The sequence below is a fragment of the Barbatula barbatula genome (assembly GCF_947034865.1).
Source record: "Barbatula barbatula genome assembly, chromosome: 1".
Classification (NCBI taxonomy): Eukaryota; Metazoa; Chordata; class Actinopteri; order Cypriniformes; family Nemacheilidae; genus Barbatula; species Barbatula barbatula.
Window position 1 is genome coordinate 467,946 of NC_136766.1, and position 144,179 is coordinate 612,124.

The window sequence follows — 144,179 nt, forward strand, 5'->3', positions numbered from 1 at the left end:
GTTGAGCCGCATGCTCAGTGAGGAAGGGTCTAACCTTTCTAATGATGAATAAGCCATATCGGCAGGACCGCATTCTCTTTGCAATGTGATCATTGAAGGACAGCTGTTCATCGTATAAGACTCCCTGTTTTGGAAGAAGTGATTGTGGCATTGCCAAGTTGGATGGTGAGATCATGTTGCACCGTGGGGTGTGCCTGGATGACGTATTTCCGCAAAAATCTCTGCCAGCCCTGTCAAATCTTTAGCATCTATAGAGAACAATAGTGTTTTTCACTTGTTTGCTTCAAGAGGCACTTAGGATTACGGTCAACAATGTGACTCGCAAATATACAAACTCTACGTCATACATCAACAACCAAAAAGGACACAGGCTTCAAGCTATCGGTTTTATGTTTCATCCACAAATATGGAAAAAACCTGAGTAAACTTTTTACCTACTCAAAGCTTGATGACACAATCACATAGAAATGCGCAGTCGTTACCAAACATATTGTCATCTCTTGGTGAACACATGGTAAAGTTATGTTATGTTTAGTCATGTAGCTCGCCTCCACAATTTCAAAAGACCGTTTACCAACCATCTATGACATGTATGGTTTGTATGACATATCGATTATTGTTCCCTGAATTCTTTGTAAGTTGTTTTGGATAAAAGCGTCCGCTACTCAATGTAAATGCGTGACTCAATGTAAATGTATATAAATATAACATGTTTGAATGTTGTGTAGCCTTCCCAAAGGCTTCAGCCTTCCCTCTCCCTCCAGCCCCCGCCTTGAATGCTAACGTGAGGCTGCCTCTTTTTGCTGCTCCAGCGACCGCAATTCCCTCCTCATCAAAAAAGAGATTGACAAAAAAGAAATTATCGGCCCCTTTTCCGCACCGCCATTTACGGTTTTCCATGTTAGCCCCAGTAGAATAGCCAAGCAGAAATTCTTGGGGAAAAAACACCTTATACTCATCCCCTCACCGCTCTCCCTTCCCATGCATCAATCAATAGCCTCATCTCGCTCTAGGAATTCTAGCTACACTACCACGACATTTAGCAAGCCATCACTCTGATTAAAAATGCCGGCCAAGGCACCTGGCTGGCCAAAGTCGATATTACATTTCTACCACGACATACTGTATTGTCTCTCCCCCGACGCAGATCCATCAGTCGGTTTCAGGGGATTTTACCAAGGCCACTGGTTCGCATCCGCCCCAACTCACAAAATTACTGCAACGTCTCGCATCATCTGCACTTTTCGAGTTATTTCTGTTAGTAGTAGCAGCACAATTATGGGGAAAGAATGGTCCGCCTCCAGCATAATGGTCCATTGCAATAACGAAGCCATGGTGCAGTGCATAAATAAAGGCTGTACCCACTCAACCGCCTTAATGCCCTTTCTCAGACGCCTGATCTGGATTTCGGCATGCGAGCAGTTCATTCTAACATCCAATCATGTCCCCGGGTCCAAGAATGCGGTCCCATTTTTCATTCCATAAGTTCAGGAAGCTGGCTCCAAATGCGGAGCTTCATCCAACACCCGTACATTGAAAACCCGTACATCCGACTGTGGCCTAGTGGTTAGAGCGTTGGAGCTTGTAATCAGAAGGTTGCCGGTTCGAATTTCAGTGCCAGCAGCTCATGACTGAAGTGCCCTTGACCAAGACAACTTACCCCTGATTGCTATGCAGTAATGTGCCACTGTAAAAACTACTTTTAAGTTGCTTTGGATAAAAGCGTCTGCCAAATGAATAAATGTAAATGTAAATCAGTGCTCGACTCAGAAGCCATCTCTTATTTCATTAAGCAAGGCAAGACAGATCAAGCCAGAAGAGGCAATTTCATCTACATCTTCAATCTACAAACTCCACTTCAGCCTACCTCAGTTTCAGAAGATCAGAAGTCAAATCGCCATCAACCCCCTCTTCGTAAACAATTCAAACCTACCCGTCACACACTTCTGGTTCCAAAAACATCTAAAGTAAATTTTGCTTCACTCTGTCATCCCAGCAGATAATGTTTCTAGTTATTCCTTCCGCATTGGCGCAGCGACTACAGCCGCACAAAAGGGCCTTTCAAAACCTCAGATTAAAGCGCTCGGACGCTGGTCATCCGAGGCATTAAAGACTTACATCAGGTCAGATCTTGCCCTCTTCAGAGAAGCTCACCGGACCCTAATCACCCGATTCGTTTAAGTACCAACCAAGAATCCCCAGCCAGCCTTAGTTTTCGCCAGTGCCTGTGCTTCCTTCTAATGATCTGCCGCAGCAGACACAGTTTCATCAGAAGACAGAATTGCCACAGCAACTGCCCCCGCAGGGGCCCGTGCTTCTTCCAGTGTTCTGCCACAACAGTAACAACCTCCCTCAGCCCTTTCCCACATCAATGTCCGCCCCACAGAAATAAAGAACAATAAATAAGAAATTGGCCGGAACAAACGAACAAAAAAAGTGCATAGATGCAAACACGTTCAAAAATTATTGTGTTCACAGAAAATAAATGTTTCTTCTTTTTCTTCTTTCAAATGTTTATTATTTCTCCTCATCCAGAATGTAAACATGGTCAGATTAGACATATTTATTTTCATTCTCAAAATTGTTTAAAGTTTCAGTTTCTCTTCCAACAGATGAGCACAAGACTCTTTTTCACGAGTGACTCACGTGTGATCTGATGTTCTTTTCAGTGCCAGGTGGATATTTTGGTCATCGGTCAATCAAACCTCTTATTGCCCAGACACTCAGTGTCATGTGATGATGTTTAAAGCAGAATGTCAATACTCTTTACAATCATTCATTCAGATCTCCTCAAATGACCTCACACGTTCTCGATTCCATAATAAGGTTTCATCATGCTTCATCTTTATTTTTATTATTCTTACTTCTGCTGGATTTATTATTTGTTTGTATCTTGGCAACAATGCAAAACAGCAGAAAGATCAATGGAAATAAACTTGATTTGATTTCACCTCATTTGTTAAGATGATCGATTCAAATCAAGAAAGCATCAAATGTTTGAGGAGGAATATAAGGAGTGGTAATCGTTGGGCTTATAGTGAGTTTGTTTTCTGTTTTAGTTTGGGTGTGTCTGAATTGCGTTGTGTCTTTAGTGAAGAAATGTCTATATTGTTACTGGTATTATTATTACCACCACCACATCTATTCTGATTCTTCCAGCTGCTTTGCCACAAGCAAACATTGCGAAAAGGGCAAAAAAAATCCCAAGAGCAGAGACGTGACACTTATTTTTCTTCATGCTCAAATCTTTGACGCTCTCTTGATTTCAATCCATCATGTTAACAAATGATTTCAAGGCAAACCAGTCAAGTCATTATTTCTGGAGTGCTTTCACAGCATCAGACGTTTCACCAATTACAGAGCACAGACATAGACAGTTACACCATTGATAGTGTCACAACTCAGAAGCAGATCACCACATACCCCAATCAGAAGCCATGGATGAACAAGGAAGTGCACCTCCTGTTGATATCATGCAACACTGCCTTCAGATCGGGTGATGCTCAGGCCTATAGTACTTCCAGGACAAATCTGAAGAGGGGCATCAAAAAGGTCAAGCACTGCTCCAAGTTGAAGTTAGAGGAGCATTTTTCCAATTCTGACCCTCGACGCATGTGGCAGGGCATCCAGGCCATCAGTGATTACAAACCCAACCACTCCACCCCCATAGCCACAGATGCAGTCTTCCTGAACAAGCTTAAAGACTTTTATGCTCGCTTTGAGAGAGACAATAAGGAAACAGCTACCAAGCTCTCACCCTCTGCTGACCACCCAATAATCACACTAAACTCCACTGATGTTTACACTGCAAGAAGCCGGATCAACGTGCGCAAGGCTGCTGGCCCAGATGGCATCCCTGGTCGTGTACTCAGGGCATGTGCGGAGCAGCTCGCTGGGGTCTTCACGGACATCTTCAACCTGTCCCTCGCCCAAACAGTGGTTCCAGCATATTTTAAATCCACCTCCATTGTGCCGGTTCCGAAACATTCTAGCCCAACGTGCCTGAACGACTACCGCCCTGTAGCACTCACACCCATTGTTATGAAGTGCTTTTTGCGGCTGGTCCTGGCACACCTAAAGGTCTCTCTACCACCCACACTGGACCCATACCAATTTGACTACCGTAACAATAGGAGCACGGATGATGCAGTGTCCATGGCGCTGCACTCTGTGCTCACACATTTGGACAATAAGGACACTTACGCACGCATGTTGTTTGTAGACTTCAGCTCTGCTTTCAATACCGTCATCCCTTCCAAGCTTATCGTCAAACTTGGAAACCTAGGCATTAACAACCCTACCTGCAACTGGATTTCCCGACGAACAGGCCTCAGCTTGTTAGGTTAGGCCACATCTGCTCCACCACCACCACCCTCAACACTGGTGTACCACAGGGTTGCGTACTGAGCCCCTTTCTCTACTCCCTTTTCACACTCGACTGCAGGCCTGTGAACGGATCTAACTCCTTCATCAAGTTTGCAGACGATACAACGGTGATTGGTCTCATCAGCAACAACGATGAGACTGCATAAAGGGAGGAGGTCTGGCACCTGGCCACATGGTGCTCAGACAACAACCTGCTCCTTAAAACCTCCAAGACAAAGGAGATCATCGTGGACTTCAGGAAGGCGAAAGGAGGCACACACGACCCCATCCACATTAATGGAATGGCTGTTGAACGTGTTTCCAGTTTTAAGTTCCTGGGGACTCATATTTCGGAGGACCTGTCCTGGACCACCAACACCTCATGCCTGGTCAAGAAGGCTCACCAGCGTCTCTTCTTTCTGAGGACACTGAAGAAGAACCAACTGTCTTCAACTATCCTGGTGAACTTCTATCGCTGCACGACTGTGTCACAGTCTGGCACGGGAACTGTTCTGTTGCTGAGCACAAGGCACTGCAGCGGGTGGTGAAAACAGCCCAGCACATCACAGGGACTACACTTTCTCCCATTGAGGACTATTGTTTAGTCTAAATTATTATCTATACATAGCCACCTGTACATTACTGTTCATAGTATATAGCCATCTGTATATATTGTTCATAGTACATACCTACGGTCATATTTTCATAGAACATACCTACTGTCATATGTTCATAGTCTATGCCCACTGTATTATATTTTTCTAATATTGTATTCTGTATTTATTCTAACTGTATATCCTGGACTTGCTAATTGCACTTCTGGTTAGACCTAAACTACATTTCGTTACACTGTACTTGTATATGTGTAATGACAATAAAGTTGAATCTAATATAATCTTAAAATGTCTTCCCAAAGATCTCGAAGAAGAAAAACTGTTGGTAAATGGAACTACATGATGTTTTCACTGTAAAAGTGCAGAAAGGTTGATCCAAATATATAGAGACTATATGTCAGCTGTGGCCTGGTGGTTAGAAGCTATCAGAAGGTTGCTGGTTCTAATCTCAGTACCAGCAGGTCATCACTGAAGTGCTCTTGAGCAAGACACCTTACCCCTGATTGCTCTGCAGTAATGTGTCACTGTAGAAAACTACTTGTAAGTCGCTTTGGATAAAAGCGTCTGCCAAATGAATAAATGTAAATGTGTCCCCCGAATAATACTACAAAGTAAAATTTTTGGCAAAAGTCATAGAAAAAATCTGATCGTGATTAAACCTGAAGACAATGTAACAAACAACCAAAACCAATTTATAAAGTTCGGCCTACTTAATATTAGATCACTAAATTCAAAGGCAGTAATTGTAAATGAAATGATCACGGACAACAGTTTTTATATACTCTGTCTTACCGAGACCTGGCTTAAACCAGATGATTATTTCGGTCTAAATGAGTGTACCCCACCAAGCTACTGTTATATGCATGAGCCACGTCCGGTTGGTCGGGGTGGTGGCGTCGCTACAATATTTAGAAACTTTCTTACTGTAGCTCAGAGAACAGAGCATAAATTTAAATAATTTGAAGTGCTTGCGTTGAACATAATTATTCCTTACAAAAGTAAAAAAACATTGCTTTCTTTTACATTGGCTACGGTGTATAGACCCCCGGGTCCCTATACTGATTTTCTGAAAGAGTTCGCGGACTTCCTATCGGACCTATTGGTTAACGTTGATAAAATACTAATTGTCGGAGATTTTAATATCCACGTAGATAGCGCTAACGATGCATTAGCTGTGGCGTTTACAGAACTACTACAATCTTTTGGGGTAATACAACACATTAAAGGACCAACTCATCGATTTAATCATACACTAGACCTGATTATATCTCACGGAGCCGATCTAACCAATATAGATATTATGCCTCAAAGCGATGATGTCACCGATCACTATCTTATAACGGGTACTTTGCGCACGTCAGGAATCAGCCCTTTAACACGTTATCGACAGGGTAGAACAATCACCTCCGCTACTAAAGATAGCTTCGCAAAGAGCTTGCCAGATCTGACTCCTTTAATAACCATACCAATAAATAAAGAATCGCTCGATGTCATGACCAGCAAATTGGGCACTATTTACTCTAATACATTAGAAGCTGTTGCACCTACGAAGTCAAAAAAGATTAATGAGAAAAATATTGCACCATGGTACAATAGCACCACTCGCACCCTTAAAAGAGAAACTCGCAAACTAGAGCGCAAATGGATAAAATCGCAATTAGAGGTCTTTAAAATGGCATGGATAGAGAGTGCAAACTGTTATAGAAAGGCACTAAAAGCAGCAAAGGCTGAGCACCTTCGTAACCTCATAAAAACCAACAAAAACAATCCAAGGTTTTTATTGAGCACAGTCGCTAAATTAACAAATAAACAGACACCACCTGACCTTGCTATTCCGCCGCACCTCGGTAGTAATGAATTTATGACATTTTTTACAAAGAAAATCAAAAACATTCGTGACAAAATAGTAAAAACTCAACCTCCAAATCTGTCCTATGAATTAGCACCAACCATCGCTCCAAAACAAAGGCTCCAGCGTTTTTCACAGATAAAACAGGAAGATTTAATTCAACTTATCGCAACTTCTAAACCTACAACTTGCTTACTAGACCCCATACCAACTAAATTATTAAAAGAGTTACTACCTGCTGCAATTGAGCCCATTTATAACATTATCAACTCGTCAATTAATCTAGGCCATGTCCCAGGACCCTTTAAGATGGCCGTCATTAAGCCTCTAATCAAGAAACCAAACTTAGATCCAAATGAACTTGGAAACTATAGACCGATTTCAAATCTCCCATACCTGTCTAAAATACTAGAAAAAGTAGTGTGCACTCAGTTGTGCTCTTTCTTACAAAATAACAACATGCACGAAAAATTTCAGTCAGGCTTTAGATCGTATCATAGCACTGAAACTGCGCTCGTTAAAATGACAAACGACCTGCTTATAGCATCAGATAAAGGTAACATCTCACTCCTGGTCCTGCTTGACCTTAGTGCTGCGTTCGATACCGTAGACCATAACATACTTCTAGATCGCTTACACAATTATACCGGTATTGAGGGACAGGCACTACAATGGTTTAGATCTTACTTGCCAGACAGACATCAATTTGTCCATTTAAATGGGGAAAAATCCAATCTAAGGCAAGTAAATTATGGATTACCTCAGGGATCGGTTCTGGGACCCGTGCTGTTCTCCATATACATGCTTCCCCTCGGAAACATTATTAAAAAACATGGAATCAGCTTCCATTGCTATGCAGATGATACTCAGCTATATATCTCATCAAGACCAGATGATTCCTACCAGCTATCCAAATTGGCAGAGTGCATTGAAGATATAAAACATTGGATGACCTGTAATTTCCTTCTTTTAAATTCTAATAAAACAGAAATATTACTTATCGGACCAAAGACACGCAAACCAAATATTTCTGATTATAAACTGCAAGTTGAAGGATGTTACCCCAACAAATACAGTAAAAGATCTAGACGTTATATTAGACAGCAACCTGTCATTTCGAAATCACATCTCAAATGTCACAAAAACAGCCTTTTTTCCACCTAAGAAATGTTGCCAAGTAATATTCTGTGTGTTGCTGACACGGAGAAGCTTATTCATGTATTTATGACCTCAAGACTTGACTCCTGTAATCAGTGGCGGCGCCAGGGGGGGTCTTGGGGGGTCTCAAGACCCTTCCAAAAAACGCCTTGACCCCCCATTAGACCCCCCACCCCTTCCTGATTAAAAAATATTTGATATATATTAAAATATATATCCGGGATAAAGATTTAAAAATCGTTCTCTTCAAACTACGCAGAACAATAATAATTAATAATTTAATCGACATATAAAAAAATATAAACATCAGAATCAATGCGACGCCCTATGAACGTTGCTGCCGCTGCCGCTGCGTCTTGCGTCATTGCGTTCAAGGCGCTGTCGCGCGACCGCAAGAGCTGCTACGAACTTTTCTTGAAGCTAAAAATGGATCGTTTTGTCATACCTAAAAAAGGGCGGAAGAGACAGGTGAGCAGATGGAAAGAAATGGCGCCTCATCGAGCGCTACAGCGGGCACAGATGGTGGGAATCCTGACGGCGGAGAGGATTAAACTGGGGATTTAATCCATTGCCCAGCCGAGAAACCAAGACAGCCTCAATTTAAATCATACACGCTTAGTTCGTTTGGATTGTAAATATGTTTTCTGTCATGGGTGTGGCAAACGCCGCCGCTACCACGCGCTGTTATGGAAAGCCAACAGGGTCAGAAAACGCGTGCTTTTAATCGCCGTATTAATATTGAAACGCCGATTTCTTAACGCCGCCAGGCGTTAAATAAATATGGAAAGCCGTTTGGGTCATATTTCGCCATCAACCAGACGCCTGGTGTTCATATGACGCCTGCTTTTATGGCGTTTAAGACGTACAGACGCCGTAAATTACGGCGTTTAAGACGTACAGACGCCGTAAATTACGGCGTTTAAGACGTACAGACGCCGTAAATTACGGCGTTTTAAATGCAATGCGAAACGCCGTTCATTTCGCCGTTAGAACTTCCATATTACGCCGTAAATTACGGCGCTTCCGTGTAACAAAGACGCCGTAAAAAGCGGCGTTTTTTATAATATTAAAATCAGCCCCGCCTTTTCTACACAGTCCAGCCCCTCCAATGAACACAAAGACATGTGTAGTAGAATGTCGATCTGAATAAGTGTTCCTGTTTTTAACTTTATTGCGAATAATGCTTAGACTTTCATCATGTGATATTTTTCCATTGAGCGCGTTTATCCTCCTTTTCGTTTATAATAGTCTTTTGAACGAGCACGTTCGTGACACTTTGTGCGTTTATGTGACTTCGAGCTCGTCATGCTTGTCATCCGCGGTGGCGTAGTGGACTGCGTGCACAGCAGCGGAACTTCATCACTTTTAACGATTGGAGTTCGACTCCGCGGTCCGACCGTATTCTTCATTCCTTTTGAATTGTTCTATTGAGTCGTGTTTTTAAATGTTGGAACACTACCTGTTGCTGGCAACTTATTAAATGACAAGAAACGCTTATTACAAGCCTACGGGCCTTTACGCATGCAATAGCTGCGGGCTAAGTCTGCTACTGTGGCGGTTGTAGCTTGCCACAAAAGGCTCTATAGGCTTTGGAAAGGCGTAATATTGTTTATTTTACATGGTGCTAATTGAGGTTTGAGTTTAGCCTATGTAGTACATTTTATTCTGCTAGTTGATGCTGTAATAAAAAGTTAATTGTTATAACAGTTGTCTATATTAATATGTGATACGTTATCAAAAATGTTCAGCATCGTTATGTTCAGTGTCACGTGATTCTCCATAAACCATTCTAGTATGCTGATTTGCACAGGAATATAAAAATAGATGTTCAAAATTGATAATATGAGCCATTATTAATAACTGCTATATTAAAATAATTTCTGAAGGATCATGTGAAACTGAAGACTGGAGTAATGATGCTGACAAATTCACATTTTGATTGTTCTTGGCGTGAAAGGTAAAAAACTAAGTTAACTTCTAAACCTCAAGCTCGTGTATGATGGTGGGGTGCTGCGACAACGAAGTATAAAAAGCAAAACTTCCTTGTCTTGTAATTGTCTGTTAAGGGCACTTATAACAACAACAATTATATAAATATCAGAATCAGAAAGAGTTTTATTGCCAAGTATGCTTGCACATACAAGGAATTTGTTTTTGTGACATAACCTTCCAGTACACAGAGACAACAACACACAGACAAGAAATAGGCAAATAAATAAGTGTATAAACAATTGTGCTAGAAATTATAATGGGATAGGATTAAGTAGATGCAGGGATGTACTAGGATGGAGGGGTAACAATAAATATAAGGATATTGCACATTTTTATTGCATAAGTGGGGAACATTTAACTGTTCATGAGGTAGATTGCCTGGGGGAAGAAACTGTTCTTGTGCCTGACTGTCCTGGTATTTGCGGCTCTGAAGCGCCGTTTCAATGTAAATATTACATTGAAACGGCGATCAGTCATTGTAATGCTAAATAGCCTACTTTAAGTTGCTTAACAATTCCTTTGTACAAGAAATACCGGTGCCGCTGCTAGCCATTTTGGTTCCCTAAGCATAATTCCATTATGATTTTTCTATATCCTACTGAAATAACATTAGATAAAAAAAATTATTAGGCTATGGTGCCCCTACGCACAGATGCGCCTGGTGGGAGCGGCGGCGCTGAGTAATACGCTTTAACAAATGCTGCGTAACTGGTAATGTTATAGGGATCGAGCCCGCCATGTTGACTAAAGTCACGATGAAAAACGACTTTGTTTGCGCATTCATTCTAGTGGGGTGGCGCGTAAGAGCGCTCATCGAATGCACATCTCACATCAGATCGTAAGGGCATCTATTTTCAATCAAATTAAGAGTTTGCGGTACATTTAGAATTGGGGTAGGCTTGTTGTCAGTTGGCGTCCATTTAACGATTTACATACATACAGGCAATGCAAGTTTATTTATATAGCACATTTCAAACAGTTAATGGTGATTTATATAGAAATTACAAAAAAAGAAGGATATGCAAAAGAGATCTTCAAAAAGCGTTAATTCTTTTAAATCACACATACTTAAGAATAGAAAATAACAATAAATAGGAAATCAAATGTGCAACGGAAGGAAAAGGAAGACAAATGAACGACTAGTTGTGTTTTTAATCTGGATGTAAAAGTAGCTAATATTGAAGAGCATCTGATGCCTGCGGCTTCACGTGGCATAGTTTCTTATCGCTGACGAACCTTGTTTTGAGTCAACTTTTGTTATCTCTAACTGACTTGATTCTAATGATCTGAGTAGTCTGTTGGGTTATTTTATAATGTACAGTATACAGTTCTGGAAGAACACATCTTAATTTTGCAATCATTTATAAATTCATTATATTAATGCATTACTTTAAATTATATAATAGCCTATATAAATATAATAAAAGAACAACACGCACGCATAATTAAGGCTAAATAATTTGGTTAAGCAAATAAGAGTTAAGGGAGTTATATATTATTCGTAAAAATAAATAAAAAATCACTTACATAATGCAGTTATGCATAAGTCCCACACTAAAACTATGATAAGTGAACGCGGCCTCGTCAAAATAGCCATCCCAAAATACAAAACGATTTAACAAACATGATCGCTTAGCAACTTAAGAAAGGCAGTATTTATGTAGGGAGCCTCAAAGAGCGCGTTTCTCCGCAGCCGGCATCAACAGACTGAGAATGAGAAACAAACTTGAATTTAGATATGATTTATTTTACTCGTCAAAGCACGTATTTTTTCAATAAAGAAACTCAGCTCGATGTGGATGGAGCATATAATAACCTAAATATCCAGTGCTTTTGTGTTGCATACCTTTTACGTTCTGCCCAGTTAGGCGACTGTGTGTACATTATTTTTCATTTAATTAATTCATTTTTTTATTTATTTAATTGGCTTTTATTGTTTGACAATTTAGCTTAAGATGCCTGCAACTTTCGTTATTGCACCTTTGCTGATTGTTATGTCTTTACCAATAAGTAAGTTATAAAACAGGCCTATATTTTCCTTTAAAAATTGCTATATAATAATAACGCAACAATATTTTTTTGGTCAGCATTTCCCTTACTGTTTCTGTATGTGAACAATCTCCTCCATTTTAAGATTTTTGATCGTCAAAATCTTATAGAAGTTTATAATGAATGCATGCAGCATGTGCAGTCTATATGTAAATGGAATTACAAACGGGTTCGTAGATGGGAAAAATTTAATTCAATAAAAACATACTGACAACAGCCACAGTAGCAGACTTAGCCCGCAGCTATTGCATGCGTAAAGGCCTTAGACCGTAGGCTTGTAATAAGCGTTTCTTGTCATTTAATAAGTTGCCAGCAACAGGTAGTGCTCCAACATTTAAAAACACGACTCAATAGAACAATTCAAAAGGAATGAAGAATACGGTCGGACCGCGGAGTCGAACTCCAATCGTTAAAAGGGATGAAGTTCCGCTGCTGTGCACGCAGTCCACTACGCCACCGCGGATGACAAGCATGACGAGCTCGAAGTCACATAAACGCACAAAGTGTCACGAACGTGCTCGTTCAAAAGACTATTATAAACGAAAAGGAGGATAAACGCGCTCAATGGAAAAATATCACATGATGAAAGTCTAAGCATTATTCGCAATAAAGTTAAAAACAGGAACACTTATTCAGATCGACATTCTACTACACATGTCTTTGTGTTCATTGGAGGGGCTGGACTGTGTAGAAAAGGCGGGGCTGATTTTAATATTATAAAAAACGCCGCTTTTTACGGCGTCTTTGTTACACGGAAGCGCCGTAATTTACGGCGTAATATGGAAGTTCTAACGGCGAAATGAACGGCGTTTCGCATTGCATTTAAAACGCCGTAATTTACGGCGTCTGTACGTCTTAAACGCCGTAATTTACGGCGTCTGTACGTCTTAAACGCCGTAATTTACGGCGTCTGTACGTCTTAAACGCCGTAAAAGCAGGCGTCATATGAACACCAGGCGTCTGGTTGATGGCGAAATATGACCCAAACGGCTTTCCATAAATAAACGCCGCTTGACGCTAAACTAACGTCACACGCCGCCACGCGTTTAAATAACGCCGCACGCCGATTGGCGTTAAGTTAACGTCACACGTCACTCAAAATGCAAACGTAATAGCTCATTTGCATAGCCCGTCCTTTTCTAGGTTGCGGGCTCTACGGCAAGTCGGAGCATCCAGTTTTGCAAAAGCGCGGGTCAAAGGGATTGATTTAAAATAAAGTCAGGAGTTCAATTCATTCTTATTATGTCTACAGAACCTAATCATCATTTTAGAAGACGCCTATCTGCAATAAGGGATCGCATAAATTCACAACTTGATTGTTTGTTGGAAGCATCACCAGAGCATGGAGAACAAAGTATTGTAGACAGGTAACATTAATAGCTAATTATAACGTCAGAAATGTATTGTTAATTTTTTAATACCAAGATTTTCCCCTAAAGTATTAAACATCATTCACTGCAGTCAAATTAACCATTAACTTGCCGTAGAGCCCGCAACCTAGAAAAGGACGGGCTATGCAAATGAGCTATTACGTTTGCATTTTGAGTGACGTGTGACGTTAACTTAACGCCAAGTTAAGTGCTGAGGCGACACCAAAATAGCATAATGAAAAACATTTTTTCAAATCTAATATTATTTCATTAGGCTATAGAAAAATGATTAGGCGGGCACATTTTAGCCATGTATATGTAAAAAAAACACGGCCGAACAATCCCATATCACCACCACCCGCCCATGTACGGTCCGCTCGGCAGCGCCGGTTGATGGCGCGTCCGCGCCGGTTGATGGCGCGTCCGCCTGACGCAGTGTGACAGACGGTAGTCTAGGCAACTTATTTGGAAATGGCCCCGAAAAGACATTAGGAGTCAGGATCAGAGAAAAGAAAGAAGAAGAAACTGCGAGATGATGACCGTGCATCACATGCAGGTATGTCCATGTTTAATTAACTTAAATTCGGGAAATGTGGATGTGCTGCTACTAATTCTGTTTACTGAAGAAAAGTTTGCACTTTCAAATGTGTTGTGTGTGTGTTGGCTATTCTACATATGTTTGACAAAGTCAGCAAAGCTGTGAAGATTTTACTTTCTCTATTTAGTGTTCCTAGGTTTTATACTGCGATGCTGCTATTGTGTTATAGGTATTGAGTTATATGTTTGGTAATAAAAAGTTAAACTGGCAAATTTCAGGGTGGGGGGAGGCATCATAATGGAATTATGCTTAGGGCACCAATATGACTAGCAGCGGCACTGGGTGTGGATATGGCAATTAAAGTTCGAGCATATTGTTTGCAAACTACAATTGATTAATTAATTAAAAACAAAGTAGTTGATATGCTGTGTTGTTTTATTTGTTTATAGCATTAATATGCAGTTATTACCCGTGTCCACTGTATTTTCTGTTGGTTTTCATGAGACCCCCCTTTAAATGACCAGGACCCCCCATTGACACCCCAATCAAAATTGTCTGGAGCCGCTACTGCCTGTAATGCTCTACTTAGTGTTTGTCCTGCATCATCAATAAACAAACTACAGTTAGTTCAGAACGCAGCTGCCAGAGTTCTAACCAGGTCCAGAAAATACCATCACATAACCCCAATGTTATCAACCCTTCACTGGCTACACATTAAGTATCGTATTGACTTTAAAGTTATTTTAATCACTTATAAAGCCTTAAAGGCTTTAGCCCCTACCTACCTAACAGAGCTTCTATCACACTACAACCCATCACGCTCTCTAAGATCTCAAAACTCTTTTGATAACACCTAGAATAACTAAATCCACCAAAGGGGGTCGAGCTTTCTCATACGTAGCACCTAAACCCCTGTAAAGCAGCTTTGGAACAATGCAAATTGTGAAAAGCGCTATATAAATACAGTTGAATTGAATTGAATGATGCCTGTGTGTGTGTGTGTGTGTGTGTGTGTGTGTGTGTGCGTGCGTGCGTGCGTGCGTGCGTGCGTGCGTGCGTGCGTGTGTGTGTGACGAATGTGGAAGGACACACTCACAATTGGGGTTCAGCTTCAAAAGCTATTTATCCCTTTTTATTGGAAACAACAAGAAAGAATTGAAATAGGCTGATGAAATACTGCAGACATTGATATGGACTAGAAAGAATGAAATTACACATTCACTCACCTCATAATATAAATAATCGTCAGATAGCTAAAACATTCGCAATCGTCACAAGAAATGAATCCGTGCTAACACACGTGACACGCATGGAAATCCAATGCATCTTATAATACTCTCAACAATTGTGTTAAAGTGCTAAATGACTTATTTATACATTCACATATATGTATGAAATATGTGGCGTTGAAAAGATTCGCTTGAAACTTATAATTTTCACAATTAATTAGTTAATGCGTCAGAGCATGAAAAACTATACATACCCACAGCATCGCTACTTGAGTCTACCCTAACCCAACCACAAGGGGGGGAACCTCCTAACACCAATGAATACAACCAAATGCCTTATTTTATGAAATTCACGAAATACTCTTTAAATCAAAAGTTCTTTTTAACCCTGTTACATGTGTGTGTGTGTGCGAGCGGTGATTTACATGTATTTGCCAGCACTGTCTGTCATTTTATTTCGGTTGCTCACGTCAGTGTCTTACTTTTTCCACAAAGCAGTGTGATTTCGACTTCTCACCCATGATTTATTTATTGCACGCAGATGATTTCTATACTAACACAAGCTGGGTTTTGTTCTTATTCAGTCAACAGTAGTAGTTTAAACACTAACCTGAAATTACTAAAGAAATCACGTGTGCAATATCATTAATTGTATAAAATCCTGCTGAAAAATAAGAGACTTAAGCACTGCAGAACATTACGGAGAATGTTCCACCAGGAAGGAGTTGTGAAGGAGAATGAGCGAGAATTGGATTTAGTGCCCTTATGAGAAGGTATTACAAGATGCCGCTCGTTTGCAGGGTTAGGGTTAGGCTGAACGCAGGGTTCTTGATGGGGTGTAGTAGTGTAGTAGGGCGTGAAAGTATGCCGGCGCAAATCCAGTGATAGTCCTGTTTGCAAACATCAGTGACTTGATATTGATTCGGGCTTTAACCGGTAGCCAGTGGAGAGAGATAAAAAGGGGTGTCACATGATGAGGCGTGCTGCTGCGTTTTGAAGCAGCTGAAGTGGTTTGATAGCCTTGCAGGAAGACCAGCAAGGAGAGCATTTCAGTAGTCCAACTTTGAGATGACCAAAACCTGGATATAGAGCTGGACGAATGATGTGGCGACTCTACAAACTTCAGCCGCTATTACATTATTAATGATCATTTTAAATCTAACTGCGCTGTCGAGCTTGTGCAGAGGCTGCAGTTTTTGCCAGAGGAATTTCATACCCTACTACACTCCTACACCCCATCAAGAACCCTGCGTTCAGCAAACCAACGGCGCTTTGTAATGTCTTCTCATAAGGGCATTAAATCTCTTTCCCGCTCATTCTCCTTCACAACTCCTTCCTGGTGGAACATTCTCCCTAACTCGGTCCGATCAACCACATCTCACAACCTTCAAAAAACTACTTCAAACCATCACTTCTGTGAATACTTGACAGACAAAACTAACTCTCTCTCTTCTCTCAACTGTTAGTGGTCTGGCTTTCGTTGAAACTAGTAACTTTAGCACCTATTGTATTATTGCTCCTTTATGACATAGCGCTTATTGCTCCCTGAATTCTCTGTAAGTCGCTTTGGATAATGGCGTCTGCTAAATAACTAAATGTAAATGTAAATGTAAAGCAGCTGGTGACATGTAAAAGTCTGCTGATGGTCTTTGGTTATTTTCAAACAAATATATAGAGAGATCCACACAAGGTCTATTGTAGCTGCAGACAGTCGGACGGACATCAGTTGTCATCATGGGGATTGTTTTTCTCTTTCTGCTCTTATCAGGTCAGTTTCACTTGGATTCGACACACTTTCACGAATGTGGTGAGATTTTGATATTCCATCAGAACAGCTGTGTTTATGATCATCCTATTCGTCATATTACACACATTCTTGAATATATTGATGGCCGCGTAATGAGATAAAACACAAAAACAGAGATCTAAGTGATGTCTAAATACTGTCTGTATCAAGTTCATGACAATTCTTGTGTATTATTGTTTGAAATAGTTCATGACAATTGAGTGAAATACTATGTTCTGTGTGTTCCAGCTGTGTCTGACGGCTCGTTCTCACTTCATTTTGTTTATGTGAACACTCCTGTGAGCTGGTTTAGTGCTCAGATGTACTGTAGAGAGCATCACATAGATTTACTCACAATTAAAGATCAGACTGATTACAATGAGGTGGTGAGTGTTTTGAATGGCGAGTGGGTTTGGATCGGACTCTATCGGATGAACAGTAATTCTCTGTGGCTCTGGTCCGATCAGAGTATCTTCACATACAGTCATTGGGTTCCTGGAGAGCCCAACAATCTTTATTCCACTCAGATCTGTGCAGCAACTTCCATGAGCGGCTGGTACGACAACACGTGTTCGGGGTCTAGTCCTTTTTTATGCTCTGTTGGTGAGTATTCTGCTTTTATTTCACTCTAACAGAATAATTTCCGTCAACTCAAATCTGATTGATCTACATAAGGTTTGTTTTTATCATGTATACTGATCATGTCGTCTCTGTGTTTGTTTTGTCACAGCTCCTCCCACAGAGATGAAAAGACAGATGTTGAGAGTGGAAGTGAAATCAGATGAGAGTGTGAACGAGCCTGAACTGAAGAAGGAAGTTCTGGAGAAGGTGAACAATGTTTGAAAGTGTTTATTGCTGATAGATAATGGAGTTCTGTCATGATGATGATGATGATGATGTTCAGATCCAGCACTTCCTGAACATGAAGGGTTTGGGAGGCAACGTCACGCTGTCATGGAGAAATCAATCTGATGGGAACGTCTTCCAGAAGAACCAGCAGAACAGAGACACAGAACACACCTGCCATTGAACAACAGCAGCAGACTTCATTGTCAATCTCTTTATAGAAGCTTCTTATTAATTTTTTAGTTAATAATAAATCAATTAGACTATGCTTGAGTTTTATTAGTCTCGTTTCATTGATTTACATTCTGAGAAAAAGACAGAAGAAAAGAATCATTCTGAACTGTTTTTGTGTCTAAAGCGAACGTCTGCTGTGTTCATCTTAAACATTCACTGATATTAACAGTGTATTTGAGTGTATATGTGACATGAGATTCGACCTAAATAACTGACACAAATTACTCGAATAAATCTCTCCAACGATCAAAATCTTTCCAGTTTTTCGTATATTTATTATAGTCTAGAAAATGTCTTGTGTTTGAAGGAGAAAATCTGAAGGAGTTTGTGTTTATCTGTTTATTTGTGCATGAACAGAAATGAGAAGAAGAATAAAGGGAACAGAATCACACACCATTAAATATTTAGGAAAAATCAGTATCGATTGTCACTTAAAATCTCGGTTTGCTTTCAACTCATTTACGAAGATCATTCGTTCAAATCACAAACGCAAGAAAATATTTCTGAACATAACAACAATTTTAGCTGCCTTGAATTAAAAAAAGAATTGGCTTTATGAGTCAAATGAACTCATTTAAATTTAGTCATTTAGCAGACTCTTTTATCCAAAGCGACTTACAGATGAGGAAACATTGGAAGCAATTATAACAACATAGGCAACAAAATACATAAGTGCATCAAACTAGTCCATTAAAGCCTAGCACAGTATACAAAGCTAAGAATAGTGAGGTTAGTAATTTTTATTTATTTATTTATTTATTTTTTAAAGAAGGAAAGGGAAGAGAATTAGGATAAATCAATCAGCGATGTGTTGACGGAAGAGATGCGTTTTTAGGCATTTTTTAAAGATGGCAACCGAGTCTGCTGATCTTGTAGCAGCAGGTAGATCATTCCACCAATGTGGAACAGATCCAGAGAAGGTACGGGAGAGTGACTTTTTTCCTTTTTGGGATGATACCACTAGTCGTTGTTCCTTTGCAGACCGCAGTGATCTGGCAGGAACATAGATCTGCATTAGCGAGTGAACTTACATGGAATTGTTGGTTCAATATAATGAAGTTTAATTGACTCATTAAAAAGCTAAATTGATTAACCTGAATGTTAATGAAGCTGTTTAACTCACGTTTTTAAGTCGTTTTACTACAGTGTACTTGCACCTCTCATTGTGGATGGAAAGACTACAGAAAATACTAAATACAAGTAAAACACAAGTGTTCTTTTAATGAGTTCTGCTCACCGACGTGAGCAACCGAAATAATAATAAATAATAAAATGACAGACGGTGTTGGCAAATACATGTAAATCACCGCTCGCACACACACACACACACACACACACACTCCGGCATCATGATCAACCTTTCTGCACTTTTACAGTGAAAACATCATGTAGTTCAACAGTTTTTCTTCTTCGAGATCTTTGGGAAGACATCTGGTTTATCCACGGACACACACGCACAGCTTTCAGTTTTACATGCTGTAGAGTTCACATATGATGTTTATGAAAGGCCACACATCCAAACAACATCCAGGCCGACAGAACCAGTTTAGTTGGGTAACCTGACAACAACCTTGAGATGAAAGCATCTACCGTCTAGTCACAGGTGAATGGCTGATGGCAGGTGATTGGATGACGTGGTTCTACACACAAAATGACATCCTGCCGTTGTTGGTTCTGTGTGTGAGGCTACCGGAGATGTTGTGGGATGTGGAGGATACAGGACTCCATCATCACATCTGTCGTTTGATTTGTCTTCCCCTGTAGAGAGTTATTCCAGCTTCTGTTGTGTACATTTGATTGGGTTGTTGACATTTGCGTTACATGCTGACACACTGACGATCATTTATACTGACTTTATCATTTCATGTATATTTTATGTTAACACTGTGATGATGTCAGCTGAGAGCATACTGTATGTGTTGTAAATTCTGTAATTGGTGAAACGTCTGATGCTGTGAAAGCACTCCAGAAATAATGACTTGACTGGTTTGCCTTGAAATCATTTGTTAACATGATGGATTGAAATCAAGAGAGCGTCAAAGATTTGAGCATGAAGAAAAATAAGTGTCACGTCTCTGCTCTTGGGATTTTTTTGCCCTTTTCACAATGTTTGCTTGTGGCAAAGCAGCTGGAAGAATCAGAATAGATGTGGTGGTGGTAATAATAATACCAGTAACAATATAGACATTTCTTCACTAAAGACACAACGCAATTCAACTTAACTCACAAACACACCCAAACTAAAACAGAAAACAAACTCACTATAAGCCCAACGATTACCACTCCTTATATTCCTCCTCAAACATTTGATGCTTTCTTGATTTGAATCGATCATCTTAACAAATGAGGTGAAATCAAATCAAGTTTATTTCCATTGATCTTTCTGCTGTTTTGCATTGTTGCCAAGATACAAACAAATAATAAATCCAGCAGAAGTAAGAATAATAAAAATAAAGATGAAGCATGATGAAACCTTATTATGGAATCGAGAACGTGTGAGGTCATTTGAGGAGATCTGAATGAATGATTGTAAAGAGTATTGACATTCTGCTTTAAACATCATCACATGACACTGAGTGTCTGGGCAATAAGAGGTTTGATTGACCGATGACCAAAATATCCACCTGGCACTGAAAAGAACATCAGATCACACGTGAGTCACTCGTGAAAAAGAGTCTTGTGCTCATCTGTTGGAAGAGAAACTGAAACTTTAAACAATTTTGAGAATGAAAATAAATATGTCTAATCTGACCATGTTTACATTCTGGATGAGGAGAAATAATAAACATTTGACATTTATTTTCTGTCAATACAATCATTTTTGAACGTGTTTGCATCTATGCACTTTTTTTGTTCGTTTGCAATTTCTTATTTATTGTTCTTTATTTCTGTCAGGAAAATATTTAAACATTTACATTAATGCATTTGGCAGAGGCATTTATCCGAAGCAACTTATATTGCATTATACTTTACATTTGTTTCTGAGTGTGTGCCATCCCTGGGATCCAACCCAAGACCCTTCTCTAACCACTGAGCTACTATAGCAATATTTAAGGTTGGCGGAATGAAACTGTCCTGGGCCCGTTTTGCCATCTCAGCAGTGCTCAATATTAATTATGGCCTCTCCAGATTACATGATTTTAGCCCAAGTTTGGCCCGATTTGCATGTCATTTTAGTTATTTGTAAACGTCATGGGGCGTCGAGACGCAAGATTCAATCGTGTCCTCTCGTATAGTTCACCATAGTCTGCGACAACTAAAACTGCACAACATCACAACAGAAAGACTAATATGTATAATTTTTTCCCTGGTTGCTCATGACAGCTGTGACGTTGTAGTGATGTGACCAATAGAAGAACAGCACAGAAGCGTGAAGCTCTTCCGTACACAACATTCAAACATGTTATATTTATATAAATGGTTTATAAACAGTCTTTTGTAAATTGTGGAGGCGAGCTACTTTAAAACCTTTTAAGACAACAGACTTTTGTAACGCGACAGTTTCTAATACATTTTAAGAAAAAAACTCTTTCTACATGTTTTCAACAAGCTCTTGTGACTCACCCTGAACTATGTCTTCTCGCGGCTCGACGGTAGCAACATTAGAAGTGTTCATCGTAGCATCTTCATGGTGGCTAACGTTAGCTTTCACAAAATTATCGAAATTAGTTTTTTCTAAAACTCTTCTTTCTTTTTCCTTCTTTTTCCTTGTTGATGAAGTCGATCACGCAGCCGACATTTTGTATTCTTCCTCCGAGTGACCAGCTATGTACATAGAACGAGCACGCCATTAGAGAACGCACATATCGAAATTAATAATACAATGTTAGACATTTTTTTCATGTGTTGTAGATTGGGGAAGACACATCAGAAATTGTATTTTGCTGGGTGGGAAATAAACACTAAAATGATATTTGTCAGGACCGGTGCGAGGCTTTGTGCGGTCACATGTTCACCTGGAACAGCCCTTATTAAGGCTCTGATGTTTACACATACACAGACATTCATGGGCCGGAGTTTTCTCCTGTGATCAACTTTAAAAATCTCATTTGCAGAGGTGGGTATAGTAGCCAAAATCTTTACTCAAGTGAAGGTACAAGTTACTAGTGAAATTGTTACTCAAGTAAAAGTCACTATTTTAAAAATGACTTGAGTAAAAGTAAAAATGTATGAAATGAAAAAACAACTCAAGTAGCTAGTTACTTATTTTCTTAGTATCTGATTATTCTGTATAGGCCTAGTATTCATAAAATGAATATTAACGCCAATATTTTATATATTCTTATTATTATTATTATCATAAGCAGATATCTGTGCAATATACACACAGAGACTAAAGAATAGACGAGCATTTCTGTCGATTTAATCTAGTCCTAATATAGACCATGTCAAAAGTCAACCTGCAGAGTTTTGCGTTTACAATGCATTGAACTCAGATCATTTCCTAAGATGATATAAAACATCTGCAGTGCTTTCTTATATGAAATACAAACTGATCTTAGACTCAATTCATGTTTTCACATGCTGTGTCACGTGTGTGTGTTGTGAAAAGCTCTCTCTTCAGTAAACATTCAGTAAACCGTGAACCACACGCCCATCCACAAGTGCAGTCTCAGTGGAGGGGTTTGTTTTGAAGCCAAACTGCTTGTCATCCAGTAGTTTGTTCTGGGATAGGTATGAGGAAACTTGGTTGAAAACTGCCCTTTCAAGAGTTTTCGCAATAAAAGGGAGGAGAGAGACAGGTCTGTAACTGTAGGTAATAGTAGCGCCAATGTGGGTTTCTTGGGTGGGGCGTGACCTGGGGCCTCATTTATAAAACTTTGCGTAAGATTTGCGTCAGAAGTAGCGTACGGATGAAACATAGGACGTGCGTACGCACAGAAATATTCTGATTTATAAAACCGTGCGCACGCACATCCTACGCAGTTTTCCCTTAACAAATCACAATCAATTCTAAATGTAGCGCAGCTTTTGCGGCTTCCTGTCACGCCCATAGTTGCCCATAAATAGTCCGTGAAACGCCACAAGTTAATATTCATCGATTGCGCAATCATGGCAGACACAGAGGAAATCAAAAAAACTTAACTTAACTAAATGTGAAGTAGAAGTTATCGTTGGCGAGGTGGAAAAGATGAGAGAAATGTTGTTTGGAGGGCACAGTTTGGGCATTACTGATGGCAAAAAGGCACTTGAGTGGCAAAAGGTTGCAGAAGCCGTTAATGCTGTAGCCTCACAACCTCGGACCGAGGCCGAAATATAACAGAAATGCTCGGACATCAAGGTCGAGGCAAAAAAGCGTCTAGCGCTCCATCGCCAGTGTGTGTCTGCCACGGGTGGAGGAAAGGGGACACCGGAGCTGATGAAGACATTTTTACTATGAAAACAACTTTCTCCATACATCTGTCTGTCTGTCTGTCTGTCTGTCTGTCTCTATCTATCTATCTATCTATCTATCTATCTATCTATCTATCTATCTATCTATCTATCTATCTATCTATCTATCTATCTGTCTATCAAATTGCATCTATATCTGCTCCGCCAGACGGACACATTGACGGGATCAGTTTTGTACATTATTTCGTTCTGTTTACCATATTATTTATGAGGATGAATTGCATAACATGCCAAGATTATTGTCGGGTGACTTCAGTGTCAGTCAGTGGCGCGAAAAAGGAGTACAATCCAAATGTTCTGGTTTGTGCAGTGCATTTCACCAAAAATTGTTTCATGAATCTGGAAGATATCAAGACCGGCTATGCGCAGAAGCTTTTGTTTAAAAGTGGGGCAATTCCATTTCCATTTACATTTAGTCATTTAGCAGACGCTTTTATCCAAAGCGACTTACAGAAATGGAAACATTGATAGCAATTATAACAACATAGGCAACAAAATACATAAGTGCATCAAACTAGTCCATTAAAGCCTAGCACAGTATACAACGCTAAGAATAGTGAGGTTAGTAATTTTTATTTATTTATTTATTTATTTTTTAAAGAAGGAAAGGGAAGAGAATTAGGATAAATCAATCAGCGATGTGTTGACGGAAGAGATGCGTTTTTAGGCATTTTTTAAAGATGGCAACCGAGTCTGCTGATCTTGTAGCAGCTGGTAGATCATTCCACCAATGTGGAACAGATCCAGAGAAGGTACGGGAGAGTGACTTTTTTCCTTTTTGGGATGGTACCACTAGTCGTTGTTCCTTTGCAGACCGCAGTGATCTGGCAGGAACATATATCTGCATTAGCGAGTGGAAATACGATGGTGCAGATCCGGTGTTGGTCTTGTAGGCCAGGAGCATAGCTTTGAACTTTATGCGGGCGGCAACAGGGAGCCAGTGTAACCTGATGAAGAGCGGAGTTACATGCGCTCTCTTCGGTTCATTGAAGACCACTCTTGCCGCCGCATTCTGGATCATCTGGAGAGGTTTGATTGTGCAAGCAGGAGGTCCAGCCAGAAGCGCATTGCAATAATCAAGTTTGGACAGGACAAGAGCCTGGACTAGGACTTGCGTAGAGTGCTCCGATAGGAAAGGTCTAATTTTCCTAATGTTATAGAGGATGAATCTACAGGACCGGGTGGTGCTGGCAACATGACTTGTGAGGTTAAGCCGATCATCGATTACCACTCCCAGGTTTCTGGCTGTGCTGGACCGTGTGATAGTTGATGAGCCTAGTTGAATGGCAAGGTTGTGGTGAATCTTTGGGTTGGCCGGGATCACAAGCAGTTCCGTTTTTGCAAGGTTTAGCTGCAGGTGATGATCCTTCATCCAAAGCGAGATGTCACTCAGACATGCCGCGATGCGAGCAGAGACCGTCGGATCGTCCGGTTGAAATGACAAGTAGAGTTTTGTGTCATCGGCATAGCAGTGATAGGAGAAGCCATGCTTCTGAATGACCGAGCCGAGGGATGTCATGTAAATGGAGAAGAGTAGCGGTCCAAGCACTGAGCCCTGTGGCACCCCCGTGTTGAGCTGTTGGGACGCGGAGACCTCATCTCTCCAGGATACTCTGAATGACCTACCCGAGAGGTAGGACTCAAACCATTGCAACGCCATTCCAGAGACACCCATAGCACTGAGAGAAGCCAGTAGGATGTGATGATTGACAGTGTCAAAAGCAGCAGACAAATCCAGTAGGATGAGCACAGATGACATGGATGATGCTTTTGCCAGTCTCAGGGCGTCAATGACTGAGAGCAGTGCAGTCTCTGTGGAATGACCGGTCTTGAACCCAGACTGATTGCTGTCCAGGAGGTTGTTTTGCATGAGAAAGGACGAGAGCTGATTGAACACAACTTGCTCCAGGGCTTTGGCGATGAAGGGAAGAAGGGAGACAGGCCTGTAGTTTTCTAGCAGTGTAGGGTCCAGGGTGGGTTTCTTTAGAAGCGGTGTGATGCGGGCCTCTTTGAACGCTGTGGGAAATGTCCCAGTGGTGACATCAGCCTTTGAGACATCAGCTTCAGACAGAGGAGAAAAGGCGGGGAGCACACACGTGTCAGGGATTTGGGCGGGTTCGACAGATGGGGGCGTAGAGAACTGGCTGCTGATGGCAGTAGTTTTCTTTACGAAGAACGATGCAAAATCAGCAGCTGTTAACTCCGATGAAGGTGCGGGAGCAGGCGGACAGAGGAGAGCAGAGAAGGTTTTGAAGAGCGTTCGAGAGTCCGGAGAGTTGCAGATCCTCGAGTGGTAGTAATCTGTTTTTGCAGAGGTGACATCTACAGAGAAAGAAGAGAGAAGAGATTGGTAGAGAGAGAGGTCTGCAGGGTCTTTTGACTTGCGCCATTTTCTCTCAACTGACCGGAGGCTGGCGCGATGCTCACGCAGTACATCCGATAACCAGGGAACCGACGGGGATGCACGGGCTGGTCCAGATGCAAGAGGGCATAGGTTGTCCAAGCAGGATGAAAGCGTGGAACACAGAGTGTCTGTGGCATTGTCTGTATTCAAAAGAGAGAGCTCATCAGAGGGGGGGAGTGCAGAGAAGACAGCAGAGGAAAACAGGAGGGAGGGAGAGACCGCAGGTTGCGCCGGAAGGTGACCATCGGTAAGACATCTGCGATATCCGGAGCAGTGAGGTCGAGGTCGAGGGTGACGAAGAAGTGATCAGACGTGTGCAGCGGGGTGACCTGAGAGTGATGAGTGGAGCAGTACCTTGTGAAGATCAGATCTAGATGGTTTCCAGACTTGTGGGTTGCTGATGTGGAAACCTGCTCGAGGAGAAATGATGCGGTCAGGTTGACGAAGTCAGCAGCCTGTGGCTTTCCAATGTGGATGTTGAAGTCGCCTAGTACCACCAGGGGAGTACCATCCTCTGAAGGATGAAAGAAGCACATCCAGCTCCTCCAAGAAATGCCCAAGCTGACCTGGGGGACGATATATAACTACAAAATGACTTTTAACAGGGTGGGTGATAGTAACAGCATGAAACTCGAAGGAGCTGTTGTCACACAAGGGTGTTAGCTGACTGAATTTCCAGTCTTTGGGGATGAGTAGACCGGTGCCTCCACCCCTTCCTGTGATGCGAGGGCTGTGGGAGAAAGTGTGGTTATGGGAGAGGGCAGCGGGAGTGGCAGAGTCCTCTGGTTTGATCCACGTTTCTGTAAGTGCTACAATGGAAAGACCAGAATGTTTAACAAAAGCTGTAATGAAATCAGCTTTGTTCACAGCAGATTGGCAGTTCCACAATCCTATTGGGAAAGTAGAAGGGGCAGTTGCTAGCAGTGATACATTGTGAAGGTTATTAGCATTGCGTCGCCTTCGGCATGCAGCAGATGATTTACGTGTTGTGATAACAGAAAGGATTTTAAAACACATATTTAAGAGAAGCAGAAAGAAAATAGGGAGAAACTTTAAAGATAACAATAAAGGAATAAGTGTTAGTGCAAACAAGTAAGACAAAAAGTGCAGGGGTTGATACAAAACAGAAAAATTATAATACAAAAGAAGTGCAATACTCAAGTGCCCTGTCGGTGTCCCCGCTCGGTCGAGTCGCGCGCAGGTAGAGTCGATGTCTTTACTCTCTTCGGTCTTCACGCGATGAGGGCTGCACGCGACCGCTGCCGCGGTGGGTAGACGCTTTTTAAATACGCGTCTAATTACTTAAATTCAACAGGCCCCGCCCTCAGATGACACGCGCAAACAAAGCAAACAAATTAAACTAGCCCAAGAACGAACGAAGGAACGATGCTACACGCGGTTTCACCACGTGACAGAGCGGAAGTAAATACAAAGCGATTTCTCAGTTTAACACAGTACTAAAACTCAACAAGACACAATTTAAATACACTTACACAGTTCTGTACGCTTCTGCTGCTAAATTGCTTCTCCTCCAACAGTTAAACAGTTCTCCTCCAACAATTCCAACAGCTAAAACTCTGCAAGGACTGTCTGGCGCTTCAGATTTGCAGATTCGATTCAGATATTTTCATTGAAAGACTTTGTTAAGGACAAATGCGAGTTGAGTTTGATGTTATTGTTTCTTTGTGTGATCTGCAAATGCAAACACGTGCGCAACATGGAAAGAAACTACATAAGTCCTAATAATCAGTAATTATGTTCCATCTAGAAGCAAAAAATTTGGTGTTTATAATGGGGTTCTTGTCTTTGTTGAGACGAGACATGGCGTAACACTGGTTGATCAAGAAGGGCTGAAGTACTCGGGGTATTTGTTATGTTACCATTCCCTGATGTAATGCCAGCTTGTTTATATCTCACACAAACTCTGTATGATGTATATGGTTGTTTGTTAATTGTCAATTACTCTTAACCAATCCTTTACATCCTGCTCGAGTCACGCTGGCAAAGTTGTATCGGCTTAATCTTCATTTCGATCGATGCCATTTTATCACCTGTCAGTAGTTTTGGAACCTGATGTTCCAAATATGGTAAGAGGCGTTAAATCACTACGCACTAGTGAACTGGCCAATCACAGCACACCTCGCTTTTCAGAGCGATGAGCTTTCTAAAATATCAGCGCATTTCAGAGAGGCGGAGCAAAGAGGAGATACAAACATGCACAGTATGTGGAAAATACAGCATTTTTAAACCTTAAATCTTTTTTACATATTGTATGACATCTAAAACAAACAATAATATTCGTTTTAGCCGCGTCAAATGACCCCTTTAATGCTTTCAAAAGAAACCGACTCAAAAGAATGAATCACTCGAGAATGCCCGTAAAGAGACGACAACCTTGAAATAAACAAGGCATTTTATATGACATATTTTTAAATGAAGGAGGAAGGGACGTCACGCAGTGTAAAAGTGCAGATTTTCAATTAGAAATATACTCAAGTAAGAGTAAAAGTACCCAGTATTTTTGATATTTTCCTAAATGTTACTCAAGTGAATGTAATGCGTTACGCCCCATCTGTAAAGTGCTCTACTGTCATGGAGAAATCAATCTGATGGGAATGTCTTCCAAACATTCTTTTTAGGACGTTAAACTCAAGTGTTTTGGTTTATCAGTGATTAAGACAGAAGAAAAAAATCATCCTTCTGAATATGACACATTATTGTCCTTTTATTATGGATGTTGTCACTATATCAAGACTAAACTCTTTTGCTGTGTTTATCTCAAAGATAACATTTAATTCACTGATAATAAAACAGAAAGACCAATGCAATTCATAAATATGACTTGAATAAATCCCTCCCTAAATGAATTACTACAATACTATAATCGATGCATCGCATGGGTCATGCCTTAAGCTGATAACAAGTGAAACCATATAATATTCAATAAATAATTGTGTTTTACCTGAAAAATCTGAGCACGCTCAAGTGTTTTCTGAAAGGATTTACAGACATTGGCGTCAATGGCCAAACACGTTCACGAGGTCGACTGATAATCCTACAGCTGTATCTCTTTTATAAATGTGATGAAAGCAAATACTCTTGGAAGACACGACGCATGCAACATAATGGACCGCTTTAATGAACTCACACACACTTCTACTCCTGCGTGATCATGGGTGAAATTGTCAAGTTTATTTTCTTAAGCAAAACATAATTTCTTCAAAAATAAAATACTCAAAGAATTCTCACATATTCACAAGGATCAAAATTCAACTTCTAGAGACAGACAGAAGTTTGTTTGGTTTTGCTCTTTTTTTATTCTCTTTTCCACAGGTTAAACCCCATTACAATTAGCAACGTTTGTCATTAAGACAGACATACACACACCTTAAACACAATGGAAGGCCCAGCCCACTGAAATAAAAAAACTAAGCAAAATAAAAGAGCATGACTTAATATAACAGTAAAAGTTGTTATAAGCGCTTCAGCAGAACTAAATATAAGTCTACATTTACAAATCAAGCACATGAAGATAAAAATAACAATAATGTGTAAGAGACGAGTGCTCTGACAGTAGTGAACATCCGTCTGTGTGTCGGAGACACGTCTGGACTGTTTTCTTCTGTTGACTCCAGAAAATGTCTAAAGCAGAAAGCACATCAGAACAAGTCATTCTGCTGGATATTAGTCTCTGTGTATATATATATATATATTATTTTTAAAGGAGCCGTATGTAACATTCACAGTCCAAATTCCAAGTTCTAAATATTGGCGAAGGATTTCCTCAGACTTCACGCTCGCAGGAGCACTCAGATACTTACAGGAGTGTAACGGAAAGCATCGACTCAAAGTCTTTTTGCACATACAGTCCGAAAGTTTCATATGCGTTTGTTTGATTTGTTAGAAAAGGCCTCTCAGAATGTTTACTACGGATGCGAAAAATGCAGAAAATCAAACCACGTCTGAATATTTTTATGAAGGACGAAAATATCGGAGGCAGTGTATATATATGTGTGTTTGACACAACGTGAGGTGGTTTTTATTTTTTGTAACGTGCGAAAATTTCGAACGCAAATAAAAAAGTTGATCTGATCATTTTTACATTCGCAGTGGTTTTGTTGATTGCAAATATAACATTTAAGAGGTCACTTTTTCTGGCCATATTGTCGTCTCGTTGAAATAAATAACCCTAATACATTGTGTATTACTCCTCGTAAGTTATATAATAATAAAGTCAATTCTAAATTTGCAAAGTAATATTACCGGAAAGGTTGGAATCTGCTCTGACCAAGATCATTTGTTTTCTGCAATATGCTTTTATGGTCACCAACTGGCAACCGAGCTGTTGAAAAAACACACTAGTGGGTAAATTGTCAGCGGGCGGGGTCTCAAAACAAAAACAGACATTCCGGCACATGAACGAACATTTCAGAGGAGAATAACTGGCTATTGCATTGTTTTTGGGACAAACCAATATATGAACTTAGCATGTTTCCTAACATATTACGCTATTGTTTTATTTAATACAGTAAAATTACTACATACAGCTCCTTAAATAGTACGGCAAAAACACAAAATGTATTTTTCAGCACCCTAAAATTCACAAGAGACTCCAGAGAAATGCAAAACAGAAAAGTAATATTTCCTACGTCATGATGAAGTCTTTTAATATGCCACATGTCTCTGAACGTCTTGAATCCAGTGTTTAAGAGCATTAATAAATATCAATAGCTTTTCAAATGGTTCTCGTTTCGTTTGCAGTACAATGACGCAAATGGCGGCATTCTCACACCCACGTGATCTCACATCACATCAGACGTCCAAACCTTCAGAGTTATGATTGTCATGATGTCGATTGTTTCTGGATTGATGCGGTGTGTTTTACAGGAATCTGAAGTTTGAAACACGTGACATATGAACACTGAATCACACGCTGTCATGTGGGCGATGCGATGCGTTGAGGGTGCGCTGTAACCGCTGATTATTCAACTCTTCCAGATGAAAAACCATTCATTTCAACTGAAGAGGGAGCGATGCCACACAGGGGAACATTTCATTCAGTAATGACACGTTCATCCTCAACACATGATACATGATGAAAGAACATGAATGTGGAGTGTTTGATTATCAAGTGTTTTGAAAGGGAGTGAAGGATGTAAATCAAGAGAGATGATGTTTCCATTCATGTGTCATAGCTTAAAGGGACAGTTTTCTCCTATCATTTATTCGCTCTCGTACGGTTATAAATGTGTGTGCGAGTCTTTCTTTAGTGACACTCCAAAGAAGATATTTTGAGAAATGTCTCAGTGGTATTGTTTTCTTCAAAATATCTTCTTTTGTGTTTTGGCGAAGAAAGAAAGTTTTGACATGACACGAAAGGGAACAAATGATGAAAGTGTGTTTAATAAATCCAATATATATCAACCGAAGGTCATCGTTCAAGTGTTGTTTTCTGAGAGTGAATCTCAGTACAGTACAGCTTGCAACACCACTGGACATGACCTAAGATGTAAGGGTGTACATGCATGTGAAGGATGGAAAGGATTCATGACAGAATAAAGAACTCAGGATTATATTGCCTTCTATGAAACGCTGGAAGACTAGAGTCATCAAACACGGATGATTTGAATTAAATATTAAAGTTGGCTTTTCCTGGCCAGACACCAAAACACGAGCATCACAAAACCTGCTGACAGGTTTAATATCATGTGAATCGTTTTAAAATGAAACTAGCTTCCGGCAGATGGAAATGTTAACCGCAGATATTCTTCAGCGCGCACGTGGAATGACATCTGAGCTGACGTCAGTTCCTCCCAAATGAAGCGTAAAACACGAGAGAACTCGTCTGAATCAACAACTTATTCCTCATGTCCAGATGTGAGAGCCACAGTTTTCTTTCCAACTCAACATTGTAAATCCTTTCCCAGAATGCACTTGAGGGGTTTAGAAGCGATCGTCTCTGTGTTGAGTGGGTGTTTTGAAGGGGCTGAGCCCGAGGGTCCGTCGAGGATGAATCCTCTCTTTGGCAGCGTCTAGAGGCTTGTTGTTGGCAGCTGCCCAGCCCAGATCCATGAGCGAACAATCGGCCGGGTTCACCTTGACAGGGAGATTGGGGCTTCCGTTCGTGGAGCAGGGAGCCGAGCGTGAAGTCGGGAAGGGGGCGGAGAACGGGTCTAAGGTGGAGGCGGGGTCAGAGTTCACGGAAGGGTCTACCTTTAGATTAAAAGGGTCACAGTCTGGAGAAGGGAACGGGTCACAGTTTGTGAAGGGGTTGGTGGGAGAGGGTTGATGGTAGCCCAGTCGAGGGCTGGCAGGGCTACTGGATGAAGCTGACTTCTTCACGCCCGCTCTGTCCGTCCCGCCGGCGGATATGAAACTCCACGGGTCGATGCGATGCCGGACTGGCGAGGGACGCGGACGAGGGATGATGTTTACCTCTAGGCGATGTGGTTGGGGACTCCACAGATGAGGGTCTGGATACACCGGAGATCTGTCTTCAATCTCAAACGTGTCTTGACACAGAGGAAGATCCAACACTGTTAGCAGATGAGAGGACAAAAAACCTTCAGCGACCACGTGACAGAAGCAAAGACACACAATTGTTTCACTGTTTCAAGTTTCATAAACAAAACAACCAAATGAAATGTTCGGTAAAGTTCAACTATAAATCGTTTGTCAAAAGCACAAATCTCAAAAATGTTCCCAAATGTTTTGTTAATGTTAAGGCCAGTGATGTGTTGGTTAAGTGATTCTCACAAACGCTGTACGAGAATCAGTTTATCAATCAATAAAACCAAACAATCAGTCTGTGACCTGTAAAAAATTCACAGATTTATTTTAACGTTTGTTTAACAGCAGCCTTCAGAATAGATCAACATCAGCACCGGGATTCACACATGATCATATTTTGTCCTTGTTTCCAAAGCGAGAGGCTGCGTTTGCTAAGCATCCATGAGATATGTTCATGTAAAGGATAAATTGATTTCTAGCAGTAGCTCTGCTGTAAGCGCTCGCTATGAGCGTGACTGTCACGCGTCTACATTTAAAACAATGAACTTGAGCAAGGCTAACTTGCGAGTTTGGACTAGTAAAGCACAAGTGGTTTTTGTGATCTCAAAAACGTTTTGGAGGGCATTTACATATGTCGGAACGCTCCGTGAGCAAACAAATCTATAGCATATTTTTCTTTCACCATAGAGAAAACTAAAAACTTAGTTTTAAACGTATTATTATTATTATTTGAAAAATAAACGTTAACTTAATTAAATTTTGAACATCCCTAGCAAGTGTGTCAAATGTGGGAGCACTGCCCACAAGGCTATCGACTCTGACTACAGAGACTATTATATTATAATATATGATATAATATGGTATACCATGGTCTGTTAGAATACTGGGGTCTGATTGGCATTAAACGCACGTGGAGCTCCAGTCAGTTCGATTACATTCAAAATTAATTTAGCGGTTTGATCTAAAGCTACACTGTAAACATCAATAACAGATTTAACTTGGCAAATAACCATGATATAAGCGGGATAATCCACAGCTAGCTGCTAATGCACTTCGTGGCGGCAACCACCCTCCACTTCGCTTATAGTTTTTGGAAACTATATTTCTTAAGTTTGAATTGAGTCCTAAAGATGTTTTTAATTCTCCTCAAGAACAATTAATGGAGGTGATCTCAGAGGACAGTGAATGTAATGATGTTACCCAGCTGAGACACTGGTCTTCTCCTGCCCTCGCCGTCCCGATACCACACCTCACTGGCCATCTCTCCGTTCATCGTCCCGTCTCCAGGACTGTGGTGGGGCGTGCGGCGAGTCCTTCTGTCTCTGGGGTTAGGGGGCGGGGGGGTCAGAGGTAATGGTTTCACCCCACACGGTTTTAACGCATCCAGGAATCCTCGCGGCAGAGAGTCTGTGCTGAACGTGATCAAATCTCCCACTACCTCTGGCTCGGCAGCTCGCTCCGGTTCCAGATCCAGCGCGGGCAGGTGTGTTCTGGAGGAGGCCCGCGGGGGCGGTGTGGGGGGCTGCTGAGGCTCCAGACAGCGACCCAGAGCCACGGACGCCAGCAGGGTGGTGCTGCCAAGCAGAGCACGGTGTGTGCTCTTAGTGAGAGACGACGGTCCGAGGTGATCTGATTTGGGAGAGCCGCAGGGCGACCAGCCTCCTTCCTCACTCTCGGACCCTTCTGCCGGTCACAAATGAGACAGCTTTTTCACTGCCACTTCACAACTGATTTCTGCTGTGTGTGCGTGCATGTGTTTTACCGTTGTGGTTGCATTCTGGTGTGATGGGTATGTATTCCTCAAAATCTGCTTTAGAATCCTGGTTTTCGTTACTGTCCATGTCTAGAAGTTTGGCTCGCATCGACAGACTAACACACAAACACAATACAAATCACTGTTCTCATGCATCAATCATTGTAAATGGACCTTTGTCACGTTTCTGGGTTTCTCTGCAATGGAAGTCGTCAGAGTTGGGTAAACATCTATAGCGGTGAATGGGAAACGTCCACAAATATATTTTGTGCATTCTCGTTTGCTCAGAAAATCTCTACGATGGCTTTTCAACAAAATTTTAAAATACAAATAAGAGAGCCACACTCGCATTAGCGTTAACTATACTTTTGTAATTTGAGGTACTATAGTGCAAAGTATAGTGTTATAAACGAGCATAGTAAAAAAAGGTCCATTATTTAGGAAATATAATAAATAAATATGAATGATTGTGTGTACCTGTTTTCTGGTGTACTGAGTCTGAGAATCTTTGGGCTTTTGGGACTCAGATGTGGACCTGCAAACCTCCTCTCACCGTTCGACTGCTTGTGTGGAAGAGACTCTACAGGCCAAACTGAACTCCAGCGACTGTCACTCGGCACTGACAGACAGACAGACAGACAGAGCGTGTGTCAGTGTATGTGAACGTCTGTTGTTATTATCCAGTGACATGAAGAATAAAATAAAAATCACACTCACACTGTATGGCACGGAAGCGCGGCCCAATGGACGGCGAGCCCAGATCTGGAGAATTCCGTCTCTTCTCCAAACACGGAGACGCCTGAACTGTGATCTTATGAATAAAATCTGCAGGACACACGATTCAAGCACATTACATCATCATCATGTGTCATGAACACTACACACTGCTCAATGTGTGTGTGTGTGGGCTCACCCTGTGGCATGCTGATCTTCTCTCCGTTCTTCACCTTGAGTTTGTGTTTCTTGAAGGTTCCTTTGCGTTTCTTGACGTTGGGTTTGTGGTTCTGGTTCAGATGGAGAATGAGAAGTGAAAGTTCTCGCTCAAACACGTCCTGCTCCCACTGAGCCAACTGCTGCTCCCGCTGACGGAGTAACTCCTCGTGACACTTCTGCTCAAGAGCGGCTCGCTTCAGCTCCTCCTCACGACAACGCAACTCCTGCACACACACACACACAGTTAGTGCTTATAATGTGAAAACTGCTTTTCATAGGAGTTGTTGGTTTGGCCACAATGGATTGTGTTTAGGGTTAATCATCGAGTCAAAAGGTTTGTTCACACCAGGACGATAATCATGCATGTATCGCCAACGTTTTTCAAGACGTTTTACAGCATTCAGGCCCAAGTGATTTTCCCTGCCGATTAACCGAGTGAACGTGCAAAATCACTCCCTGACATAGATGGCGGTATTTGAAAAACCCAAAAAGGTGGCGCTGCACAACCTTATGCTTCTGACACTTGCTTGTCACACAGAGGATGAATTGATCTTGCCACCGTGCATCTTTTAAATAAGCTGTGGGTGTGTCCGAAATCGAATGCTATTACAGTACGTATTGAATTTGGCCATAAAAACAGTACGTTCTTTATAGTATGAGTGGGAGTAGTACGAATACATTTCAGACACACTGCAACCGCCATGTTTTATGGTCATGTGATCCGTATGCTCTTTGACCTATGACGTTATAACAACAACCTACACGTGAGCCTTTATAAAAACATAATTTAGTCACGAGAAATTCATTTATTGGAACTTACTCAGCTATATATATAGTGCACTATATCGGGTGTCCGCTATTTAGTAGTGTTGTCTGAATTCTGAGTAAAAACATCTCATTCCCTACACTTTTTAACCCACAATACATTCTGATTTTGAGTGTACATCAGCTGGAGGAGAGTGACCATTAATGACACAAATCTACGTTTATAAACTTTGTTTGTTCTTGTTGACAGTTGTTTTCTAGTTTTTGAGAATAAACCGATTAAATGTTATATACAGCATATATAGTTTTATGTGAAATATATTAAGTATGATATTTGACCTGTGTTTTGACCTATAACCTTATATGTTTTGTTTATAGTCAATGTTTCCTTGTACAGCTGCTTTGTAACAATGAAAATTGTAAAAAGTGCTATATATTTACATTTATTCTTTTGGCAGACGCTTTTATCCAAGTGTAACGGGTGCAAGCTAGTGAAGAGCTGTGCAGTGTGTAAGCCTCACTCCCCGACCAACAGAGACGCTCTAGCGACAGACGCTAGTGACTGCGGTCTTTAGCCTCCTCGTTAGAGCGCCCGTCTCCCGTTCGGACCGACGTCTGGTTGAAGCCCGCAGAGAGTGGGGCGAGTGGGACCGGCTACACAAAGCGACTTACAAGTAGTTTTTTACAGTGACACATTACTGCAGAGCAATCAGGGGTAAGGTGTCTTGCTCAAGGACCCTTCAGTCATGACCTGCTGACACTGAGATTAGAACCAGCAACCTTCTGATCACAAGCAACCTGCGTCACCAAGTCGTATTTAACTGTAATTTCAGCAGCTCCAGGCACATGAACAAAAGCGCCAATCTCATTGGTCAGATTTTAATGCGGCTCGTCAAGCCAAAAAAACAACCCTGATGCAAAAAATAATTTGCGCGGTTAGTTTAGTCACAAGGCGTTAAATGTTGGCGATAAGCGAGCGATCACTGTACGGTGTGGACAAGTCTTTATAATAAACTAGTAACTTTGTCTTTTTAGTTGAAACTTGTAACTTTGTATCAGCACCTATTGTATTATTGCTCTTTTGGATAAAAGCGTCTGCTAAAGCATTAAATGTAAAAAATTTCAATTTGACAGAAATTAGTGTGGAAAACAAGTTACCGTGGTTTTTACTGTAGTAACTATATATATATATATAAGAAATGAAACAGAAGGTGCTGCTGCAGCAGTGTAAAGTGCATCGGTAACATCAGTAACACTTTACAATAAGGTGCCTTTAGTTAACATGAGTAAATGCATCAGCTAACAATTAACAATTTAGTTTATTAATCCTTGTTAATGTTGGTTCATGTCAATACAGGTAGTATAGTGACAGCTTTGATTTGAATCATGTGTTAGTAAATGATGAAATTAACTTGAATTAATATGAATACATGCTGTATAAGTATTGTTCATGTTAGCTAATAGCACCTTATTGTAAAGTGTTACCAAAGCATCTGCTGAATGCACAACAGTGGTCAAAAGGGATATGAACTCTGGAAATGTCTTTTCCTCATTATTAAAGCTGTCGTAAGTATTCTGTACGTGTGTTTTAGGAGTCGAAATGAAGCTCAGCTATTAAAAGAATTCAACAAGGTTTGTTTTGACCCTTTTGATATTACAATACAATTATATAAAATAAGGTTTTCTCCAATAAATACCTCAATTGTTTTCGTTATAGTATGTGCTCATTTAAATGAACGTGTAGTGTCATTAAAATGAAATGTCTCGTGAGTTTTGGTCACCACTGTAACTACGAGACGTCAAACGTGAAAGCAGATGGAGATCATGTGTCACCTTCTCTTTTGCTCGGAGTTCATCAAACATGTCCTGAATCTCAAGCTTCCAGTCCTCCTGAAGAGAATGAAATGAATCGGGAGGCATCTCATCCATCACCTGTCGCTCCAGAGCGCTCAGCTGATCCAGTATAGAACTGAAACTGGGTCTCCTGTGAGGATCCTGATCCCAACACTCTTATAAACACAAACACACACAACGTCATTTAAACCGCAGCACATTTACACACGACACGATGAATGAATGAACGCACCAGACATGAGCTGAGCGAAGGGTTCAGGACAGGTGGATGGAATGGGAAGAGTCAGTTTATTCACAGCGACTCCGTACGCCACAGCCAGACCGTCAATACCTCTGTATGGAGCTTCACCTGTCAACAACTCCCACAACAACACTCCATAACTGACACACACACACACAAGAGAGAGAGACAATAGACAAAATTAAAACTTAAGATGAATTTGACCGATAGTACGGCACAAGAGACCCTCAGGCCAGTTGCCTAACATCGGATCGGACCAGGGCTGTATCGAAACCACACTTTATCATTTGCACGTTTTTATGCCTTGCCTATTTAAATATTCTCAAAAAGATGCACATAAAATGATGACAAAATACCCATATTAGTAAGTATCCTAGTAAAAGTAATCCACTGTTTTGAATGAACATAAAAAGGCATGCGTTACGGTACATTACATCTGTGCATCTCTTAAAGAGGCAGCAGCATAATAAACATCTGTTTCAATGTTCATCAAACAACAAAGGACGTAGACAAAAACACTCATGACTGAGTGTCAGAACGAATAACAACAGATGCATTTGTTGCATCAAAGAGTGCAGAACAGTCCTCTACTCTCAGCCAGTCTGGCCGGGGGGGCTGCTAGAATTTTAGTTTTATTTAACTAACTCTACATATGGGAATTTATAGTGTGTCTGATATTTGACCTGTGTTTCTCTCTCCTTATTGTGGGTGTGTGGTTCTAGGTGATGGTGCCTGTGCATGTGTGTTTGTGAGTGTTGTGTGTGTGTAGTGTTTCTTGATAATTTGCCTGAATTGTCTCAAATCTCTAGCATGAGTAATAACGTTGAAGATCTTGACCTTACCATTAAACATATTAATGCCAACTTAACGGAAACGCTAGACATAGTTGCTCCCTTGCGCTTAAAGAAGATTAAAAATGACAGACCGACACCGTGGAAAAATGAACACACTCAGGCTCTAAAGAAAGCGGCACGAAAAATGGAGCGCAACTTTAAGAAAACTAAATTAGAGGTATTTCGTACTGCCTGGAAGGATAGTATTAAAAATACAGGAAAGCCCTAAAAACGTCTAGATCCGCCTACCTTTCATCACTAATAGAAGAAAACCAGCATAACCCTAGGTTTTTATTTGATACAGTGGCTAAATTAACCAAAAATAAATCGTCAGCGACTTCTGATTCTGTATACCAGCATAGCAGTGATGAATTTATGAACTTCTTCACAATGATTTCCAAGATATTAGAGAAAAAGTATAATTATGCAACCAGAAGTGAATCCTGCTGAACAAACGACTAACTACAGCACCTCTAAGGAGAAATTACGTTTATTTTCTACTATAGATCACGATGAACTCTCTAAAATCATTAGATCATCTAAATCAACTTCATGCATGTTAGACCCTATACCTACAAATCTTCTGAAAGAGATGCTCCCAGAAATTATAGATCCTCTACTTAGCATTATTAACTCATCTCTGACATTAGGACATGTGCCTAAAGCATATAAAGTGGCTGTTATAAGGCCCCTTGTCAAAAAACCCCATCTGGACCCTGGAGAACTAGTTAACTACAGACCTATTTCGAATCTACCTTTCTTATCTAAAGTTCTGGAAAAAGTAGTCTCAACTCAAATATGTTCCTTCCTCCAAAGGAATGAGATTAATGAATATTTCCAGTCTGGATTTAAAGCACATCACAGTACAGAGACTGCTCTGATTAGAGTTACAAATGATCTGCTTATGGTGTCCGACCGAGGTTGTATCTCCTTATTGGTGCCGCTAGATCTTAGTGCTGCATTCGACACCATTGACCACGGCATGCTCCTACATAGCCTTGATAATTATGACGGCATTAAGGTAATAGCTTTGAAATGGCTTAGATCTTATTTATGCGACCGTTTCCAATATGTAGCAATAACAATGAGGTATCATGCAAATCGCAAGTCCAGTACTGTGTACCACAGGGCTCAGTCTTAGGGCCTATGCTCTTCGCATTATACATGTTACCCCTAGGAGATATAATAAAGCGACACGGAGTAAGCTTTCACTGCTATGCTGATGATACGCAACTTCATATTTCCTCGAAGCCTCATGAAACACAGCAATTCCATCGAATAGTGGAATGCATAGTCGATATAAAAAAGTGGATGAGTAGCAATTTTTTATTACTGAACTCGGACAAAACTGAAGTGTTACTTATCGGACCGAAAACCACCCTACGTAACAACCAAGAATACTGCTTAACTATTGATGGATCTTCCATAAAACCCTCATCTTCAGCTAAGAATCTTGGCTTTATATTCGATAGTACTCTGTCATTTGAGAACCAGGTCGCCAACACCTGTAAGATTGCGTTTTTCCATCTTAAAAATATATCTAAACTACGTCATATGCGGTCACCATCAGATGCAGAGTAGAGGTCTTCACGGGTCCACTTAGATCCGACAACCCGAGGTCCGGCCCGAGACCCGAGCGGGTTCGGGTATAAAAGATTCACGGGAGCTTCGGACACGGGTCGGGTATATTATTAGTGTCTTCGGGTCTCGGGTAACATAAAGTAAAAAATTGTTTTGCTTAATTGACCCGAGGAAGACCCGAACTATCCTGTATAATAACAGCGCGTCGCTTGTGTGTGTGTGTGTAGTTACCAACTCTCCTCCAACCCTCAGCCGATCGGTTGAAAGCCACGCAAATCTTCTGAAAGTCGCGGTGATCTTAAATCACCTTAGAATTGAAATCCCGAAGATTCCAAACGCTGCAGGGGTTTGCACTCGATGTAGTTACCATCGTATTCAGGAAAAACATACTTCCACCAGGCGACCAGAAGTAGATATTAAAAGACGCGCACATTTCAGTACTACGTGGTTTGGAACACATTGTTGAGACAGAATGTTCGCGCGAGTGGTTGCCATGTCGTCATACCTACTTATTTAGATTTGATTCAGCTAAAACTGGCACAACCCATTTAGCCTCAGTTTGCACAGCTTTAAAATAAAAACGTTATCGGGTCTGTCTCGGGTTCGGGTAAAAAGTGATTCGGGTCATTTCAGGTCAAGTAAAGATCTTTGGACCTGAGAAGACCTCTGATGCAGAGAAGCTTATACATGCCTTTATGACATCAAGACTAGATTCCTGTAATGCACTATTAGGTGGTTGCCCTGCAGGCCTATTACAAAAACTCCAACTGGTCCAAAACGCGGCAGCTCGAGTTCTTACACGTACAAAAAAGTATGAGCATATTAGCCCGGTTCTGTCAACCTTGCACTGGTTACCTATAAAGCATCGCATAAATTTTAAAATCTTGCTTATTACCTATAAAGCCTTGCATGGTTTAGCTCATCACTACTTGAGAGAACTTCTAACGTATTATAGTCCATCACGTGCACTACGCTCTCAAGCGTCAGGTCAGTTGGTAATACCTAGAATTTCAAAATCAAGTGCAGGCGGCAGATCCTTTTCCTATCTAGCGCCTAAACTTTGGAACAGTCTTCCCTGCACTGTCCGGGAGGCAGACACACTCTGTCAGTTTAAATCTAGACTAAAGACGCATCTTTTTAATCTTGCATACACTACACTATCATAATATATATATTTCAAAGATATAGGCTGCACTAGTTAGATCAACTGGAACCAGGGACACTTCCAATAACAACTGATGCATTTGTTGCATCAAAGAGTCCAGAACAGTCCTCTACTCTCAACCAGTCTTGTCTCATTGTTCCAAGGTTACCGGAGCGGGCAGGACGCAATCCATTCCCAGACCTGACAAATGCTCTGATGATAGAGCTGGACAAAGGATGTGGCGATGCTACAAAACTTCAGTCGCTATTAGATTATTAATGATCATTTTAAATCTAACTTTTTTTATTTTGCCTTGTTGTGCAAGCACTGTTGAGCTTGTGCAGAGGCAGCAGTTTTTGCCAGAGGGGAACTGGAATCCCCTGGTTAGGCCTGGTTTCCCTCTGAGGTTTTTTTTCTCCTCCAATGGAGTTTTGGGTTCCTCGCCACCGTTTGCATACTGTTTTGCACTGTTTGCCTGGCCGGGGGGGCTGCTAGAATTTTATAGTCTTATTTAACTAACACTGCATATAGGAATTTATTGTGTGTCTGATATTTGACCTGTGTTTTGACTTCCATAACCTTTTATGTTTTACTTATAGTCAATGTTTTCTTGTACAGCTGCTTTGTAACAATGAAAATTGTAAAAAGCGCTATATAAATAAAGCTGACTTGACTTGCAGAAGCGGCGTGGTGTCATTTGCCTGTCAAAGTAGCACTTTAACACATTTGAGCGGATTTAAACAGATGTACAATCTCAGAAATATATGAGAATGTATCTCCTTTCATGCGCACACTGACACTCATCGCATGGAGGATGATTCTAAAGGTACAGTCTTGAAAGATTATTTAGGCCCTATAGCTGTTTTGTATGATGTGGATGTGATGTTTTTTCTGTCGCTTCTGCTGTCTGAATGGACATTTTTGTCCACACGCAGATTGCAAAAGAAATTTGCAATGTGCGGGAGCTTCAATGACTGTGCGTGGCCATGCACATGCGCAGCCGAGAGGGAACATTGGTTGTGCTCATGTTTTACATTTTTTACAAACAGTTGTCTGTGAGCAAACCGTAATTAGAAGACCCCCTGCAGTTCCACCGCAGACCCCCGGTTGAAGACTCATGCTTTACACGAAGTGATTTATACTATAAACTCATGACATGAGAGAAAACAAACCAGCAATAAAATGAGAACACAGGTTTTATATAGTGCTGTAATTATAGTTGAATGTGGATTTGAACTCTTTTAATGTCCAACCCAATCATTCCTAATCAATTTACAGGAAAGACTCACAAGCCTCGTGTGTTTAAAGACCATCAGATATGAGTAACGGTAAGTATCTCTCACGGTGTTTTATTCTGCTGAAACGTTCGTTCATTGTGTGACTCTGACATGTTTCGATCGCCGCCATTAACACATGATCATCAGTCCACATGAAATGATGTGAACAGATAGTTGATCATCTCGCATCTACAGGCACAGTGTGTGAATCATGCGTCTCACCTCCACACGTCACTGCCTTTAGAGAAGGTGGAGGATTTAATGACCTCGGGTGCCATCCACGCGTACGTGCCCGCCGTGCTCATCTTTGTGGTCTTGTGCCACTCTCTCGCCAGTCCGAAGTCTGTGATCTTCAGAGTCTTTCCCTCGATGCCGTCATCCTCGATGGGCTCGGCCAGCAGAACTGACAGACAGAGAGACATTTCATTCAGCTCATTTTCAAATGACTTTCACTGAAAGAAGTACTTTACACTGAACATGAACATCGTGAGAAGAAACTGAGTTGACACGTCATTCATTCCCGAGAGCAGAATCTGTCACAGAATGATCAAACACACTTGAGAAGGAAAGAAAAACCACAAGAGCTCTGTCAGAATCTTCACAAATACACAAAGATATCAGTGTTATAATGTTTGTGTGTGTGTGTGTGTGTAACTTTTACTGTAATCATGAAATCAGTTTTTGTATGTAATCACTTTGAATGACCCATGTTTAAATAAAACTGCCTCGCCTATCAGTGAGTATCATGTGTGTCATAAACCATCGATTCACTCTCACGAAGAGACACAGACAGACAGACAGACAGACAGACAGACAGAGAGCACTTCCCTTTAGCTGTCTGTCTCTCTGCAGCGTGTGTGTGACGTCAAAGCTGTTGCAAGAGACAGCAGAAGACAGAGAGCTTTGTGTCCGTGTGTGTGTGTGTCATCTGAAGTCAATATGAAGCAGAACTGCAGAAGTGAAACTGAAGCGCTGGATTTCCTTCAACCTGATTCAACATTCAACAATAAGAATCTGACACACACATGTACACATGTCTACACATCACGAGAGCACCAATCGTCTGTCTGTCTTCTGTTTAAAACACTGCACACTTGCCTGCATTCAGACAGCAGCTGTGGGCTGATGGTAACCACGGCGACCGGCGGTGTTTATTTACAGCTGTTGCTGAAGCTGGACGACTGTGTATACCATCACAATCCCACAATTCACCTCCAGTCTCCAGAATCATAACTGTGTGTGTGTGTCTACGGAGACAAAGAGTCTTTCTTCACGGGAAAAACCCCCAGTGCACTACAATCCAACACCCACCCGCAGCAGGCAGACAGACAGACAGGGCATGCAGACACACACACACACACGTACACACGCCCGCCTACAGCAGACAGACAGGGCATGTGGACACACATACACACGCATGCGCACACACACAGCAGACAGACAGACAGGGCAAGCGCACACACACAGCAGACAGACAGGGCCTGGCACACACACACACAGCAGACAGACAGACAGACAGGGCGAGTGCGTGCACACAGCAGACAGACACGGTGCACGAGTGCACACAAACACAGCATAAAGACAGCATGCGTGCACAGACGCACGCACACACAGCAGACAGACATGGCGAGCGCGCACACACAGCAGACAGACAGACATGGCGTGCACGCACAAACCCACATCAGACAGACAGCATGCTCGCACACACGCATGCACGCACATGGCAGACAGACAGACAAACATGGCGCGCACAAACACACACACACAGCAGACAGACAGACAGGGCGAGCACACACACACAGCAGACAGACAGGGCGCGTGCACACACACACACACAGCAGACAGACAGACAGGGCAAGCGCACACACACAGCAGACAGACAGGGCCTGGCACACACACACACAGCAGACAGACAGACAGACAGGGCGAGTGCGTGCACACAGCAGACAGACAGGGCCTGGCACACACACACACAGCAGACAGACAGACAGACAGGGCGAGTGCGTGCACACAGCAGACAGACACGGTGCGCGAGTGCACACAAACACAGCATAAAGACAGCATGCGTGCACAGACGCATGCACACACACAGCAGACAGACCGACATGGCGCGCACGAACACACACACACAGCAGACAGACAGACACAACGAGCGCACACACACAGCAGACAGACAGACACAACGAGCGCACACACACAGCAGACAGACAGACACAACGAGCGCACACACACAGCAGACAGACAGACACAACGAGCGCACACACACAGCAGACAGACAGACACAACGAGCGCACACACACAGCAGACAGACAGACACAACGAGCGCACACACACAGCAGACAGACAGACACAACGAGCGCACACACACAGCAGACAGACAGACACAACGAGCGCACACACACAGCAGACAGGCCGTGCGCATACACACAAATAATTGAATGTGCTGCTTTTCCCAGCAGAGAGTCATGTGCCCGGGTGAGCAAGACCTGGCGGGGCAACACTGGACACATTTGACCACGGAATTAAAGAGAAGGTTTATCCAAAAAGGCACATTGTGTGTCCTTATGCGCTTTGTCTGAACAGAACACAACTTTTCAACCGCTATGTTAAGTAAGCAATGAAAGAACGATCGGCTCTAGGGGTGTAACGGTTCAAATGACTCACGGTTCGGTTTGTGTCGCGGTATTAGGGTCACGGTTTCGGTTAGGTATGTTCAGGGGAAAGGGACTACTGACAAATAAAAAATAAGAACAAATAATCAAGCTACAAGTAACAGCAGCAATAATATGGTTAACGAACAATATTATAAAGGCGTCATCAGTTTTAAGATCATGATTGGTGGATTGGTCGATTTTTTACCAAGAACTTTTACACCCCTAATAGGCTCCCCGTTCTCCGTAGCGCTCCCACACTAAAAGTATATTATAAATGAATGAATACTAGAAATAAAATGTATTATTAGTATTATCTAGTGGAGAAGACTAGGAGTTAGGGTTAATGATCTCTTACAGTATGTTTAATGCTTGCGGAAATCTGAAAGAAACAACTGAATTTATGACGTTTGAGAATCGATATTGAATCGATCGCATTAAAAAAACTGAATAATCTAAATATGATGATTTTTTTGCCCAGCTCTATACATAAGCATCACAAAACATGTTATTCACTTCCAGAAAACCAGGTTCATACCTGCCTCACCAGCCAAATCTCTCTCTTTAATCTCCGGATGTTTCTTTCTAAAATAACGCTAGACATGCCAGTGAATGAGAACCAGAGAGGGTCAAGCTGATATGCGCCACGTGATGAACATATCATCTCGTGTCTCCCAACAAGCCGTCGTGTGATTGGACGAGTCATTCAGGTCACAAGCGGATGGAAGTGCAAATTCAGTCCCGAAATTCAGAATCTCGATCTGCAATGATGAAGTTTGCAATGATGAAAGATATTCTCAATATTTCCTGTTGTCTTGTGTCTCTACTGTCTGTATGAATATATATGTACAGTAAATCTGCTCACGTAGAACAAAACTGTAAAAATGCATCACATTAGAAATCAATCACTGCACAGAAATATATGATGAAGAATATAATTCACACGCACTTAAATATGAAGGCAAGCTGATAAAACTGTCAGCATCATATTATTTTTTACATACAGATCTGTGGACACGTGTGACTATATGGATAAAATACACACATCTACTGATTTTTCCACATCCTGGAATTTGGCTTCAACTTTTGGGTCAAATTGTGGGGAAATGTTTTGTACCCCATAAATATTCACCCATGACCTTTCTATCTATAAGTTTATGTGATGATATTGACACAGAATGACCTGTAATCCTCCAGAACAGAGGGAAATGCGCACCGCCTTCGGAAAACGAGCAGGAAGTGAAAAATGAAGTGAGCTGCGGAAAAAACTAAACGGATGAAAGAAGAAAGAAAAATACCGGATGCTGAGATCTGGAACACAACTCGAGAGACAAGTGAGGGCAGGTCTGGGACAAAGAATGAAAAAACAACAGAGAGAAGATCAGAATCTACAGCGAGTCAGTGAATTCTGTTGCTTTGGCTGAAGTGTTGCATCAATAACGTGTGTTTTGCGCAACCGAGGTGATTTCCAAGCTGGAAGCAGAGGATCATGGGATACCATGTTGTTCTCAATTCTGTGGAAGTGAATGCAAGCTTGCTTCTCGTCAGCTGGTCCTACAGTGACCTTTGACCCGTGTGGGTACTGTAAATCATTTCACATTCATGTCAACATCCCCCACCTCACAAACAGAGCAATGGAGCAAATAACCCCAGTGAACATTCAGTGGACCCTCACTTCATGAGACCACCCGACACACGTCCATCAGAGGACGGAGGACGGCGTGACTTACTGTTGTTGGACTTGAGATCTCTGTGGATGACGGGCACGATGGCCCCGCTGTGGAGATAGAGCATCCCGCGGGCGATCTGCACGGCCCAGTTCACCAGCACGTGCGGAGGGATCCGGCGTCCGGCCAGAGCGCGGCTCAGCGGCCCGCCCGAGGCGTACTCCATGATCAGACACAGGTTGGGCTCCTGCAGGCATACTCCCTTCAGCGCGATGATGTTGGGGTGTGTGAGCATTGCGAAGAGTCTGGCCTCGTTCTGGACGCTCTGAGCCGTGACACTGATGTCCTCGTCCGGGTCCTGCCGGGCGGCTTTGACGGCCACCAGCCCGCCCCTCCAGGTGCCCCGGTACACCTTCCCGAAACCGCCCACCCCGATAACCTCTTCTAAGCTCAACTCGTTGAAGTCCACAGCGTCGAGCTCCAACTCGCTCACCACCACGGCCGAGCCCAGGTCCCGCACCACACCGGCGGCGGGTTTGAAGGACACGTAGTTGGAGGGGAAGATTCCCACCTTGTTGTTGACCTTTCCCGCCCACCAGCCCTCGTCACCCGAGATCTCCGAATCCAGAGACAGGACCTCCACAAGGTCGCCCTTACGGAGGGTCAGCTCGTCTTTCCCAGACGCCTCGTAGTCGAACAGCGCCGTCCACACCGGGTTGGTGAAGTTTCCCTTCTGGCTCTGATCCAGACTCTTCCAGGTGGACAGCGGGCCGCGGGAGAAAATGTTCTTCAGCGGCTCCATGATGCTTCAGTGGCGGGATGACGGCTCACCCTCAGATCTCTCATCTGCGAGCGCTCGTCCAGCAGACGCAGACCTCCATGGGATGGACACTGAAGTGTAGCCCCGTTGATGCGGTTCATCCGGTCACTTTTTGGGCCACATGCTTTAAAACGACTTCAAGGAGACGACACACACACACGTCGATATCTACAACAACGTGCCACACAAACGAGACCCACAGAGCGTCCGTATTTTTAGCTGCGGTTGGCGCGAGCAGGAAGCGCTCGAGGCAGAAGAATAGCAGGAAAGGCGCATTAAAGTCTCGCGCTCATACGCGCGCGCGCAAATACACTCGCGTCGCGTTTAACCCTCGTCAGGTTGCTCGTTCTGGACCGATCATCGTCAAACTTCTGTCGGCTGTTCGTCAAGTTCCGCTGGACTTTTCCCACGCAAACAAACTTTGACCGGCGGATCAGAAACTGAGACGAGCGAGACCGCTGCGGGTGACCGCGTCGCGGTGTTTAAAAACCGTCGCGTCGCCGAAACGCCTCGGTGTTGCTCGCGTTGATTCTCGCGGCTCCAAAGTTCTCCCACGGTCGGTGCGTATGTGTCCGTTTACCGTGAACTCTCGTCCCGTCTGTCCGGTAGTGGGTGGGACAGGAAAAGAATCAGATGACTGGAAGCTCCGCCTCCTTCTCATGGACTCTGCGCGTGCGCGTTGTGTGTTTTCCTGCTCGTCAATCCTTCTAGTATTTACACTCTGAAATAAAATGAGCAATAATGGAAAAACATCACATAATACATTTGAAGAGATCTCGACGTACCTTTACCGTTTAAAACACTTTACTATATTTTTATAGCATTTTTTCCAACAGACGACGTTGAAAAAAGTTAGATTTGTTCACTTTGAGGTGAAAGTTGTCGCTGAGTTATGGTTAAAACACCCTGACGCACACGAGTCTTTATTCTGATGGGTTCCTGACTGAACATGAATTATGTTTTATTATCTTCACCAAACTATCACGCAAATGAAATCACAGATCATCAAAATCACAAGACATCACACATGTGATTACACAAAAACATTATAAATATGTCTCTTAATAACATAACATATTTACAAATGATTAAACGAATTGCCTGTTTGTGACGCTTGAAGGTCGTTTCTCACTTTAAAACCCAAACTAAACGTCTTTTCCTCACAGAAGTTTTGCATTCGGTTAAAATGAGCTAATCAAATATTTCTATTTCACATCTCATGTGTCCAGTAGTCGTGTAATAAGAGGGATAATGTTCAAGCAGCCGTCTGTTATCATGAAATAAAGCCCTTCAGTGAGACACAAGACCCTCCGCTTCAAGGGATTATTCTGACATAACAACCGGCTGTCTGTACATTATCACTTACACTGATGTGTTATTGTGCAGATACATGACTGTAAAATGACTTCACTGACATATATTATATTTCTGCCGTTTAACTCCTATTTTAAGAGCATACAGAAAAAGAAGGCTGTTGTTAATTCACGCGTCACGGTGTTGTTTTGCAGTAATATTACAGGATGGATTATTATTGCGCTTCATTAAACTCAAAATGAAATAGATTTCTTTCATCACATTGTTGCTGTAGCTGTATTATTGAAGGCAATGAATAAACCATGGAGACGGATTGATGATCTCACATATGTTCTGACCAACTATCAGTGTTTTAAAAACATCACAAACATTACTATCAAATACATGTGCTTTATTATGGGGTGAAATGGGAGGTGAACGGGTTCCCTGCAGCCTGCAGTAATAAACATCATTATTCACACCGATGAAACACTTTTGTACCAGAAACAATTTGGAGACACGAGTCAAGCTGACAAAACCTGAGCCTGCATAGTGTGATGTTTGAAATGCAAGACCTCAATTTCTGGAAACAAGAGGATTAAAGCCGTATTAAAGGAGCAAAATACTGAAACCTCACATTTTATTTCACTCATACAAAATCAAGAGAATGTTAAAAGTCAACATACAGCCTGACCGTACACATTTAGACATGAGAAAGCCACGTGCGTCTCTCCAACTTCACAGCAAACATTAAAAAGAGTCTAAAAGTTATAAAAGAAGAGAGAAACGATTTATAGAAATGTGCATCACCAAAGATGATTCCGAAGAAACAAAAAACCTTTAAAACATCTTCATCCATGACACGCTTTGAAATCAAGACATTTTCATCAGAGAAACAGAAGAAAAGCAGAGAAACGTCAACGGATTGTGTTTTGTGACACACTGAACGAGTTTAGCACAGTTCAGCACTGAAAACCCAGAGAAAACAATGCAATCATAAAACTAGCTTTAAAAATATATATATATATATTCACAAAATAAAAAGAACCAAACAATCCACAATCCCTTGCTGAGCAATGACGCCTCGGGCCGCTCTGAAACATTCACTGATGAAACCAAAGCAAATTTCTCCTATGAATGACCCACCGGGGTTTCCTTTCACTTTAACACGGACAACAAAAACAAAAGACTAGAGTGATTGCTTGAGGAGGAAAAGGCTGACAAACTACAACGGAAAGTGCAAAAAAAAATAAAGTACTCGGGGTAAATCTACAAAACCACGTTCTTGCTTTCAGGGTCATTCTCCAAAAAAAGAAAAACTGAGGGGAATCACGAGGTGCCAATCTCCTGTTTACCATAACTGTTCCTTAACAATAAAATAAGAGTTATAAAAAATTAAAACAGCTAATATAGAAGCGATTCATCTTGATGAATTCATCGTGGCTGCGTGACAGCTGTGAACTCCGCTGCCAAGTAAAAACTCTTTCCTGTACCTCACGCAGCAAAAGAACTGAAGTAAATGAATGTGAAACTGAGCTAAGAGTCGTAATCTTCATCGTCGTCGTCGTCTTCGATCTTCTGCGGCAGAGGCGCTGGAGGGGGCAGGGCCATGCCCACGAGTGACGGGTGAGGGGCGAACGCAGGCATGGTGTGGACACCCGGCTGGGCACCGATGGGTGTGTACTGAGGAGTCATGTCCTGCCTGAAGAGAACATGAGGAAAAAGGATTTAGCAGCAACGTCTTGAATCTCGAAACACATCAAGAATCATTTGATTTGAGAAAAATATGTATAAAGTGACATTATTAGCATTATACTCAAAGGTGCTCGAGAGGGAGAGTACAGCGCGAGATTTATTACATCTTTACATGTCGACAGGTTTCTCACAGACGTATCGGAAAACGTGACACTGAAACGATGCTGTGAAGATGTAAAGCAGAGATTTCACGCAGATGTACCTGTGAAAGAGTCCAGAGCCGGTGTGAGACGTGTGCTGCTGCTCCTCCTCTTCCTCTTCCCCATCAGTCTCGCTGTCATCAGACTCATCCTGACATCACATCACATTAATACTGCCGTGAGTTTCATCAAAGATATTTATATTAACAAGATGCGTTGCTGCCATTGAAGTGAATGGGACGCAAGGCTCAACATGGCCGCCCTAGCGAAGCTTTTGCGCATGCGTAGTATATAAAGCAACATGAAAAATTATGAGTTTCATTTGATCATAGGAAAGAGACGTTATGGTACAGTTTACGTGATTTTTTAATATGTGGTTTACATCAGTATTTCCTTTCAGGTCTTGTTTGAAAGATGTAATAACTGCCCGGAGGCACGATGCAAACATGGTTTGTACGACTTCCCTAAACAGACGTCGGTTTCATCCTGACAACAAATGAACTGGATGTCTTTCTATTGCGCAGTTCACTAATGTACAAAGCTTTTACCTCTTGCTCCGATTCGGTTCCAGACAGTTTCATGTCTTTGGCCTTCGTGCCGGTGCCGCCGTTCTTACGTCCCGAGCCGGGCTTACGACCTCTGAAAACACAGACGACACACAATCAGACACAACACAGCGCAGATGGCTGAACAGAGAATGATGGGATCTGACCTGCGTGGTATTTTCTCTGCTCCCTCAGTGTGGTTCTCATCTCCCTCCCCCTGCATGTCTGGCACAGTTGCCACCAGATCCTTCAGGAAGTCAAACTGTTGCTCCAGTTCAATGCACTGTTTACTACACACACACACACACACACACACACAAGGAAATGAGACCGCTGAAATGAAGCCAGGCTGTAACAGGAGTCATGTGACTTACAGGTGTGACGTTGTCATGGTTTTGGCGTTACGTGATTGGGTGACGTGACAGGCCTTGGTCAGCAGAGAGTCCAGAAACAGCTCAAGAGCACGAGCTCGATTCACGATTAAGGAAAGAGGGATTAGATGACCAGACAACACTAATTTAAACCACTAAATTCACAAACTGGGATTGTGTGGAACTGAAGAGCATTTCCATTCAGATTATCTACTCGCAACTGGAAATTTAACCCTAACTTATGATAATAAAAAGGAACACAGAGAGAGAAAGAGAAAACAGCATCATCAGGTGAACGATGAGAGAACACCGCTGACAGTTTCAGGATACAGATGATAACTGGAACCGCGGCCGCCACTTTGCCTATTTCTTCATCCGTCTGCATGATTTTCTTAATCCTGGCCTGCAAGCACACAGAGACACTGATGAAGACACACACCACGTGATGTGAAACTGAAACACATCATTCATCACGCAGATGAAGAGCAGTCGGGCGTGATGTTTATCATCATATGTCAACAACACATGCAGAATGTGAATAGTGAACTGCTCAATAGATCTGCAGTGGTCCTGTAAACTGTCATTCAGATCAGACACATCTGGTTAAACTGGATTATAGGTCTGATCTGACAGCACTGCAGGACCTTCAATTACACTTTAACCCCCCCCCCCCCCACACACACACACACATTAGCATGAATGCTAACACTCTTAAACGGAACACTGAAAGCTCATTAAAGGAGCAAATGAAGTTCATATCTAGTGTTTGTGAAAATATGAATCCAACACATCAGCTGAAATCAAAACAGGAGAGTTATATCGGATTCAAACGTCACATTACAGCTGAACGGTCAGACACATTCGTGTTAGCATGCTAGCGGCTAACTGACTGAATGAATTTGCTCGGTTCTGTTATTAATCTCACTAGAAATAAAGATTCTTCATCTCACAAAGACACAGTTACACACCGGAAGCTCTTTACATGCTTGATTTAGTTGTGTGTGTGTGTGTAATGTGAGGATAGAGGGTGTCTCACCGGAGGGAATCTGGCGTTGTATTTCTTCTTCTTGCTCGGCATATCGGCGATGATTCGGACCGGTACCGGCGGCTCGAGCTCGGTTCCGTCAGTCTGCCGTTATAAACGTGATAAATGTCGATATTGAAGTCCCGCGACGCGCCGCCGGAGTCTTTAAAGCGCCATCGGTGCGCGTCTGCGAGTTTTATCGGCGTTTTACGGCGATTGTTTTCTGCGCCACTTCTCGCTGTTTTACGACGAGCTTTCGCGCGCTGACGTGTGCCCACGCGAGTCTAAATAAAGTTCGAATCGCGACCGGAAGTCGGAAGTGTTGAGGCACGCGCGAGCTCAGTTACTCATCAGAGTGAGACTTTACACTTTAATATTTGTTTTTATCGACACGAATTCGTTTAAAGCGACACTATAAGCGTTTGTTGGTTTATATCTGTGCATATTGTATACGTAGTTTATGGTGTCGCGAGACTGAACAGGATTAAAAGGTCGGATGTCAACGCAGACATATTGAGACGAGAGAGAGAGAGAGAGAGAGAGAGAGAGAGAGAGAGAGAGAGAGAGAGAGAGAGAGAGAGAGAGAGAGAGAGAGAGAGAGAGAGAGAGAGAGAGAGAGAGAGAGAGAGACAGAGAGAGAGAGAGAGAGAGAGAGAGAGAGAGAGAGAGAGAGACAGAGAGAGACAGAGAGAGACAGAGAGAGACAGAGAGAGACAGAGAGAGAGAGAGAGAGAGAGAGAGAGAGAGAGAGATGTTTGATGACACTGTTTGTTTACAAAATAAGATATCAGAGATCTTTGAAATTGTTCTTTAATCATGTTTGTATTGTGTAAGGTATATTTTGAGTTATTATGGCTTAAATAAAAACAAATAAACTGCAGTTTGATTGATATTAATTGGACTGCACAATAAAAAAAACATGATTTTTGCACATAAACTCTTCAATATGCTTTTCTATAGTAAGCCAAACAGCTTTAATGATCCCCATTTGTCTTTAGTTATGGTTACACACAGTATACGATCTTGTCATGTTTGTTTGTAATTTCACAGAAGAAGAATGGCAGAAGAAGATCAGGCTGAGAAGTCGGAGATCTTCTCTGCGGAGGATTATGCCGCAGAGTCCATGGCAGCAGATATGGACCCCTGGATCGTATTCGATGGCCGGAAAACCCCCAATCCGAACTCAACGGATGGCTTGAGTCCAACAGACCCTCGCAGGTCAGTCGCCACGGAGACAAAGAAGGTTCAAGTCCGGTGGGCTGGATCGCCGTCCACGGGCCCACCTCGTGCAATGATGCTGCAGACGTGGAGGGTCTCCAGGACAGCTGGGAATTGCTGAAGGACAGCGGGCGAAGCATCACCTTTCACGTCATCAAGGAGCTGGCGTTGAACCATAACGTGCTGGTGGGCAAGTGGCTCATGCATTTGGACACCGGCTTCAAAGTGGACCGCGCCTGGGAGTGCATCGCCAGGTCAACGCTGGACGGCAAGATCTGCTCTGCCAAAGTGAGCCCCAGAGATCCCGGATCAGACAGCAAACACGTGATCTGTGTCTACAACAGAAACTTTGCGGACGAAGAGCAGGTGATGCGTCTGGACGCTGCCATCCGAGCAGCCGGGGTCAAGTGCGTCCTCTACTATAAACCTGACGTGTACTCGTATCTGGGAATCTACCGCAAGAACCGCTGGAAACTCTGTCCGACCATCTACGAGAGCAGGTTTGACCTGGAGAGCGTTCCTCGCCGCTCTCACGTTATCAATAAGGTCACCAATCTGGAAGTCACCTAGAGGTCGCTCCTGTGAAGCCGAACATTACCCTGTTTTGCGCCGCTTGGCGGAGACTCTCTGTACGGCCTGACGGTTGCGCCGAGGAAGACGAGAGCCGGACGGTGCTTTGGACACACTCCATTATTGTTGCGTTACGGTCACAGAACTGCACGTAAGCAGGTTCAAATCAAGAGAATACACAATGTTTACAGTTAAGGCCTTTAAAAGCCTGCTTATGTTATTGAAAGATGCAAACGTGTTTAATAAAACCGTTTTTGTTTTTTGTTCTTTCAGTATTTGTTTCAATCTTAACACATTATGTCCAATAAACAGGTTGCAAACTTTCTCTGAACATTGATCTTTATTACAGCTCTTAACATTGTTGAAAACTATATTGAATTTGTACACAGAACCCACTTACAGTTCTTTTTCTGAAACACGTGAACATATTTATCTGTCAAGTAAAGTGAGAGACACAAACATCGATGTCTGGGTTAACTTGTATAGAAAAATGTCGTCAGGTTTAGATCAGTTTCCTCTTGCATGCGAGTTGCAAATGCAGCTTCATTTTAGCATGTGATGGTTCAGAGCAAACTAACGGGAAGGTGTTTCCTTCATTATTATTAACGCAGAACACTGATGAATATACAGCTTAATGTTTCTTAATTCTGACTCGTTTAAAAACAGAACGGAAGTCAACAAAACCATACGTGTGTGTGTGTATTTAATAAGATCAAAGCATCGAGTGTGACAGGTTTACAGCTTAAATCTTTTACAAGTGCACAGGCAGATGATGATGTTCAATCAGTCAAAAACACAACTGTCACTGACAAAAGAGTGACACCAAACTTCATTACAGGCTGGAAATAACGATGACCTGTATGCTGTCAGTTTATAGAGAGAGAGAGAGAGAGCATCACTCAGGTGTCCAACAGTAAACGCTTGATCTTTATATTGTAAACATAAATAATAATATAAAAAAATATTTATTGACCGTTTGTTTTCTAATTATTGCTTTGTCACACCATAACAAGACACGTGTGAAGAATATTTGTCAACTGCCCAAGCGTTCATGTACATGAATGGTCATCTTTTTCAATTCATTTCAATTGTTAGAACCCACATGAAAAATATTGTGGTACAGTTTAGTATTGATTTAAAAACACTACAGTTAACCTAAAGCTCAATATAGTAATAAAGTATACGTAAACTTTACTGTTGTGAATATTAAAATACACCACAGTATTTTCTCATGTGGGTGATATTTTACTGTAACCTTGATCAGTCGGGGTTATAAATCTCTAAACGTCACGTGGCAATAATGCTAAAGTTGCAGTTCAGGATGATTTGGTTTCCAAGGCGTCCCTGTCTGCAGAGAAGCTGTACATTGATGTCCGAAGGTGCCTTTAAACTAAGGCACTACATTAGACCCCCCACCACAGGTTCACCTGAATGTCCAGATAAAAACCTTTCTTCAGCGTTTAGGTGGGATGTCCAGGCTGAAAGCCCACTTGGTTGTTGCTGGTTAATATGGACATGAGACGATCTTCATCCATGGAACTGATCATTTCGAAGTCTTCTAGTACAGAGGACCCAAGGGGCGGCGCCTGCGGACTGTCAATCATGTTCTCGTGATTTATGTAGTTGGCAATGCTCGGGGGGAGGGGCATCCAGGCAGAGCCGTTCCCCGCAGGATTGGCGGACTGTTCCGGCGCGTCCGAACACTTCCCCATGACTGATGAAGTTGCCATGGCGAGTCCTCCTTCGGCAGAGAGTCCGCTCTGACCCAGAAGCGCCTGGATCTCCTCGATGTTGATGTTGTCCACGTCAGAGCCTTGCACTTCGGAGAAGCTCGGGAAATCGGGAAAGTCTTCGCTCAGTGAGGGGTCGACCCTGAAGGTTACGCCGCCGAATGCGTTCTGTGCGTCTTGTGAAACCACTGTGCCATCACCACCACTGGCTGCATTGATCTGATCTTGCGGCCGTGCGGCGAAGTTGCTGAAGGGAAAGTCATGTAGATCGGACAGGTTGACGGTGGGGAAGTCTTGAGTCAGCGCGGCGGATGAGGCTGGAGCTTTGGGCTGAGGATCGACCAAGGTGCTGAGGAACGGCCACGTGTCACTGGCAGACGCGCACGGCTCGGCTTTGAGCGAACTCTGAGAGGACGGAGCGAACAGATGACCGGGATTCGTGCTGAAGAACGAATGAGATGTCTTCACTGATGGACCTCCGGATGCGGCTGAAGCTGAAAGACACATTTCTGTCTGTATTCTGTATTCACTCACTCTCAGATGTAAAGGAAGGCGTGCGTGTGTGTGATTTACCTGTCAGAAGACCACTCGGGGCTACAGGTTTGGGTAGAGATCTTTTGGCGGTGGTGAACAGCCGTCTGTCCGCAGGACCGGATGAACCTGAACACAAAACTCCAAGGTTAAAAACAAACACACGCTTTCACTCGTCCTGTTTATTAACGCCTGTGAGTTCCTGTGAGACCTGAAATTATGTTGTTGAGTTTGAGGTTTTGCAGCATTCCTTCAGTTCTCTTTCTCTTCTCCAGTATTCTGTGCTCATCTGCTCAACACAAAACACACGAGACAGTGACCCGACAACAAAAGTCATGTTAACATCGGTGAGTATTCACCGATGACGTCATGTTTCAGGAGAATATGGACATGATCTGACCTGGATCTGCGGGCAGGTACTGGAAGTCCATGGGTTCGCTGACCTCTTGATCAGACGGACGGCGCAGCTGCATTTTCACGCGCACGGGTTCCATCAGGTTGGTGACGCCGTACGCCGGCGTGCGAAACACGATGGCCACCTGTCTGTGAACGTCAGCCTGCGAGAACAATCCTTTACTCTCCCAAGAGTCCTGGAAAAACCTCACCTCGATGTCCTCTGTGGGTCAAGGAGATTACAGATGCATGTCAATGCGATGCTAACACACACGTGTGAACACGTGAAACTGCGTTGATGCGAACACCCACCCTTCTGTACTTTATCACACAGAAGAAAGATCTCGTCTCCTCCGCGGCAGGTGCCGGAGTTTCGGTTCACTCTACAGATCTTCAGCTCAGCTGTGTTTGGAGCTCCTGAGCGGACACACAAACACACAACACGCCTACACTCAATGCACACATGGACACAGTTACAGTTCAATAAAGCGTTTGTTATTTCACTGATTCATCTAACAGTCATCCTGTCATTACACAGCTCTTTCATACATGTACAAGGTTTCATGTGAAAAGAATAACTGCAGACTTTTACTGTGGTAAACGGTTTCATCAAAGTATTTTAGAATTGTGTTATGTAAGAGCCGTGCATTAGTGGGTTTTAATGCACGACGTGGAGGCCAAGAACCACCCAACATGGAACGAAGGGTGATTGCCTTTGCGAAGTGCATTCAAACCCTTTAACGCACTGCTAGCTGTGGATTATCCAGCTTATATCATGGTTATTTGCCAAGCTTTTATTGGTGCTTTAGATCAAACCACTGAAAATTATTCCTCATTATTTTCATCAGTTCATTTGAAATGTAATCAAGCTGATTGGATCTTCCTGTGTGTTAAAGGGTTTTAATGCACATTATCCGATTTTCCATTTTTATGTCAATTTTATTTAAAGTTTTAAGGAATTTATATATATATGTGCTTTTGTCATTTTATAATTGATCTGTTTCTTTTTTATGTTGCTATATAATATTAATTTCCCTACATTAAAATTTTCCCTTTAGTTAAGTTTTTTCTTAAATCATTTTTAGGTCAATATTTCAGTGGTAAGAGAGTGGCGCTAACAATGCCAAGGTTCTGGGTTCGATCCCAGGGGATGATGTGTGATTTCTGTAATAGATGGAGAGTTCATTACTGTATGTCTTTATGTAAAAAAGTACTCATGAACATGTATGAAACAGTGTGATGATGTCAGATCATTTTCATGAGTCGGCACTGCGCCAGTGCGCTCACGCTGATCCCAGTTCCATTCCTGTCCAATCACAATAAAGGCCCTAAAATAAAACTTGAAAAAAAGATTGAGATGTTAACTGACTGTTGTCATAGATGGGGTGAGAGATGACGGGGTCCAGACGAGCCAGTTCCCCGTTGGGCAGAGTGATGAACACCTGAAAACACAGCCGAACGGCGTTCAGATCAAACTCGTCCTCCCAGATCTTAGCTTCAGGAACTGAAAACACAAGATACAAACACAATCTGATATACGCTTTAAAGGGCACTTCCGTCAATAGATCCTCCAAAAAATGACACACTGGACTTTTAAGACAGGTGAAGATCTCATGTTAACATATATCTGACCACATGACACTATAATGCACAACATACAAATACAAGACAAAATGATCGCAATGAAACAAACCTACTCAACAAATCATCACCGCGGAATGATTCGGTTCTATCTGCATTGCTAGCACTTTTGAGAGATTGAGCTTCAAAAATCACATCGTGTAAATAAGTTCAATAAAAAAATATGTGAATGACTCAAAAATGTCAGATAGAAAACCATGATCCCAAAGCGATAAAATCTCAATATTCTTTTTTAAACTGTAGTATAAAACATGTTTCACTCTAGTAAACTGGGTTGTTCTTTTAGTTTTAGAGTGTGTGTGTGTGTTAGTGGGGACTCGTGTCACTGTGGGGACCATAATGGAGGTCCTCACGGGCACAAAAGCGTATAAATTGTACAGAACGATCGTTTTTTTAAATCTAAAAATGCAAAAAGGTTTTTTAGGATGATTAGGTTTAGGGGATAAAATGTACAGTTTGTACAGTAAATAACTCATTACGCCTATAGACTGTCCCCACGGAGATCATTAACCAGAGGTGTGTGACGTACTGTTAAACGGGTTGTTTTGTGTTTGTAGTCGACAGGACACAGCTTCTCCCACGTCCTTTTTCTTAACGCACTGAATCCCCAGATTCTGGAAACTGAAACACAGATACACGTCTTACACGGCAAAGAAACCCAAGGATGGAAAAATTCAACGTCTTCTGGAAATATTTCAGTTTCTGTTGCCAGCTCAAACAGGAAGAGGTAACGATCTAATTATAGAGCTGACCAAAAACATCTTCACACACACGGACAGATTGTGATGGAGAGAACACACACACACACACACTTCAGGTAAAGTCACCTGTGAATGCGTCGCTCCTGTAAATCAGCTTCATAATATCCATGTTTACAGTCTTTGCCCACCAGCTCGTGTGGGTGAGGTTTATACGGCGGATTCTTGGTCACCAGTGAGATTCTGACTCTCAGCGGACCGCTGTAATGATGAACCTACGAAGAGTCAAAAATCAAGAACAGATGAAACGCAATGATCTGACATACAGACAGAAAATAAGATTGATGTGAGAGCTTGGAACAATATCTATGACAAAAACATTCATTTTTACATGCCTATTGTCATTTTCTTTAATCTTGTTATATTGTTGATAATGAACAGAGGTGAATCAGTGTAAGGATGGATGACGCGCCGGGTCGATACATGTTTGAGGATTCATGAAACATCTGTGTGATTTCTCACTGTTTATAAATATTATGACTCATATCAATCAAATTACAAATAAAATGTCATATGTTATGAATGTATAAAAGCGGAGAGAAATCCTGTGATGACGGTGTAAATTCACCTTGATAGCGGGGTGTGTTTTTGTGGTATCATTGCTCTTTTCTCCGGGTATACTCCCAGCAGATCGACCCTCACACTTATAACGGAAACGCATCCCTCGAGCCTTGGGCTGCTCGATGATCTCTACATAAGGACCTGGAGAAAAACACACCACACCAGACTGAATCAATCCAGATCACACTTCACATCTGATTATAATGTGACGTGATTCAAGCGCTCTATATCACATGAGGCGTATGTCCACGAGCCACTACCCTTACAAACAAAACTAAAAAACACCAATGTGTCCTTTCACTCTCACACACAGAGTCTTTCTTTACCTTGAGACACTGTGGGCGGCGGCCAGGTAGGAAAGAGCCCTGAAAGAACAAATATAACAACACAACGTCACAATACATCACAGATCCACAACAATACACACCAGACATATGATCATCATCATCATCCTGACAATCTGCACAGAAATAACACAACAGACTCTGATCTGAATATTTACGGCTCCATAACACAACACAAGAAACATGAGAACGATGAAGAATCATGAACGCAAATATAAATGCTAAACTCTACCGAACATGTCTAGTAGACAGAGAACTGACACAAAGATATTCATATTAACAAGATGCGGCATGCGATGGATCCCACGCATTCGAGAGATGACAGAAGCGCTGTCAATAAGAATAAAGGGCTCATGTTTTTCTGTGTCTTTGCTGGAATTTAAAGTAGTTTTTAATGTTGTTTATATGTCTGTGTAATACGCTTTAAGATGTTTTAAACCTTTAAAGCTGAGTATTTGTCCCCAGTTTACCAGAGACGGGTTAAAAATGCTGCCTCTGTTTATGACGTCAAAACCCCGTAACCAATCACGTTAGCAGATTTCAGATATAATCCATGCCCACACCACTGAAGGGGGCGGGGACAAGTCTGCATATGCATGAAGAATTATTTTTCTCACTTGAAACAAGTTTTACACGTGTGGTGCTTTTTAAATGCTTAAAGATGAGTTTCAAGAGATAAAATGACACAAACACCTGCTAGTGACCCGCCCGAGCCCAAACTCTCCATAGAACACAGATGATAAAAGATATAAAAGAGAAGTGAGCTGAATGTGCAGCTGCTCCAGTGAAACCAGTGACGTGATTCTGATTATAAACATCTGAAGAAGGAAAAGGCCATCATTCAATCTAAAGTGTGACGATTCCACTCTATACAATTCTTTGACGTGTTTAAAGTCAGATGAGTCTTCAGACATGAAGATAAATGTGATGACGTATATGTTTTTATTTACAGTTCAGTGTGTTTGTTGTTGTTTAGAGGCACTTATGCTGAGGAGTTGTGTCGTATTGTGAAGCATGACGTCATGTCGCTTACGTTCAGCGTCTCACACATTCGCACGCAACACGCACAAACAAGTCCACAAACACACAGACGCGACCGCGAGCCCACACAGGAAGTCATTAAATGACATTAAAGTGACATGTCTCTCGGTGTTTACTCGGTGTTCGGTGAACGGAAGCAGAACCGGGGCGCGAGCTTCGGGAGTTTCCTGTCCGCGCATACACGACACGGATAAAGGCGCGGCGATCAAACTTCACTTACCGTCCATGTTTACGGTCTGTCGGGTGGCGGTCGGCCGGTTCCGCGCGTCGGTGAAGAACGAACGACCCTAAAGAAACACCGTAACGACGCGTTCCTTCCGCGAGCCTTCCCGAACTGCCCCGCCCTGCGGAAAAACCCGCGTGACGCACCTACGCATCAGTGTGCTCACACATGACACCCGCAGGAAATAAACAACCGTCTCATTACAGTGAAAGTCAACCATAGTGCACACTTCTGAGTGAAGTCAACTATAGTGCACACTTCTGAGTGAAGTCAACTATAGTGCACACTTCTGAGTGAAGTCAACTATAGTGCACACTTCTGAGTGAAGTCAACTATAGTGCACACTTCTGAGTGAAGTCAACTATAGTGCACACTTCTGAGTGAAGTCAACTATAGTGCACACTTCTGAGTGAAGTCAACTATAGTGCACACTTCTGAGTGAAGTCAACTATAGTGCACACTTCTGAGTGATCCACAGACGGGTTTCTCAAGTCGATAAAGATTTATTATTGTCGGGGTGAGTATGCTGTCTGACATCACAGTACCGCGAAAACGACTGGAGGGCGTACGGGCTAGTCTGATCTCGCGAGACTTTGATTGCACATGTCGATAGATCTGCGCAGCGCTGCACGAGGTCGACTCGTCTCTGACGTCAGCGCTTTTATCTGTTGTTTCTCTCAGAAGTGGACATTCTTAGAAACAGATGTTTAATGTAAGTGTGCCAAATCCAAACATGGACTATTTGTATTCTATGTCTGTACTTTACTTTGAACAAAACACTTCACTTCATTATAAAGCACAATACCATACTTTGCACACTATTTCATACATCCTAATTCAATACGTACATTCAAATCTTGTATTTTGTTACGTTTAGTTAAACTAAAGTTTACTAAAAAGTAAACTAAAGTAAACTAAAGTAAGAATTAAGATGCTTGAATTATTATGTAAAAACTTACAAAATTATATTTGTGCTGTATGCTGCTGTTTCCACAGTTTAAACACTCAGATACTAGACAAATGTACATCTGAGTCCACCTCTAGTTTCATGTCCAGATGCTGACTGATGCATTAAACATCTGTTCATTATGATTAATAGTCAAAAGTGTTAACAAACGTTATTACGTCACTTGAACACAGATGAAGATGAAGCTGAAATGTTTAGTTCAACACCTGTAAAGTCCTGTCATGTGTGTGACACCTACAGAGGAGAACATGAACATCACTTATATGAAACAAACACATTTTCACATACAACATTTAACATCTGCAGACTTTATAATCCTCCGGTGTTCTGCTTTTATTTCAGGCAGTCTGTGTGTTCTTGTAGTTCATTTGCATTTATTTGTTTTACTGCCGTTTAACAGCTGTTAAAAAACTCCACCTGAGATTTAATATATTTTCATATGAAGAAGTTAATTTACACGCTTTTTCAGATCTTTACTGTTTATTAACAAAACTGTAAAACATATGACACTTTGTACAAAGTCCTAGCGATGCTCATGAAATATTATATACAAAATATTATGACTAATGTCTATTAGAGTTTGTTGGTTAATGTTTTTGAGACGATGGAATAAGGAAACGACAGTGTTGACATCTTCCTCTACCTGCTGCTGTCTGATGATGATGAGGATGAAGATTCACCGCACTGACAACATCATCACAAACTCTGGAGGAAAACAGATCATCACATCTGGACAACATGATCATCAACTGCTGAATTGTTTGAGTTTGTATAATCATAATAAATAAGGACTAGTATTATAAACAACAGTGTGTGTGTGTGTGTGTGTGTGTGTGCCCTCACCATCAAAGTCCACCGTTCCATCACCGTTCAGATCCAACTCCTTCAGAATCTCCTCCAGTTCTCCCTTCTTGAGTTTCTCTCCTAACAGAGTCTTCACTGCCTCCTTCATCTCATCCAGAGAGATCTTTCCATCTCCATCCGTGTCAAACTATCTCGCACAAACACACAGATGATGAAAGCACAACACATTCACTATTATATACACAACTCATATCTTGATTAGTTTATCATTCACCGAACACATGTTTGTTTGTTTGTTGTTGTTAAGAGGTGTGGGAAATGACTGACCTGACTGAAGGAAGATTTGAGTTCTCTGAGACCGAGCATGTCCGCTGTCTCCTCCATCATCCTGGGACCCATCAACTCACAAAAATCATCAAAATCCATCAGACCCCCCACTAAACACACAAGACAACAACACAATTACATCAGCTGAAGCAAAACACACACATACACACAAACATACACAAGCATGTGCACTCACCCACAAGCATGACACACACAAGCATTACACACACAAATAAACACACTCCCAAACATACACAAGAATGTGCACCGACGCACCCACACACACACACACATACACAAGCATGTGCACCGACGCACACACACACGCACACACATACACAAGCATGTGCACCGACGCACACACACACGCACACACATACACAAGCATGTGCACGGACGCACGCACACACACACAAACATACACAAGCATGTGCACGGACGCACACACACAAACATACACAAGCATGTGCACGGACGCACGCACACACACACGCACACACATACACAAGCATGTGCACGGACGCACGCACACACACACAAATATACACAAGCATGTGCACAGACGCACCCAAACACACAAAGATACACACACACATACACAAGCATGTGCACGGACGCACGCACACACACACAAACATACACAAGCATGTGCACGGACGCACACACGCACACACACGCATACACACACACAAACATACACAAGCATGTGCACGGACGCACACACACAAACATACACAAGCATGTGCACGGACGCACGCACACACACACGCATATACACACACAAATATACACAAGCATGTGCACAGACGCACCCAAACACACAAAGATACACACACACATACACAAGCATGTGCACGGACGCACCCACACAAATACAATTCAATTCAATTCAATTCAATTTTATTTATATAGCGCTTTTCACAATTTGCATTGTTCCAAAGCAGCTTTACAGGGGAAAACGAAAAACCCAAGAAAGGGTAAAACACGCTACATGGTGTTTTATAAAAATCCAATTATTCTAGTAAATAATATCTATGTAAATCTGATTTATTTAGCATATTTGCATTGATTGAATGTTTGGCTGTAAAGATGCCTCTTTAATCTAGATTTAAATTGGGCGAGTGTGTCTGATCCTGGAATAATATCAGGAAGGTTATTCCAGAGTTTAGGTGCTACGTATGAGAAAGCTCGACCCCCTTTGGTGGATTTAGTTATTCTAGGTATTATCAAAAGAGTTTTGAGATCTTAGAGAGCGTGATGGGTTGTAGTGTGATAGAAGCTCTGTTAGGTAGGTAGGGGCTAAACCCTTTAAGGCTTTATAAGTGATTAAAAGAACTTTAAAGTCAATACGATACTTAATGTGTAGCCAGTGAAGGGTTGATAACATTGGGGTTATGTGATGGTATTTTCTGGACCTGGTTAGAACTCTGGCAGGTGCGTTCTGAACTAACTGTAGTTTGTTTATTGATGATGGAGGACAAACACTAAGTAGCGCATTACAGTAGTCAAGTCTTGAGGTCATAAATGCATGAATAAGCTTCTCCGCGTCAGCAACACACAGAATATTTCATCATTTGGCAACATTTCTTAGGTGGAAAAAGGCTGTTTTTGTGACATTTGAGATGTGATTTGAAATGACAGGTTGCTGTCTAATATAACGTCTAGATCTTTTACTGTATTTGTTGGAGTAACAGGACATCCTTCAACTTGCAGTTTATAATCAGAAATATTCGGTTTGCGTGTCTTTGGTCCGATAAGTAATATTTCTGTTTTATTAGAATTTAAAAGAAGGAAATTACAGGTCATCCAATGTTTTATATCTTCAATGCACTCTGCCAATTTGTATAGCTTGGAGGAATCATCTGGTCTTGATGAGATATATAGCTGAGTATCATCTGCATAGCAATGGAAGCTGATTCCATGTTTTTTAATAATGTTTCCAAGGGGAAGCATGTATATGGAGAACAGCACGGGTCCCAGAACCGATCCCTGAGGTAATCCATAATTTACTTGCCTTAGATTCAATGATTCCACATTTAAATTGACAAATTGATGTCTGTCTGGCAAGTAAGATCTAAACCATTCTAGTGCCTGTCCCTCAATACCGGTATAATTGTGTAAGCGATCTAGAAGTATGTTATGGTCTACGGTATCGAACGCAGCACTAAGGTCAAGCAGGACCAAGAGTGAGATGTTACCTTTATCTGATGCTATAAGCAGATCGTTTGTCATTTTAACGAGCGCAGTTTCAGTGCTATGATGAGATCTAAAGCCTGACTGAAATTTTTCATGCATGTCGTTATTTTGTAAGAAAGAGCATAACTGAGTGCACACTACTTTTTCTAGTATTTTAGACAGGTATGGAAGATTAGAAATCAGTCTATAGTTTCCTATTTCATTTGGATCTAAGTTTGGTTTCTTGATTAGAGGCTTAATGACGGCCATCTTAAAGGGTCCTGGGACATGGCCTAGATTAATTGACGAGTTGATAATGTTATAAATGGGCTCAATTGCAACAGGTAGTAACTCTTTTAATAATTTAGTTGGTATGGGGTCTAGTAAGCAAGTTGTAGGTTTAGAAGTTGCAATAAGTTTAATTAAATCCTCCTGTTTTATAGATGAAAAACGCTGGAGCCTTTGTTTTGGAGCGATACACACACACCAACATACACAAGCATGTGCACGGACGCACGCACCCACACACACACACATACACACACACCAACATACACAAGCATGTGCACGGACGCACGCACACACACACACACACACATACACAAGCATGTGCACGGACGCACCCACACACACACACATACACACACACCAACATACACACACACACATACACACACACATACACAAGCATGTGCACGGATGCACGCACACACACACACACATACACAAGCATGTGCACGGACGCACGCACACACGCACACACAAACACAAGCATGTGCACGGACGCACGCACCCACACACACACACATACACACACACCAACATACACAAGCATGTGCACGGACGCACGCACACACACACACACACACATACACAAGCATGTGCACGGACGCACCCACACACACACACATACACACACACCAACATACACACACACACATACACACACACATACACAAGCATGTGCACGGATGCACGCACACACACACACACATACACAAGCATGTGCACGGACGCACGCACACACGCACACACAAACACAAGCATGTGCACGGACGCACGCACCCACACACACACACTGTATATCCTGCACTTGCTAACTGCACTTCTGGTTAGACCTAAAATACAGATTTCGTTACACTGTACTTGTATATGTGTAATGACAATAAAGTTGAATCTAATCTAATCTAATCTAAACATACACAAGCATGTGCACGCACGCACGCACCCACACACACACAAACATACACAAACATACACAAGCATGTGCACGCACGCACCCACACACACACAAACACAAGCATGTGCACGTACGCACCCACACACACACAAACACACACACAAACATACACAAACATACACAAACATACACAAGCATGTGCACGCACGCACCCACACATACAAACATACACAAGCATGTGCACGCACGCACGCACCCACACACACACAAACATACACAAACATACACAAGCATGTGCACGTACGCACCCACACACACACACATACACACACACAAACATACACAAGCATGTGCACGGACGCACCCACCCACACACACACACACACACACACATACACACACACCAACATACACAAGCATGTGCATGGTCGCACACACACACACACATACACAAGCATGTGCACGTACGCACCCACACACACACAAACACACACAAACATACACAAGCATGTGCACGGACGCACGCACCCACACACACACATACACACACACAAACACACACACCAACATACACAAGCATGTGCACGGTCGCACACACACACACACAAACACAAGCATGTGCACGTACGCACCCACACACACACAAACACACACACAAACATACACAAGCATGTGCACGGACGCACGCACCCACACACACACATACACACACACAAACACACACACAAACATACACAAGCATGTGCACGTACGCACCCACACACACACATACACACACACAAGCATGTGCACGGACGCACACACACACACAAACATACACAAGCATGTGCACACAAGCACGCACCCACATACACACACACAAACATACACACAAACATACACAAGCATGTGCACGCACGCACACACACACACAAACATACACAAGCATGTGCACACACGCACGCACCCACATACACACATACACACACACAAACATACACAAGCATGTGCACGCACGCACACACACACACAAACATACACAAGCATGTGTACACACGCACGCACCCACATACACACACACAAACATATACAAGCATGTGCTCACACGCACGCACCCACACACACACATACACACAAACACACACACAAACATACACAAGCATGTGCACGTACGCACCCACACACACACATACACACACACAAACATACACAAGCATGTGCACACACGCACGCACCCACATACACACACACAAACATACACACAAACATACACAAGCATGTGCACGCACGCACACACACACACAAACATACACAAGCATGTGTACACACGCACGCACCCACATACACACAAACAAACATACACAAGCATGTGCACACACGCACACACACACACAAACATACACAAGCATGTGTACACACGCACGCACCCACATACACACACACAAACATACACAAGCATGTGCACGCACGCACACACACACACAAACATACACAAGCATGTGTACACACGCACGCACCCACATACACACAAACAAACATACACAAGCATGTGCACACACGCACGCACCCACATACACACATACACACACATACACACACACCAACATACACAAGCATGTGCACGCACGCACACACACACAAACACACAAACACAAGCATGTGCACGGACGCACGCACCCACACACACACATACACACACAAACACAAGCATGTGCAGGGACGCACGCACACACACACACACATACACACAAATACACACACATACACACAAACATACACAAGCATGTGCAGGGACGCACGCACCCACACACACACATACACACAAACATACACAAGCATGTGCAGGGACGCACGCACACACACACACACATACACACAAACATACACAAGCATGTGCACGGACGCACGCACCCACACACACACATACACACACACAAACATACACAAGCATGTGCACGCACCCACACACACACACGCAAACATACACAAGCATGTGCACGTACGCACCCACACACACAAAAACACACACACAAACATACACAAGCATGTGCACGGACGCACCCACACACACACATACACAAGCATGTGCACGGACGCACGCACCCACACACACACATACACACACACAAACATACACAAGCATGTGCACGCACCCACACACACACACGCAAACATACACAAGCATGTGCACGTACGCACCCACACACACACAAACACACACACAAACATACACAAGCATGTGCACGGACGCACCCACACACACACATACACAAGCATGTGCACGGACGCACGCACCCACACACATACACACACACAAACATACACAAGCATGTGCACGCACCCACACACACACACGCACACACACACACATACACACACACACAAACACAGAAACATACACAAACATGTGCACGGACGCACGCACCTACACACATACACAAACATACACAAACATGTGCACGGACGCACACACACAGACAGAAACTCACGTCTCATTTTAATCTGTTGAATGATCTCCAGGAGTTCCATCTCAGTGGGCATGTAACCCATCGTCCTCATGCATTCTGCCAGATCTTTATAGTTCAGATATCCGTCCTGATCATAATCAAACTCCTTAAACGCTTCAGCCAGCTCTGAAAAACACACGCAACACGTGACAGCACATGTATGATGTACTCATGATGTTCATTGTGATTGAATGATGTTGAACACTCACCGTCCAGCTCGGGCTGAGATAACTCTCTCTCCTGATGAACGCACACACACACACACACAGAGAGAGAGAGAGAGAACAACACACCATCTTCACCTCAGCACACATCAGTGTAAATGAAGAGTGACACTGAATCCCCGTCAGCACCTATTATTATCTGCATTACACGGATTACATGTGCGCACACACACACGTCTGGTTTATGATCTCTGTGGGGACAGTCAATGGCCGTAATGATTATTGTACTTTACAAACTGTAGATTTTATCCCCTAAACCTAAAAATCCCAGAAAACATTTTGCTTTTTTAGATTTTCCAAAAATATTGTTTTGTACGATTCTTTTGCCTCAATTTTGGTCCTCGTGATGTTGATGACACGAGTTGCTGTGTATTTGATATAGAAACAAGGCCACACACACACATGTAGATTTGACTATGTGCTCACTTTTCATACATGTTTTGTGTGATAAATGAGGTCACAGGGTTTCTGGTGTGAGCTGTGACAGCATGACATGATTTCATTCACGGTCATGTGGAAAATGATGTGGGCAAACACACACCTGACCAAAGATGCTGTTCAGCAGGTTGCTGTAAACCTTATTCATGGCGTCCTCGCTGGATTTCTTTTTCGTTGTTTTGGTGATGGTGTCACCGGACGCTGTCTTCCGCAGGGCTGATTTAGGTATGGCATCAGACGACTGGACAGATTTAATGCTGTCATGGGAAAACACAGAAACAAGTTTCATGTTGATTTGCTTCTGGACAAACCGGTCATACATCACATGAAAAGATTCACCTACCTGTCTGTGGATGACACTCTCTCTGCTTTCTGTGCCATGCTTCACTGTAGACATACAGACACAACAGGATCTTTTCTGATCTTTTAATTAATCGCAACGCACATTCTCATCGTTGCTCTTATCTTATGTGTATCTTAACAATCATTTCAAACGTGTAGATTATCAGACAAACAGAAATAATCTGCACCGTACTGATAACCAAACTAAAATATAATCAGGAAATTGTAGCTGTCCAGCTAACAAGGTTTGGTTCCCAGAACGTTCCCCTAACGTTAGTTTTTGGTTCTCCAGGAAAGTTTCCTTAACAGGAAAAGAACTTTAGTTGATGGTTCCCATAACGTTTTGGGAGCGTTCCACAAACGTAACAGAAACCATGAAACTAATGCCAAAAATATAAACAGAGAACATTATTTTCTGGTTATTTAAAAAAACAGCCTGCGATGTTCTGGGAATGTTATTTTCTGGTTACAAACAGTTTTGAAAAGAACGTTCCCAAAATAACCAAAAACTAATGTTAGGGGAACGTTTAGTGTTTGCTGAGATTTAGCAGATGTCAGCTGAACAATACAACTTTACTGTCAGATAGAAAATACATTCACAATGTTATGAATTACAGCAAAGTTGACTTTATGTGAAATAAACTGGTTTAAAAACAGATGATAAACCTCAGAAGCTGATGGATGAATGATGTTCTTACCGTGAACAGAATGAATGTGTGGAGGATTCTTCTGTCTCTCCGTCACAGGACATCTTAAAGGTGCTTAATGGATCAAGAGTCCAGATTAAACAGCAAACAAGTGGGCGTGGCCTCAGACACAAAGACCTTCAATCATCTCAACACACTTTTAAAACAACATGTCAATTAGAAAATATGTTTTTATTATTATGAATAAACATCATTGTGGTAAACATCACTGTTATTTGTGAGGTTACCGAGAGCTCATCTGTTTTTAATGCTGTCAAGTTCACTCATATTCATTATATCATTCATAACACTGCACTGAAGTCCATTCATTTCAAAGTCTCTTAAACACATTGACTGTAAAGTTGGTGAAATAACGGCATGTTTATAGGTTTTAACGACATATCTTATATTCATAGATCTTACCCAGATAGAACAGATCTTAGAAAGAGCTGTTCTTCATCCTTTCTAAATCATATACACACTATTCAGGTCTATATGACGTCTCAGAGATGCGATGCAGATGTATGTGTGCTATCAGGGTATATTTATATTACTCTCCATACAAAATGCTGCTATAAATGTAGTCAACGTTGTATTCAGTGTACTTATATATTTAGCTAATGTATGCAAATATAGTTGCTGTGAGCCTCATGAACCACGTGACCACACGGCGTGTCGTAACTCTGTCTAAAACATGATATTACATTCTCATGGTTCTGCCTGAAATCCACATATTTACACTTTTCACTTTCTTTTATATTTAATAATGTCTGTTGATATCAGTTCAATGCTTTGGCAATATTGTAAGCATCATGTGATGACGTCATGGAGAAAGTGAAAGTAGAGGAAGAAACGGTCGAGGCGGATCGTGCGGCCATTGCTTTTGTCTCAATATAAGTCTTGTGCTTTTATATTCTCACAGGGATGTTGTTGTGTATTGTTCTCGGTGTGAGTCTCTTTCAGGCTTCAGGTAAGATGCAGTAATGCTTTATACTCTCGAGATCAATGACTATATCCTTCATGTTATCCGTCTCTCTCGCGGTTTCTCGACCGCGGTCAAGCCAGCCGCCGTTTGATTCATTATGCGCGCATACTTAGTAAACTACGGTACTTTCTAGAAACACCGCTTTTAAAGCTTTATTTAAATGCGGATCGTCTGTGTGTCTCCTCAATATTATATATTTTGTTTTACGTTTAGAATTTCCGTAATTGAAGAACATTTTTGTCAGAATGTTTGCATTATGCATGTTGTGAAAGCAATGTCTCCGTCTGCAACTTTTGTTTAACAGTTACTGTTACTGATATTTCCGTCAAATAAAACGGGTTAAAATTGTTTTACCTGTAGCCTACTCCTGTGAAATTATTTTTTTAATGTGTATCCTTTAGTAAATGTGTTGTTAGTGTCTAAATGATTAGCTCCAAAATGCAAATACATGATTTTAATACAGTAACATGAATTTGTACAAGTTTAACTGTGTAATGGCTTTTGAAAGCGTATTATAGCGTTTTGAAAAAACATGCTTTCCTACTATAATGACTTATAACTAATGGTAATGGTTTACTGTTGCATTTGGGAGAAATTGTAATTTATCCACTTTAAATGCCTATAGAAACATGATTTCTGATAAGTTTCAAAAACGGATGGTCTCTTCCTGTAGGGGGCATCCCACACTATATGCACAAATAATTAATATTGTGACATTTTTTTTCGGCCCGTAACTAGTCGTAACAAATCGTCTGGTTTATTGAGGAATGGTGAGCTATGACTTTTATAAGCGATCAGGCGAAGGGGGTATGATAGGGGGGCAAAAACTCGCCCCAAAAATCCCATTGACTTAACTTTACGACAAATTTCGGCGGGTCGTAGCTCCGAGCGAGAATTTCGTAGAGACATGCTGGTAACGACATTTGAAGAGGCTGGCAGGCCCTGTAAGAACATACCTCACAATGGGGTGTAAGTTGCACCCACCCCTGGGGTGTAGGAGCTCCCCCAAAAAGCCCCACTGACTATAATGGATGCCCATATAAGGAGTTAAAATGTCCCGCATGATATAACTTACATTTACATTTACATTTATTCATTTGGCAGATGCTTTTATCCAAAGCGACTTACAAGTAGTTTTTTACAGTGGCACATTACTGCAGAGCAATCAGGGGTAAGGTGTCTTGCTCAAGGGCCCTTCAGTCATGACTTGCTGGTACTGAGATTAGAACCTTCTGATCACAAACCCAACACTCTAACCATTAGGCCACAGCTGACCCCACAACTTAGCAGTACCAGGCAACGAATCAGCATCCCAGGAACTTAAAAAGATATGAAGCCACGCCCATAGCAACCATTTACATGGACTTAGCAACCGATCCTATAGACTTCCATTATAAATGGCCCACATTGATATCTTGTCCACACAGTGTCGTAGAGACAAGGGGATGGTCTCATTTGACTCAGGCATTCAATTAGTCTGTCACAGGATCATTGTGAAGCTTTTAAGCCACGCCCATTGCAACCAAATAGGTTTACTTATTTTACAAGATGTATATCTCTGCATCAGAACATCGTAGAGACATGGGAGTTGGTTCATTTCACTTAAACCTCAGAGTTTTATAAATTGTTTAATGCCAAGCCACGCCCATGGCAACCAAACTGCTTAGCTTAGCAACCGTTAGGGCCAATAGCAAAACCTTCATCTTTGCATCAGAACATCGTAGAGACATGGGGGTTGGCTGTTTCACTAGTGGTTTGAAGGGTCATCCCCCTAGCCCAACACCAGCATTTTGCCACATTAGCACCACTTTACAATTTCTTCAGAGAATGTACCTTTCAATTTATAATTAATGTGTCTATAACTTTTGAAGCAGAAAAATTACAATTTCGGCCATCCGTTTTTGAAACTTATTAGAAATCATGTTTCTATAGGCATTTAAAGTGGAAAAATGACCATTTCTCCCAAATGCTACAGTAAAATGAGTCCATGTATGGTGTGCATATAGTGTGGGATGCCCCCTACAGGAAGAGACCATCCGTTTGTGAAACTTATTAGAAATCATGTTTCTATAGGCATTTAAAGTGGAAAAATGACCATTTCTCCCAAATGCTACAGTAAAATGAGTCCATGTATGGTGTGCATATAGTGTGGGATGCCCCCTACAGGAAGAGACCATCCGTTTGTGAAACTTATTAGAAATCATGTTTCTATAGGCATTTAAAGTGGAAAAATGACAATTTCTCCCAAATGCTACAGTAAAATGAGTCCATGTATGGTGTGCATATAGTGTGGGATGCCCCCTACAGGAAGAGACCATCCGTTTGTGAAACTTATTAGAAATCATGTTTCTATAGGCATTTAAAGTGGAAAAATGACAATTTCTCCCAAATGCTACAGTAAAATGAGTCCATGTATGGTGTGCATATAGTGTGGGATGCCCCCTACAGGAAGAGACCATCCGTTTGTGAAACTTATTAGAAATCATGTTTCTATAGGCATTTAAAGTGGAAAAATGACCATTTCTCCCAAATGCTACAGTAAAATGAGTCCATGTATGGTGTGCATATAGTGTGGGATGCCCCCTACAGGAAGAGAACATCCGTTTGTGAAACTTATTAGAAATCATGTTTCTATAGGCATTTAAAGTGGAAAAATGACCATTTCTCCCAAATGCTACAGTAAAATGAGTCCATGTATGGTGTGCATATAGTGTGGGATGCCCCCTACAGGAAGAGACCATCCGTTTGTGAAACTTATTAGAAATCATGTTTCTATAGGCATTTAAAGTGGAAAAATGACCATTTCTCCCAAATGCTACAGTAAAATGAGTCCATGTATGGTGTGCATATAGTGTGGGATGCCCCCTACAGGAAGAGACCATCCGTTTGTGAAACTTATTAGAAATCATGTTTCTATAGGCATTTAAAGTGGAAAAATGACCATTTCTCCCAAATGCTACAGTAAAATGAGTCCATGTATGGTGTGCATATAGTGTGGGATGCCCCCTACAGGAAGAGACCATCCGTTTGTGAAACTTATTAGAAATCATGTTTCTATAGGCATTTAAAGTGGAAAAATGACCATTTCTCCCAAATGCTACAGTAAAATGAGTCCATGTATGGTGTGCATATAGTGTGGGATGCCCCCTACAGGAAGAGAACATCCGTTTGTGAAACTTATTAGAAATCATGTTTCTATAGGCATTTAAAGTGGAAAAATGACCATTTCTCCCAAATGCTACAGTAAAATGAGTCCATGTATGGTGTGCATATAGTGTGGGATGCCCCCTACAGGAAGAGACCATCCGTTTGTGAAACTTATTAGAAATCATGTTTCTATAGGCATTTAAAGTGGAAAAATGACCATTTCTCCCAAATGCTACAGTAAAATGAGTCCATGTATGGTGTGCATATAGTGTGGGATGCCCCCTACAGGAAGAGAACATCCGTTTGTGAAACTTATTAGAAATCATGTTTCTATAGGCATTTAAAGTGGAAAAATGACCATTTCTCCCAAATGCTACAGTAAAATGAGTCCATGTATGGTGTGCATATAGTGTGGGATGCCCCCTACAGGAAGAGACCATCCGTTTGTGAAACTTATTAGAAATCATGTTTCTATAGGCATTTAAAGTGGAAAAATGACCATTTCTCCCAAATGCTACAGTAAAATGAGTCCATGTATGGTGTGCATATAGTGTGGGATGCCCCCTACAGGAAGAGACCATCCGTTTGTGAAACTTATTAGAAATCATGTTTCTATAGGCATTTAAAGTGGAAAAATGACCATTTCTCCCAAATGCTACAGTAAAATGAGTCCATGTATGGTGTGCATATAGTGTGGGATGCCCCCTACAGGAAGAGACCATCCGTTTGTGAAACTTATTAGAAATCGTGTATTAAAACCACTAAACTTGTTTTGAACAAATACAAATCATGTTAATTGTCGTAAGAGTATAGATATTAGACAAATAATTGAATTGGATAAACTGTTTTATATGCAGGACAAAGGTCTATAATAATAGGCTAGTTTTAGACGGAGACATTGTTTTTACCATAAAGTTGGCCTACTTTAGCCTACAGAAATTATAATGCAAACATTCCGAAAAAAATACATAAATTACTACAAAAACGACATATTCTAAACGTAAAACACAATATATAATATTGAGGAGACACACAGACGATCCGCATTTAAATAAAGCTTTTAAAGCGGTGTTTCTAGAAAGTACCGTAGTTTACGAAGTATGCGCGCATAATGAATCTAAACGGCGGCTGGCTTGACCGCGCTCTCTCATTCAAAATAGACAAAAAACGGATCGATCAATCTCCAGTAAAGGGAGGATAACATTCTGTACAGAAATCACCAAACAACTGAATCATTACACTTCGACATTCTGTACATTCATGAATGTAATATATATTGATGTCCCTCTTGCAGCTATATTTCTTTGTAAAATGGTGAAACATGTTGTTAATTTCCGGATAGTATTGATTTGTTGTGATCATTCAGTGATGAAGTGAGAACAGAATCTCTCCTCCTGGGATCACAGAGGCTTGCTGGGATTGTTTTTGGCTGGAGTGCTTTTTCAATTCATATAAACACAAAGGAAGCAAAGCATGAACAACATATTTCATTTCAAGGTTAAATAAGTCATTTCATTGAAACGCTTATTGTGCATACAGCTATAGCTCATTTGTGTTGTGTTGCAGATTTATTCTGTTGTGTTGTAGCTCGACTGCGTTGTGAACATATATTTGCTTTTTAAAGTGCGCTGGGTTTTGTGAGCCAAAATAAACAAATAATACACCTAAATACAAATTTCATGTATACATCCAAACAATATTCCTTTAGAGAGAAATATAAATATGTGACTTCGACACATTCTAGTGTTCACAGGTGCAGTTATAACTCACTCATGTCCGTGTTCTTTTAGTCTCAGAGCACTCAGTGGAGGTTCTTCCGGGTCAGATTGTGGGTCGGGTGGGTTTGGCGGTCACTCTGCCCTGCTGGATCTCTCCTGAGACAGACGCTGGAGCTCTGGAGATCCGCTGGTATCGTCCCGAACGCTACAACACTCCTGTTCTCTTCTATCAGCATGGAAAGATTCAGGAGGTTCAGGAGGAAGAGTTCAGGAACCGCAGCTCTCTGAGCCGACGCTCCGTTCTGTCTAAAGGACTGAAGGAAGGAGACGTGTCTTTGCGTTTGGACAATCTCACACTTCAGGACGGAGGTGCGTTTTACTGCTATGTGAGTGGAGACTGGCACGGCAGTCAAGCTGTGACGCTCAACATCAGCGGTGAGTCAAGAGAACGTGTGGTGTGTTTCTTGTTCTTTTCTCTATGACTAACTGTCTTTGGGTTCAGCTTTGGGACGGACACCCGTCCTGTCTCCACAGCCCGTGAATGACACACACGTGAACGTCAGCTGTAGATCCAGCGGCTGGTTTCCAGAGCCGAGCGTCGTGTGGAAGTCAGACAGAAGCAGGCTTCTCTCCGCTGGACGAGTTTCTCACAGTCGTGGAGCTGATGGGACGTTCTCTGTCCACAGCTGGACACTGGTCTCTCTCTCTGACACGCCACAGGTCTTCTGTCTTCTGTTGCTCAACGGCGGAGAGGAGAGAGAGGGAGCAGTGGACGTACAGGTCTTCAGATCTTCACCTTCAGGTGAGAAAACACATTGCTCTTCATCTCAGATTTAAAAACATACCTTTGAAATCATTACAAATCTATTGTACACTTATACAGACGATCATGCAATGAGCTTGAATGAAGTTTGTGTGAATGACAGACAGACACAACATGATCATTTTATTGCTTGATATGTTCTTAAAAATCATTTCTTAACAACAAGACTGTTTAACACTATTATTGTAGATTCTATTGTCACAATATGAAATCTCTACAATACACAAGTTTTGCCCTCTGACTAATGTACAGAAGCGTCACACTTCAGATGTGTGTCAGTTTGAGAAAGACGTGTTAGTCCATCATAAAATAACTGTGTGTGTGTTTTAAGAGCAATGTTATCAGTAAATCCAGCCTCAGGAAACTGATTTTGAGACCTCGACATTAAATATAGATGTAACCCTTTGTCTCTTTCTGAAGGTCCATGGAAGGCACTTTTCATCACTTTTGTGATTTTTGCTCTTTTGGCTCTGCTTGGTTTCGTCTTATTCAAACACAGAGACAAACTAACAGGTGAGATCTACAGACAGCTCACAGACAGGTTTTATCCAGCACATCACGTGTTGACATACTGTATGTTTTATGTTCACATGCAGGTAAACAAACAACAAAGAACAAGAGACATGAAGCGAGTGAGTAAAACCACACTGACTCCAGTTTAACATTCACAGAGTTACAGTCACAAATTCAATGTTCCTTCAGTGATCTGTTGTAAACTGGTCTAACACAGATTTCATTTCAGACAACAGAGATATTAAAGCAGATATCACAACACCTCTTTCTTTTTAACATCGACATAAAACTACAAACCTTCCAATTCAGACAAATATTTTCTTTCTCTAAATATTTGTATTTTTTCTTTCATTTTAGTTCGTAATGGAATTATTCCAGTTGAGGAGTTGGGAAAATACAGAGGTATGAATGGATCTCAGTTAATATGTGTTTATAAAATCTCTGACAAATAAGAGTCATTTGAGAAGTGTTGATGGTTTATGTTTATGTTCCTGACAGCTGTGATCACGCTCAACCGTGAGTCTGCACATCAAGGTCTGATGATTTCAAAAGATCTTAAACTAGTGAGAGATTCTTCAGATTATCACTGGACAGGAGATGGATTTCCATATGAACTGTGTGTATGTGGAGCTCAAACATTCACCGCTGGAAGACATTATTGGGAGGTTGAGTTGGTAAATAATAATATAGACCCTAAAAGTTTCTGGATTATTGGTGTAATGAAAGTCAAAAACAATCCTTCAGCAGATAAAACTGTTTTAACTCCATCAAACGGGTTCTGGTTCTTGTGTTCAGATGGTCCAAAAGGCTTTTACACAAACACTGAACCACCAATAACTCTCTCTCTTTCACCCAGACCTCAGCGTGTCGGTGTTCTGTTAGATCATGATTCGGGTCAGCTGTCATTTTATGACGTCACTGAGAGTAAACATCTACTGACCATCAGCACTAGATTCTCTGGACCAGTTGTTCCTCTCTTTAATCCTGGTGTAGGTGATACAAGTCCATTAAAAATTGTGGATGTTCCAGAACCTGAAGACTCACCTGCAGAGTCCAGTGAGCCTTTACTGCAGAAAGCACAAAACTCGGTCTGAAGAACACACCGTTATATCTGGCTTTTAAAACATTCCACTGTAAAATAAAGATGTGCTGATATTGACCCTGAGAGCATCTGAGATCAGTCTGGTGATCTGTTATTATAGTCTCAGTGTGTGCACGCTACACAAATGTTTATGTTCACGCAGACTTTCTTTTTTAATGCACTGATACACAGAATACTCACATATTTAAGGTTAACTCAATATAACTCATGTACTTATTTCATCAGTATATTTGGATAAAGGTAAGGTACATGAGTTTACTGTTTACCCAAATGTGTATTTTCATATCTAACCACAAACTAAATGAACTTTTCTCTTGTATTTGTACACATTCCTGTAGCTCAGTGGTAAGAGCATTGCGTGCAGGGGATTGCAGATACCTATGTATAAATCTATAGGTAATGTATAATGTAATGTAAGTCACTTTCAAGCTGTCTGCTCAAACAGTATGTAAATAATCTTGTATGTTGACCGTGTGTTTAACTCTTCTGTATGTGCTGTTTTAATGCTATGTGAGTTGAATAGTAATCCTGAAAGATTTTCCATACAGTGTCTGGTGAGATTGCTGTTGATTTTATTCAGAGGATCAAGATCATTTACACAAACACTACTGTACATCACTCCTTTAATTCATAAATGCAAAGTTTTGATGTTATAGAGGCACATCAACCACGACAGAAGACAGAACGAGTTATTATAGCATTTGAGAAGTGAATGATCTTTGAGCTCACACAATAAAACCTACAGATCTACATCATCAACACTGTGAGAATAACATCAAAACCTTCAGGTGTGTTTAGGGTTGGAATGATATCTTTTTCTCTTATTTTTGATAGTCAATGTGAGGTGTGTGTAAATGTAATGAAATGTAATATTTAGGTCAGTGGTTGCAAACCTTAGGAGGGAACCAGAGTTCACATGAGGGGCGGGAGCTGACATGCTTTGAGGTTAAATAAAGCTGCAGAAAATGTTCCACTGGTCATTGTATATAAAAATACTTTTAAAAAAATCATGTGCTTACTATTTCAAGATAAGGCATATCTAATAATGATTTCAGGGGGTTGGGGGGCTCCGATTGTCATGTATGAACTGGGGGTCCACAGAATAAAGGTTGGGAACCACTGATTTAGATGAATGACTGATGTTACCTGTTGAAGATGAGCAGAGACGAGTCTGAATCTGATCTCCTGTAGAAACAGATCACGGTTACACATAAACATGTGCTTGTCTGTAAAAATGCTTCTTTCTGTATCATTCTTACCTTCATAATCAGAGACAAACTTGTGTAGAGACATAAACGTTAACAAAAAGCTGCAACCATTTCTACCAGGAAAAACTAAACTGTTATGTTGAGAATCACAACAAACTTCTATTTGGTCTATTGCAGACTAAATATAAAACAATTATAAAAGAGAAACACAATATAAATACAAAACCTTAACATCTTAACATGATTTCAGGCAACAAACATATTGATATTGTAACTTTATGTGTTTAACAGGTTAGTTTGGTTTGTTGCTGGTCTCAAGTCAGAAGTCTTTTCAAACTTTCACAAGTTTGTTTGCGTTTCGTGTCTGTTAAAGTTTAATCTCAGACTGACGCAGGTTTAGTTATTGAGTAACAGAACATTGACTCCATCAGAAGAAGACCCGTCCAACTACATTCAGTGACTCGGTTCACACTAAATGTAAATGTGCTCGGAGCTCTTAGATTGATGATTGCAGATCGTACATTACATTCTTACACCCTGAAAAGGACTTTAGTCACACCTGAAACCAGTGGAGTAAACGTGAGGAAAACATTCATGTGTATGTAGGGTGGCCATTTCAATAACACCAAAAAGGAGGACACTTTGGCATTTAGTGAGGCAAGAATAACTGCATCTGGTGTACTCGCAAATATAACACAATTGTGTGCATCATATCTATGGGATCATGATTCAGTGATTCTGAGATCATTTGATCAACAACATATCTTGATGTAGACCTATGTGTGTTTGTTCACAGTATTTGTATTTATTCAAGACATTCCTGTATGACTGGTGATGCTTGACTGCATGATAGACTTTATAAAGCTCTGCAGCAGAGATTTTGTCATCCTGAGGTGATGTTGCCTCTGGAAAATAAGACCTAAGGGAAGCTGCAGCTCATCGGTTAACTTTATGTTTTTCAGTGCTGGCATGTCGGTCAATGGCGGCTTTCCCTTTACAACTAACGTCCACTTCACAGCGATATAGTGTGCAAAATCCATGGAAAGTCGTCAGACACGCTGCTGCGTCCCAATAAAGGTTTTAGAGCGCGTTTTTAAGGCCGATTCAGGGCAACTCCGAAAATGAGTGTCCGGCTTGAGGCTGCGCCGGACAGGGGGCTTAAAATCCGGACTGTCCGGCCACCATATGTGTACGGTTATATACAGTAAGTCTGGAGCTGATGCGAAGATTCAGGAGGAACCTATAATCAACAGCTCAGATGGATTATAGGATGAAGACGTCAGAGAAACTCTTTGGTTCCATCTAGTGGCCATAACAAATGTCACCGTGTGTGTGTGTGTAACGTATCTGATGAAATAAAGCAGACAACTGTGTGTGAATGACCTCTGCTGAACCTCTAACAGCTCTTCTGACAAACATCACCATCATCACTGAATAAAAGAACAACGATCTGAAAGGAGAATTAAAGACGCTTTTTTTTCTGTATTGGTCAAGATGTCATCTGTCTCTGACAGACCTTCACAACAGCAGTTAAAATACAACAACAATGTTCAAATGTGATTCTTTTATAGAAGTCAATCAATATTTACAGAATGTACAACATCACTACAGAAACGTCTAACATCATAACAATAATACATCAATGTACACAGAACAGAGACATGTGAGTGTGTGGATATACAGATATAAAACAGACTCAAGGCCGCTGGACTTCAGGTCACAAAACAACATGCCGATCTTGTGCTGACGCGGATGAAACTAATAAACATCTGCTGCCCGTTTACAAGCAAAACTATAACGATCAATCACATCCAGAATCAAAGTTTGGGTTTATATAATGTATGTCTGTGCATATTCATTTTCTACTTATAAACACATACTGTACATGTAGATATTTAGAAAATGTTTACATGTATTTATTTATATTTGCCAATCATTTAAATGATATGTTAATGCTTATGAATATAGATTTTTCCTGTAATGCGTATGTTTTTATAAATACAAAATGAATATGCACAGAACACAGACATACATTATAAACCCAAACTTTGATTCTGGATGTGATCAATGAAGATTAATGGTTTGACAGCCCTACTATTTATTTAAGAGAAAGTAAAATACATTTGAAGTCAACAAATCTCTGTCAGAAATACATCTGCCTCATACGTCACCCATTAAACACATACACATGACATTAACATGACTGCTGTTTTATATTGACAACACTCAACACTATACTGGAATGTGTATTTTTATTTATATTCAACTATTTACACACCTTTGTTATGTTGTCTCTGTTGAGAAAAAAATACTGTATTGTTTCTGTACTTTTTGACAGTCATGAGAATACTGAGGTGTTTAATCACGGACCTCTCGCTCTGAAACACCAATCACATCCATCACAGCAGCTCTACACAAACTGAGAGAAAGATCAGGAGCTGTGTGACGCCGTGTCCTCTGATGGATGTTGTGTTGAATATAGAACACTAACAAACGCGCCAATGAGGCCGATGTATGATGGGCATTTAAGAAACAACTCACCCAAACACATCACACTTCTTCATGTGTGCGGGTTTGTATGTAACTGATGTGTGTGTGAGTGAGGTGTTTGTTGAGGTGTTGTGTTAGCAGACGGCATCTCTTCGGCCCTGTTTCTTCAGTAACTGGATGCGGTTGTGACAGTAGAATTTAATGGCTCTCCAGTCGCGCTGGTTGGACACCAGCAGGGGGCAGTGCTGCAGACAGCGCTCACAGTCCGCCTTCGCCGGGACCCTCAGATCCATGATGTTCTGCTTCAGGTGTGTTTCCACGGCGATCCGCTCAGCTTCAGACCAGGGCCGCTTCAGAACACCACGCTTACCTGAGACGCACAAACAGCCACAGTGACACATCTGAGCTTTTCTCTCTCTCTATCTGAGCTTTTCTCTCTCTCTATCTGAGCTTTTCTCTCTCTCTATCTGAGCTTTTCTCTCTCTCTATCTGAGCTGTTCTCTCTCTCTATCTGAGCTTTTCTCTCTCTCTATCTGAGCTGTTCTCTCTCTCTATCTGAGCTTTTCTTTCTCTCTATCTGTGCTTTTCTCTCTCTCTATCTGAGCTGTTCTCTCTCTCTATCTGAGCTTTTCTCTCTCTCTATCTGAGCTGTTCTCTCTCTCTATCTGAGCTTTTCTCTCTCTCTATCTGTACTTTTCTCTCTCTCTCTCTATCTGAGCTTTTCTCTCTCTCTATCTGAGCTGTTCTCTCTCTCTATCTGAGCTTTTCTTTCTCTCTATCTGAGCTTTTCTCTCTCTATCTGAGCTTTTCTCTCTCTCTATCTGAGCTGTTCTCTCTCTCTATCTGAGCTTTTCTCTCTCTCTATCTGAGCTTTTCTCTCTCTCTATCTGAGCTGTTCTCTCTCTCTATCTGAGCTTTTCTCTCTCTCTATCTGTACTTTTCTCTCTCTCTCTATCTGAGCTTTTCTCTCTCTCTATCTGAGCTGTTCTCTCTCTCTATCTGAGCTTTTCTTTCTCTCTATCTGAGCTTTTCTCTCTCTATCTGAGCTTTTCTCTCTCTCTATCTGTGCTTTTCTTTCTCTCTATCTGAGCTTTTCTCTCTCTATCTGAGCTTTTCTCTCTCTCTATCTGAGCTTTTCTCTCTCTCTATCTGAGCTTTTCTCTCGCTCTATCTGAGCTTTTCTTTCTCTCTATCTGAGCTTTTCTTTCTCTCTATCTGAGCTTTTCTTTCCCTCTATCTGAGCTTTTCATTCCCTCTTTATCTGAGCTTTTCTTTCTCTCTATATGTGCTTTTCTTTTTCTCTATCTGAGCTTTTCTTTCTCTCTATCTGTGCTTTTCTCTCTCTTTATCTGAGCTGTTCTCTCTCTCTCTATCTGAGCTTTTCTCTCTCTCTATCTGTGCTTTTCTCTCTCTTTATCTGAGCTTTTCTTTCTCTCTATCTGTGCTTTTCTCTCTCTTTATCTGAGCTTTTTTCTCTCTTTATCTGAGCTTTTCTTTCTCTCTATCTGTGCTTTTCTTTCTCTCTATCTGTGCTTTTCTCTCGCTCTATCTGAGCTTTTCTTTCTCTCTATCTGAGCTTTTCTTTCTCTCTATCTGAGCTTTTCTTTCCCTCTATCTGAGCTTTTCATTCCCTCTTTATCTGAGCTTTTCTTTCTCTCTATATGTGCTTTTCTTTTTCTCTATCTGAGCTTTTCTTTCTCTCTATCTGTGCTTTTCTCTCTCTTTATCTGAGCTGTTCTCTCTCTCTCTATCTGAGCTTTTCTCTCTCTCTATCTGTGCTTTTCTCTCTCTTTATCTGAGCTTTTCTTTCTCTCTATCTGTGCTTTTCTCTCTCTTTATCTGAGCTTTTTTCTCTCTTTATCTGAGCTTTTCTTTCTCTCTATCTGTGCTTTTCTTTCTCTCTATCTGTGCTTTTCTTTCTCTTTATCTGAGATTTTCTTTCTCTCTATCTGTGCTTTTCTCTCTCTTTATCTGAGCTTTTCTCTCTCTTTATCTGAGCTTTTCTTTCTCTTTATCTGAGCTTTTCTTTCTCTCTATCAGTGCTTTTCTCTCTCTTTATCTCAGCTTTTCTCTCTCTTTATCTGAGCTTTTCTCTCTCTTTATCTGAGCTTTTCTTTCTCTCTATCTGTGCTTTTCTTTCTCTTTATCTGAGCTTTTCTTTCTCTCTATCTGTGCTTTTCTCTCTCTTTATCTGAGCTTTTCTCTCTCTTTATCTGAGCTTTTCTTTCTCTCTATCTGAGCTTTTCTTTCTCTCTATCTGAGCTTTTCTTTCTCTCTATCTGAGCTTTTCTTTCTCTCTATCTGAGCTTTTCTTTCTCTCTATCTGAGCTTTTCTTTCTCTCTATCTGAGCTTTTCTTTCTCTCTATCTGAGCTTTTCTTTCTCTCTATCTGTGCTTTTCTCTCTCTTTATCTGAGCTTTTCTCTCTCTTTATCTGAGCTTTTCTTTCTCTTTATCTGAGCTTTTCTCTCTCTCTATCTGAGCTTTTCTCTCTCTTTATCTGAGCTTTTCTTTCTCTCTATCTGTGCTTTTCTCTCTCTTTATCTGAGCTTTTCTCTCTCTTTATCTGAGCTTTTCTCTCTCTTTATCTGAGCTTTTCTTTCTCTCTATCTGTGCTTTTCTCTCTCTCTATCTGTGCTTTTCTCTCTCTTTATCTGAGCTTTTCTTTCTCTCTATCTGAGCTTTTCTCTCTCTTTATCTGAGCTTTTCTTTCTCTTTATCTGAGCTTTTCTCTCTCTTTATCTGAGCTTTTCTTTCTCTCTATCTGTGCTTTTCTTTCTCTTTATCTGAGCTTTTCTTTCTCTCTATCTGTGCTTTTCTTTCTCTTTATCTGAGCTTTTCTTTCTCTCTATCTGTGCTTTTCTCTCTCTTTATCTGAGCTTTTCTTTCTCTTTATCTGAGCTTTTCTTTCTCTCTATCAGTGCTTTTCTTTCTCTTTATCTGAGCTTTTCTTTCTCTCTATCTGAGCTTTTCTCTCTCTTTATCTGAGCTTTTCTTTCTCTTTATCTGAGCTTTTCTTTCTCTCTATCAGTGCTTTTCTTTCTCTCGATCTGAGCTTTTCTTTCTCTCTATCTGTGCTTTTCTCTCTCTTTATCTGAGCTGTTCTCTCTCTCTCTATCTGAGCTTTTCTCTCTCTCTATCTGTGCTTTTCTCTCTCTTTATCTGAGCTTTTCTTTCTCTCTATCTGAGCTTTTCTTTCCCTCTATCTGAGCTTTTCATTCCCTCTTTATCTGAGCTTTTCTTTCTCTCTATATGTGCTTTTCTTTTTCTCTATCTGAGCTTTTCTTTCTCTCTATCTGTGCTTTTCTCTCTCTTTATCTGAGCTGTTCTCTCTCTCTCTATCTGAGCTTTTCTCTCTCTCTATCTGTGCTTTTCTCTCTCTTTATCTGAGCTTTTCTTTCTCTCTATCTGTGCTTTTCTCTCTCTTTATCTGAGCTTTTTTCTCTCTTTATCTGAGCTTTTCTTTCTCTCTATCTGTGCTTTTCTTTCTCTCTATCTGTGCTTTTCTCTCGCTCTATCTGAGCTTTTCTTTCTCTCTATCTGAGCTTTTCTTTCTCTCTATCTGAGCTTTTCTTTCCCTCTATCTGAGCTTTTCATTCCCTCTTTATCTGAGCTTTTCTTTCTCTCTATATGTGCTTTTCTTTTTCTCTATCTGAGCTTTTCTTTCTCTCTATCTGTGCTTTTCTCTCTCTTTATCTGAGCTGTTCTCTCTCTCTCTATCTGAGCTTTTCTCTCTCTCTATCTGTGCTTTTCTCTCTCTTTATCTGAGCTTTTCTTTCTCTCTATCTGTGCTTTTCTCTCTCTTTATCTGAGCTTTTTTCTCTCTTTATCTGAGCTTTTCTTTCTCTCTATCTGTGCTTTTCTTTCTCTCTATCTGTGCTTTTCTTTCTCTTTATCTGAGATTTTCTTTCTCTCTATCTGTGCTTTTCTCTCTCTTTATCTGAGCTTTTCTCTCTCTTTATCTGAGCTTTTCTTTCTCTTTATCTGAGCTTTTCTTTCTCTCTATCAGTGCTTTTCTCTCTCTTTATCTCAGCTTTTCTCTCTCTTTATCTGAGCTTTTCTCTCTCTTTATCTGAGCTTTTCTTTCTCTCTATCTGTGCTTTTCTTTCTCTTTATCTGAGCTTTTCTTTCTCTCTATCTGTGCTTTTCTCTCTCTTTATCTGAGCTTTTCTCTCTCTTTATCTGAGCTTTTCTTTCTCTCTATCTGAGCTTTTCTTTCTCTCTATCTGAGCTTTTCTTTCTCTCTATCTGAGCTTTTCTTTCTCTCTATCTGAGCTTTTCTTTCTCTCTATCTGAGCTTTTCTTTCTCTCTATCTGAGCTTTTCTTTCTCTCTATCTGAGCTTTTCTTTCTCTCTATCTGTGCTTTTCTCTCTCTTTATCTGAGCTTTTCTCTCTCTTTATCTGAGCTTTTCTTTCTCTTTATCTGAGCTTTTCTCTCTCTCTATCTGAGCTTTTCTCTCTCTTTATCTGAGCTTTTCTTTCTCTCTATCTGTGCTTTTCTCTCTCTTTATCTGAGCTTTTCTCTCTCTTTATCTGAGCTTTTCTCTCTCTTTATCTGAGCTTTTCTTTCTCTCTATCTGTGCTTTTCTCTCTCTCTATCTGTGCTTTTCTCTCTCTTTATCTGAGCTTTTCTTTCTCTCTATCTGAGCTTTTCTCTCTCTTTATCTGAGCTTTTCTTTCTCTTTATCTGAGCTTTTCTCTCTCTTTATCTGAGCTTTTCTTTCTCTCTATCTGTGCTTTTCTTTCTCTTTATCTGAGCTTTTCTTTCTCTCTATCTGTGCTTTTCTTTCTCTTTATCTGAGCTTTTCTTTCTCTCTATCTGTGCTTTTCTCTCTCTTTATCTGAGCTTTTCTTTCTCTTTATCTGAGCTTTTCTTTCTCTTTATCTGAGCTTTTCTTTCTCTCTATCAGTGCTTTTCTTTCTCTTTATCTGAGCTTTTCTTTCTCTCTATCTGAGCTTTTCTCTCTCTTTATCTGAGCTTTTCTTTCTCTTTATCTGAGCTTTTCTTTCTCTCTATCAGTGCTTTTCTTTCTCTCGATCTGAGCTTTTCTTTCTCTCTATCTGTGCTTTTCTCTCTCTTTATCTGAGCTTTTCTTTCTCTCTATCTGAGCTTTTCTTTCTCTCTATCTGTGCTTTTCTCTCTCTTTATCTGAGCTTTTCTTTCTCTTTATCTGAGCTTTTCTTTCTCTCTATCTGAGCTTTTCTCTCTCTCTATCTGAGCTGTTCTCTCTCTCTATCTGTGCTTTTCTCTCTCTCTCTATCTGAGCTTTTCTCTCTCTCTATCTGAGCTTTTCTCTCTCTCTATCTGAGCTGTTCTCTCTCTCTATCTGAGCTGTTCTCTCTCTCTATCTGAGCTGTTCTCTCTCTCTATCTGAGCTTTTCTTTCTCTCTATCTGTGCTTTTCTCTCTCTTTATCTGAGCTTTTCTTTCTCTTTATCTGAGCTTTTCTTTCTCTCTATCTGAGCTGTTCTCTCTCTCTATCTGAGCTTTTCTCTCTCTCGATCTGAGCTTTTCTTTCTCTCTATCTGTGCTTTTCTCTCTCTTTATCTGAGCTTTTCTTTCTCTTTATCTGAGCTTTTCTTTCTCTCTATCTGTGCTTTTCTCTCTCTTTATCTGAGCTTTTCTTTCTCTTTATCTGAGCTTTTCTTTCTCTCTATCTGAGCTGTTCTCTCTCTCTATCTGTGCTTTTCTCTCTCTCTCTATCTGAGCTTTTCTCTCTCTCTATCTGAGCTTTTCTCTCTCTCTATCTGAGCTTTTCTCTCTCTCTATCTGAGCTGTTCTCTCTCTCTATCTGAGCTGTTCTCTCTCTCTATCTGAGCTTTTCTTTCTCTCTATCTGAGCTTTTCTCTCTCTCTATCTGAGCTTTTCTTTCTCTCTATCTGAGCTGTTCTCTCTCTTTATCTGAGCTTTTCTCTCTCTCTCTCTATCTGTGCTTTTCTCTCTCTCTCTATCTGTGCTTTTCTCTCTCTCTCTATCTGAGCTGTTCTCTCTCTCTATCTGAGCTTTTCTTTCTCTCTATCTGAGCTTTTCTTTCTCTCTATCTGAGCTGTTCTCTCTCTCTATCTGTGCTTTTCTCTCTCTTTATCTGAGCTGTTCTCTCTCTCTTTATCTGAGCTTTTCTTTCTCTCTATCTGTGCTTTTCTCTCTCTCTCTATCTGAGCTTTTCTCTCTCTCTATCTGAGCTGTTCTCTCTCTCTATCTGAGCTTTTCTTTCTCTCTATCTGAGCTTTTCTCTCTCTCTATCTGAGCTTTTCTCTCTCTCTCTATCTGTGCTTTTCTCTCTCTCTCTATTTGAGCTTTTCTCTCTCTCTATCTGAGCTGTTCTCTCTCTCTATCTGTGCTTTTCTCTCTCTCTCTATCTGAGCTTTTCTCTCTCTCTATCTGAGCTTTTCTCTCTCTCTATCTGAGCTGTTCTCTCTCTCTATCTGTGCTTTTCTCTCTCTCTCTATCTGAGCTTTTCTCTCTCTCTATCTGAGCTGTTCTCTCTCTCTATCTGAGCTTTTCTCTCTCTTTATCTGAGCTTTTCTTTCTCTCTATCTGAGCTTTTCTTTCTCTCTATCTGAGCTTTTCTCTCTCTCTATCTGAGCTTTTCTCTCTCTCTATCTGAGCTTTTCTCTCTCTCTCTATCTGAGCTTTTCTCTCGCTCTATCTGAGCTTTTCTTTCTCTCTATCTGAGCTTTTCTTTCTCTCTATCTGAGCTTTTCTTTCCCTCTATCTGAGCTTTTCTTTCCCTCTTTATCTGAGCTTTTCTTTCTCTCTATATGTGCTTTTCTTTTTCTCTATCTGAGCTTTTCTTTCTCTCTATCTGTGCTTTTCTCTCTCTTTATCTGAGCTGTTCTCTCTCTCTCTATCTGAGCTTTTCTCTCTCTATCTGTGCTTTTCTCTCTCTTTATCTGAGCTTTTCTCTCTCTTTATCTGAGCTTTTCTTTCTCTCTATCTGTGCTTTTCTCTCTCTTTATCTGAGCTTTTCTCTCTCTTTATCTGAGCTTTTCTTTCTCTCTATCTGTGCTTTTCTTTCTCTCTATCTGTGCTTTTCTCTCTCTTTATCTGAGCTTTTCTTTCTCTCTATCTGTGCTTTTCTCTCTCTTTATCTGAGCTTTTCTCTCTCTTTATCTGAGCTTTTCTTTCTCTTTATCTGAGCTTTTCTTTCTCTCTATCAGTGCTTTTCTCTCTCTTTATCTGAGCTTTTCTCTCTCTTTATCTGAGCTTTTCTTTCTCTTTATCTGAGCTTTTCTTTCTCTCTATCTGTGCTTTTCTTTCTCTTTATCTGAGCTTTTCTTTCTCTCTATCTGTGCTTTTCTCTCTCTTTATCTGAGCTTTTCTCTCTCTTTATCTGAGCTTTTCTTTCTCTTTATCTGAGCTTTTCTTTCTCTCTATCTGAGCTTTTCTTTCTCTCTATCTGAGCTTTTCTTTCTCTCTATCTGTACTTTTCTCTCTCTTTATCTGAGCTTTTCTCTCTCTTTATCTGAGCTTTTCTCTCTCTCTCTATCTGAGCTTTTCTCTCTCTCTATCTGAGCTTTTCTCTCTCTCTCTATCTGAGCTTTTCTCTCTCTCTATCAGTGCTTTTCTTTCTCTCGATCTGAGCTTTTCTTTCTCTCTATCTGAGCTGTTCTCTCTCTTTATCTGAGCTTTTCTTTCTCTCTATCTGTGCTTTTCTCTCTCTTTATCTGAGCTGTTCTCTCTCTCTATCTGAGCTTTTCTCTCTCTCTATCTGAGCTTTTCTCTCTCTTTATCTGAGCTTTTCTTTCTCTCTATCTGTGCTTTTCTCTCTCTCTATCTGTGCTTTTCTCTCTCTTTATCTGAGCTTTTCTTTCTCTCTATCTGAGCTTTTCTCTCTCTTTATCTGAGCTTTTCTTTCTCTTTATCTGAGCTTTTCTTTCTCTTTATCTGTGCTTTTCTTTCTCTTTATCTGTGCTTTTCTTTCTCTTTATCTGAGCTTTTCTTTCTCTCTATCTGTGCTTCTCTTTCTCTCTATCTGTGCTTTTCTTTCTCTTTATCTGAGCTTTTCTTTCTCTCTATCTGTGCTTTTCTCTCTCTTTATCTGAGCTTTTCTTTCTCTTTATCTGAGCTTTTCTTTCTCTCTATCTGTGCTTCTCTTTCTCTCTATCTGTGCTTTTCTTTCTCTTTATCTGAGCTTTTCTTTCTCTCTATCTGTGCTTTTCTCTCTCTTTATCTGAGCTTTTCTTTCTCTTTATCTGAGCTTTTCTTTCTCTCTATCAGTGCTTTTCTTTCTCTCGATCTGAGCTTTTCTTTCTCTCGATCTGTGCTTTTCTCTCTCTTTATCTGAGCTTTTCTTTCTCTTTATCTGAGCTTTTCTTTCTCTCTATCTGTGCTTTTCTCTCTCTTTATCTGAGCTTTTCTCTCTCTCTATCTGAGCTTTTCTCTCTCTCTCTATCTGTGCTTTTCTCTCTCTCTATCTGAGCTTTTCTCTTTCTCTCTATCTGAGCTTTTCTCTCTCTCTATCTGAGCTTTTCTCTTTCTCTCTATCTGAGCTTTTCTCTCTCTCTATCTGAGCTTTTCTCTCTCTCTCTATCTGTGCTTTTCTCTCTCTCTATCTGAGCTTTTTTCTTTCTCTCTATCTGTGCTTTTCTCTCTCTCTATCTGTGCTTTTCTCTCTCTTTATCTGAGCTTTTCTTTCTCTTTATCTGAGCTTTTCTTTCTCTCTATCAGTGCTTTTCTTTCTCTCGATCTGAGCTTTTCTTTCTCTCTATCTGTGCTTTTCTCTCTCTTTATCTGAGCTTTTCTTTCTCTTTATCTGAGCTTTTCTTTCTCTCTATCTGTGCTTTTCTCTCTCATTATCTGAGCTTTTCTTTCTCTTTATCTGAGCTTTTCTTTCTCTCTATCTGAGCTTTTCTTTCTCTCTATCTGTGCTTTTCTCTCTCTTTATCTGAGCTTTTCTTTCTCTTTATCTGAGCTTTTCTTTCTCTCTATCTGTGCTTTTCTCTCTCTTTATCTGAGCTTTTCTTTCTCTTTATCTGAGCTTTTCTTTCTCTCTATCTGTGCTTTTCTCTCTCTTTATCTGAGCTTTTCTTTCTCTTTATCTGAGCTTTTCTTTCTCTCTATCAGTGCTTTTCTTTCTCTCGATCTGAGCTTTTCTTTCTCTCTATCTGTGCTTTTCTCTCTCTTTATCTGAGCTTTTCTTTCTCTTTATCTGAGCTTTTCTTTCTCTCTATCTGTGCTTTTCTCTCTCTTTATCTGAGCTTTTCTTTCTCTTTATCTGAGCTTTTCTTTCTCTCTATCTGTGCTTTTCTCTCTCTTTATCTGAGCTTTTCTTTCTCTTTATCTGAGCTTTTCTTTCTCTCTATCAGTGCTTTTCTTTCTCTCGATCTGAGCTTTTCTTTCTCTCTATCTGTGCTTTTCTCTCTCTTTATCTGAGCTTTTCTTTCTCTCGATCTGTACATCTAGAATAAAAGTCTGTGTTCACATAATGTATGTCTGTGTGCTTAGTATTTTAGTATTCTATATATTTAGAAAATGTTTACATGTATTCATTAATATTTGCCAATAAATTGAATTATATGTAAATGTTTATTAATAATATTTTTTTCATAAATACAAAAATGTTTGATGCACAGTACACAGACATACATTATACATCACTGGATGCAATGGATCGTTTGACAGCCCTAGTTTGAATCAGTCATAAATCTGCATTTATGTTGCCATTTAAATAAACATTTAAATAAAAGTTGTCAAACCTGTTATTCCATCCAGTCTCAATTTGATTTATAAAACACTTCCACAATTTTCTTTTACATACATCATAATTATAAATGTAATATAATGATAGTAGGGGAAACATTTAACAGAGTATTTGGTATTAAGATAAACGGTATTATTTCTATGCAATGTCCACTGATGAAACTGAAATAAATGCTATGCTTAACGGTCAATAATTCAAATAAAGTTCATGATTTAATTCAGGTATTTATTTTTCATTTTTAATTATTTTAAATATTGTTATCAGGACTGGAAACCTAAAATGAAAATATACAAAATTTACAATATGCAATTTTCTTCATTTCTACACCCTGATAATGAAGTAAACCACAATAAGCAGACACTCGATTGACAAACTGGATTTCTTGTTTTAAGTGCAAATCTCAATGTTCTTCAAAAGCAAGAGCTATTTTACACTTCATTTTAACACAAATATGTAAATGTTTATATTCTTCGACTGGGATTTTTGTATTTCTTCTTAAAAACGGATCTGATGTTGTTTTGTTCTCACCACTAGCGCTGTTGTTGTCTTATGACAGTCGACTCACCTGATTTCACCTGTGAGCTCCGCCTCTTGAGTGCAGCTGACGGTGAGGGCGTGGCCGGTGAAACTTTTTTGGGGCGTGGCGCTCGACCTTTGGTCCCGCCCTTCTTTTTCCCCTGAGCTCTGTGTTTATTCTTGCCGCCCTCTCCGTCAGAATCATCAGAGAACGAGTCGGCAGATTTTGCTGACATCACTGTCCGACGGAAGAGAGACACTTTAACCTCTTATAAAAGCCTCTTGTTTTAGTTCAGTACAGAAGTTAGGAACATTAATGTCATTTCAGCTTTCAAATGATGCAGAGTTGTTTGTATATGAATGTAAAACAAAACCAATAAATAAAAGCTTTTTTCATTTACTTAAGGGCTTCACTTCACAAGTATTTCTGAAACTCTCCTGAGAGAATAAAGTGACGAACACTCACCGTCCAGTTCAAGACAGATGTGTTGAAGACTCATTCCTCTGAACAGCACCCCGTCTCTTTCTCCGTACAGAACCACCCGTCCCACCCCACTCATCAGCCCCGGATCCTGACCAATCCGAGAGCAGTTCTGAGTCACGTGATACTCTCTATGTAGGAATTCTTCCAGTCGTTTGACAGCTGTGCCCGCGGGCCGATCGCCCTCCTCCAGTAGGAGGAGCTGAGTGAAGATGGCCACATGACGGCGCGCACGAGGTGTGGTGAGCGCCGCAGGATTTTTAGCACCGCTGGAGCGTGCCAGACCCCGGAGGAGATCAGTCCCGCGGAGCGGCGTGGCCGGCGAGTGGTACGGCCTGGAAAAGACGTACGGGCTCTCCGGATCAACGCCCACATCCGCCGAGGTCTTCAGGAGAAGATCCAGACACGCCTCGGAGTGAGGAGGAAGGATGAGGGGCTGAACGCGGCCGCGCTTGCCCAACACGGCCACCCGGGCGAGGTGATGCAGAACGTGTCGTTCGAACGGGGAAAGAGATCCCTCCAGCGGTGAGAGAGAGGAGGGACCGGAGCGGTTACGGTAGTCCTGTATGGTGAGTTTGGCCACCTCACACTCGCGGTGACGGTTGTACAGGATCAGAAGAGCCAAACTGGAATGACAGAGCAGACGCCAGGCCTCGGCCGAGCCCGGAGAGCGCGAGAGAGAGAGAAAAGAAGTATGCTGCTGTTGCCGGAGATATAGAACCAGTGTAGAGAGAGAGGAGAGAAGAGGAGACGTGTGTGACCGCGGACAGCTGCTGAAAAACACAACCATTAATACACCAATGAACTTATGCACAACACAACCATCTTCACTACAAATTCATTTACTTCATTAAGAAGAGAATAACACCATGAGATCAAAGTTTGGCTTTAAACACACAATTCTTCACTGAAAGCTCTTTTGACTGTATCCGTGACACGTGTGTCATAATCTCTTATTCATGAAATACAGTTGAAGTCAAACGTTTACATCTCCTCCACAGAATCTGGACACTGCTGAAAATAAGAGGAATTTTTAAAATGGAGGTTTATTTCTAGTCTGGCCCGGAAGTTGTTTTTATGAAAGAAATGTTAACATGAAGTTCATACGAAAGAATAATAACAGAATTTCTAAACAGCCTAGGTCCCTGATTCTTAAAGAGTAAATATTTTGTGACATTTAACTATGGAGGGATATTTCAGTCACAATATAAACTAAAAGTCTAAAACTGAAAGTTTTAAACCTAAACTAAAAGTCAAAATTTGAAACTAAAATTCCAATTGAAAATGAATTTGGTATATAGGATTGGGTATTTTGTATGTAGGATTGGGCATTTAATCATTTAGCCATTTAGGTTTGAGGTTTTGGGGATTTAGGATTGGGTATTTGAGGATTGATGAGTGTATGCAAATTAGGAGGCGTGGCCTACATACTGGAGGGTGCTAAAGAGCACACTGTAATGAAACCAGAGCGAGTGAGTGGCTGGAGCGCCGTATAGAGTTTAAATCAAACTGCGATTATGAATACATATATAAAAGCGAGCATACACCATACATGTATAGTATTGGATGTTCAAGCAAACACATATGAAAGACATGTGCGCACTTATGTGAAATCCATACATATCCATAAAATACATATTATGTTAGTAATGCATGCATATAAACTCGATGCGTGCAAAAAACATCTATAAAACTCTCGCACATACATATCAACTCGATGCATGCAAAACACTGAGAGCTATAATAGCATTGACGTACATTAGTCCTTTACTTGCTTGTGCAAGTTGCAATGAAGATGATAAAGCCGATTTCTTTAATAGTGTTTTACACTGCCTTACACATATACAGCAGGATCCCAGGGAGACACTATAGAGATTTAGAACAACTGCCAGAATTGACAGTCTTTTGTCCGTGGTTCGTTGTCAAAATGTCGAAAGCAGAGAACTCGTTGTTTTTCTCGAGACGTTGTACCACGCTGCGCCAAACTTGATGGTGGGAGAGCTGCTGGACAACTAGTCCGACCACCGACTTCTAGAATATGCCATAGAGGCCGTCCACGTTATGACATCTCGTATGAGTAAATGTGCCAGTTAAACAGATGCCGGAGACAATGGCACATTTCCCCAATCCTGCTGTATACATGTAAGGCAGTGTAAAACGCTATTAAATAAATCGGCTATATCATCTTCATTGCAACTTGCACAAGCAAGTAAAGGACTAATGAACGTCAATGCTATTATAGCTCTCAGTGTTGATGTTTTGCGCGCATCGAGTTTATATGTATGTGTGAGAGTTTTATAGACGTGTGTGTGCGGAGTTTGTTTGTATGTGCGAGTGTTGTTTAGGTTTGTTTGCATGCATCGAGTTTATATGTATGCGTGAAAAAGTGTACATGTATGCATTACTAACATAATATGTATTGGTATGGATTTCACATTAGTGCGCACATGTTTTTCATATGTTTGCTTGAACATCCAATACTATACATGTATATGTGAGCAATGTATATGTGTATGGACGGTTTTATATATGTATTGTGACAAGCATCCTGAGATCAGATCAGCGTTGCCCTGGAAACGAACAAGGAGCACCTGTTTCACCTCGTCACAGGCTGATCGGGCACAGCTGCAGGGAATCAGAAGAGCAGTTCATAAGCCGCTGACTCAGGAGGAAAGGGGAGAGGTGAACTCTCTGAGACCAGGACTAACTTTGTCTTCTCCCCTTTTGCAGAGAGCAGCGTGTAGTCGATCAGCGCCACCACGAGCACTGCACGGTTACCCCACTCAGGACACGCGGGAACTCAGGAGAGCACTTAGGAGAACCACAGCCACCGGGAGGACGGATCGTCTTCATCACCACACACGGGAGGAAGAAGCCGTGGACACCACCAACGGTGGTCACCACCGCCCCTGGAGGGAAAGGCCGTGATTTCCCCATCACCACATACATTTAATAAATCCACCCTTCGGGGAATCATGATTTTTGAGCTCTCCTTGTCGTGTGATCCTTCCACCCTGCTACAGTATTCATAAGCGCAGTTTGCTTTAAACCCTATACGGTGCCTCATATCCTCGCTCCAGTCGCTCACTCGCGTAGCACTGGGAGCTGCTGTCCATAAGGTGCCTCTGCACGTCAGCCATTTCAAACCCATCCTCCAGTATTTGGGCCACGCCTTCTAATTTGCATACACTCCTCAATCCTCAAATGCCCAATCCTAAATCCCCAAATCCTCAAACCTAAATGGCTAAATGATTAAATGCCCAATCCTATATACCAAATGCCCAATCCTATATACCAAATTCATTTTCAACTTGGACTTTTAGTTTCAAATTTAGACTTTTAGTTTTGGTTTAAAACTTTCAGTTTTAGACTTTTAGTTTATATTGTGACTGAAAAATCCCTCCATATTTAACACTGGTTCTCACCAAATGCGAATTAAGCGTTTGGAGCAAGTAAATTACATATAAATCAATGCAAACACCCTTATAGACACGATCTCGCGGCAGGCGCCACGAATGCGCTTCAATCTCGTGTTCCGCGACGGTTGAAATATTCAGATCGCATCACTCACGCGAAAATAAACTTTTCCCACGAACAATAAAGAGCGTGGGATGCGATTGTGCACTTTTGGAGAGAACCCAGATCACATTCACATTACACACTGCATGAAATGTCATTTTAAGGACATTGTCATAGTTGTTTAAGGGTTTCTTGTTTGTCCTGAGGCATTAAACTGTCCACTGGTCTTCAGAAAGATCATCCAGGTCCTTCAGAATCTTTGCTTTATTTAGCATTTGTGTATATTTGATTTATGTTCAGCAGTAACTGTGTGATGTTGATAAGATTCAACTATAACCATCCATAGAATGATTCATTTATAGTCAGATGGGCCTGAACCTCTGAAAATGGATTTTGTTTGTAAATTATTATTGTTTTGTTTATATTGTTATCTTTTTCATTTAGTAATGTCTTTCAGAAGCTCTAAAGATACATATACGTTTATCAGGAAATGAAATATAAACAATTTGACACGTGACACAATTAAAGCTTCTATTGCATCTTCAACAAAGCTTGTTTAAATCCTGTCAGACAAACTACATATGAACACATAAAGAAGACCGGGGAATGAGCCGTCTAGTGTATGGTAAACGATCTGATGTCAAAGGGATATGTGTTTTCATTTCATGCGTGTGAACTTGCACAAACACATACTGTAGGATTATTATTCACTGGATCAGACACATAAAAGAGATTGCAGATCAGACAGAACACAATGTACCTCTCCATCTCAGCGCTCTTCTCGTCTTCACGTCCATCACCTCTCGTGTCATCTTCATTCTCCTTCTGACCTGGAGTGGGAGGAGCTTCATCCTGGGCGAGCTTCACCTCGTCCTGTTTCTTCAGTTGCTCTGGTTTCTCTCTCTTTGGAGGTCGTCCTCTCCTGGCGGGGGGCTTGGGTGTGACGGGCGGGGTCTTGTTGACAGCGCTGGCGGTGGGCGATGTGCCTTTTTTAGTAGCTGTCGTGGAAGTCTTTTTGGAGGTGTTTGAGGGAGGAGGCGGAGCCAGCGAGAGTGAGAACGACACCGCTCCGGGTTTAGACGTCGAGGAAAGGGAATCATGCTCGCGGGAGAACAACGAGGGTACGGAAGAGGAGGAGGGTTGAGCGGGTGATGAGAACGGTGAGACGGGTGAGGGAGTCTGGAGGTGAGACAGCTCCATGGCAGCTCGCACCTCAGGCTGCTGGTCATGATGTTTCTCCAGATGACGCGCCAGCGAGCGGAAGTGACGCCCGCAGTACGGACAGTGCTGACGCCGGGAGAGCGAGCCACTAGTGCCGTGCCCGATGTTAATGTTTATGTTATTGTTTATGTTTGTCGTGGGTGTGGTCAAAGACTGCTGGAAGGGAGAGGATGATGAAGGGGTGGGGCGGGTGAAGGACAGGGGGCGGGGCTGGGTCCTGGGTGCTGCCTTTTTCTTCACGGTGGCTGAGGTTTTCTGCTTCTTGCGGCGTCTCATCATATGGCCTCTCAGTTCCTCTAGCTCATCTTCTTCATCGTCGTCATCATCGTCGTCGTCTTCCTCCTCCTCCTCTTCGTCTTCCTCTCGATCAGAGTCACTGGCCTCAGAGTGAGAGAGCGGCGAGGAGGAGGGTGAGAGAGACCACGAAGGGGTGAGATAGTCAGAAACGCTGAGAGACAGCGGAAGTGAACCTGGCTCCTCTTCCTGCAGACAGAGACAGACATTTGTAAACATTCCCTAAACAAACTTGTAGTAACAGTGTCTAAGTGCACAGTGGTTTATCCAGGGGTGGCACCATGGGTGCACTGGTCCCCCTGAAAGATGAATCCCCCCGGTGTGCCCCACCACTCTAATCGCCTGCCAGGCTGTTGTCTATAACACACTCTAGACAGATATTTCCCCAGACATCTCTTCATTTGTTGCTTATTAACAGTTATTAAGGTAGTTGTTAGGTTTATGTATTGGGGAGGATTAGGGATGTAGAGTATGGTCATGCAGAATATTTGCTTTATAAGTACTAATAAACAGCCAATATGCCAATAATATAACAACAACTAGTTAATAGTGAGAATGTCCCTCTATACTGAAGTGTTACCCAATTTAGTGCAAATACTCCACACACTCAATATTGGCACAGAATCTGCGCATGACTTGAACATTCCCATCACTGCACATCAAACAGCGAGAAACGCAGCTCCGCATCTGGGTTCTCTCAGCTATACACATACAGTCTTACAGTGTTTTTATTTCTGTAAGACTACTCTTATGTTTTAGCAGCAGTTGTGAAGCATTGATTTGTGTAAAGTTTATATACCTTGATGGTCTGTGTACTTTCTTTGTGAATTGTACTAATGTTGATTCAAATTGTATTCGACATCAGAGAAAAATATGCCATAAAGTGTAAGACGCATCACTGTTTCTTGCTCATCTTAAATAAGCCCCCTCTGCCTGCTAACTTCTTAACTTCCTGATAAGACTTTAATTCTTTTTATCCTTCGTTCTTAATCTAGCCTTGTATATTTCATTGATTAAATATGATGCTACTTGAGAATCTTGCTATTGTTGGCGAGCCTTCAACCACACATAGTTAAGTCTAACGGTACATGTATGCACGGGTGCCAACACATGGTGACGAGCCCAGCCGCTACATTATTACAGTTGTCCGCATGATGCCACTAGATAAACTGTGAGGTCATCAATACTGTTTCTGTACAGGAGAAAATACTCTGCAGCCATGCCTTGTTAAAAGACCAAACTTCTGGCTAAAACGTGCATGTTAACTGTCATGTGTCTTAAATGTGTCTGTGGGTCGGACTCTGTTTATACTTGATGCGGTTTGATCCATCAGTCTATCAAATGGATGAAATAAGTGCACACAATTTACAAATGAACACGACCGGGGCAGATAAACAAACAGATAGAAGCGTGTTTTTCTGCTCTGACACGCTGAACATTGTTAGTATGTGTTAGAAACCTGAAATGAAGAGAAAACATTCTGTTTGCTTGCGGAGTTCTTCGTCATTAAACCAAACCTCTTCAGCCGGTTTAAATGCTGACTTGTTGTTTCCTCTCGTTCACACATTATATCTGGAGTTGGTCTTTTGAGGCTGTTTAAACTCATTCGACAACAAGAGCGTCTACTTACCTCTTAGGCTTTCTACTGGCCTATAATATAGAAAAAAGCTAAATATAACTAAAAACGCAATTCTGAGCAGCAGTAGGGATGCACCGATACCACTTTTTAATGATCATGTATGAGTACAGATACTTTTTCCCTGGTACTCGCCGATACCGACGTCTGTTGTACAGGTTTTGTTTTGTTTGTGGCAATTTTCTAAGAACAACACAATGAGACTAATGAACATATCAGCATCTTTATTTTTAACAACTTCAACTAATCAATCTTATGTGCTTATCAAAAAATTTCAAAGCCCAAAATTCACAGTGTCCAATAACCTCCAAAGGGCAAAACCAAGGACATAAGCATTCAGATTGCCATGCGTGGGTCGTCATCATTGATTTTGAAATATTTCCACACTGCTAAGCACGAATGAAGCGTTAAGAGAGAGTGATTTACATGTTAAGTCAATGCAAAGACACGATAGACCTACTTGCGGTGCGATTCACGCGAATTAGGCGGCGCAAATTGAGTTAAAAAATCTGAACTTTGGCGAAAGTTTGCGCCACGTTAACCGTTCAGGAGCTTGCTCTAGTAGTGACGTGATTATGACATAGCGAGCGGAGGCAGAAATCTGAAACAACAATGAAGGACTGCGCCTCTGAAGGATCTGATGGACCCAGACATGGCGCCGAACGAGTCTACGTCTATCTTCAGCCTTCCATAGCACATAATGGGCAGCTACCTGCTCAACAAAATCCATGTCTGCCATTTCGCAACAAGACTGGAGCCGCCTGCCAGAAGCCCCTCCCATGACGCGAATTTCACTCGCGAATGAAGCGAATTCCACGTGCGAATGAAGCGAGTAAACTCAAAATGTTCAAGCGTCCAACTACACATGAATAGCGTGATTTAGGTGTGAACACTCTATGACATTGTGTCTGCTATGGCAGATGTCTCTGTGTGCACTGGAACGTTCTGTCAATTACGTCACGTGAGGTTTCGGTCTTTGGTATCAGGGAATTTTTACGAGTACATGAGCTTGGTATCGGGCCCGATACCGATACTGTTATCAGTGCATCCCTAAGCAGCAGGCTGTGTAATATGAATTTTAGTTTTCACTTAGATTATGACCATTTGACTAATAGCAGTGTCTGCCAACAAACATGAACCAAAAGGACGCTTCAGAACAGAGAAGAGACGGGCTTCAAACTTATGAGCAGTGTAGTATTTCTATAAATTAGACTGATGTCTTGTACCCCTGCAATAAACACTCAATCGTTCTCAATCAAGTGCACGTCTTCAATAAATGTTTCATTTAAGCAATATTCTGTATCACTTCATAAGATTTTATGAGATGAAGGTGGAAAAAAGAAAATCAGCCAAACATATTGGCCAAAATAAACTGCATCGGCCAGAGAAAACTCCTAATGGTTAACCTCCAGTTACAAGAAAACTTTTAATAAAAGACAGCATGTCACAAAGACATATATATAAATATATATAAAACTACAGTGTGTGTGCGTCCATCACCTTCTTGATGTTGTTTTCGGAGTTAAATCCACACTCGAAGCCTCGTGGTGACACAGAACCATGAAAACCCTGCGATTTAACAAACACACAAACACAATAAATCAAAACACACACACACACCTGTATGTTTTATGATCTCCGTGGGGACAGTCTATAGGTGTAATGAGTTGTTTACTGTACAAACTGTAGATTTTATACCCTAAACCTAAACATCCTAGAAAACTATTAGTATTTTTAGATTTTCAAAAATGATAGTTCTGTACAATTTATAAACTTTTGTGGCCGTGAGGACCTCCATTATGGTCCCGACTAGGGCTGTGTGATCTACTAGTGATGTTTTTGACACATTGTGATTTGATTGGTGATTTAAAGTTAAGTCAAGCTTCAGCTTAATATTGTCAATCACAGCAGCATTCATTCAGTGTGTGTTATTTTGAGTACCATTGCATTTTCTCCCCAGTCAGTGAGGCTGTAGTCCACCGTGATCTCTTCGCCTTTAGCGATGTCTCGAATCGCTATGACGACAAGCCGCACCTGACTCCCACAATGCACCTCTCTAATCCTGCAGTTAGGTGGCGGGTGGAAAAGAACCGGCCCTCTGACTCCACTCGATCCCTCCTCACCAAGTTCCGGCACACTACACAACACAAACACACAGTTCTATCAAACGTCACAGACACTCATGATGTGTACGTGTGTGTGTGTGTGTGTGTCACACCAGAGCTGTGAGTGATCAGTGATGTAGTATGGGCTGCCCGGGGGGGGGAGTCTGTCCTCAGCACCCTCAGCATACTGCTCGTCCCCTGACAACACAAACACACTCTCATCTACATTGTCATCATGACACACAAAGTGTGTGTGTGTGTGTGTGTGTACCTGGACTGTAGCTGTGTTCAGACAGACTCTCTTCTTCATCTTCTGACACGTACGCTGCTCGCTCACACACCTTCACCGGCGTCCCCTTCCTCTTCCTGCCACACACTCGCCTGCTCAACACACACACACACACACAGTATATCACATCATGACACACACACACACACACACACAGTATATCACATCATGACACACACACACACACACAGTATATCACATCATGACACACACACACACACGCACAGTATATCACATCATGACACACACACACACACACACACACACACACACACACACAGTATATCACATCATGACACACACACACACACACACACACACACAGTATATCACATCATGACACACACACACACACGCACACGCACAGTATATCACATCATGACACACACACACACACACACACAGTATATCACATCATGACACACACACACACACAGTATATCACATCATGACACACACACACACACGCACACGCACAGTATATCACATCATGACACACACACACACACACACACACACACAGTATATCACATCATGACACACACACACACACAGTATATCACATCATGACACACACACACACACGCACACGCACAGTATATCACATCATGACACACACACACACACACACACACACAGTATATCACATCATGACACACACACACACACACAGTATATCACATCATGACACACACACACACACACACACACACACACACACACACACACACACACACACACACAGTATATCACATCATGACACACACACACACACACACACACACACACACAGTATATCACATCATGACACACACACACACACACACACACACACACACACACACACACACACACAGTATATCACATCATGACACACACACACACACACACACACAGTATATCACATCATGAAACACACACACACACACAATAAAACAGCAAAAGGTCACCATGGTTACGCCGTTTTTCACTAAATATATCAAAGTTTCTAGTGTGTAGAAACAGAGAAACATTGATTATTACTGTATATTCAACACACGCTTCACGTCTTGTGCAGTTATTCAGCCGCTATCGCTCGTTCACGCCGGTTGTCATGGTGAATATTTGTAACGGTCATTGGCTTGGCTGGAACGCGCACAGCAGCACTGGCCGTGTACGCGCGTTAACCGCGGGCTCGCGCCGTGTTTTGCTAATCGTTCGCGTCGCCGTCACTTCGCACATTCGCGCGTCCCGGTATAACGGGAGGGAGAAAACAACCACCGACAAACAACGCACGAGCTCAGAGCGCGAGAGAAGCGTCGCCTCATCGTAGCGTACGCGCGAGGATAAACCAGAAGCGGACCCGCTAAGCGTTAGCACTAGCGCTATCGCCATCGTTCCCTTCAAACCAACGCGCGAGATCCGGGTCGCGACACGCGCCAGCGGGAGATACTGACCCGCGCGGCGGCGGCGGTTTGCTGCCTTCCCCGTCACTGTCGAGGGTCGGGGGCTCCCGGTAGTCGAACGGCGACCGCACGCTCTCCGCCATTAGAGCTGCTCCGGTGCGCAGGCTGGCGCGCATGCGCGGCGGTTCCAGAGGCCCACATTATACAAATAATAAAGATTTACATTCACTGTTAACGAATCTGTCAAAAAACATGGATGACTTTTGTACAGAAAATGTGAATAATAACATATATGAGACAGTATACAGGGAAGTATATTGTTGAATTGATAATGGCATTATGTATAATGTTGTGTGTGGAGGAAGGGTTGTGTACATGTAGAAATCAAATGTACATATAATAAGGTATAATAATGTGCACTATTAGGATGTTTTTATTTAATATCCTTTCATATAATCCTGCAACCACATGATTAGTGCCATGTTTGTAAATAAAAGAGTTTTAGATCAAAACCCTGAAGTCAAAGCATTTGATTTATTTCAAGTACGGATGATTATGCTGACAAAATAACAGGTGTTCAAGATAATAAAAGGTAAATGTTTCAATGAAAATAAACTAAAGCTCTTTAATGAGCTAAATGGACGCGCTAACACACGCACACAGTCGGACACACATACAGATAGACACACAGACGTACACCCAGATGGAAGCTGTACAATTACACCGTTATTGAGGGACAGACACTACAATGGTTTAGATCTTATAAGTATACTTATCAGACAGACATCAGTTTGTGCATTTAAATGGGGAATCATCAAATCTAACACAAGTAGGTCAGCTTTCCTGTATCTCAGTGAGAGCATTGTGTTAACAACTCAAGGTTCCCAGGTAGCAAACAAACGTTGGCCCAACGTTGGCCCAACGTTTGTTGTTGTGTTGGGCCAACGTTGGGTGCTGACGTTGGCCCAACGTAATTTTGTCCGTTGGGCCAACGTTGGGCCAACCATGTTATTGGACGGCCAGCAGACCTTCTGCCAACCTAAAAAATACCTTGCCAACCTTCTGCCAACTTAAAAACCACTAAAACAACATTGGGCCAACGTTGGGCCAACGGACAAAATTACGTTGGGCCAACGTCAGCACCCAACGTTGGCCCAACACACCATTTTAAGATTGTGATATGGCCTATTCATTGTTGAATTGCATTAAAAAAGAACAACAGACAACTGAATTGGTTATAAAAATGAAATTTATTGGTAACAAAAAAACAGCAGAAAAAATGCAAAGCAAAGTAAAACAAAGTCAGAGAAATCAACAAGGAACCAAAGTGACAAAAAAGGCGGCAAAGAAAATGCGGAAGAAGGCCAAAAAAACTTTGCAGATTTGAAGCTATTTGATGATGAAGACGGAGCGGAGGAGGAGAAGCAGCAGCATATACTCCTGTAAAAACAACAAACATACAAACAACTTTTTAGAAGATTTAAGATGTGTCGTTCTATTTTAATTACACAACCCAAAGGTTTTTGCAAGAAATTCACCATATTGGGGTAGCAAATGTTTTATACATCTTAATGCAGTGTAAAGATGAAGTGCACCTCTGTTTATAATATTTTAGTCATATCGAATTACCAACAACAAAATTAACATTACATCTGTCAAGGATGCCTAATGTCAACATCTGTCAAGAAAATAAAGACGAATAAAAGATATGCTCTACATTAGCTCAGTTGCGTCACAAGCTCAGTCAAACCGCCAGATTACGCTAACGGTCAACATTAAAGTTTATAATATTTTAGTCATATCGAATTACTAACAACAAAATGAACATTACTGTGAACTTATTTTAATGAGGTAACCAGGAATTAATGAAAACTTACCTCAGAATTTACAACAGAAACGGAAACTCGTCTGACTCTGAACTCACGAGGACGGAGGCGCGCACGCGCCCACAAATACGTGTGTGTGGCTTCATGCGGCGCTGACAGGATGATGTCGTCAATGTATCGCGAGAGCGATTCGAAATTAGATCTCTACGCGTAAGTTCTCGACTCGCTCTCGCGATACGTTGACGTCATCATGAAGTCGAACATGACTAATAACACATAAAAGACAACATGTTAAAAACAATAAAGATGGTAGAACTTGTTTAACATTAAATTGTTTTAAAATAAACAGAAATATTGTGCTTTTAAAGCATAGCTTTTTAGATCTTCATCCGGGGGTGTGTTCAATTATTTCTACATAAATGCACATTTTGTTCTAAATGGACAGACCTTTATAAAAATTATAAAAATGGTTTTATTATAGTAAAAGTGTAGTTAATATGTTTTTTTATTTAACAACAACAATAAACATCAAAAGAAAATTATCTGCTAAGATAATAACAACCAATGGTTATTTTAATAATTTAATAATTATACTTATTTTAATAATTATATATATATATATATATATATATTTGGTTCCTTGTTGATTTCTTTGACTTTGTTTTACTTTGCTTTGCATTTTTTCTGCTGTTATTTTGTTACCAATAAATTTCATTTTTATAACCAATTCAGTTTGTCTGTTGTTCTTTTTTAATGCAATTCAACAATGAATAGGGCATATCACAATCTTAAAATGGTGTGTTGGGCCAACGTTGGGTGCTGACGTTGGCCCAACGTTGGCCCAATGTTGTTTTAGTGGTTTTTAAGTTGGCAGAAGGTTGGCAAGGTATTTTTTAGGTTGGCAGAAGGTCTGCTGGCCGTCCAATAACATGGTTGGCCCAACGGACAAAATTACGTTGGGCCAACGTCAGCACCCAACGTTGGCCCAACACAACAACAAACGTTGGGCCAACGTTGGGCCAACGTCTGTTTGCTACCTGGGTATTTATATAATTTGAGGGAAGTGGTGGGCAATTGCAGCTGACCATACCAACGTTGGCCCAACGTTGTATTTCTGTCAGATAGGTTGGGCCAACGTAACCAACCAATATTGACGTTGGCCCAACGTCTGTTTGCTACCTGGGTTGTGTGTTGGATCTCAGGGGATTGCAGATACCTGTGTATAAATGTATAGGATAATGCAATGTAAGTCGCTTTGGATAAAAGTGTCTGTCAAATGCATACATGAAAGGAAATGATGGATTACCTCAGGGATCGGTTCTGGGACCCGTGCTGTTCTCCATATACATGCTTCCCCTCGGAAACATTATTAAAAACATGGAACATGGAATTGCTATGCAGATGATACTCAGCTATATATCTCATCAAGACCAGATGATTCCTCCCAGCTATCCAAATTGGCAGAGTGCATTGAAGATATAAAACATTGGATGACCTGTAATTTCCTTCTTTTAAATTCTAATAAAACAGAAATATTACTTATCGGGCCAAAGACACGCAAACCGAATATTTCTGATTATAAACTGCAAGTTGAAGGATGTACTGTTACTCCAACAAATACAGTAAAAGATCTAGACGTTATATTAGACAGAAACCTGTCATTTCAAATCACATCTCAAATGTCACAAAAACCCCAATGTTATCAACCCTTCACTGGCTACATATTAAGTGTCATGACACTGAGACGAGGAAGACGATTCGGAGACTCAGATGCAGGGCAAACAAAGAGATGTTTATTGTACAAGGCAGATAATCCACTCTGGCACCAGCCTGGAGACACAACCGCGTAAGCCCGGCGGGGAGGGGTCTCGACCCGTCGGGACCTACGGGAGAACACGAAACCCACTACGGTAGAACAGGAACAGAGAATCCGTAGAAACCACGGGAGTCCGCGGGGAGATGACTCGACCCGACGGCAATCACGGGAGAGCTGCTTGAAGATCCAGACCGGGAGAAGTTCTAGATGCGGAAAAGGCGCACGGCGGGGAAAGCCTCGTCCCGTCGGCCAGCCAAACGAGAGATGTGGGTTGAGTGGAGATGAGCCAGCACCGTGCAAAGCACGAAGGTCCAGAGCGTCAACGCAAACTAATGGGCAAACAAAAGCGAAACTTGAAAGCAAGAGAACAGAACTACGAAGACTCTGACTAGGCTAAGAAAATAAATAACAGGACTGTGACTGTGACTATGACGTAGACACTGAACACGTGGGGAGCTATCAAAACAGCTCCCCACGAGTTCGACAACAACAATACAGTACACACAATCAAGACAAGGCTAGGATCACGACAGTATCCCCCCACCGGCGTCACATGACGCCTAAGGAGGGGGCTTACCTTGCGTCCGGTGAAAATCCACAATGAGCGACCGGTCAAGAATGTCGCGAGACGGCACCCAACACCTCTCCTCTGAATCATAACCCTTCCAGTCCACCAAATACTGGTGCCCCCGGCCCCGCCGACGTACATCCAACAGCTTCCTGACGGTGGAACTCCTTCCAAAACCGGGACGGGAACTGAGGCCCCCTATCGGACACAACATCAGAGGGCAACCCATGTAACCGAAAGACGTTGTCCACCATCAATTGAGAAGTCTCCCGGGCAGAGGGTCCGCTTTGGAGTGGAATGGGCCGCTTTGGAGAAACGGTCCACCACCGTAAGAATGACGGTGTTGCCGCCAGAGGGAGAAAGACCAGTGACAAAATCCAAGCCAATGTGTGACCATGGGCGGGAGGGGTTGGGAAGCGGGCGTAGTAGACCAGCAGGAGGACGATGAGAGGATTTACATTGGGCGCAGACGGGGCAAGCCAACACAAACTGACTAACATCTGAGACTATGGAGGGCCACCAAACCCGCTGACGGAGGGAAGCCAGGGTTCCCCGATTACCTGGATGGCCGACCAACTTGGAAGAATGACCCTGTAGCGACAATGAGTCTTGGGGAAAGATCAACTCAAATGGATTGAACATTCATTGATTTATGAATATAATCTGCTGGTCGTTCATATCAAATCTCAATTTTCCCGATAAGGAAAAATGTTTAATTTAGTACAAGTAACCTCTTATAGAATTGTTTAAGTTATATGATTATTTCGTTTGTCCTGCAAACTATAGTCATAACTTCTCACTCAATTCTCAATAAGGAATTACTGCCTTACAAACGTCTAAAATAGTCTTAATTTTCTGATCAGGACAAATTAATACTTCCTAGGTTCGTACTGTTTATATCACTGAAATAGTAATACACTAAAGCGTAGGTAACGTTAATATCTTAGTTTCATTGACTTCGAGCATGTGGTGCAAATAACATATTCAGTTCGCATGTACTTTTTGGGATTTTAATAAACACAACTAGAGAGTATAACACTACGGTTTCACACAGAGTAAATATGCACAGACATATACGTATAATAAAACGAAACAAATAAGGCACTAAACACAATTATTTAGTCAGAGTAACAGGAAAGAGAGAGAAAAGAGAGAGATAAACACATTTCACTCCGTTCTTTACAAGAGACCTCAAGCAGTTTAACTTATCCCAAAAAGGGAGCACTTAGACGACCTTTAAATGCAGTTTGATTGAAATAGGAAGATACTTGCTTTGTGCTGCTTCGTGCGTGTGTGTGTATCGGGTTCACAATGTTTCGCGGCGTTCAAAAGTCCTTTCCGGGGCCTGTGGGGTGTGGCTCCAGGCTGCGTCAAACAAGGTTGCGGTTGTTAAGCGATGGAAGTCCGTTCTTGCTCGCGGTTATACAGAACTTATAGTCAAACTCAGATGACCAAATAAACGAAGTTATAAATGAAACGAAAGTTACAGAAAAGCAGCGAAAATTCTGATTGTAGAGATTGTAGAGGTCCCTTGGAGATGTGTCCTTGGAAGTTGAGTTGTTTCTCTTTTGGCGGAATGCCACGATTAACGTTAGGTATCTAATTTTATAGATAAGACCGGCTACCACCTCCCTTTTACGATGGCCCAATCGGATATAAGAGATCGAGGCGGGAAGAATTCTCTTTGTTTCGCGGACTCCCTCCTCCTGGCTAATCTAATGGGGGTAGTGAAAAAGGGCATTTACCCTTTGATAGCTGGTACTTCTGTAATATTGCATCGTGTGGTAATCTCTTAACGAAATTCGATATATTCACATTTTTGTGGTTACAGAGGTATCAAACACTATGATTCTGTGCATCAGGAATACGCAGATGCATGATTATCACAGTTGCCAGCATACAGGGTTCGTTGAACATACATTTAACGTCATGGCTGTTTTATGTATAGCATTTGAAAACATTGAATCATAAACATATACATTTAATACAGTTTCAGCTAGTTGTTATCAATGAAGTCCTTATATGGTCATCCTCGTGAATTCTTTGGTGTGTGCGTAACTGCAGTCCGCGTGTGTTTGGGGGGTCATGTGTGTGCGCAGTGCGGAGGTCTTCTGACTTGGGCCATTTGGAGGGCAATAGGAGTCACGCGGAGCAATTACCTCCTGAAGGGGATCGTAAAACTGACTAATCCATCGTTTTGTCACAGACATGGTGGCGTCTTCAGGATAACTTATGTTGGCATGCTTGTGTGAACAAAAGGGCTGTGTTTTAGCGTGATCCTCCATCCTCATTAGTGTTACAACCCCACTGCAGGACCTCGAGACGCAACTTGACCGGAACAAACAACCTTCCCACCGGACACTCTCCCGGTACTTGCACCTCTCGGCCGGCCAGCTCCACTCGCCGTTCGAGATCCCAAGTGATCGCACCGACCACCATATTGCTGGGGAGAATGGCAACAGCCGGAGGATCACCCCCTGGGGCCTCGAAGAGACGAGAGAGTGCGTCAGGCTTGATATTCTTAGAACCTGGCCGGTACGAAATGGTGAAGCGAATCAGACCAAAGAAGAGTGCTCACCGGGCCTGGCGTGAGTTATGCCTCTTGGCTGAACGGATATATTCGAGGTTCTTATGATCCGTCAAGACCAAGAAGGGCTGTGTTGCTCCCTCCAGCCTACTCCGACATCGGACGCATCAACTTCGACAATGAACTGGCGTTCAGGTTCTGGAAAACAAAGCACAGGAGCAGAGACAAAACGGGACCTTAAGTTATCAAAGGCTACCTGTGCTTGGGCATTCCATCTGAACGCAACCTTGGTGGAAGTTAATGCTGTGAGCGGGACGGCAATCTGGCCGAAACCCCGGATGAATCGCCTGTAAAAATTGGTGAAACCCAGGAACCGCTGAAGAGCCTTACGAGAGTCGGGAACGGCCACTCGGCGACGGCTCTGATCTTGGCAGGATCAGGGTCAGGGCTGGACTAGGACAAAAAAAGGGCCCTGGCATTTTTACTGAGACAGGCCCACCACAATGGGTCGGACACAACCAACCAGTACACCATCCTTGCGGTCCCTGTAGATATGCATATCTACTGTTCCATTCCCCCAAAAACCTACAAAGCTGAGAACTAAGTGCCATGGACCAGTGTACCAGTGCAAGTGGACCAGTGTACTCACTCTCTCTTGACTGACTCCCTGGTGATAGACCTATACCTACTTGTGGTGTGATTCGCGCAAATTGAGCGTTAGTAAGGGAAGCCAAACAATCCAATAACAATCCAATAGTGGGATGAGACAGCGGGGTATTACAGAGCTCGCGCCGCGCTGACATGTCATCTGCGCGATTCAATTTCCTATCGCCAACCGATGGGCAGCGTGGCACCAACCAATCCGCTGCACTGACCAATTAAAACATATACAATGTTCATTTGGCGCCACTCATTTACATTTTACCCATAAACCTCTGCTATTATTAACATAAATAGTTGAGGTAAAATGGCTAGGCGCAAAACGTACTACAATAATAAAATAAATTACCTGAACATGTAAACTGTCCTATATAATTTCCAGGAGGTTGGCGTGCTCCTCAAGACTACGATATTGGAAGTCATTGAAGTTTCTGCTTTGTACAGGTCTTTCCGTAGCCTCTAAAGTATAGAGTCTATACATATGTGCAGTTCTTCAAAGTATCGATGCAAAACACTACCGTTTACTTGTACACTATTGAAGATAATAATAAAAAAATATTATGCATTTCATCCTGATTTCCTTTGTCTTCTGTAGGGAAAAACTGATAGACTTGAGTAAATGTAAACAAATGTAAATGTTTTTAAGGAATGAGGGGTTTCTTTGTTGTACATTTGAGTGTATGATTTGCGCTGTTTAAATAACGTGTGCACTGACGAGGAGTCGGCAGACTGGGCGATTGAATAGCGCAGATGACATGTCAGCGCGGCGCGAGCCCTGTAATACCCGCTGTCTCGTCCAACTTTTGGATTATTTGGCTTCCCATAGTTAACGCGAGTTGAAAAATCTGAACTTTGGCGAAAATTCGCACCGCGTTTACGAACCAGGAGCTTGCTCTAGTAGGGACGTGATTATGACATAGCAGATCACCCCCTGGGGCCTCGAAGAGACGAGAGAGTGCGTCAGGCTTGATATTCTTAGAACCTGGCCAGTACGAAATGGTGAAGCGAATCAGACCAAAGAAGAGTGCTCAGCGGGCCTGGCGTGAGTTATGCCTCTTGGCTGAACGGATATATTCGAGGTTCTTATGATCCGTCAAGACCAAGAAGGGCTGTGTTGCTCCCTCCAGCCAGTGACGCCACTCACCCAAAGCCAGCCGAACCGCCAAAAGCTCCCTGTTACCTATGTTGTAGTTTCGCTCGTCAGGGCTGAGGCGATGGGAGTAAAAGGCACAAGGATGCACCTTCCCATCCTGACTAGACCACTGAGACAGAACCGCGCCTACTCCGACATCGGACGCATCAACTTCGACAATGAACTGGCGTTCAGGTTCTGGAAAACAAAGCACAGGAGCAGAGACAAAACGGGTAAAGCGGGTATTACAGGGCTCGCGCCGCGCTGACATGTCATCTGCGCTCCATAGCGAGCGGAGGCAGGAATCCGAAACAACAATGTAGGACTGCGCCTCTGAAGGATTTGATGGACCCAGATATGGCGCCGAACGAGTCTACGTTGTTCTTCCCTGTCCAGCGTTGTCCAGCACTGATCAGGGTTAATGCCCTTGGGAGAAACTACATAGCCAAGGAACGAAACTGAGACAGCATGGAATTCGCACTTCTCCGCCTTGACAAATAGTTGATTCTCTAATAAACGCTGGAGAACCTCTCTAACGTGTCGGGTGTCTTCCTGGAGAGAACGGGAAAAAATCAGAATGTCATCCAGGTACACAAACACAAAGCGATTAAGCCCAACACGGCATTGACGAGGCCCTGGAAAACGGCACGGAGCTTGTTTCAGCAGACCTGGGACTCGCGCTGATGTCTCGACCACGCCAGGGGGGAGGGGAAAGCTGCCGGCGTCGACGGTTGTTGATACGTGCCTCGACGCGAAGGCAGAGGTTGGTTAGAGCCTCCAAATCCCGGGGGGCATCGAAGGCAGCAATCTCATCCGCGACGACTGGATTTATCCCGTCCAGGAACCAAGCCCGAAGAGCTCCCTCATTCCAGTCGCAAACGGCCGCCAAGGTCTGGAACTTTATGGAGTAGTCCGTAATAGAACTCCGCCCCTGAGACAAACGTGAGAGCTGAGCGCCTGATCCCCCTGGGCTGAACGTTGAGAAACTCTCGTCATCTCCGCCCGAAAGTCCAAGAAGGAGAAACAACACGAACGTCCCCCACTCTCTTGCTCGACCCGTCAACAGAGTCAAGACGAACGCCACTCTGGACTCTTCAGTAGCGTAGCGACGAGGCTGGAGAGAGAAGACGAGCGCGCACTGGGAGAGGAAAGGACGGCAGGCATTGGGCTCTCCATCGAAAGTCGGAGGACTGTTGACATGGGGCTCTGTCTCGGCTAGATGTCCCCGTGCTGCAGGCTCGGGAGAAGCGCGACTCACCGCAAGTTCTCTGCGAAGTTCTGTGACCAGTGCTGCTAATTCCGTGACTTGACTAGCAAGAACTCCCACATCTTGAGCCGTGACATTTAAGCGAGTGACTTGCTGTCCGAGAGCCACTCCCTGCTGCTGGATGGCATTGCGGAGCGGATCCATCCCTGCTGAGTCTCCAGTTTGGGTCAGATCGTTCTGTCGTGACACTGAGACGAGGAAGAAGATTCGGAGACTCAGATGCAGGGCAAACAAGAGATGTTTATTGTACAAGGCAGATAATCCACTCTGGCACCAGCCTGGAGACACAACCGCGTAAGCCCGGCCGGGAGGGGTCTCGACCCGTCAGGACCTACGGGAGAACACGAAACCCACTACGGGAGAACAGGAACGGAGAATCCGTAGAAACCACGGGAGTCCGCAGGGAGATGACTTGACCCGACGGCACTCACGGGAGAGCAGCTTGAAGACCCAGACCGGGAGAAGTTCTAGATGCGGAAAAGGCGCACGGCGGGGAAAGCCTCGTCCCGTCGGCCAGCCAAACGAGAGATGCGGGTTGAGTGGAGATGAGCCAGCACCGTGCAAAGCACGAAGGTCCAGAGCGTCAACACAAACTAATGGGCAAACAAAAACAAAACTTGAAAGCAAGAGAACAGAACTACGAGGACTCTGACTAGGCTAAGAAAATAAATAACAGGACTGTGACTATGACTTTCACTAAGACGATGACAAGAGGAGCCAGGAACGAAAGTAACACATACAACGATCTGACAAAGAATGAGAGGACAAGAGGGACTAAATAGAGGGGAACTAAACAGCGGGGACAAGCTACAGGTGAGAATTAATTAATCACTAATGGGAACGAGTTAAAGGGGCATGAGAGCATGAATGAGTGGTAAAGTGATCGTGATGGAAACCCGGTGCGGGGAAAGCCTAGCAGAGACACGGAGGGCCGGGCAAATGACGTAGACACCGAACATGTGCGGAGCTGTCAAAACAGCTCCCCACGATTTCGACAACAACAATACAGTACACACAACCAAGACAAGGCTAGGATCACGAAACAATTAAGTATCGTATTGACTTTAAAGTTATTTTAATCACTTATAAAGCCTTAAAGGGTTTAGCCCCTACCTACCTAACAGAGCTTCTATCACACTACAACCCATCACGGGAAGCCTCTCAAAGGTTCTCAAAACTCAGAGATCTCAAAACTCAGGACTTTTGATAACACCTCTAAGATCTCAAAACTCAGCACTTTTGATAACACCTAGAATAACTAAATCCACCAAAGGGGGTCGAGCTTTTCATACGTAGCACCTAAACTCTGGAATAACCTTCCTGATATTATTCCAGGATCAGACACACTCGCACAATTTAAATCTAGATTAAAGACGCATCTTTACAGCCAAGTATTCACTTCATGCTAAATATGATAAATAAACCACCAGGAGATGCTGACATTAGATATTATTTACTAGAATAATTTAACTTGTTCTATAGACACCATGTTGTGTGTTTTACCTCTCTTGTGTTTTTCTGTTTTTCTTATTTTCTCCTGTAAAGCTGCATTGGAACAATGCACATCGTGAAAAGCGCTATAGAATTCTCTATAGAATGCATATAGGTTTTGACTAACTTAACCTTATATGTTTTGCTTATAGTCGCTGCTTTGTAACAATGAAAATTGTAAACAGTGCTATATAAATAAAGTTGACTATATACATAAAATTGAATTGAAGCGCCGACAATAATTCTCTTTATACAGGTATGAAATGACATGAGGGCGAGTAAACGATGGCCCTGATGTAAACAAACCTTCTACTGGCACACGCGCACACACCAAAGAATTGCACATCAAATTCTATTCTGATAATTTATTGATTAATGTCAAACATACACACATTATACAGTTGTCAATTATCGAAGAGAATGAGAGACATCAGTCATGTAGTCTGCTGTAAAGTGTACAGTTAGTGTGCAGACATCTTCAGATAAAACTCAACATTCACAGCAAACAGAACATCATCATCATTATCAGTTACAGCTGTCGGTAATCGCTGGTATTAGAGAAAGACAATAAACATCACAGTGTTATATTTGCATGAAACTATAAATAATCAAGATGGCATCGTGTCATTCTTTTGCTAAGAACAATCATGTTATTTCTATTATTCACCGATGCCTTCACTTTTAAATGGCTTCACAAGTAAATATGAATAAAACAGCAGTAGTTTACAGTAAGATTCACATCAGCACGGTTAATACAGTCAAGTGTGGGTTAGTTGTTTTGGGCTTATACATTTATGTGTATATATATATATATATGAATACATTTGTTGGACAGCAGGGTAAAAGAGTTTAGTATTTTAATGTATGTGGGACAAGCACCTCACAACCATACATACATACATCAAACTCCTAAAGCTTTATAAACACCAGACATGTTAAATACCTGAATGTGAGGAAGGATATCATGAATGATATCTGAATATGGCGCAGGAGTTATTATGGACCCCTCTTATAAAGCATATTCACTTCAACTCTATTTGTGAGTGTGTGTGTCAACAGAAGAAAGTGGAATCGTGATTATTGGATTAAACTGTGACTCTGATGTGATGATGTCACTGACACGCGTGTAACGGCGTGTGTAGCACAGATACAGAGGTGATGTATGTCACACAAGAGCTTAAGTTGTTTTACTCCAGTGAAGCGAGACTGCATCAGACATTTCTCTCTATATAAATATCATTATTAAAAAAACTAAATTTCTGTGCTGTCAATAGGTTTCTTTTGCTTTCCCTCTGGCTTCAGTCTTAATAAAGCGAGGTTAGGCTTTGAAACAAAATGGAAAATGCCAATAAACTGCTGGAAAACCAACAGTATTTTAAAATATCAAATGCCATTTTGACTTTGACTGATGTAAATGTATGAAAACATTGTTAATTATATTAGTTAAACCTGAACTAAACTTAAAGGGACAGATCACTCTTTTTTTCTTCCGCAGAACACCAAAGAAGATATATTGAAGAATGACTGGAGCAGACTAGCTTGCATTGGTTTTATGAACATACAATAGAAGTGAATGTAGTCCAGGACTGTTCAGTTCAAAATATCTTCTTTTGTGTTCTGCGGAAGAAATAAATAAAGGGTGAGTAAACGATGACAGCATTTTAATTTTTGAGTTAACTATCCCTTTAAACGTCTACATTGCCAAACATGTGATGTATGTAGAATGTAATTGTTTCTGGTTATTCTTCTGGTTTGCGAGAGCGGGTGTTTGTATGGTGTTGATGTGTTATTGAAGCATGTGTGATGAGTGTTCTGCATGATTCAGTCCAGGACAGGTTTCATTCACGTGTGTGTTTCTACAGTATCTGCTCGTGTTGTTGTCCTTGTTTTTCAGTGTGGAACACGTGAAGAGTCTGAGAAGCCGAATCTGTCCAGTGGATGAGCTCCAGTAAGACTCGATACGTCCAGAGTTTAGCGGCAAAGCTACCCGAGCCTTCGACTTCATCCTGACCCTGTGAAGCACAGACATTATCATCAGTCTCCAGACACACACCATACTCCTTTATGTCATAACAAACATTTATCATTCCAAAATCATCTTATATTTATATGAAACGCGTATGTGCCTTAGGAGTGAAATTGCTGATTTTGTGCATTTATGCAGCGTTATTTCATAAAAAAAGACTTGATCCAGATATATATTGATATGGCCACAGAATAAATTCACACAAACACTCTTCTCACCACGACTCATGTGTATAGAGTCAACATTAACATCACAGCTCACTTCTCTAAGTTTAAACATATCCGTTGTATTTGTGTTGAGAATGCGAAGTATAAATGTGTAAAGCGAGAGAGAAAATGGCTGCATTCAGAGAAGCTTCTAGATTTAATAGAAATGTACACACCCACCCTGACATCCATTTCAGGAGCCAGTCAGAACAAAAATAGAGAAACTTAACGCCAACTCGTCCAGATCCAAGAAAGGTTTGAGTTTTTTCTTTGTCTACAGGAATATTTTTAAGTGGATTTCATAAACACTTTCATTATCTGTGATGAACAAAATGTGTTGGGAAGTGAGTAACTTTAACTACATCTGGGGTGGCATGACAGTAAATCTGCTGATTTCAAAATACAGGAGCTATCTTCACTGTAAACCCAAATGATCAAAGTATTTAAACTGTTAAAGGTTGTGTACATTTAATTTGATATAAAGATAATTATTCTTACTTTTAAGGTAAGCCTAACTTCATTTAAACAAGGTCATTCCAGACGATTTGTTGGGAATGAAGTTCAGTTCCCAGCATGCTTTGCATGAGACTGAAATGAAGTGTTATTTTATGACTTTTATGGTTGAACTTTATCTTTTGGGTTAATTAACATGCATCAGTACAACAAACAACTTGATAGTTCTGCTTACTTAAAATTGGGAACATTTTCCCATCATGTTCAGGTTTTCAGTGTAGCACTACAACACTGTTTTTACACTTTATTGTATTTTCCCAATTTCGGCCGATGGGTTACACCAATCAAACCAGCGCAGATGAAAGGCAAACACACATTACAGTACTGTGTCTCTGCGCTGCTCAAACTACGCGACATAGTTTCTTCCATCTTGTTGTCGTAGAACACACACAAACACAAACAGCAGGGGAATAATTGTCAAATCTATTTCCACATACTGACTTTTTTTCAAAGAGTTTAATCGCTTGAAATGTCTCGTGGTTTTGTACGGTGTTAAATCAGCCTGAATGAAACTGCTGTTGGGATTCCAGAGAGGTCGACTGCTTACTGGAAAAGAGATTTAGGATTTAGTGCTGCAGCTTGCCAAAGGTTTGATGCGTGTCCAAAAGCTTACGTCTGCTTTCCGCAGTGAACCCAAACAATGCCCGGGATGGGGACAAGAAGACATCATTTTTCAAATGATTTGGATTCGGTTTCCATAAATAAAGGTTTAGAAACACGGGCGGGTGTTTGTACCTCAACACACTTCATCTCCGGTGAAGGAGGACAGCCATCTTCCTTGTTTTTCAGCAGAGCTCCGGTACTGTGCACCAGATGACCCAGTCTGTCCTTCACGACCTTCCGGAGAGTCTCGTACTCGCCCTCCAGCTCTTCGCCCATTTCCTCCACCTCCCGGATGATGAGACACTCCAGAAGCTCCGTGCACCTCCTCAGGCCCGAGCGGACGTGACCCACCTGCTGATCTGTGGTCAAAGCCTCGCGACAGAGGGCGAGAGAAACCAGGCGCTCACCTTCTGGGACGTGATGAGACAGAAAGCTCTCTCGCTCTTTCTGAGGAGGACGACACGAGGGTTGTAATGAGTTATTACAGGAAGAAGCGCCCACTTCATGTTTACTGTTAATGTTTGTTGTCATCTCTTTCTTCCCACCTGTGAACAAGAAAAGATCCCACTGAGGGAGTTTCATGAGTCACATCTATAAATGCATTTCAAAAGGGTTTCGTTTTGTGCATTAAGAAGTGTATTTAAAGTGATCTGTCAGCTTGAATGACATCATGATCTCATCCTCTAAAACAGGTGAAAACCTCACATGGTTAAAGAAAATACTACGGAGACCACAAGAACGTTGCTTCACTCAAGATAAAGAGGAACACGGTTTGTGCCGACCACAACACCAAACCCAACACTACACATACTGGATGTTTATGCATGTTAACCTTTCTATATTGAGTACCGCAGAGATGACGTATTTTTGACAATGACGGAAGCGAGTTAGCATTTAAAGACTTCCGGTTCAATCGCTCCAAAGTCTATGGGCTTTTTTTAATGGGTTTTTGGTAAATGTGTCCGATATAAGGTCCGTGGCTCTAAGTATATATAATTTTAAACCTTTAATGTCTCTTTAAAACAGCGGTTGCTAACATGTTGCTAAAAGCGACTAATTCCTTTGGCGGGGACATAAGGCGTAATCGCACATATAAAGCTCACAAATATTGCAACATGGGCATAGATCTCGTATAACGTAGATGCAGATTTATTCATTGAGTAATTACTAACATGGGAAGTTTGAAAGAGTTGTCGGAGGCTTTGTGACAGTGACGTTGATATTGAGCGACCTTAAGTATAATCTGTTTATAGCATCGTGTTAGATTTTTACTTCTGCCGATTGTATTTCAGCTTCAAAAGTAACAAATATGTGTTCATCTGTAAAGATGATCTTGTAAAATTGATGACCTGTAATAAAACAGAAATATTACTTATCGGACCAAAGACACACAAACCGAATATTTCTGATTATAAACTGCAAGTTGAAGGATGTACTGTTACTCCAACAAATACAGTAAAAGATCTAGACGTTATATTAGACAGCAACCTGTCAGTTCAAATCACATCTCAAATGTCACAAACCCAAATTTTTCCACCTGAGAAATGCTGCAAAACTACGAAATATTCTATGTGTTGCTGACGCGGAGAAGCTTATTCATGCATTTATGACCTGAAGACTTGACTACTGTAATGCGCTACTTAGTGTTTGTCCTGCATCATCAATAAACAAACTACAGTTAGTTCAGAAAATACCACCACATAACCCCAATGTTATCAACCCTTCACTGGCTACACATTAAGTATCGTATTGACTTTAAAGTTCTTTTAATCACTTATAAAGCCTTAAAGGGTTTAGCCCCTACCTACCTAACAGAGCTTCTATCACACTACAACCCATCACGCTCTCTAAGATCTCAAAACTCTTTTGATAACACCTAGAATATCTAAATCCACCAAAGGGGGTCGAGCTTTCTCATACGTAGCACCTAAACTCTGGAATAACCTTCCTGATATTATTCCAGGATCAGACACACTCGCCCAATTTAAATCTAGATTAAAGAGGCATCTTTACAGCCAAACATTCACTTCATGCTAAATATGATAAATAAACCACCAGGAGATGCTGACATTAGATATTATTTACTAGAATAATTTAATTTACTATATAAAACACCATGTAGCGTATTTTACCCTTTTTTGGGGGGTTTTATTTTTTATTTTTCCCCTGTAAGCTGCTTTGGAACAATGCAAATTGTGAAAAGTGCTATATAAATAAAGTTGAATTGAATTGAATAAATTTCACAAATCTTTGTTAATCACGGACCTTATTTTTAGCGATTTTCCAGTCTTTGGGAAAACTGCATAGGCTCTTGGTTGAGGGAACCAGCGTGGCGCTAACTTCAAGGTTATCCTAAAAAAACAAGTCATCTCTAAGACTCTCCATTGTGTTAATAATGATGCGTGATGTGCATAATCAGTATAATAGTAACAACTTACACTTAAGGCTCATTTAAAATAACAAAATAAATCAAATGGATTAAATACAAAATGATGACGGCTTCCATCACAACACAATAATGACCCATCACAGCAAGCAATAGCCGTCATCGTCTCCGTTAAGTATAGTAGTATAGTATTTACGGCACACTTTAAAGAGACGGACAGTCTACACCAAACAAGGACATTTTTGATTAGATCTATAGTATGTATCTGTGTTTTAAATTTCACATGTTCATTATTTATCTACGTTATATGTTATGATGTGAACCGTAACATTTAAGTGGATATCAGTGTAACAGTATACACCAGGTTGTAGTCAGCTTTAAATGCCAACTTAACTTACGTGCCGGTGTACCTGTTAACACCAGTGCTTCTTTGTGACATTTAAACAATCGGATTCGCTATTAAATATTGTAAATAATTTCTTAAATGTATTTTTATATTTGTGTATTGCATTTCAATGTTAATTTATAAATGCTTTGTTTTGTAATTTTCTATTTTCTGTATTGTGTTTTCTCTTTACATTTTTTATAATTTATAATTTTCTATTATCTTAATCTGTCCAATTTGTGAAATTGTTCTTTTACTTGATAAAAGCTTTATATTTTTGATGACCAGACTATTCTTGGTCTATGGTTAGATTTTATTCAGCCTAGTTTAAGTCTAAACCCGTATTCACTGTATACATGAAGTGGTTTAATAGATGACCAGACTATTCTTGGTCTATGGTTAGATTTTATTCAGCCTAGTTTAAGTCTAAACCCGTATTCACTGTATACATGAAGTGGTTTAATAGATGACCAGACTATTCTTGGTCTATGGTTAGATTTTATTCAGCCTAGTTTAAGTCTAAACCCGTATTTACTGTATACATGAAGTGGTTTAATAGATGACCAGACTATTCTTGGTCTATGGTTAGATTTTATTCAGCCTAGTTTAAGTCTAAACCCGTATTCACTGTATACATGAAGTGGTTTAATAGATGACCAGACTATTCTTGGTCTATGGTTAGATTTTATTCAGCCTAGTTTAAGTCTAAACCCGTATTCACTGTATACATGAAGTGGTTTAATAGATGACCAGACTATTCTTGGTCTATGGTTAGATTTTATTCAGCCTAGTTTAAGTCTAAACCCGTATTCACTGTATACATGAAGTGGTTTAATAGATGACCAGACTATTCTTGGTCTATGGTTAGATTTTATTCAGCCTAGTTTAAGTCTAAACCCGTATTTACTGTATACATGAAGTGGTTTAATAGATGACCAGACTATTCTTGGTCTATGGTTAGATTTTATTCAGCCTAGTTTAAGTCTAAACCCGTATTCACTGTATACATGAAGTGGTTTAATAGATGACCAGACTATTCTTGGTCTATGGTTAGATTTTATTCAGCCTAGTTTAAGTCTAAACCCGTATTCACTGTATACATGAAGTGGTTTAATAGATGACCAGACTATTCTTGGTCTATGGTTAGATTTTATTCAGCCTAGTTTAAGTCTAAACCCGTATTCACTGTATACATGAAGTGGTTTAATAGATGACCAGACTATTCTTGGTCTATGGTTAGATTTTATTCAGCCTAGTTTAAGTCTAAACCCGTATTCACTGTATACATGAAGTGGTTTAATAGATGACCAGACTATTCTTGGTCTATGGTTAGATTTTATTCAGCCTAGTTTAAGTCTAAACCCGTATTCACTGTATACATGAAGTGGTTTAATAGATGACCAGACTATTCTTGGTCTATGGTTAGATTTTATTCAGCCTAGTTTAAGTCTAAACCCGTATTTACTGTATACATGAAGTGGTTTAATAGATGACCAGACTATTCTTGGTCTATGGTTAGATTTTATTCAGCCTAGTTTAAGTCTAAACCCGTATTCACTGTATACATGAAGTGGTTTAATAGATGACCAGACTATTTTTGGTCTATGGTTAGATTTTATTCAGCCTAGTTTAAGTCTAAACCCGTATTCACTGTATACATGAAGTGGTTTAATAGATGACCAGACTATTCTTGGTCTATGGTTAGATTTTATTCAGCCTAGTTTAAGTCTAAACCCGTATTCACTGTATACATGAAGTGGTTTAATAGATGACCAGACTATTCTTGGTCTATGGTTAGATTTTATTCAGCCTAGTTTAAGTCTAAACCCGTATTCACTGTATACATGAAGTGGTTTAATAGATGACCAGACTATTCTTGGTCTATGGTTAGATTTTATTCAGCCTAGTTTAAGTCTAAACCCGTATTTATTGTATACATGAATTTGTTTAATAGATGACCAGACTATTCTTGGTCTATGGTTAGATTTTATTCAGCCTAGTTTAAGTCTAAACCCGTATTCACTGTATACATGAAGTGGTTTAATAGATGACCAGACTATTTTTGGTCTATGGTTAGATTTTATTCAGCCTAGTTTAAGTCTAAACCCGTATTCACTGTATACATGAAGTGGTTTAATAGATGACCAGACTATTCTTGGTCTATGGTTAGATTTTATTCAGCCTAGTTTAAGTCTAAACCCGTATTTACTGTATACATGAAGTGGTTTAATAGATGACCAGACTATTCTTGGTCTATGGTTAGATTTTATTCAGCCTAGTTTAAGTCTAAACCCGTATTCACTGTATACATGAAGTGGTTTAATAGATGACCAGACTATTCTTGGTCTATGGTTAGATTTTATTCAGCCTAGTTTAAGTCTAAACCCGTATTCACTGTATACATGAAGTGGTTTAATAGATGACCAGACTATTCTTGGTCTATGGTTAGATTTTATTCAGCCTAGTTTAAGTCTAAACCCGTATTTACTGTATACATGAAGTGGTTTAATAGATGACCAGACTATTCTTGGTCTATGGTTAGATTTTATTCAGCCTAGTTTAAGTCTAAACCCGTATTCACTGTATACATGAAGTGGTTTAATAGATGACCAGACTATTCTTGGTCTATGGTTAGATTTTATTCAGCCTAGTTTAAGTCTAAACCCGTATTCACTGTATACATGAAGTGGTTTAATAGATGACCAGACTATTCTTGGTCTATGGTTAGATTTTATTCAGCCTAGTTTAAGTCTAAACCCGTATTTACTGTATACATGAAGTGGTTTAATAGATGACCAGACTATTCTTGGTCTATGGTTAGATTTTATTCAGCCTAGTTTAAGTCTAAACCCGTATTCACTGTATACATGAAGTGGTTTAATAGATGACCAGACTATTCTTGGTCTATGGTTAGATTTTATTCAGCCTAGTTTAAGTCTAAACCCGTATTCACTGTATACATGAAGTGGTTTAATAGATGACCAGACTATTCTTGGTCTATGGTTAGATTTTATTCAGCCTAGTTTAAGTCTAAACCCGTATTCACTGTATACATGAAGTGGTTTAATAGATGACCAGACTATTCTTGGTCTATGGTTAGATTTTATTCAGCCTAGTTTAAGTCTAAACCCGTATTCACTGTATACATGAAGTGGTTTAATAGATGACCAGACTATTCTTGGTCTATGGTTAGATTTTATTCAGCCTAGTTTAAGTCTAAACCCGTATTCACTGTATACATGAAGTGGTTTAATAGATGACCAGACTATTCTTGGTCTATGGTTAGATTTTATTCAGCCTAGTTTAAGTCTAAACCCGTATTCACTGTATACATGAAGTGGTTTAATAGATGACCAGACTATTCTTGGTCTATGGTTAGATTTTATTCAGCCTAGTTTAAGTCTAAACCCGTATTCACTGTATACATGAAGTGGTTTAATAGATGACCAGACTATTCTTGGTCTATGGTTAGATTTTATTCAGCCTAGTTTAAGTCTAAACCCGTATTCACTGTATACATGAAGTGGTTTAATAGATGACCAGACTATTCTTGGTCTATGGTTAGATTTTATTCAGCCTAGTTTAAGTCTAAACCCGTATTCACTGTATACATGAAGTGGTTTAATAGATGACCAGACTATTCTTGGTCTATGGTTAGATTTTATTCAGCCTAGTTTAAGTCTAAACCCGTATTCACTGTATACATGAAGTGGTTTAATAGATGACCAGACTATTCTTGGTCTATGGTTAGATTTTATTCAGCCTAGTTTAAGTCTAAACCCGTATTCACTGTATACATGAAGTGGTTTAATAGATGACCAGACTATTCTTGGTCTATGGTTAGATTTTATTCAGCCTAGTTTAAGTCTAAACCCGTATTCACTGTATACATGAAGTGGTTTAATAGATGACCAGACTATTCTTGGTCTATGGTTAGATTTTATTCAGCCTAGTTTAAGTCTAAACCCGTATTCACTGTATACATGAAGTGGTTTAATAGATGACCAGACTATTCTTGGTCTATGGTTAGATTTTATTCAGCCTAGTTTAAGTCTAAACCCGTATTCACTGTATACATGAAGTGGTTTAATAGATGACCAGACTATTCTTGGTCTATGGTTAGATTTTATTCAGCCTAGTTTAAGTCTAAACCCGTATTCACTGTATACATGAAGTGGTTTAATAGATGACCAGACTATTCTTGGTCTATGGTTAGACGTCCACTGACAGCTCATATTTTACCCCACACGTTTAGACGTCTTTTAGATCACTTGCTGCGATCAGTTGTTTTCTGTTCCATGAAGGGTGTTGTGGGTGATGGTGTTTTATTGCCAGACAGGAATCCAGTTCAATTATAGTTCCCACTAAAACAATACAACTCCTATTATAACCATTCAAATCCATCCTAGTGTTTTTCTCAGGACTGTGCCGTTACAATAATATGAATTCACACAGACACGTGCAGCGATATATGAAGGATGAAGTGCGCGAGGCCTCGGGGCTCTATAGACGCGCACTGCAACAAACCTCCGTTAATGGAATAAAGTTGCGTGATGACGTAAAACCCTTAAAGAATCGCTGCGCCACAACACAACGACTGACAGTTACATGCGCGTGGAGAGAACGGAGGAAACGGGTCCGTTACAATCTGACCACATCTAGCTGCTCCTATAACGGCATGATATTACCGCAGCGCGAGACGGGCGCGTTTACTTACGTAGAGCTCCAGAAGGCGCGTGCAGTCCCGGTGCAGTAAGCGCGCGAGCGCCGCCGCTCTGTCCGCCGCCGATCTCGCCGGGACGAGCGCGTCCGATTCCGCCGCTCCCTCCATGTAGTCCCGGTTCCGTTATACAGACGTTACCGCGGGGCGATGCGCGTCCACTCGAGCCTTTTAAATACGGCACGCGTGCAGACGCCACGGGGAGCGCGCCTCGTCCTGCGGGACACCGTGAATACCACAGGGCGTGGTGACGTCACCGGCGTCGGTTCCTAGAAATTAAAAGCTCCGGGAATTAAAACAATTACACACCGCCTCTTAATTCAGCGTGAGCGGTTTATGACACCGTGACATGAGGTCGGCACACACATCGTGACGGTTGTTTTGTTATTTAATAGTTCATTTTGAACAACCTCATATAACGAAACTAACTTGAAACAGTCCGCATGTGTACCTGTGGTTGAGTATGGTTCAGTGCCCTTGCAAGATTTCTTTAAGAAGAAGAGATGAAGGAGAATACAGCTGTTTTTAACTTTATATTAGTAAATTTGCTTAAAGCACTCAAAGTAAATGTCAGACCTTATAACATCGTTGATCTTGTGTTGGGACCTACTCGCCTTCGTAATCATACTTTAGATTTAATATTGTCTTACGGTATAAATGTGGACGACATAAAAATCCTTCAGCAGAGCGAAGACATTTCAGATCATTATCTGGTATCATGCTTGTTTCTCTGGCCTATGGCTGCAAATCAAGATCCTAGTTACAACTACATAAATTACAACAATAACTTCGACTACAAAAGGTGCGTTTCTTGATAATTTGCCTGAATTGTCTCAAATCTCTAGCATGAGTAATAACGTTGAAGATCTTGACTTTACCATTGAAAATATTAATGCCACCTTCTCGGAAACGCTAGACATAGTTGCTCCCTTGCGCTTAAAGAAGATTAAAAATGACAGACCGACACCGTGGAAAAATGAACACACTCAGGCTCTAAAGAAAGCGGCACGAAAAATGGAGCGCAACTTTAAGAAAACTAAATTAGAGGTATTTCGTACTGCCTGGAAGGATAGTATTAAAAATACAGGAAAGCCCTAAAAACGTCTCGATCCGCCTACCTTTCATCACTAATAGAAGAAAACCAGCATAACCCTAGGTTTTTATTTGATACAGTGGCTAAATTAACCTAACTGGTGGTTAGATCGTTGGGCTTGTGATCAGAAGGTTGCTGGTTCTAATCTCAGTGCCAGCAGGTCATGACTGAAGTGCCCTTGAGCAAGGCACCTTACCCCTGATTGCTCTGCAGTAATGTGCCACTGTAAGAAAAAACTACTTGTAAGTCGCTTTGGATAAAAGCGTCTGCCAAATGAATAAATGTAAATGTAAATGTATACCAGCATAGCAGTGATGAATTTATGAACTTCTTCACAATGATTTCCAAGATATTAGAGAAAAAGTATAATTATGCAACCAGAAGTGAAACCCGCTGAACAAACGACTAACTACAGCGCCTCTAAGGAGAAATTACGTTTATTTTCTACTATAGATCACGATGAACTCTCTAAAATCATTAGATCATCTAAATCAACTTCATGCATGTTAGACCCTATACCTACAAATCTACTGAAAGAGATGCTCCCAGAAATTATAGATCCTCTACTTAGCATTATTAACTCATCTCTGACATTAGGACATATGCCTAAAGCATATAAGGTGGCTGTTATAAGGCCCCTTGTCAAAAAAACCCATCTGGACCATGGGGAACTAGTTAACTACAGACCTGTTTCGAATCTACCTTTCTTATCTAAAGTTCTGGAAAAAGTAGTCTCAATTCAAATTTGCTCCTTCCTCCAAAGGAATATGATTAATAAATATTTCCAGTCTGGATTTAAAGCACATCACAGTACAGAGACTGCTCTGATAAGAGTTACAAATGATCTGCTTATGGTGTCCGACCGAGGTTGTTTCTCCTTATTGGTGCTGCTAGATCTTAGTGCTGCATTCGACACCATTGACCACAGCATGCTCCTACATAGACTTGATAATTATGACGGCATTAAGGTAATAGCTTTGAAATGGCTTAGATCTTATTTATGCGACCGTTTTCAATATGTAGCAATAAACAATGAGGTATCACGCAAATCGCAAGTCCAGTACGGTGTACCACAGGGCTCAGTCTTAGGGCCTATGCTCTTTGCATTATACATGTTACCCCTAGGAGATATAATAAAGCGACACGGAGTAAGCTTTCACTGTTATGGTGATGATACGCCACTTTATATTTCCTCGAAGCCTCATGAAACACAGCAATTCCATTCAATAGTGGAATGCATAGTCTGTGGTGATCCACAAAGAAAGAGACATTCACCAAGGGACTGTTCCTTTAAGGGGGTGTGTTTTTGTGTTCGTTATGAAGTTCCGGGTTAACCGGTGTGTAGTAGTTTTACTCTGACTCGCTGTTCGATTTATTGTTTTAAGTGGAGTAAAGTTGACTCGACGCATCTCCGTCTCCCATCTCCTTATTTATCACACTCCACAATTGGTGACCCCTGATGCGAGTTGGATACGGCGGAATTATGTCCCACAACGACGGCAGCGAAAACGCTGCGGCTAGCGGTGCGGCTAGCGGCGCGGCTAATGGCGGTGTCGTCTACGCTACCACCATCAAATTACCGGACTTTTGGCAGCAAAACCCACGGCCGTGGTTTCAGGACATCGAAGCACAGTTCCAGCTGAGAGGAATAACTCAGGACGTGACGAAGTATTTCCACGTAGTAGCGGCTTTAGATGCCTCGACGACGGCCAGGGCTATAGCGCTGTTAGAGGCACCTCCGGTTGAGTAAAGTACGACGCACTCAAAGCTTTCCTGTTGCAACTATTTGAACTGTCGGAGCTGGAAAAAGCAGATCGCCTGCTGTCCCTGAACGGCCTTGGCGACGGCAAGCCGTCCGAGTTGATGGAGAGAATGCTGGCTGTGCTGGGCACGGCGGATCCCTCATTCCTTTTCGCCCACATATTCCTGCGGCAGCTTCCAGCACCTGTGCGCACTGCGCTGGCCAGTTCCTCCCTTCCTTCCTCCAGAAACTACCGGGCGCTGGCTGTGGAGGCAGACAGGATTTTCCTCGCCAACCGGCAGCAGTTTGTCCATTCGCTGCTACCCCACCACCACACGTCTACCCCCTTTCCCCCCCAGGGGACGACACGAACACCGCAGCCGCTGTGACAGCTCGCCGACAGCGTGAGGATGTTATTACCATTCTAGGTTTGGGGCCAAGGCCAAGCAGTGTCGCCAACCTTGCAGTTTTGCAGCCCAGGGAAAAGCCAGGGCCGGCGCTCATTAGCAGCTATGGGCGCTGGCCGTGACTGCAAGCTGCTATTCATCACCGACACCTGGCCGGCAGAGGAGTTCGCTACCATGGAGCACCTCGGCATCGTGCGCCGCTCCAACAGCCCGTGGGCCTCCCCCCTACACATGGTGAGCAAAGCTGCTGGTGGTTGGCGTCCCTGTGGCGATTTCCGTCGCCTGAACAATGCCACCGCCCCCGACCGGTACCCTGTGCCACACATACAGGATTTCTCTGCCCACCTAGCTGGTGCTACTATCTTTTCGAAGGTTGACCTGGTGCGTGGTTACCATCAGGTGCCAGTCCACACGCAGGATGTCCCCAAGACCGCAGTCATCACCCCCTTTGGCCTTTTCGAATTCCTCCGGATGCCTTTTGGCCTCAAGGGTGCAGCGCAGACGTTTCAGCGCCTCATGGACTCTGTTTCGAATTCGAAATTCGGGATATGCCGTTCCTATTTGTTTACCTGGACGACATTCTGGTGGCAAGCGCGTCCGTGGACGACCACCAGGCACATCTTCGACAGCTGTTCGGCCGGCTCGAGGAGCACGGCCTCATCATCAACCCAGCCAAGTGCGAGTTTGGCCGGTCCTCCATCACCTTCCTCGGCCACCATGTCACCCCCCAGGGGGCCGTTCCCCTCCCTGCCAAGGTGGAAGCCGTCGCCAGTTTTCCATGCCCGCGCACAGTGAAGTCCCTGCAGGAGTTCCTGGGTATGGTGAACTTCTACAACCGTTTCCTCCCCCATGCGGCCCAACTTATGCGACCCTTGTACGCCGCCTTGCGGGGTGGGAGGCCTGCCGACGTGTTGGCTTGGTCCCCAGAGATGATGGAGGCTTTTGATGCTGCCAAAACCGCGCTGGCCAACGCTGCTCTGCTGGCGCATCCCTCTCCGACTGCCCCAGTTGCACTTACTACAGACGCCTCTGATTATGCCGTGGGGGCTGTGTGTGAGCAGTGGGTGGGCGGAGCCTGGCAGCCGCTGGCATTTTTCAGTAGGAAGCTCCGTGACAACGAGAGGAAGTACAGTGCCTTCGACAGGGAGCTCCTGGGGCTTTTCCTCGCCACCCGTCATTTCCGTTTCCTGTTGGAGGGTCGGCGTTTCACGGCTTTCGTTGACCACAAACCACTGACGTTTGCTATGGCCAAGTCTTCTGAACCATGGTCTGGTCGACAACAGCGTCAGCTCTCTGCTATCTCGGAGTTCACTACTGACATTCAGCACGTGGCCGGTAAAAACAATTTTGTTGCCGACTGCCTCTTCCGGGCAGTTGCTGGGTCTGTCCACTTGGGCCTTGGCTATGCTGCTATGGCTGCGGACCAGACTGCGGACTCAGAGGTGCAAGCCTACAGGACGACCCCTACAGCGTTGCTCCTGGAAGATGTGGTTTTTGACGCTGCCAACTCTACACTCCTCTGCTACGTCTCTACTGGCCAACCACGCCCTATGGTACCTGCTGGCTGGAAGCGTAAGGTTTTTGATGCCATCCACGGCCTCGTCCCACCCGGGGGTGAAGGCCTCTACTAGGCTGGTGGGGGCTAAGTTCGTTTGGCCGGGTCTGCGGAGGGATGTCAGCGCCTGGGCTGCTGCCTGTGTGGCGTGCCAGCGCGCGAAGGTGACTCGTCATACCAAGGCCCCCTTGGCGACCTTCAAAGTGCCGGAGCGGCATTTTGATCATGTGCATGTGGACCTAGTGGGCCCACTTTCCCCCTCTCGTGGTTACACCTACCTCCTCACCATGGTGGACAGGACCACCAGGTGGCCTGAAGTGGTTCCCCTGTCCTCCACTACCTCAGCTGACGTGGCTCGGGCGTTCGTTATGGCTTGGGTGGCCCGTTTCGGTACACCATCCGACCTCTCCTCGGATCGAGGTCCTCAGTTTACATCGGAGCTTTGGACGTCGGTCGCTGAGGTCCTGGGGGTGAAAGTCCACCGTACCACGGCTTATAACCCACAGAGCAACGGCCTTTGCGAGCGGTTTCATCGTGACATGAAGGCCGCGTTACGGGCCAGCCTTACGGGTTGCGACTGGGCTGACCGCCTCCCCTGGGTGATGCTTGGCCTTCGCTCCGCCCCCAAGGAAGATCTTCAAGCCTCGTCCGCTGAGCTGGTGTATGGCCAGCCTCTGCGAGTTCCAGGGGAGTTTCTTCCAGATGCCACGGCCCCTTGGTCGGTGGCCTCTCATCGGGCTTTGTCCCGGGGCATTGCCGAGGCCTTCGTGCCTATTCCTACGTCTCGCCATGGCCTTCCCCAGTCCTACGTCCCGAAGGATTTGCCCTCCGCCAAGTACGTTTTTATCCGCCACGATGGCCATCGTACCCCGCTGCGGCCCCCCTACGATGGGCCCTTCCGTGTCCTGGTGGGAGGGTCTAAGAACTTCGTTGTGGATATGGGGGGTAGGCCTGAGCGGGTGGCTATAGACCGTCTCAAGCCTGCTCATGTGGATATTGGCGAGCCCCTTCAGCTGGCCCAACCCCCACGGCGAGGGCGTCCCCCTGCGGCAGCCTCAAAACCTGCCCTGCCCTTTGCCTTACCCTCCCCGGTTAAGCGTAGCCGTTATGGCCGTTTGGTCCGCCCCCCGATACGCTGACTTTTCTAGGCACTGTGTTGTTCTTGGTTTCGGGCCTGTTCTGTCTGTGTTTGTATGGGTGAATTCTGGGGGGGCCTGTGTGGTGATCCACAAAGAAAGAGACATTCACCAAGGGACTGTTCCTTTAAGGGGGTGTGTTTTTGTGTTCGTTATGAAGTTCCGGGTTAACCGGTGTGTAGTAGTTTTACTCTGACTCGCTGTTCGTTTTATTGTTTTAAGTGGAGTAAAGTTGACTCGACGCATCTCCGTCTCCCGTCTCCTTATTTATCACACTCCACAAGTCGATATAAAAAAGTGGATGAGTAGCAATTTTTTATTACTGAACTCGGACAAAACTGAAGTGTTACTTATCGGACCGAAAACCGCCCTACATAACAACCAAGAATACTGCTTAACTATTGATGGATGTTACATAAAACCCTCATCTTCAGCTAAGAATCTTTATATTCGATAGTACTCTGTCATTTGAGAAACAAGTCGCCAACACTTGTAAAATAGTGTTTTATTAAAAATATATCTAAACTACGTCATATGCTGTCACCATAAAATGCAGAGAAGCTTATACATGCCTTTATGACATCAAGACTAGATTCCTGTAATGCACTATTAGGTGGTTGCCCTGCAGGCCTATTTCAAAAATTCCAACTGATCCAAAATGCGGCAGCTCAAGTTCTTACACGTACAAAAAAGTATGAGCATATTAGCCCGGTTCTGTCAACCTTGCACTGGTTACCTATAAAGCATTGCATTAACTTGCTTATCACCTATGAAGCCGTGCATGGTTTAGCTCCTCACTACTCCTATAGTACTTTATTTTGCGTTGTTGTGCAGCACTGTTGAGCTTGTGCAGAGGCTGCAGTTTTTGCCAGAGGGGAACTGGAACCCCCTGGTTAGGCCTGGTTTCCCTCTGAGGTTTTTTTCTCCTCCAATGGAGTTTTGGGTTCCTCGCCACCGTTTGCAAACTGTTTTGCACTGTTTGCCTGGCCGGAGGGGCTAATAGAGTTTTATAGTTTTATTTAATTAACACTGCATATAGGAATTTATAGTGTGTCTGTTATTTGACCTGTGTTTTGACTTGCATAACCTTATAGTCACAGCTGCTTTGTAACAATGAAAATTGTCAAAAGCGCTATATAAATAAAGCTGACTTGACTTGATCTTAATAGCGCACGCAGGTTTGTTTATCAAGAACTTTGATCTTCTCCAAAGCTGTAAGTGCTCAGTAAAGGTCTGCATTCATTCATCATAAGCTCCTTCCAACTAAATGAATCTGCTTACTTGTGCTTTTTTGCAATTGCTTCTTTCCAGTCTTAATAAACGGTGTATTTGTGAATGATGTCTGATAAATCCTATAAGTGAATGAGATATTTATAAATGTTTTTTTTGCCTGGTGCACAAGTTATCATGCAATTATTTATTCAATTCTAGAATAAACCAGATGCTGAAACATTTGGATATATTTCTTTGCAACAATAAACACTCTAACTTTCCCCAAACATGCCGATTCCATTCATGCATTTGACAGATGTTTGATGAACGATGAAGATGATTTTTTCGGTTACTAAACATGGAAATAGAACAAAAATGTATATACAGCAAATTCATTTCAAACAAGGAGAGTAACCGAAAAGGTGTAGGCTGAAGGTGTGGCTTATTACGCCTACCCTATTTACAAAACAGCGTCTACCCTTCGAGATGAAAGCATTAACAATATACAGTACATACATAAACATATGCATACATACATACATACAGTATATACATACTGTATATCCGATACATAAACATATACATACATGCATACCTACACACATATGCACATAATTACAAATGTTTCTTTATTGCTTGTATTTTTATTTTATTTAATGTATTTATTTTAATTTTTTCAAATTTGTGCACGACAATTATACATAAACTTATCTTGGTCAATTTTCCTTAAGCATCCATATATTTGTCAAAAATTTAGATTTTAAACTGTTTTTTTAAATAATGAATGGAATAACTCCTCTTAAGATCATCGGTGAGACCATTGCACAAGTCGACCCCTTTTACCGAAATGGTGTTCATTTTAAAGTTTGTTCTAACCATTTCTTTTTTGAACATGTTCTCACCTCTTAGGTTATATTTGTGTTTCCTGTTTTCAAACAAACATAATATATTTTCAGGCAATATTTTCCTATTGACTTAGAACATAAAAACAACTGTATTCAGACTGACTAGGTCGTGAAATTTGATTGCTTTGAATTTACAGAATATAGAGGTGGTCGGTTCATTATACCGTGAATGATTAACTATCGTTATGGCTTTTTTTGTATTATAAAAATAGGTTTTATGTTTGTGGTGTATGTATGGCCCCATATTTCAACACAGTGAGAAAAGGATTGAACAATAAGAGAACAATACAGAATATACAGCGATCGCTTATTTTGAAAATACTTAGTTTAATGTAATATAGCTATTATTTTAGACTTGATTGAACATGGGCAATGTATGGTTTCCAGGATAATTTGTGGTCTAATATTATTCCAAGAAATGTATTTTCATTCACCCTTTCTAGTACCACTTCATCAATCTTTAAGATCATGCTAGTTTTAATTTGTTGATTGCTGAATATAATATATTTAGTTTTGATCAAACCATCTCTTGATTCTGGATAGTTCTCTGGTCACATCAGTAATTAGCTGGTGAAGATTATCCCCAGATGCATACAGTGTTGTGTCATCTGCGAACAAGACACATTTTAACAGATCGGTTACCTTACAGATATCAATAATATATAAAATAAACAACTTAGGACCAATCAAAGATCCCTGGGGCACTCCACACGTTACTTTACACATATCTGATTGATGATCTTTAAAATGTACATACTGGTGTCTGTTGTCAAGATAACTTTCTAAACATGAGTAAGCACGGCCTCTAAAACCGTACTGCTCTAGTTTATTCATGAACAATTTATGATCTATGGTATCAAAGGCTTTTTTTAAATCAACTAAAAAACACCCAAAGAAAAGCACTTTTTGTCTAATGCAGATGCTATTTAATCCACTATAAAACATCCACTGCCATCGAGGTCGATCGACCACTCCTAAACCCATATTGATCATCACTTAATATCTTACATTTTTCTATGAAGCTATCAAGCCTCTTCAGAAAAAGTGTTTCCATTATTTTAAGAAATTGGGGTAATAATGAAATTGGTCTATAATTTGAATATAGATGACTATCACCACTCTTATGAATTATAATTTTTTTGCAATTTTCATCTGGTCTGGAAACATTCCAGATTTAAAAGACAGATTGAAAATATAAATCAGGGGTTCTAATATTGTATGGATGATTTTTTGAAGTAGTTTCATATCGATATCTGTCCAGTCGGTTGACCTTTTATTTTTAAAACCATTCACAATCTCCATAATTTCATTTTTGGTAATGTCAGACACATACATGGAGGAGGAGTTCCTACTGTTGTATTCACGATTCTTTATGATTTTACATTACATTACATTACATTAACAAAGTAGTCATTCAATTAGTTTGCTATCTCCTTTGAAGTTCTTATAAGGACTTCATTGTCATTTATGAAATAACTTGGACACTCGCGTTTGTTATTTGTTTTTTTAATAATTTTGTTTAGTACTTTGCAAGTCCCTTGCATATTTAGCTTTTGTTGTTCTAAGAGGGTGTAGAAATGTTGTTTTTTACTATTTCAGATAATAGTTACCAATTTATTTTTATATTTTTTATATTTATCTTCCGCCTCAATAGTTTCAATGCCTTTAGTTATCTAAGGCTTTTTTGCTGATTTTTTGGTCTCTTGGTTTTGAATCAACTTCATAGGGCAATTAATATTATACAACTCAGTAAATCTATACAGGAAAGTATCATATGCCACGTTTGCATCACTTTCTGCGTAAACCTCACAACAACTTTGGTTATTAAGATCCTTTTTGAATTCATCCATATTTTTTGCGGTGAAAATTCTAATAAATGTATTAATGCTATGGGATTTGTTGGAAATATTGCAAACACTGGCAAATGATCAGTAACATCCCTAATAATTAAGCAGTGGCCCAGTGGTTAGAGTGTTGGGCTTGTGATCAGAAGGTTCTAATCTCAGTGTCAGCAGGTCATGACTGAAGTGCCCTTGAGCAAGACACCTTACCCCTGATTGCTCTGCAGTAATGTGCAGAAGTGATTGCTATACATTATATTTATAAACTCAGAAGTACCTTTAAAGACTCGTTGATCAAGTAAATCAATGTTTAAATCTCCACACACAATACTTTGACAGTGGTCATGTTTTTAAGCAAATCCCCAATTGTTTCATAAAATGTCGTCAAACTTGTTCCTGGCGGTCTGTACACACAGCTAATAATTTCTGAAGTGTTCTACTTAAATTTCCACTGTTAAACAATCCAGAACATTATCTATGCTGTATGAAACATTTTTTTACATTTTGCTTCTAAATGATTAATCTATATACAAAGCAACTTCTCCTCCCTTTTTGTTGTTCCTGTTGGTGGTATACAAATCGTATCCCTCAAGACCCACATCACCCGCTTTGCCATCATCGAGCCAAGTTTCAGATATAGCTATTATAAGAAATTCTTTGATGGCGGAGTAATTTTTGGATAGACTTCTAGTATTGAAATGTATGACGGACAATGCACCATACATTTCCACATTCTTATTTGATTCTGTGTAATAATTACAATTTATTTCAAGATTGCTGTAATAATGCATATCCGGATCAATATTGTTATCAAAATCCTACCTCTTAGATTCATCCCTGTCAGACATATCATCTATGGTTAAATTCCCCAATTTCTTCACATATTTCTTCACCTTTGTCTTTTGTGTAAGGATTAACTGTATTCACATCTGATCCTTGTGCCGCCATGTAAACATCTTTTGATGGAATTTACCTTGACGTAGCACACATTTATCTGTCTCTCTCCAATTTGTAACTAATTTCAGCTTTGGTTTAGTACCTACTGAAGTGAGCTGTCACCTATAGCTGTCCAATTCTTGCAATTTTCTTATTATGGTTGGCCTGTTTTGATCTTCTCCGTTTGGTCGGATGTACACCTTCCCATTTCTTGTCCATGTTGCTTGTAATTTGTCTTGCTTCCTGAGAATTTGTCTCCATTTTGCTATTTCAGCATTTTTCTTTGTTAAATGCTCGTTTATATAAACTCTGGAACCTTTTAATTTTCTGGTCGGTTGCAGTAGCGCAATCTTGTGCTTTTGTGAGACAAACTGTACAACTACAGTGCCTTGCAAAAGTATTCGGCCCTCTTGAACTTTTCAATCTTTTGCCACATTTCAGGCTTCAAACATAAAGATATAAAACTGTATTTTTTTGTGTAGAATCAACCACAAGTGAGACACAATTATGAAGTGGAACAATCTTTTTTAACAAATAAAAAACTGAAAAATTGTTCAGCCCCTTTACTTTCAGTGCAGCAAATTCTCTCCAGAAGTCAAGTCAAGTCAGCTTTATTTATATAGCGCTTTTTACAATTTTCATTGTTACAAAGCAGCTGTACAAGAAAAAATGACTATAAGTAAAACATAAAAGGTTATGGAATTCAAAACACAGTTCAAATATCAGACACACAATAAATTCCTATATGCAGTGTTAATTAAATAAGACTATCAAATTCTAGCAGCCCCCCCGGCCAGGCAAAACAGTGCAAAACAGTATGCAAACGGTGGCGAGGAACCCAAAACTCCATTGGAGGAGAAAAAAAACCTCGGAGGGAAACCAGGCCTAACCAGGGGATTCCAGTTCCCCTCTGGCAAAAACTGCAGCCTCTGCACAAGCTCAACAGTGCTTGCACAACAAGGCAAAAATAAAAAAAAATTAGATTTAAAATTATCATTAATAATCTAATAGTGGCTGAAGTTTTGTAGGGACGTCACTTCCTTCGTCCAGCATTTGTCAGGTCTGGGAATGGACTGCATCCTGCCCGCTCCGGTAACCTTGGAACAATGAGACAAGACTGTCTGAGAGTAGAGTACTGTTCTGCACTCTTTGATGCAACAAATGCATCAGTTGTTATTGGAAGTGTCCCTGGTTCCGGTTGATTAACTAGTACAGCCTATATCTTTGAAATATATATATTATGATAGTGTAGTGTATGCAAGATTAAAAAGATGCGTCTTTAGTCTAGATTTAAACTGACAGAGTGTGTCCGCCTCCCGGATATTGCAGGGAAGACTGTTCCAAAGTTTAGGCGCTAGATAGGAAAAGGATCTGCCGCCTGCACTTGATTTTGAAATTCTAGGTATTACCAACTGACCTGACGCCTGAGAGCGTAGTGCACGTGATGGACTATAATACGTTAGAAGTTCTCTCAAGTAGTGAGGAGCTAAACCATGCAAGGCTTTATAGGCAATAAGCAAGATTTTAAAATTTATGCGATGCTTTATAGGTAACCAGTGCAAGGTTGACAGAACCGGGCTAATATGCTCATACTTTTTTGTACGTGTAAGAACTCGAGCTGCCGCATTTTGGACCAGTTGGAGTTTTTGTAATAGGCCTGCAGGGCAACCACCTAATAGTGCATTACAGTAATCTAGTCTTGATGTCATAAAGGCATGTATAAGCTTCTCTGCATCTGATGATGACAGCATATGACGTAATTTAGATATATTTTTAAGATGGAAAAACGCAATCTTACAGGTGTTGGCGACCTTGTGTTCAAATGACAGAGTACTATCGAATATAAAGCCAAGATTCTTAGCTGAAGATGAGGGTTTTATGGAACATCCATCAATAGTTAAGCAGTATTCTTGGTTGTTACGTAGGGCGGTTTTCGGTCCGATAAGTAGCACTTCAGTTTTGTCCGAGTTCAGTAATAAAAAAATTGCTACTCATCCACTTTTTTATATCGACTATGCATTCCACTATTCGATGGAATTGCTGTGTTTCGTGAGGCTTCGAGGAAATGTAAAGTTGCGTATCATCAGCATAGCAGTGAAAGCTTATTCCGTGTCACTTTATTATATCTCCTAGGGGTAACATGTATAATGCGAAGAGCATAGGCCCTAGTACTGAGCCCTGTGGTACACAGTACTGGACTTGCGATTTGCGTGATACCTCATTGTTTATTTTTACATATTCGAAACGGTCGCATAAATAAGATCTAAGCCATTTCAAAGCTATTTCCTTAATACCGACATCATTTTCAAGTCTATGTAGGAGCGTGCTGTGGTCAATGGTGTCGAATGCAGCACTAAGATCTAGCAGCACCAATAAGGAGATACAACCTCGGTCAGACGCCATAAGCAGATCATTTGTAACTCTAATCAGAGCAGTCTCTGTACTGTGATGTGCTCTAAATCCAGACTGGAAATCTTCATTAATCTCATTCCTTTGGAGGAAGGAGCATATTTGAATTGAGACTACTTTTTCCAGAACTTTAGATAAGAAAGTTAACTAGTTCTCCAGGGTCCAGATGGGGTTTTTTGACACGGGGCCTTATAACAGCCACCTTATATGCTTTAGGCACATGTCCTAATGTCAGAGATGAGTTAATAATGCTAAGTAGAGGATCTATAATTTCTGGGAGCATCTCTTTCAGTAGATTTGTAGGTATAGGGTCTAGCATGCATGTAGTCGATTTAGATGATCTAATGATTTTCGATAGTTCATCGTGATCTATAGTAGAAAATAAACATAATTTCTCCTTAGGGGTGCTGTAGTTAGTCATATGTTCAGCGGGTTTCGCATCTGGTTGCATAGTTATAATTTTCTCCCGACTATCTTGGATTTTATTTGTGAAATAGTTCATAAAATCATCACTGCTATGCTGGTATACAGCATCAGAAGTCGCTGACGATTTATTTTTGGTTAATTTAGCCACTGTATCAAATAAAAACCAAGGGTTATTTTGGTTTTCTTCTATTAATGATGAAATGTAGGCGGATCGAGACGTTTTTAGGGCTTTCCTGTATTTTTTTGTACTATCCTTCCAGGCAGTACGAAATACCTCTAATTTAGTCTTCTTAAAGTTGCGCTCCATTTTTCGTGCCGCTTTCATTAGAGCCTGAGTGTGTTCATTTTTCCACGGTGTCGGTCTGTCATTTTTAATCTTCTTTAAGCGCAAGGGAGCAACTATGTCTAGCGTTTCCGAGAAGGTGGCATTAATATTTTCAATGGTAAAGTCAAGATCTTCAACGTTATTACTCATGCTAGAGATTTGAGACAATTCAGGCAAATTATCAAGAAACGCACCTTTTGTAGTCGAAGTTATTGTTCTACAATATTTGTAACTTGGAGTTTGATTTGCCACCATTGGGTATTAAAGCAAGCATGATACCAGATAATGATCTGAGATGTCTTCGCTCTGCTGAAGGATTTTAAGATCGACCACATTTATACCGTAAGACAAAATTAAATCTAAAGTATGATTACGAAGGTGAGTAGGTCCTGTCACATGTTGACTAACGCCCATGGAGTTAAGAGTGTCTTTAAAAGCCATTCCTAAAGCATCTGTATCATTATCTACGTGAATGTTAAAGTCCCCAGCAACAAGGACTCTGTCTGCAGACAGTACTAGTTCTGATAAGAACCCACCAAATTCTTTAATAAAATCTGTGTGGTGCCCTGGAGGCCTATATACAATAGCCAGAATCAATTTTAAAGATGTTTTGTCCTTAGTATTAGGTATTGATGCATCAAGTACCATGACTTCAAAAGAATTGTATTTAGGATTAGACTTCTGGGAAATGCTAAAAGAGTTACGGTAAAGTGCAGCAACACCTCCCCCTCTGCCTTTTAGGCGAGGCTCGTGTTTATAATAATAATCTTGGGGGACAGACTCATTTAACGCAATATAATCATCTGGCTTTAGCCATGTTTCTGTGAGACAGAGCATGTCTATTTTATGATCTGTTATCATATCATTAACAAAAAGTGCTTTATTAGAGAGAGATCTAATATTTAGCAATCCGAGTCGTAACAGTTGATTATCTGTATTATGTTCATGTTTAGTTAGTTTAACGTTAACTAAATTACCTTTGAGAGGTTTACGCTTTATTTTATGTTTACTAATCCGGGGGACAGACACAGTCTCTATTTTTCAGAAGTTCAGTGAGGATCTCTGAATGATCCAATGTTGACCTAAATGACTAATGATGAAAATAGAATCCACCTGTGTGTAATCAAGTCTCTGTATAAATGCACCTGCTCAATGATTAAGGCCCAGAGAGCATCATGAAGAACAAGGAACACACCAGGCAAGTCCGAGATACTGTTGTGGAGAAGTTTAAAGCCGGATTTGGATACAAAAAGATTTCCCAAGCTTTAAACATCCCAAGGAGCACTGTGCAAGCGATAATATTGAAATGGAAGGTGTATCAGACCACTGCAAATCTACGAAGACCCGGCCGTCCCTCTAAACTTTCAGCTCATACAAGGAGAAGACTGATCAGAGATGCAGCCAAGAGGCCCATGATCACTCTGGATGAACTGCAGAGATCTACAGCTGAGGTTGGAGACTCTGTCCATAGGACAACAATCAGTCGTATACTGCACAAATCTGGCCTTTATGGAAGAGTGGCAAGAAGAAAGCCATTTCTTAAAGATATCCATAAAAACTTTGTTTAAAGTTTGCCACAAGCCAACTGGGAGACACACCAAACATGTGGAAGAAGGTGCTCTGGTCATATGAAACCAAAATCGAATTTTTTTGCAACAATGCAAAACGTTATGTTTGGCGTAAAAGCAACACAGCTCATCACCCTGAACACACCATCCCCACTGTCAAACATGGTGGTGGCAGCATCATGGTTTGGGCCTGCTTTTCTTCAGCATGGACAGGGAAGATAGTTAAAATTGATGGGAAGATAGATGGAGCCAAATACAGGACCATTCTGGAAGAAAACCTGATGGAGTCTGCAAAAGACCTGAGACTGGGATGGAGATTTGTCTTCCAACAAGACAATGATCCAAAACATAAAGCAAAATCTACAATGGAATGGTTCACAAATTAACATATCCAGGTAATAGAACGGCCAAGTCAAAGTCCAGACCTGAATCCAATAGAGAATCTGTGGGAAGAACTTAAAATGCCTCGGTTACGTATGTAACCTCCGTTCCCTGATGTCTACAGAATGGGGTTTGACTTGAGAACCTATCATATTATTGGTACTCCCCTGCCCACCCTTCAAGAACTGTATACATCCAGAGTGAGGAAAAGGGCTAGGAAAATCACTCTAGATCCCTAAACATCCAAGTTACCCCATCTTTGAACTTTTGCCATCTGGCCGGCGCTTCAGAGCCGCAAATACCAGGACAGTCAGGCACAAGAACAGTTTCTTCCCCCAGGCAATCTACCTCATGAACAGTTAAATGTTCCCCACTTATGCAATAAAAATGTGCAATATCCTTATATTTATTGTTAACCCCTCCATCCTAGTACATCTCTGCATCTACTTAATCCTATCCCATTATAATTTCTAGCACAATTGTTTATACACTTATTTATTTGCCTATTTCTTGTCTGTGTGTTGTTGTCTCTGTGTACTGGAAGGTTATGTCACAAAAACAAATTCCTTGTATGTGCAAGCATACTTGGCAATAAAGCTCTTTCTGATTCTGATTCTGATATATACATCAACCTATAACTGACTTGAACAGGCCAATGGAAATTGGCGAATTAAATTTGCATTCCGGTCCCCCCCCCCGGATATCCGGGTATAAAAGGGAGCCGGCGTGCTGCATTCATTCAACTTTTGTGCTGAGGAGCCTGAGAATCATGTCTCGACTGCTGCAGCAGGCGGTCAGTGTTGTGGCATGAAGGACACAATATCTCATTCCCTTTCTGTCGGAATGGGGTTCCCCGGAAAACTCCACAGCGCTGTGCCGCGTCACAATCTCCCGCGAAGCGATGCTAACTGGCGGAGTGCGGCCTCACAGCGAGCGGGCACGGGAGATCTTGGGATCGGTAAGCCGTGGCGACGGCGTCCACGATCCAATGCGCCAACCTCTGTTTGGAGACAGCCCTCCCCTTGTGCTGACCTCCAAAACAGACAAAGGGGAGAGATTGTTCTCCAGTCTCGTCTGCAGGAAGGACAACACGCTCCCGATCGAGCATCTCCGTGGCTTTTCTCTCCAAGAAAAACACCAGAACGAGAAGAGGCGCCACTTAAATGCGTATAGCCGCCTCGTGGCCGGGGCCCTAGCCTGAATGATGCTCTCCACCACCGCTGGGGGTAGCCACCACCGCTCCTGTCCAGGAGCCAGACATGGAGGTTCCAGACATGGAGGTTCCAGAGGTCTGGTCTTGGATGGCACAACTCGCCCTTCCCCTGTGAAAGAAGTACCTTCGTCAGGGGAATCGGCCAG

At 41.6% G+C, this 144,179-nt stretch overlaps 8 protein-coding genes across 10 annotated transcripts; 2 read left to right on the forward strand and 6 right to left on the reverse strand.

The window, feature by feature from the left end:
- Positions 1 to 31,213: 31,213 nt before the first annotated feature.
- Positions 31,214 to 48,460, reverse strand: LOC306898322 (mitogen-activated protein kinase kinase kinase 11). The gene is made up of 10 exons (XM_079463724.1): positions 47,101 to 48,460; positions 42,942 to 43,122; positions 37,876 to 38,024; positions 37,623 to 37,798; positions 35,005 to 35,248; positions 34,809 to 34,916; positions 34,569 to 34,710; positions 34,101 to 34,207; positions 33,539 to 34,021; positions 31,214 to 32,364 (listed from the first exon to the last, which is right to left on the reverse strand). The coding sequence occupies exons 1-10, from the start codon at positions 47,837 to 47,839 to the stop codon at positions 31,772 to 31,774; spliced, it is 2,922 nt and encodes a 973-aa protein (XP_079319850.1). The 5' UTR covers positions 47,840 to 48,460; the 3' UTR covers positions 31,214 to 31,771.
- A 1,083-nt stretch (positions 48,461 to 49,543) lies between these two features.
- Positions 49,544 to 53,247, reverse strand: drap1 (DR1-associated protein 1 (negative cofactor 2 alpha)). Its single transcript, XM_079460223.1, has 7 exons — positions 52,998 to 53,247; positions 52,292 to 52,364; positions 51,965 to 52,058; positions 51,758 to 51,880; positions 51,594 to 51,684; positions 51,108 to 51,196; positions 49,544 to 50,852 (listed from the first exon to the last, which is right to left on the reverse strand). Exons 1-7 carry the CDS (start codon positions 53,037 to 53,039, stop codon positions 50,687 to 50,689), a joined length of 678 nt encoding a protein of 225 aa, XP_079316349.1. The 5' UTR covers positions 53,040 to 53,247; the 3' UTR covers positions 49,544 to 50,686.
- Positions 53,248 to 53,293: 46 nt separating this feature from the next.
- cUnh11orf68 (chromosome Un C11orf68 homolog) lies at positions 53,294 to 54,904 on the forward strand. Its single transcript, XM_079460210.1, is given in 3 exon segments — positions 53,294 to 53,340; positions 54,036 to 54,157; positions 54,160 to 54,904. Coding segments are annotated over 2 exon segments (729 nt in total). The 5' UTR covers positions 53,294 to 53,340; positions 54,036 to 54,042; the 3' UTR covers positions 54,774 to 54,904.
- Positions 54,905 to 55,094: 190 nt separating this feature from the next.
- Positions 55,095 to 62,155, reverse strand: rela (v-rel avian reticuloendotheliosis viral oncogene homolog A). The gene is made up of 11 exons (XM_079460192.1): positions 61,993 to 62,155; positions 60,714 to 60,752; positions 60,395 to 60,528; positions 59,896 to 60,041; positions 59,598 to 59,689; positions 58,797 to 58,931; positions 57,740 to 57,844; positions 57,435 to 57,650; positions 57,246 to 57,323; positions 57,077 to 57,163; positions 55,095 to 56,997 (listed from the first exon to the last, which is right to left on the reverse strand). The coding sequence occupies exons 1-11, from the start codon at positions 61,997 to 61,999 to the stop codon at positions 56,234 to 56,236; spliced, it is 1,803 nt and encodes a 600-aa protein (XP_079316318.1). The 5' UTR covers positions 62,000 to 62,155; the 3' UTR covers positions 55,095 to 56,233.
- A 1,273-nt stretch (positions 62,156 to 63,428) lies between these two features.
- LOC306896339 (calcium-binding protein 2) lies at positions 63,429 to 71,702 on the reverse strand. The gene is made up of 8 exons (XM_079460233.1): positions 71,637 to 71,702; positions 70,940 to 70,983; positions 70,700 to 70,853; positions 70,144 to 70,174; positions 69,917 to 70,060; positions 64,094 to 64,203; positions 63,806 to 63,953; positions 63,429 to 63,667 (listed from the first exon to the last, which is right to left on the reverse strand). The coding sequence occupies exons 2-8, from the start codon at positions 70,975 to 70,977 to the stop codon at positions 63,639 to 63,641; spliced, it is 654 nt and encodes a 217-aa protein (XP_079316359.1). The 5' UTR covers positions 70,978 to 70,983; positions 71,637 to 71,702; the 3' UTR covers positions 63,429 to 63,638.
- A 579-nt stretch (positions 71,703 to 72,281) lies between these two features.
- On the forward strand, positions 72,282 to 81,142 carry LOC306896347 (butyrophilin subfamily 1 member A1). Of its 2 annotated transcripts, XM_079460247.1 has the most exons (8): positions 72,426 to 72,594; positions 77,547 to 77,909; positions 77,977 to 78,276; positions 78,718 to 78,810; positions 78,894 to 78,929; positions 79,168 to 79,212; positions 79,309 to 79,326; positions 79,667 to 79,816. In XM_079460247.1, the coding sequence occupies exons 1-8, from the start codon at positions 72,549 to 72,551 to the stop codon at positions 79,690 to 79,692; spliced, it is 927 nt and encodes a 308-aa protein (XP_079316373.1). In that variant the 5' UTR covers positions 72,426 to 72,548; the 3' UTR covers positions 79,693 to 79,816. The 2 variants fall into 2 exon arrangements, with proteins under 2 accessions (XP_079316372.1, XP_079316373.1); XM_079460246.1 differs by having other exon boundaries at positions 72,282 to 72,594; positions 79,309 to 81,142.
- A 1,435-nt stretch (positions 81,143 to 82,577) lies between these two features.
- On the reverse strand, positions 82,578 to 105,053 carry LOC306896864 (uncharacterized protein). 2 transcript variants are annotated; one of them, XM_079461181.1, is made up of 9 exons: positions 104,811 to 105,053; positions 103,357 to 103,466; positions 103,199 to 103,283; positions 102,922 to 103,117; positions 102,481 to 102,549; positions 98,590 to 99,533; positions 94,296 to 95,080; positions 93,879 to 94,067; positions 82,578 to 83,980 (listed from the first exon to the last, which is right to left on the reverse strand). In XM_079461181.1, exons 1-9 carry the CDS (start codon positions 104,933 to 104,935, stop codon positions 83,745 to 83,747), a joined length of 2,739 nt encoding a protein of 912 aa, XP_079317307.1. In that variant the 5' UTR covers positions 104,936 to 105,053; the 3' UTR covers positions 82,578 to 83,744. The 2 variants fall into 2 exon arrangements, with proteins under 2 accessions (XP_079317307.1, XP_079317306.1); XM_079461180.1 differs by having other exon boundaries at positions 82,586 to 83,980; positions 94,296 to 95,083; positions 104,811 to 105,052.
- Positions 105,054 to 116,398: 11,345 nt separating this feature from the next.
- LOC306901620 (uncharacterized protein) lies at positions 116,399 to 127,152 on the reverse strand. Its single transcript, XM_079469517.1, has 3 exons — positions 126,883 to 127,152; positions 119,527 to 119,841; positions 116,399 to 118,058 (listed from the first exon to the last, which is right to left on the reverse strand). The coding sequence occupies exons 1-3, from the start codon at positions 126,994 to 126,996 to the stop codon at positions 117,903 to 117,905; spliced, it is 585 nt and encodes a 194-aa protein (XP_079325643.1). The 5' UTR covers positions 126,997 to 127,152; the 3' UTR covers positions 116,399 to 117,902.
- Positions 127,153 to 144,179: the final 17,027 nt, after the last annotated feature.

Excerpts from the sequence above, each read along its gene's own strand:
- LOC306898322 (XM_079463724.1), bottom strand. The coding sequence starts at position 47,839 with ATGGAGCCGCTGAAGAACATTTTCTCCCGCGGCCCGCTGTCCACCTGG. Across the intron at positions 37,799-37,875 it reads CTTCGCTCAGCTCATGTCTG|AGTGTTGGGATCAGGATCCT; the intron begins GTGCGTTCATTC and ends TGTGTTTATAAG. Across the intron at positions 32,365-33,538 it reads AAGACCAGTGTCTCAGCTGG|TGTTGGATCTTCCTCTGTGT; the intron begins GTAACATCATTA and ends ATCTGCTAACAG.
- drap1 (XM_079460223.1), bottom strand. The coding sequence starts at position 53,039 with ATGCCGAGCAAGAAGAAGAAATACAACGCCAGATTCCCTCCG. Across the intron at positions 51,881-51,964 it reads ACCATGACAACGTCACACCT|TAAACAGTGCATTGAACTGG; the intron begins GTAAGTCACATG and ends GTGTGTGTGTAG. Across the intron at positions 51,197-51,593 it reads GAACCGAATCGGAGCAAGAG|GATGAGTCTGATGACAGCGA; the intron begins GTAAAAGCTTTG and ends ATGTGATGTCAG.
- rela (XM_079460192.1), bottom strand. Across the intron at positions 57,845-58,796 it reads TCACCCCATCTATGACAACA|GAGCTCCAAACACAGCTGAG; the intron begins GTCAGTTAACAT and ends GTGTCCGCTCAG. Across the intron at positions 56,998-57,076 it reads CCCGAGTGGTCTTCTGACAG|CTTCAGCCGCATCCGGAGGT; the intron begins GTAAATCACACA and ends TGTGTCTTTCAG.
- LOC306896339 (XM_079460233.1), bottom strand. The coding sequence starts at position 70,977 with ATGGCACAGAAAGCAGAGAGAGTGTCATCCACAGACAG. Across the intron at positions 70,175-70,699 it reads TGAACAGCATCTTTGGTCAG|GAGAGAGAGTTATCTCAGCC; the intron begins GTGTGTGTTTGC and ends TGCGTTCATCAG. Across the intron at positions 63,954-64,093 it reads TCAAATCTTCCTTCAGTCAG|TTTGACACGGATGGAGATGG; the intron begins GTCAGTCATTTC and ends TGTGCGAGATAG.
- LOC306896347 (XM_079460246.1), top strand. The coding sequence starts at position 72,549 with ATGTTGTTGTGTATTGTTCTCGGTGTGAGTCTCTTTCAGGCTTCAG. Across the intron at positions 78,811-78,893 it reads ACACAGAGACAAACTAACAG|GTAAACAAACAACAAAGAAC; the intron begins GTGAGATCTACA and ends GTTCACATGCAG. Across the intron at positions 78,930-79,167 it reads GAACAAGAGACATGAAGCGA|TTCGTAATGGAATTATTCCA; the intron begins GTGAGTAAAACC and ends CTTTCATTTTAG.
- LOC306896864 (XM_079461180.1), bottom strand. The coding sequence starts at position 104,935 with ATGCGCGCCAGCCTGCGCACCGGAGCAGCTCTAATGGCGGAGAGCGTG. Across the intron at positions 95,084-98,589 it reads AAGAGCGCTGAGATGGAGAG|CAGCTGTCCGCGGTCACACA; the intron begins GTACATTGTGTT and ends TGTGTTTTTCAG. Across the intron at positions 94,068-94,295 it reads CATCTGTCTTGAACTGGACG|TGATGTCAGCAAAATCTGCC; the intron begins GTGAGTGTTCGT and ends TCCGTCGGACAG.
- LOC306901620 (XM_079469517.1), bottom strand. The coding sequence starts at position 126,996 with ATGGAGGGAGCGGCGGAATCGGACGCGCTCGTCCCGGCGAGATCGGCG. Across the intron at positions 119,842-126,882 it reads CGCGCCTTCTGGAGCTCTAC|AAAGAGCGAGAGAGCTTTCT; the intron begins GTAAGTAAACGC and ends CGTCCTCCTCAG. Across the intron at positions 118,059-119,526 it reads CGGAGATGAAGTGTGTTGAG|GGTCAGGATGAAGTCGAAGG; the intron begins GTACAAACACCC and ends TGTGCTTCACAG.